Source organism: Phyllobates terribilis, unplaced genomic scaffold (assembly GCF_046119375.1).
Source record: "Phyllobates terribilis strain yellow unplaced genomic scaffold, ASM4611937v1 Scaffold_9__5_contigs__length_417890890, whole genome shotgun sequence".
Classification (NCBI taxonomy): Eukaryota; Metazoa; Chordata; class Amphibia; order Anura; family Dendrobatidae; genus Phyllobates; species Phyllobates terribilis.
This window is the reverse complement of record NW_027362769.1, coordinates 25,487,994-25,632,172: the sequence shown is the minus strand read 5'-3', so window position 1 is coordinate 25,632,172 and position 144,179 is coordinate 25,487,994. Positions and strand designations below refer to the sequence as shown.

Below are 144,179 nucleotides of genomic sequence, written 5' to 3'. Positions count from 1 at the left end.
CGTCCTCAACGACGGCTCCCTCCTGCTTTTTCTTGGTGATATGGTGTTGCTTCAGACCCGTCCGGGTCCTCTGGCTATGGGCGCGGTGGTGTTAGCGCCCGGGTTGCCCGGGCCTTGCGGCCAGGCCTGGGGTATCTGGAAGGTGAAGGGCACCGTAAATACGGCGGCGCCCTGTGCTACCTGGCCTTGCGACCAGGCCGGAGGCTCCGCGGAGGTAGGGGGCGCTGTTGGTGATGCGACGCCCGGGAATTCTAGGCCCTGCGACCAGGCTGGTGGTACTTCCTGCTTGGTCACGCTCGGGGTCGAGGCGTGTGACGTCACAGGGGTCGCGGCGGCGGCTTCCGGTTGGGGCCTAGTCATTAGCGGTGACATGGCGGTTTCGGGCACAGCAGGGGGACTTTCGGGCTCTGCGACAGGGAGCTGGGGCAGGTGGGCGGTTTCTCGGCTTGGGGTATAGGCGTCCCCTTTACCTGCCTCCATACGTTCGGCTCCCTTCTCAGCGCCGTCTCCGACCTTGGGTCCTCCCGCGTCATCCGTAGAGGCAGTTGGTGTCCTCTCCCAGGGGAGCATGCTCCGTGGACGGGTTCCAGCTTGCTGGGCCATCTCCCGGCTCCACTCCGCCAGTATCTCACGCTGTACCCGGGCCATCCTCCTTGCGAGGCCCTCCAAGGCAGTTTGTGAACACTCCCGGTCTCGGGGAGCTGCGCTAAGATCTCCGCTAGACCTAGCGGGGTTGTGGACTCTAGCAGGCTCCTGACCATCGGGTCGGTGCTGCTCTGCTCTTCTTCCGGCAGGCTCCTGGCCAGCGGGCCGGTGCTGCTCTGCCCTCCTTCCTCGGTCTCTAGCAGACTCCTGGCCAGCGGGCCGGTGCTGTTCTGCTTTCTCTCCATCTCCGGGTGAGCTTCTCTGCTACTCCTCTCCAGGCTTCTTGCCTCCGGGTGCGCTCGCTCCAGACTGCTCCAAGCGGCACCCATCTTTTCTCTTCTCCTTCGTCTCCTCCCCCTTCGAGGGCGGTCCCGGGGCAATTCGGTGACTGTCAGCTCCAGGGGTAGTTCTTTCACGCTGACAGACACCTCCAGCATCACAGTCTCTGTTGGTGGGGGCGGTTTCCACTTTTGGCGCCATTTTCTGTCCCGGCCCACGATGGGAGGTGGCCTCTTGCCCTCCTTTGGCACGCCCATAATGGCGTCCGCTGCTCTTCCAAGGCGGGAAATCTGCGGTTTTGGCGGGAAGCGTCGCCCAGTGGCGGGAAACTCTGCAGATGGCGGGAACAAGCTGGAAATGGCGGACAATCGGCGGGAAACGACTGGTGATAGAGTCCGATGGCGTGGACCCTCCGGAACCGGCGGGAGACTTCTTTCTGAGGTAAACTTGCACTTTTCTTCAGGCACGCAGTACCCGGGTGTTGCGGGCACGTAATCCTGCCGACTACGCCAAAGTTGACGCGCCCCCTGGGACATATTCCTTTTTGAGGGGAATACCCGGCACCGGATCAGATGGGGGGGTTGTAGTCTCCGAGCGGCTGTGACCCGGTCCCGTGCCCAGGGCGTCAAGCTCAGTGTGATGTGGCAGTTCTACAGATGTTACTAAAGTTCTTTTGTGTCGACTACGCCACCCGTTGTGATGCGGTCACTGTGGCCGCCGCTGCAGCAGGGTCCGCTGAGGCTGATGGTGGGTGCGCAGCTTGATGAGATAACCCCCAACGGGAGGGGTATAGCCTCAGGGGGGACAGGTGCAGAGGATGGGGGTTGTGGTGGTGCAGTGCAGACGGCAATGAAGACAGAGTCAGGTAGTGCAGTTAAGGGTGTTTACTTACTGCAGATGTTGTACTGGTCACTCCAGCTGCTAGTGACCACCCGAGCCGTGCTGCGTCCACCAGGTCCTGGATCCAGCCAACCCCCAAACAAGTCCGGAGCGTGGCCCTGAGCTCTCCCTCTGTCCTTTCTTCAGCCGTCCCCACCAGTGATCCACCTAAGTCCAGCTCCCTCGGGCCTGCTGTTGGGACACCCTTGGCCTTGGGTTCCCTGACCCTTCATGTGGTGTGCCTTCGGGGTGAATGTGGTGGGTGGCCGTGGCAGATGCTGCCCACGGCCTCCGGTCTCTGGCTGGGGATTGTTTTTACCCCCACCAGTTTGGGTTCCGGTACCCTTTTGCTGACTCCTCACCCGGTGCTCTAATTTGGGTTCTTGGGTCCCTTCAGTCTTCCCCCTCTGGGTCTTTCTCTGCTCCACTCTCTCTCTCTCCAGGGCTGCTGTTTCCTTCTCTCTGCTGATTTGTTCTCTGCATCAGACAGGCTCCTCTCCAACTGACTTGTTCTCTACAACTGACCCTGATTCTAGTTGGTGCCCACCTTATATATCCCTCTATGTGTGAGCTCAGGTGACCAGCACCCAATGAGCTCCTATCACTACCCAGACTGCTCCCCCTATCTGCCCCTACACTACATGGGATGTTCCACCCCCCTCCCACTCCAGCCAGGAACAGACTCGGTCGTACCTGCACATTTCTAAGTGGGAGTACCGTTGGTCTGTTCCTCGGAAATGGGATGTATGTAGTGCATGCAGCCTACCGAGCTCAGTTCCATACTCCATCCTTACCCGGGAGTGGAATATCACACCTCTGGGTTGAGGTGCAATACCCCTGTAGCAGCCGAATCCTCAGGGTGCTACAAAATCAACAGCATTGTAATTGTTGTTGATGAGGTTATGTCTGTTCAGTATGATTCAGAAGAGGTGTAGGAGGAGACAGATAATCACTATTTGGTGGTGGAAAAAGACATTGTTCTCAGTCACTGATGCTTCATCACATGCTTTGGTGCTTAAAGAAAAGTCGAGAGAGTGGTCTTTCAATTAATGAAGGCAGGGTATCTTTCAGTAAAATTAAGCACACAACATCATTTCAAAAAATCACCATTTTTTGTCTTTGTTTTGTAGATAATTTTTGGTTTAAAATTTCTATTTAAACAGAACAAAAGTTTCAAAATCCTAAAAAAGTATTGTTGTGGTATGTACACTTGTAAGGCTATGTGCCCACGTTGCATTTATGAAGCAGAAAATTTCTGCTGCATAAATGCAAGTCCTCTCCCGGAAAAACGCATGCGGAATTCCGCACGCGTTTATCGCGCATTTTTCGCGCGTTTATCACGCGTTTTCCACATGCGGAATTGCCTTGCGTTTTTTATGCATTGGACAAAGGCAATTCCGCTTGCGGAAACGCAAAATTAAATGACATGCTGCGGATTTTTGAACGCGGCATAAACGCTGCGGAAAAATCCGCAGCATGTGCATAGAAGTTGCGGAATCCCATTGGGGACCATGGGGTGCGGATATACATGCGTTTTTCAAGCGTTTACGCTGCGGAAATTCCGCAGCATATACGCTTGAAAAATGCTACGTGGGCACACAGCCTAAGGCTATGTGCCCACGTAGCAAATTTGATGCAGAGCGTTTTTGCCTTTCTCTGGCAGAAAAAAACGCATGCAGATTTACATGCATTTTTTCTGCCAGAGAGAAGCGTTTTTTCAGCGTTTTTACATGCGTTTTCGCATGCGTTTTTTCAAGCAGTTTTCCAAGCGATTTTGAGCATCACTTGGAAAAGGGCTTGACAAGTTGGTCACACAATATAAATCCATGCAACAGGCATGGATTCATAATGTGTGAACAACTGATGCTTTAAATGCAGTATCTATAGTAAAAAAAAAAGAGAGAATTAAAACGTTAAAAATAAAAAAACCTGTATACTCACCTCTCCGGTCTCCTCCAGTCTGCTCCCGGCCGCGTCCTCTCTCCTTGCCGTCCCGCAGTGTACTGTCAGGACCTGTGGTGACGTCATTTAGTCAGCTGATGGTCACGCGACCATCACCTGACCGCCGACGTCAGCGGTCGCGTGACCATCAGGTGACTAAATGACGTCACCGCAGGTCCTGACAGTACACCGCGGGACGGCAAGGAGAGAGGACGTGGCTGGGAGCAGACTGGAGGAGACTGGAGAGCAGACCGGGGGCCGCCGGAGAGGTGAATATACAGGTTTTGTTTGTTTTTAATTTTTTATTTCTTTTTTTCACCGCGTGGTAGCCGAGTTGTAGTCTCCTCTTCATCCGGGGTACCACACGCACCGCGATTACGCTGCAAATTCGCGGCCATTGAATTTAATTGAAATGCAGCAAATCCACATATACCTGCGGGTTTGCTGCGTTTCAATGTTCCTCAATGGCCGCGAATTTGCAGCGTAATTGCGTTAGAAATGGTCATGCTGCATTTTGCAACGCAATGCGAATTCGGCACGCAAATTAGCGCATCATGTGCACAGCACATCCGAATTCACATTGCTTTGCATGGCAGACTGTTTTACAAGCGTCTTCGCGGCGTTTTCACAGCCGTAAAAACGCTGCAAAAACGCTACAAAAATGCTACGTGGGCACATGGCCTTAAACTGAATTAGTAAAACAGTTGTTTGTATAAATATATATATATATATATATATATATATATATATATATATATGACGCGCCCCCTGGGTCGTGCGGGGAACCCGGAACCGGGCCTTTTGTGGGATGCTGGGGGATGTAGTCACCGTGGCGATGACCCAGTCCCGTGGCTCAGGGTGGTCAAACCAGTGGCAGTCTATGGAAGTGGTTTTCATTATTTTCAAATGTCCGACTACGCCACCCGTGGATTGCGGTCAGAGTGAACCGCCGCTGCAGGGCAGATCACTGGGGCTGGTGTTGGTGAGCAGCTCAGGAATGGTATAACTCCCCACGGGAGGAGTGTAGCCCCAGGGCAGTGTAGGTGAACGATGGGGGTGATGGTGCGTGGGAATAATGACTCAGAGTCTCCGTAATGCAGTCCAGGGTCTTTACTCACAGTTCATTACTCCACGTTACTCCGGCCGGCTGTAACTTCCCGCGTCGCACTGTGCTCACCAGGTGAGGGGCTCGGCCAACTCCCAGATATCTCCGGAGTGTTTCACAGGACCCCCTTTGCATATCCTTCCTCTGGCCTGTCATATCCCACCAGTGACCACACTTCTGTCCGTTTGCCTCGGGCCTTCTCTGGGTAAACCTCGGCGCCAGTTTCCCTGACCCTATGTGGTGCCTTCCTAGTGGGTATAGTGAGGGGCTGCACCACATGAAGTGTCACAGCCTCCGGTTTCTAGCTGAGGGTAGTTCCCCGCCTCCACTAGTTTTGGGGACCGGTCTCCCCCTTTGGCCTGACCCTTCTACTCAGGTAGATTCGGGCGTGCGGTGGCGACTCACCGGTCCGCACCCCTGGGGCCCCTTCTTTCCTCTGTGTTCCTGGAGCCTCCTCCACTCCTCTTAATTTCTTCTCCCCCAACTCTCCCTCTCTCTCTTCAGTGCTGACTGGGCCTCACAGGCTAGACCCGCGTCCGGAGCAGAGCTCCACAGAGTCCTGCTCTGTCACATCTTCTCTCTCTGAACTTCCACACTAATCTAAGATGGTGCCCACCTTTTGTACCTCCCTCTAGGTGCACCCAGGAACTGCTTCCTCCCTGCTCCTGCACTACCGGGTTCCCCCTTCCTAGGTGTTCCCTCCCCCCACTCCAGCCAGGGACAGGGACTGTCATGCTCTACTTGGAGCATATCGGTCGCCCTGCCCCCCCCGAAAATGTGGTGTAATGCATGCAGGTGTCAGGGTCCTGATCCACACATCTGGCTGGGATTCAATACCTCTGTAGCAACCGAGCCCTCGGGGTGCTATATATATATATATATATATATATATATATATATATATATATATATATATATATATATATATATATATATATAGTAAATATAGTTTATATACTACCCACCCTTAATAACAAAAATTCTGTAACCTAAAAATCTATGTTGGTTTGTTGGTTGGTAGTACATGCACAGAAAGTAATTTGCTGTGGTTTGCATGATTGTTAAATTCGACTGGTTAAGCTGTTGCATAACCTTAACTTTTTTTGTACTTTTTTTGTATTTCTTATTTATCCATTGACCAAAAATGCAAAGCAACCCTAAACTGTTATGTTGTGGAGTAGCTAAACTTAGTTTAATGCCTGAAAACACATACAGTATCTGTAAACAACATGCAGTATGGTCGTGGGGTGTACGGTTGCTAAATTGGTTTCTTAAAACATGCGTTCAAAAGTTAAAATAGGGTCTTCTTTTAAAAGATTTAAGGGGGTCTTCTAGTCTAGCGGATTGGCAAATGAGGTTTAATGAGGAGAAATGTAAGGTCATACATATGGGAAGGAAAAATGGAAGTCACCAGTACTCACTGAATGGGAAATCATTGGGGAATTCAGAGATGGAGAAGGACTTGGGCATCCTGATTGATAGCAAACTAAATTGGAGTGCCCAAAGTCAGGCCGCTGCTGTAAGGGCAAACAGGGTAATGGGATGTATCAGAAGAGGTATAGCTGCAAAGGATGAGAACATTGTTCTTCCACTGTACAAAGCACTGGTCAGACCACACTTGGAATACTGTGCTCAGTTATGGGCCCCAGTATATAGAAAGGATATAAATGAGCTTGAAAAGGTACAAAGGAGGGCAACAAAATTAATAAAGGGAATGGAGGGACTGCAATACCCAGAGAGGTTGGCAAAACTAGGACTATTCAGCCTGGAAAAGAGAAGGTTGAGGGGGGACATAATAAATGTGTACAAATATGTTAGGGGACAGTATAGAGATCTTGCCCGGGATTTGTTCAAAAGGAGGGATATTACGGTAACAAGAGGGCATTCACTAAGACTGGAAGAGAAAAGGTTTCAGCACCAGCATAGGAAGGGGTTCTTTATGGTAAGAGCAGTGAGAATATGGAATTCACTGAGTGAGGAGATGGTAATGTCGGATTCACTACACCAGTTCAAGCGGGGACTGGATGCATTTCTAGATACCAGGCAGATTTCAGCATATACTTAAAAATAAAATAAAATAGTAGGTTGATACAGGGATTTATTCTGACTGCTGGTTTCAGAGTCGGGAGGGAATTTTTCCTCAGGTGAAGATTGGCTAAATCATTTGGGGTTTTTGCCTTCCTCTGGATCAACTTTAGCAATTACAGAACTAACAGGTCGAACTTGATGGACGCAAGTCTTTATTCGGCTTTACAAACTATGTTACTATGTTACTATTGGAAAAATCAGTTTATTTAATTTTTCATATTGTTCATGTATTTAGTGTGGATAATATATCTGCAAAACAATTTCACTCGATTCGCAATATTAATAAAGTTATAGCACCTTATAGGGAGTGATCTCAGGTGTTCACTCGGACTGTGCAGTGCACAGTGGAGCATTTTGTTGGCTTTGTGTGTGTGTATGCTTTCTTAGCTTTTCAATTAACTTACCCAATAGATGGTTGTTTTTTGGATGGCATTTTAAAAAGAGTCCTTAGTATTATGATTCTCAGTAATCACCTCACACTGATCAGAGATTTAATAGGATGATGATTTTCTGGAACGTTGTGTTGGAATAAAAATGCAAAATAACAATGAATCGCTCAACTCACTCATTTGGACTTTTGCTCTGAAACATCTTCATTCGGGTGGAAAGATTGTGAACATAGCCATGTTTTTGGCAATAATTTTCTTTAACGAGGGATTTATGCAAATTCTTAAAGTAATGGACGTGATATTAATGACGATTGTACAGCAAGCGTAGATGGACGAGTAGACTCAGGACAAGGCTACTTTAAGTCGCTCAGAGAGACGTTCGTCTGACTCTGTTTGAGATGACAGATCTCATTACAGAAAAAAGAGAGCAGCTCTGCAGGAATTTTATGAGCACGAGGAGGATCACTCTAGGGACCTTGTACTGTATAGCTGATTGATAGTAAGTAAACGTGTCTGTAATCAGTATGAAAAACTTTAACGATTTTTCTCAAAACCACTTTTTTCAAATTGGTGGCCAATGTCTCCAAAATCAATTGGTCAATTGAGTCGGGCTTGTGCACACATTTTCACTATATAGGTGACTATCTTCTGACTATCTTATGTACCAGAATCAAGTCAAAATATTTTTTTTTGTAATGTTGACAGGCCTCCAATTGTGCCAAAAAGTGATACTCAATTTTCAGCATGATGCCATTATTTTAATTTCATGTTTATTTTAATTTTCATGTGTTTTTTTTAATTCTGCTACCGAAGATAGCGACAATCATGGTAATTAAGAATCTCTTCTGTTTTTTTGGTTTTTAGACAAGTACAACAGCCGGAATCATGGCCGTATTCACCACCGTATTGTTTTCCTTGCCCACTTCACTGCATTTTTACAGTACTTATTTATACTTTTTTAATTATATAAAAATCTGTAAGCATACTTCAAACATGTGCAAATATATTGCAAAAAACCCTATTCCAAAAATCCTTATCATTTTTCCACAAAAAAAACGCAAAAATAACATAAAAATCAGGCATCTAGAATAGAAGACCCCCTTAAAATAAAAGAAAAAAACTAACACCCCAGGGCCTTTAGAAAAAAGGACTGGACAAGAAAAGCTATTACCTACATTTACCTAATGCTATTATCCTGAAGATATAGGGTTAATCTGCAGGGTAATAGCACTAGGAAGGTCTCCAGCCACAGAATTAAGGTAGAGCTCCCTGGAAAAAATGAACTTTGTTCCTCCCGTGAGCAGCCGGTTTTCATTAATGCAGATATACCAATGCGGCTACAGTCACCACTCACAAGACTGAGAGCGTTTGCTCTAAACACACCCTAACACTTTTACTGACAGCTGACTCTGCACTGATGCACTGCAGAGCCAGATATCACTCAAAGTGCTGGGGCATGCTTACAACAGAATAAACCTTTTATTTTTTTTTATTTTTATTTTCTTCATTGCGCAGATAATAGAAATCAAATTATTTGGCACATAAAAAGTTAATTCTAAGTGGGCATTACCACAGAGATTTAATTGTGAGAGTGTACCTCTTCAGCTTTCTGATGCTGACCAATCATAAACAGTAAGCAACACACTGGGGAAAGAACATGCTCCCACAACAGCTTAGAAGAGGCTCATTGTGAGACATGTATTGACAGCCTGCTCTCCTCATTGCAGAGTGATGAAATGTGCTGCTGCAGAGTAGACCTGAGTGTGATTAGCTGACATTTCACAGCTATTATCTCTGGCAGTCAGTATGAGGGGCACAGGGGAAGTGTTGCAGAGTTGAGTCTCATTGTGCTTTTGTTAGCTCTTTGACTTAAAAAACCTTAACTCTTTAGGTGCCAAATACTTTGATTGCTATTATATTCCCAACCAAGAGGTGAAATAAAAAAAACTAAAAAGTTTTATTCTGCTCTATTACATTACATTGTTTGTCTAGTTTAACGTGAACAGTTTGGTGCAAGTTCCTCTTTAAGCCTTTAAATCAGGGATTTCATGCAGCAAACTGATGATGGAGAATTAATTGGTGATGTCTGAAAGCACAATTTTGGAGTTTATAGCATTATTCATGTCATGCAATTCTTTATCTATAAGAGAGCAGTTGCTTTGAGCTATGTCTTCATTCATACCTAGTTCATGCAGTTTTTTACAAATAACTGCCTCCAATTTAATAGTATGTTATGATGTGGCGCCCCTGATGCGCATGAGTGCCACAGATCCTAGAGTGGTGCATGGACGGATTCCTCCACAAGAGGCCCTCACAGCATACACACACCTCCACCTTCCACCTCAGACCACCAGAGAGAGTCCGGATAGGGATATAAATAGGGAAGGTGGAGCTAGGCAGTCAGTCTAAGTCTGGAGTTCCTGCAGTAGAGAAGCCTAAGAGAGGTCAGTGTGACACCCCAGGGGTCTGGTTACCACAGTAATAGAAATATTATGTCTGAGAGCAAGTGGGAGGTTTCTCTGGTCAGGAGCCCTAAGCATGCAACACGGCCCACCCAGACCTGGGAGGGGAGGAATCTGCCCTTATAAACTGGGTCTGGGGCGGGATTAGTGCAGTCAGAGCCTGGAGTGAAGTTCCAGACACAGGGAGAGTTACAACAGGAGCTCTGTAGGAGCAGGAGCGAGTGCCAGAGGCTGGAAGCTAGAAAGCTCGCCTTGGCTGAAGACACTAAACCAGGACACAGAGTCCGAGGCTGTGGGGACATCCAGGTCCAGCAGCAGAATCCAACCGGCAGGGGATTCCATGTCCTCTGGCCTTAGAAACCCGAAGGCACGGTCACAAGCAAGGGACCAGCAATGCCATCGTGAAGCGGAGGCTAACGGAAGGCCCCAAGTCACCGGCCATACGGGTGAGCACCACACGGTATACTAAGGGACGTGGGCTACTTCTACCCGCATAGAGCAAGGTAGCCAGGAAAGAGTGCAGATAGTCGGGGAGGCCTACAACTCCACCTGGCCAGGGGAGATCCTGCTTGCTCACAGACTGACCAGGCCCCTACTGCTAACCAGTACTCCCGGGAGGGTCTGCTTTAGACCATCAGTAAAGACCCTGAACTGCACCACACGTCTCTGTGTTTCATCGCCGCACCAGCAACATTACTACTGGGACGCTCACACCATCACTCTCATCATCCACACAAGCTGCCCTGAGGCAATACTTCTCCCGTGGGGAGTTATCCCATACTCGGCTGCGCAAACAACATCAGCCTCAGCGGTCTGCAGCGCAGCGGCGGTCCCCACTGACCGCAATCCACGGGTGGCGTAGTCGGACACTTATTATAACACCAATAGACTGCCACTGGTTTGACCGCCCTGGGCATGGACCGGGTCACCGCCACGGAGGACTACAACCCCCAGCGATCCGGCTCCGGGTATCCCCCTGCACAGCACAGGCCCAGGGGGCGCGTCATCAGCCTGCAGTGGAGCTCAGTCCAGAGAGAGCTCAGACTAGTGAGCCTAAGGCGTGCCGACACCATAAGAGCGGTGAAGAGTAGCGAGGCCTACAGCCAGTGCGAAGCCTAGCGAGGGCCTCGAGCGCAGTTGAAGGCAAGTGGAGTAAGCGAGCTACATAGGGGGCAGAGGAGCTTAACCAGCTCACCCCACAAGCATTTACCGGACACCGGGTCCGCGTCTGCAAGGATCTCTAGGACCAGCAGAAACAACCGGAATCCCTGGTGAACTACATGTCCCAGGAACACCAAAAGCTGACTGTAATACCAGGGTCAGGAATCACTGAGGCCCAAAAGACCAGGGAGTGTGATCTCCAACAAAAGGCCCTACCACCAGGTCAGCCGGTGCAAAACAGAGACCAAGTTAGGCCTAGCTCCAGGCAGGTCACAAACTTATCAGGAAAAGGCAAGAAACAGGAGGCCCCACACCCGCTCACTGGGGAGAGTCCTGATATGCACCCGTCACCCTACAGTGCCCTGGACCGTGCCTGAAACACCACCAGTAAAGGTACTGAAGTGAACTGTCGTGTGTGTGCCTATTCTTCCTCCGACCCGGCTGGGTCCCCTCTGTCCTGCATCCCTTTTCCTCTGCTGCCCTGAGGCCCCGCTCCACCTGTGGGGAGCCGCACCATCTAAGCTGCCTGATCACCGGCCTCAGAGTACTGTAGCAGCGCTGGTGAGTCTCACCAGACACCACGGGTGGCGTCACAAACTTTCCCTATCCCATACACCCTTCCCCCATCATTCCTTCTTTCTTTTAAAGAATGACCCCAGGGTACGGCCTCGGGAGCCGGCCACCGCGGCATCCCCCAAAACTAACAGTAAGTGTTTTTTTACATTTTTTGAATGCAACCCCCTTTCCCAAAAATGAAGTGACAATAAATGCTAAGTAAGTACAAGTCCCGAATGCCAGCACCTGCAACATGGAACTGTATTGGTGTGCCTTGTATGGGTGTAAAATTGGACAATTAAAACAAGCGCACAAAATAAAAAAAAATTGTTTTTGTAACATGCACACTGTTGTAAGTTAGACTAGTTGCATTTAAATGGAATCTGTCAGAAGGAGCCACCCTCCTAAGACATCTAGATGGGCATGAAGGTTGTGAGGTAGACAGTTGCATTTACATTTCTGGAATATTGAGATTTTTCTTTTGTCTTTGTAAAAAAAAACTAAAAACCGTTTTAAAAAATCAAACGCAAAAGAAAGGCAAAAATGGATATCGCCAATAGCCTGACTATCTCAAAAGTCAGGAAGTACACTTTCTCTGGCAGACAACCCTTCAATATTTTTCTTCTATAGGAAAATTAGAACTGAGGGGATCTACATGGAAACTGTTAGCAGGTTTTTGCTATGTAATCTGATGGCAGAATGAGAAAGCGGTTGAGACATTGATTTCAACAATATCTCACTTATTAAGCTATGTGCATTTTTTCCATACAGTTAATGTTTTATCACCAGGACATTATCACTGCATAAACTAGTTCCCTTGTACCAAGTTGTTTGATTCTGCCCCCTCCTGTGATTAGTAGCTTACTTTCAATAGAAAATGTACACATAAAGCTGTGCTGTGGGTGGGGTTAGCTTTCTGAGCTTTGCTACATACTACCTCTAACAATGTTGATTGTGTCACAACTGCTGCACAGAGAAAATTAAGTGTTGGAATCAGAGTCTCTTTTTCTACATTATGCTGTACTCAAATGAGGTAACATAAACCAGGTGACAGCTTCCCTTTAAACTGCCCTCCTTCTTTGTAGCTCATCAAGAATAAATAATTGTGTTATTAAGTTGCTGTACTGCAGTATATCACAGATAAATGAATTTGCAGTGTTACAAACTCTACAGGTCCAGCACTTCCCTATTACAGTTGAGACACCCCGTAGTGTTTGAGTTCGGTTCGGTTCGTCGAACACCCGTATGTTCGCCGAACTGTTCGTCGAACACCGTTAAAACCAATGGCAGGCAAACAAAAACACATAGAAACACATAGAAAACACCTTCAAAGGTGTCCAAAAGCTGACAAACTGCTCAGAAGACACAGCTAACACATGGAAAAGTGATAAGTACATATAGTCATGCGAAAAGAAAAGAGGTGGAGGAGTAAAAGGAGGGGGAGACACAGATATAGGCATGTCATGCCCTTCTAAAGCCAAAAAAGTGCGAAGCTGACACGGCCAGTCCGTTCCTGCCTGTGCGACCTCCGTGTCGCCGGGTTTGTGCCAGAGCTGCGGTGGACCCTGACGGCCAGCCCCCCTCTCCCAATACTGGTGCCTGTCCGCTGGTGGGTCGAGCGAGCCCCCCTGCGGTGGAGGCAGTTCTAATCTTTTTAATTTAAATTGTCTCTGTAATTTGAATGAGTACACTTTAAATCCTTTTACAAGGATCTATTGGAGGGCAAGTCTGATGCCAGCAGCCGTGGGAATTCCAGTTCCAGTAGCGTCCACTAAAGCTGCTGCAGTTAAAAAGCTTCTATAAGGGTCGAGCTTGGCGGTCCACCGCAAGGCGTCCTACCGCCAGTTCCAGCCCCTGTGCCTTGGGGTGCCTCCCCGATGCTCTTCACTGAGTGTTCCGGGGGCCCGAACCATTTCCTTTGAAAAAATTAAGTGTCCAAACTACAGGTGGTGTAGCTTGCTTAACAGCTGGGATAATCCGCTGACTAGCAGACACTGCTACTAGGTCCAAAGTATTTCCTGGGCTAGATGCAGTTAAAAATTTATAATTAGATCTACAGGCGGTGGCTACTCTGCTGACTAGCAGACACTGCTACTAGGCCCAAAGTATTGCCTGGGCTAGATGCAGTTAAAAATTTGTAATTAGATACTCTCATTGGATGCTGAGAAAGCATTCCATAGAGTCTCCTGGCACGCCATATATTATTCTCATAAAAGGCTTGGGGTAGGGGTCTAGGGGACCCTTTTATAGCCAAAATCATGGCCCTGTATCGCAATCCGTCAGCTAGGCTGAAGATAAATGGAAAATTTTCATCACCTTTCATAATCACCAATGGGACAAGGCAGGGATGTCCTCTGTCCCCTCTCTTATACATCCTAGTGATGGAGCACCTGCTCTCATCAATTCGCGATAACCCCAATATTAGGAGGATTGAGGTGGGAGACACAGAGTACAAGTGCTCTTCATTTGCTGATGATGTCCTAGTATATATCACTCAATCACATATATCCATCCCTGCTGTTATGGCTGAAATAGATCACTTTGTTACATGGTCAAATTTTAAAATCAATGCAGCGAAGTCTGAAGCCCTCGATGTCTCCCTCCCCAAATCCATACAGGATTCCATCCAGTCCAACTTTCCTTTTGCCTGGCCCTCACAGGGTATCAAATACTTAGGAATTCGTATTCATAGGGACCTCTCCCATCTATTTTATCTTAATTTTGGGCCCTTTATTGAACAACTCCATAAAGATCTTACTTCTTGGACGGTGAAGGACTTTTCCTGGTTCGGCAGAATAAGTATACTAAAAATGAATATCCTACCTAAACTCTTATACCTCTTCCAAACCATTCCCGTGGTAATTCCCTCAAATTTTTGGAAAAGACTACGCAGTAGCTTTCAGTCTCCCCAGGATAACACAGGTGGGGCAGATGGTGGTTGTCCCGGCCCGCTAGGCCGCATTGTAGCACAGTGAGCTTCGCACTGCAACTTATGCTTCATATCCATGTGACTGTTCATGCATGAAGTACTAAAACTATGTATTTTTTGGCCTCTACTTAGCTTTTGGTGACAAATGTTACAGATAACACGAGTTGGGTCATCCTTAGCGATCTGAAAAAATGCACAGGCTATGCAAGGTTTAGAGCCCATGCGACTCTGCTACTAGCAACACTATCAAATGATTGGCTGGGTTAGATGCAGAGCGTCTGGGTTTGGTTGGCAGTCCCTACAGTCTGCCTAGGCTAGATGCAGTTAAAAATTCTCATTAGATACACAGGCGGTGCAGCTTGCTTCGCAGCTGGGCTAATACCCCCAAAGTATTGGTAGATTATATACTAAATAAGGAAGGATTCACTGACTGTGGTGGCCCCTCCATGGGCCGTGGCGATTGGTGGAGATTTAGTGGATGATTATAGGAGAAAGATCCTTAATAGAGAAAGTTGGTGGATTTATACTTTAAATACACGTGTACCAGCGGGTTTAATCATCAGACATGATTTGATGTATTATTATGAGTGATCATTTATAGATTTTTATTATATATGTTCCTTTTTTCTCCTTTTCTTTTTCTTTTTGATTATTTACATTTATATGCATTGTTTCTATGCTATACGATTTTAACATGGTATGTGTGTTTAAATTTCTGATTAACTCAGCCTTGAACAGGTGCATAGCAGAACATGACATATAAATACCACTTCCTTGCTGTTTTTTTGCTATGCAATGATTAAGAACTCGTATATATATTGTGCAGAAAGAAGGGTGAAAGTCCGCCCAGGCGGGAGGAAATTGGAGTTTCATAACACATATTTGAACTGGAGAGGTATTGGAGGCCTGCAATGACCACAGGTACTAATGGAGGTAATCAAGGTAGGGAGAGAGGCAAGAGGTCCGGTCATCTTAGTTATACAGGCCGGGGGAAACGACATAGCTTATCACAAGAGCGCATAACTAATGCAATAATGAAACTAGACACTGAGCGCTTCAGAAAATCTTTCACAAAACTAACTATAGTATGGTCAGAGATTGTGCCGAGAACAGTATGGCAAGGTGCGTGAGACATCACGGCCATCGAACGGACAAGGCAGGTAATAAATATTCAGATGGCAAAATTTATAATAGACAGAGGCTGTGTAGTGATACTACACCGACAACTGGAAGGAGATAAAGCAGGCCTCATACGGCCCGACGGTGTTCACTTAATGGATATTGGACTGGACATATTACTGTCAGGACTCCAGGATGGAGTGGAACAAGCGTTAAGAGTAATGGATGGGGGTCGGAGTCCTTCATACGAGTAAGCAGGATCCTCCATGGCATGGAAATAGAATGGACATGTTGGAGAGTTACACTTGTTGGCCAACTTGCCGTTGTGGAGACTGGAGACACAGGGCATGCTGCAACAAGCAGAATTATTTTAGAAATAAAATGCATTTCTAATGGATTAAGTATAAACAGTTAATAAAGCTGTGACCGATCCTCACCCATCCAGTTGTAAGAGTTACATGATTGTATTGTCAATGAAAGGGGGGCGTTAGGGGGCTGAGCATCTGGGTTTGGTTAGGGGTCCCCACAGTCTGCCTAGGCTAGATGCATTTAAAAATCATTATTAGATACACAGGTGGTGCAGCTTGCTTCGCAGCTGGGTTACTACGCTTACTAGCAGACACTGAAGCTTTGGAGCAGACCTCTGAGTAAACAGCTCTTCAGACTCAACCATCTGTGTTACCCCAAGCCATAGTGTATGTATTTTCTTACGGTTTAAAGGGGGGGGGACCCAACCCACCTCTAATTGATGATGGCAACGTCCCATAAAACAAAGCAAGGGGACTCCAAAAAGAGTCTCCATTTTTTCCAAAAATTTGTGGCACAGACACCACTTAAGTGGCATCAATTGCCCCAGAGTTGCTTAAAACGGTTGGTTAGAATGAGTACCACACATTGCTACTATGCCCAAAATTATTTTCCAGACAAGATGCAGCTAAAAATTATTAGTAATTTGCAAGCTGGTGGAGCTAAGTATAGATGGCATAATAGAATGAGTACTGCACACTGCTATAGGCCCAAAATTATTTTCCAGACAAGATGCAGCTAAAAATTATTAGTAATTTGAAAGCTTAAAACGGTTGGTGAGGTGATTTTACGAAATCCTCAAGCTTTTACTCTCCCCAGGATGACACAGGGGTAGAAAAGTCCTTGCAGATCCATGATTTGTTCATCTTTATGAACGTGAGTCTGTCTACATTCTCAGTGGACAGCCGCGTGATTATCTGTCAGCACACCACCAGCAGCGCTGAACACACGTTCAGAGAGAACTCTGGCTGCGGGGCATGACAAGATCTCCAAGGCGTAAGTGGCGAGCTCCGGCCATTTATCCAGATTGGAAGCCCAAAAAGAGCAAGGGTCCAGTGACACAGTCATGGCTTCGATGTTTACTCAGAGATACTCCAGTACCATCGTCTCTAGGCGTTGACTATGTGTCAGACTTCTTGTCTCCTGTGGCCTTGCAAAGGATGGGCTAAAAAAGCTGTGAAATGATTCCGCAAAATTGCTGTTACCAGCAGATACTGTGTTTCTGTTACGGTTTCAGTGCTGAACACTCGACAGTCCCACGGTTGGCAAGTTAGAACTGTGAGATTCACTACGTGCACCACTGGTGTTTTGTGGAAAAGCACATGTAAGATTCTGCCACAGTCTCTGCTGATACTCCTGCATGTGTGAATCCCTTTCTATGGCAGGAATTATTTCGGCAAATTTACTTTTGTACCGTGGATCTAAGAGTGTGGCAACCCAGTAGTCAGGATTATTTCGAATTCTCACAATTCGAGGGTCATGTTGCAGGTAGTGCAGCAAGAAGGCACTCATGTGTCTTGCGCATTCAGGAGCACCAAGTCCCTGTTGTGTTGGTGACGAGGTAACAATCATGCTTACTTCCTCTGCCCTCTCCCCCCAACCTCGCACAACAGAAATGTGATCAAGGTCTCCCTCATCTGATGAGTCTTCCATTAGTTCGTCCTCCACTTCTTCTTGTGCTCCTGCACCTTCCTCACTAGTTTGGCTGCTACCATGCGCCCTGGTAAATCCAACTCACCCACCCTCACATGCCTGCCGCCTTGGTGCTGCTGACCGTCTGGACCTTGCAGATGTTAGCCCTTCCGCATACAACTCCTCTTCCTCTACTTCCTCCACCTCCTCTTGTCGCACCACCTGACTCCGAATTCTGTTTAACATGTGCTCCAGCATGTAAATCACCGGAATAGTCATGCTGATAATGGCATCATCAGCACTAAACATCTTCATCGCCATTTCAAAACTGTGCAGAAGGGTGCATAGGTCCTTGATCTGAGACCACTCCTCCAGCGTGATTTGCCCCACCTCTGGATCCCGTTGGCCCAGGCTATACGTCAGAACGTATTGCACCAGGGCTTGTCGGTGCTGCCACAGTTGCTGCAACATGTGCAGAGTTGAATTCCACTGGGTAGGCACATCGCATTTTAGCCGGTGAAGTGGCAGGCCCAACGACTTCTGTAGAGATGTAAGTCGCTGAGCTGCGGGATGCGAACGGCAGAAGTGAGCACACAGCGACCGTGCCCTCTGCAGAAGGCCATCTAGTCTGGGATAGTGGGCTAAAAATTGCTGGACAACCAGGTTCAACACGTGAGCCATACAAGGCACGTGTGTGACATTGCCCCGGCGAAGGGCCGCACCCAGGTTTGCAGCATTGTCGCACACGGCCTTCCCTGGTTGCAGGTCCAGTGGAGACAACCATTCATGAAACCGGTTCTCCAGAGCTGACCACAACTCCTCAGCTGTGTGACTCACATTTCCCAGACATTTCAAAGTGAAAACCGCCTGATGACGTTGAGCCCTGCTGCCAGCATAGTAAGGAGGTGTGCAGGAACCCTTCTGCGCCGTTAGAAAGCGTGTGGCATGACCAGACAGGCTTTGGGTGCAGGTGGAGGACCGAGAGGAGGTTGAGGAGGCAGAAGCAGTGGAGGAACTTCGAGATAAAGAGGATTGACGCACAACTCGTCGGGACGGCAAGACTTGAACAGCAGCCCCTTGTCCTGCTGTCACAATAGTTACCCAGTGCCCAGTCAGCGACATGTAACGCCCCTGTCCATGCCTACTCGTCCAAGTGTCTGTGGTGAAATGCACCCTGTCACACACAAAGTTTCTCAAAGAAGTGGTGATGTTGTGTGCGACATGCTGGTGTAGCGCAGGCACACCTTTCTTTGAGAAGTAGTGCCTACTGGGCATCTGGTACTGGGGCACTGCGACGGACATAAGGTTTCGAAAATCCTCTGTGTCCACCAGGTGGAAAGGCAGCATTTCTGTAGCCAAGAGCTTGCAGATGGTGAAATTCAACCTCTTAGCTTTCTCATGGCTAGAAGGAAATGGTCTTTTACTTGTCCACATCTGAGGGACCGAGCGCTGGCTGTTGTGCTTAGACGGGGCTGAGAAGGGTGTCCCCGGCAAACTGCCGGTCAGTGAGGAAGATGCAGGCGGACATGTTAGGTTGCCTTGATCCAAAGGTGGTGCTCTCGATGTCAGAGAGTGCTCAACACCAGCTGGTGTTTCCGCCTCCAAAGAAAATGATGACCTGCCAATCACGCTGGCTGTTGCGGGTAAAGAGGTGGCAGGTCTGCGTCCCAAAACAGGTGTGACTGCTGTGCCCCCCAGTCACAGAGGATGAAGAGGCCGCGGATGCACAAGATGGGCTTGATGGTGGTTGGCCCGGCCCGCTAGGCCGCATTGTAGCACAGTGAGCTTCCCACTGCAACTTATGCTTCATATCCATGTGACGGTTCATGCATGAAGTACTCAAACTATGGATTTTTTGGCCTCTACTTAGCTTTTGGTGACAAATGTTACAGATAACACGAGTTGGGTCATCCTTATCAATCTGAAAAAATGCCCAGGCTATGCAAGGCTTAGCACCCATGCGACCTGAAGAGCCACCACGACTTGTGGTCAGAGGCAGAGTTGTGTTTGAGGATGCAGTTGTTGACGTGCTTCCAGTACTACGCCTCTGTCCAGGAAGGCACAACCTGACCTCGTCGTCACTAGCATCCTCCTCCACCTCCTCTGCTGACCTCATCGACTGGCTGACTGTGGGTTGACAGTAAGTGGGATCTGCAACCTCGTTATCATCACTCTGTGTGTTCTCACACCCGTCGTCCTCAGAGCCAACCTCTTCCTGCCCTGACAAAAAACTCAAGTTGTCGCTCCAATCAGGTATTTGAGTCTCATCATCGTCTTCCTCATTGTCTCCACCAACAGGAGTTACAGTTTGGGAACGAGGGTCTACATTATGGTCAGAACCTTCTGCGTCTGGTCCTGGATCCGACTCATAAAGATTCTGGGCATCAGTGCAGATCATTTCCTTGTCTGGATTCACAGAAGCTCTGGAGCCGACCTCTGATTCCCAAGCTATAGTATGAGTAAACAGCTCTGCAGACTCAACCATCTGTTCTACCCCATACTCAGATGGGCAGCTGGAGACGTGGGAGCTGTGAGGAAGCAAGTGTGATTGGGGTGACACCTCTGAGGACTGGATTATTTGTGATGTTGAAGTTGAGGTGGAGGAGAGCCCACTTAAAGGAGCACTTGATATCCGTTGAAGTACCTGCAGTTTTTGTGCCTCATCTGGAATTTGTAGCGATTGGCGTGGCCGTAAGAAAGGGATCGTATCACATTGTCCGCTAAAAGAAGTAGACATCTTAGTTTGGCTGGAAGATGGTCTTTCTTCTGCAGATGTTACTGTTGTTTTAACACCTACCCCACGGACACAACCTTTTTTTCCCTTCCCAACACGCCTATTCCCCTTTCAACCAGCAGCAGGCCTTTTTCCACTCATTTTGGTGGTTAACTAATTGACAACTCTGGAGTTGTTTGCACAAAAAACGATGGAAGGGAACCAAGCAGAGCTGAGTTGCCAAATTGTGGTATTAGCCCAAAAGGATTGTCTGGGTTAGATGCAGTAAAACAATTTTATTACATACACAGGTGGTGGAGCTTAGTATAGATGGACTAATAGAATGAGTCCCACACACTGCTACAGGCCCAAAATTATTTTCCGAGCTAGATGCAGATAAAAATTATATGTAATTTGCAAGCTGGTGGAGCTTAGTATAGATGGCCTAATAGAATGAGTACCACACACTGCTACTATGCCCAAAATTATTTTCCAGACAAGATGCAGCTAAAAATTATTTGTAATTTGCAAGCTGGTGGAGCTTAGTATAGATGGCCTAATAGAATGAGTACCACACACTGCTACTATGCCCAAAATTATTTTACGAGCTATATGCAGCTAAAAATTATTTGTAATTTTCAAGCTGGTGGAGCTTAGTATAGATGGACTAATAAAATAAGTCCCACACACTGCTACAAGCCCAAAATTATTTTCAGAGCTAGATGCAGCTAAAAATTATTTGTAATTTGCAAGCTGGTGGAGCTTAGTATAGATAGACTAATAGAATAAGTCCCACACACTGCTACAAGCCCAAAATTATTTTCCAAGCTAGATGCAGCTAAAAATTATTTGAAATTTGCAAGCTGGTGGAGCTTAGTATAGATGGACTAATAGAATAAGTCCCACACACTGCTACAAGCCCAAAATTATTTTCCGAGCTAGATGCAGCTAAAAATTATTTGTAATTTGAAAGCTGGTGGAGCTTAGTATAGATGGACTAATAGAATAAGTCCCACACACTGCTACAAGCCCAAAATTATTTTCCGAGCTAGATGCAGATAAAAATTATTTGTAATTTGCAAGCTGGTGGAGCTTAGTATAGATGGCCTAATAGAAAGATGCTATGCCCAAAAGGTTTTACTTGGCTAGGTGCAGTAAAAAAAATTGTATTCTATACACAGGTGGTGTAGCTTGCAGCACAGATACGGTACTCCACTGACTAACACACACTGCAAGAGGCCAAATTATTTGCTTAGCTAGATTTAGCCAAATGCTGTTAAAAACACTTGCACAGCACTGGCACAGACCTGCCTGGCAAAAAGTCCGAGGAAATGCTGTAACCTAGTCCTCAAAAGGACTGCAATCACAACTATTCCCTACTCCCAAGCTATCTGTATATTTCAGAGAAAATTGGCTTGAAATTAACACTGAAAGTATAGCGCACACAGCAACAGCGGTGCCGTCTAACACGCAGCTGCAGCAGTGAGAAAATGGTGGCGACGGGGATAATGGCAGGGTCTTATAGGGCAAGGACATGTGACATACACAGCCAATGACACATGCCCTTGCTTGTGTGAAAAAAAGCACTTCGCTCCGTGTGTGCGCTCCTGATAGGCTGACAGATTGTACCTCCCCACTGTAAATGCAGGAAAGAGAAAAAAAAAAGGAGATCTTCATTATTTATGCAGAGATCCATCCCCTGCCCCTCCCCCCGCCCCGCTGTACATTCAAACTGCGTATTAACATTGATTATCAGCATTACTGTGAAAAAATCCAGTTATGATTTTGGTGTACGAACAGTTATCGAACATAACCTCGAACAGCCGGATATTTTTCAAATCGTTCGTGTTCGCCGAACGGCTCGAACACCGCTCAAAACAGCTTGAATTTGAGATTGGCAAACAGTTCGATTCGAACACCGCTCATCTCTATTCTCTATCACTTGAATCTGTGCATTATTCACATACTGAGACTACCACTCACAATTTCTATGTTTTACAGGGTTTTTTAGTACTGGATCCGTACACCACACTCTGATTTAGGCTTTTCTATCCCTGTTTGTAAGTATTACGAGATATGTGGCACTGCTTTCCCTGTCCACATATTTTATAGTGCCGGTGATAATTCCCCCTAATTGACTGAGCTATAACCATGTTATGTGATGGCAGCAAAGCATTACTGGAAGCTTGTGTGGATTCATCAGATGTCATGTGGGCTTGCTCTTTCGATTATGCAATCTTCAGCAATGCGTGAAATGGTGTGGGCACTACTGGGTATTTTTTTTGTGATCAGCTAGAATCGATTTCCAAATTCATTGAATTCACCAGGACCTGCAAATTTTATGAAATTTGGCTGAGTCAATTTGCAACGGAGCAATTTGATAATCTTTATTACAGTAGTTTTTATGGTTTGTATATTTTAATTGACATTTATAAATTCCCTTATTATATTAATAACACAATAAATGTTATATTTCTTTTAAGCTTTATTTTGTATTTAACATCTTAAATGTACATTTAATGAAATATGTTTAAAATAATTCCTGAACTCTCCTGAAAGAACCAACTCTAGGGGTTACGGCTCCCCACTCGCTGTATCTCTTGTACTCTCCTGGTCTCAGGTAATACTGGCGTCCCCTGTAATTTGGCTGCTCATAGAAGATCCAATGTCCTTCAAGAACATTGCAGGAGTGGATGTCATGATAACTGAATTCTTCATGGACTTGAGGGCAGTCTTCAGTGAACTCCATCATTTGGCCTCTAAATTCCTCCCTTTCATAAATTCTCAATCTAGAGGATCCACGGTGCTGTGAAAAAGAAGTAAATTAGTAAAGAATTCAAATCAGGTCACCTTTGCAGCACTTGTGGGAACTGTGTGCCAAAAATCCCATTTCATTTTCTAATTAATACTGCTGTTTATATAGCACAGTAAAGAATGGGGCGCTGAAAAACTTCACCTGAATGAAGTGGAAATCGAGCGTGCACGCCTCCGCTCATTCATTTTCAATGGAAATAGCCGATAACTTCAAATCTTTAATGCCCAAGAAAATAATTGTTATATTTTACAAGGTTTTAATAGAAGATATATTTTAGAAAAACCTATTAAAATATTCATATCTTCCAGCTCATGTGTATTTTTCAACCCTTCAATCAGTTCCTCTTGCCACTTCTAGGAATAAATAAATGGACAGTTTGCAAAGCACTGAGCGCTTCTTGGCATTGTCACAACTGATGATCTGCCTGTTAAAATCTCTGCTGAAATCTTCAGTAAATATACAAATGCTACACTACAAATTTACATGTGGAATGCACTGCAGATTTGTTCACAATGCAATTTATATTGGTAGACAATTAAAATGGGAGCTGCCAGCAGTGAATCTTGATGATTTGCCCAAGTGCATTCAGTGTGGCAGAACATTCCTCAGACAACCATTAATAACCTCATCATTAGCAGCCAAGGCATGTAAGGGCGAGTATTTCTGCATGTAGTTCTTACAGCTCATACTGAAGAAATCAAAACATTTTAAAAATGTTGTTTTCATTCTTACCAAGGGTTTTGTGTCATTTTTTAGTGTTAAAAAATTGAAATTTTATTGGACACTGCCTTTGCTAAAAGATGCGCAACTTTTTGCCACGTTACACTATTCTTCCTACTACACTAATATGGGTGTAATCTTGGCATTGTTAGCTATATAGTTAAGGTCAGATTTATGAACTGCAACTATTTAAAAAAGTTCCACCAAAAGCCTCACACTCACTCTAGCAGAGGAGTGACAAAAAGTGGAACATCAGTTCTAGACAGCAGTGGTATATCTAAATATGCACCAAATTTATTGATTATTGTGTGATGCTTTGATACATTTTGCACAGATAATAGCACTGCTGCCATGAGCAAATCTGATTTAAAACAATGTCTTCTAAGGTTAAGTGCACACATAGCATTTTTGATGCTTTTTTGCGGGGGTTTTCCGTGCAGAAACGCATCAAATATGCTTGGTAATCTGTCTGCCAGCTAATGCAATGGCAATCCTGATGTGCTGTGCACATGATGCGGAAATTTCCGCTCAGGATTGACATTGCATTTTAAAACGCAGCATGTCCTTTCTATGCTGCGTTTCCCGCTCATTGAATTTAATTGAACCGCAGCAAATCCGCAGGTATAATACTTATACCTGAATCCGCAGGTATAATATTTATACCTGTAGATTTGCTGCGGTTCAATTAAAGTCAATGGGCCATGGAAACGTTGCATAGAGTGATACCCGGGAAGGCTGGGGAGGACTACTACTCTCATCATCGCTTATAACAGTGAAAGCGGCACTGCAGAGGGGAGTAGTAGTCTCCTCAACTGAGCCGGGACTACGCAAGGTGTAAAAAAAAAAAAGTTAATTTTTTTAAAAAAAAATCACTATGCTCAACTGTCCGGTGCCCCCCAGTATCCTCGCGGTGTCCCCCAGCATCCTGATCCCTCGGCAACCAGAGGTACACTGCCGAGAGTGCGCTCACTCCCATCAGTGTACATCGCTGTGCTGCTAGGACCTGAAGATCAGCTGAAAGGTCACGTGACCTCACTTTATGGCAACGGTGTTGCGTGGGAACATTCTCAAGAATGTTCCCATGTACCACTGATCCTGAGGTCCCCGGGGCTGATCAGCTGATCTTCAGCTGATGAAGCCTATGCATTCTATTGAATGCAGGTAAATCCACATGTGTTCACTGAACCATGTGAATTTACCACATTCTATACATTCTAGTGGTCACATTTCTGTTGCAGAGACTAGCGACTCCGCAAGAGAATTTGACATGCTGCGGTCCTGAAAGATGCGTCGCTTGTCAGTGTCCACGGGTGATCTGCAGCCTCAGATGCACGCATAGTGGACATGGGATTTCTAGAAATACTATCCACTATGCTGTAACATCTGGACGCTGCAAGTTTGATGCTGCATAAGCACACAACGTCAAACCAGCAGCGGCTCCTGAGCATGGCCATGTACCCAAACTCACCCGCAGCATGTCAATTTCTGTAGCGGACATGCTAGTCTCCACTGCAGATTTTGACCGATTGAATTGTCATTATATGTGGTGGATTCATATGTACCGAAAACAAAAGTGCGGCATTAGAACATCGCGTTTTGGATGCAGCAAAAATACTCTGCGTCCAAAGCACTGCTTCTTGCTGTTCATGGGGACAAAGGGGCTAACCAAACAGCTGTGAGTTGTTAATGATAGCCAGGGACCATATTTGCCTAATGGCATCTTCCTTGGCTAAAAATAGCAGCTCACAGCTGCCCCAGAAATTACATGAATGGGAATGCTAATGGAGATTGGGTGAATGGGATTAGCTGACACCTAGCTCTTTTGTTTGGTGATGGCAAGGTGTCAGAGACTTTCATCACCAAACCTAATTAAAGTAAAGCAAAGAGTTAAATAAACACACATACACAGAGCAAACATTTTATTTGAAATACAACAGACATATTCTTAAATTAACCAATATACTCACCCCTGTTCTGACGGTAATCCAAGAGTTAAAACAATGTCCTGAGTTCCTTTTCAAATAACTTTATTTAGCTCCAAAAAGCATTCATTTATGTACAAAAACGCATTTAAAAACGCTTCAAAAAAAGCTTCAAAATTGCAGCAAAACGAGCGGTTTTTCCCTGCAGAAATTTCTGATTCAAATCCTGAACGTGCGCACATACACTAATGAGGATTTTACCTATTGCATGGGGACATATTATATTGAAATATGGACTTGAAAGTAACATTACAAAAAGTACAAAACTAATTTCCACTTGTCATGTTTAATTTGTTGCAATTTTTTGTGCAAAATTCTTCAAAATTGTGCACTTGGTTTATGAATTTTGTTCAATGTCAAAAAGGTCTATATTTTTGTGTTTAAAATGTTTTTGTGACTTTTTAGTGCAAAAGCAGCATTTCTTGCAAAATGGAGCAAACAAAAAAATGTGCCAAAATATAGGCCAAACATACATAATACTCAAGGGGGCACCTGAGCACATTTACAACAAATTTTGCTACTTTTGGAAATGAGTCAGGTGAAAACATCTGGAAACCTTAAACTCTGTCAACAGTGGCAAACTAAAAAAAAAACTCAGGCAAACACATATAAAATAGACTTCACAAGAGCCACAAGTGGAAAGATGGTGCAAACAAAAAAAGGTACAAAACACTAAAAACTCACCAAAAAACAGGTGCAAATGCAATAATGAACTAGGTTCTTTTTTTTGTCTAGTGGTATTGATTGACGGTTTTGGTACAAAATTTTTCAAATAAGCAAACAAAATGCAAGGGCTTTGGGAAACATTAAAACTGGCTTGTTATTTTTGTCTTTGATGTGTTTTGGAACTTTTGATCTAAAAAAATTGCAAGTTTTGCAAAATTGAGCAAAAATATCTTGTCTATATAAATTTTTTTTAGAGGGAGTAGAGTACATTTCTGACAAGTTTTTCAACTTTTTAAAGTCTTAATTGATGAATAAACATCTGGAAATCCTAAATCCCACTCATAATGATGAACATAAAAAACAAACAGGTGAACACATATAATATAGGCCTTAAAAAAAGCTCATATTTAAAAAAAAATTATACACAAATGACAAACAGGCGAAAAACACAAAGAACTGGACAAGAAAAGATGCAACTGCAATACTAATTGAGCCCTCATTCTACAGTTGTTACCTTTAGCATCCAATTAGATCATTTTTAGAACCTAAAACCAATTTTTTCATGAGTTCATCTGACTTTAATAAGCTACAATAATGACTCTAATATGTTCTAATAAACATATAGTATTATTACCTGTGGAATAATGCGACATGATCTTATAGAATCATTTAGCCCCATCCACTGTTGAAAGTCAGGATATTCTCCCCTCCTCAGGAAGTACTGGTGTCCGGTAAAGTTGGGACGTTCATACAGCATCCAGTTTCCATTTTCCACACGGATGGAGTTGCAGCGACTGAAGTACGAGTTCAGGTCCGAACAGTCAGAGCTGCACTCATAAGAGCGACCCTGGAAGTTCCTGTCCTCGTAAAAGATGATCTGGAGTAAGAAAAAAAATGTAAAAGTATTAATGAAAACAGGAGATAAATTGCAGAACCAAAAAAAAAAGGAAAATAGAAATACGAGAGCAATAACACACAAAACTCGGCAATGTAATTAAAAAATATTAATTGATCTTAATTTGGATTTAATTGATTTTGTATAAAATCCTAATTTTTTTCTATATATACTTTTGTAACAAATGTTTTCCTAATGTTGATCCTAAACCAACACTAGATTTCAATATAATCAGTGTATATTTGTATATTATATTTATACTGAATGATGCTCAGTTTATCTTAATTGGTAGAATCCTACAAAATGAAGATAGTATCTGTTCTGGTTTCTTAGTAAAGGGTCAAGTACGGCTTTCTGAAAAGCATTGCTTCTTAAATAAAGACTGCATGTGTAAATACTGTGTATAAAAAAAGTAGTAATATAAAATCAATATGTTTATGAGACAAATAGCCAATAAGTTTACCTTGCCCATTTTGCCTGGAGAATCTCTGTTGAGGTCTCAGTGATGTGGAATGACACACAGCTGCCCTTATATACTATGTCCATTGCTGGATCTGCAATACTAACACAATAGACACCTCGCCTAGTACAAACAATGTATAGTATTTCTCTTTTCACTCTATATTAAAGCCGAGAATGTTCAGACTTTGCATACCTCTCTTGTCAGCTTTTCATTATCATGGGTCATGCTTATTTGCTACTGTCAGTAAATAAAGAATCAGCACAGTAAGTGCACATACTATTGCAACTTTCCATAACAGCACAGCATAGATAGGAAAGGTCATTTCAAATTAGTTATTTGTTTCACTAACCTCTTAAATTAAATATATTAATTTGTTAAATGTAAAGATGAGAATTATTTACTTGTTGAAAAGTTGCTTTTCAATGAAGTTTTCAATAAAAAATTGTGCATTAAATGTCTTTTGCGGATAACATGGCTATGATTCTTTAATATGTGTTATATAATAAAAAATAATTTACTTACATAAATTAATTAATCCTAAAATGTATTTTTTTCCATGAAATACTCTTATTAGATATGCACAAAGTATGTGATAAATGTATGATCATTGTTGATTGATAACATCACATAATTTACCATCAGAACACAGAATATATATCCCATTAAATATACCCTGCTTATACTGCATGCTGGGATGAGTTGTGGGAAGAATTCCAACATAGCTGATAAGCTAAAAGACTTTGCTAGAGGGGATCCTCCAGAAACCTCCTGGTTATGGAAGGGAATAATACCCTCAACAGCCAAAAGAACTGATCAACATAAGGGCCACATGTCTGACAATGAGGACGGAAGGGGACAAGAAAAAATGATTTTAAAACAAGTTGCTGATCAACTTTTAAAAGCTATATCCACTTACAAAGCCTCTTTAACAGGGAAAATTGGGGATGTTAATTCGGATGTGGGTCTGCTCTGTCAAGATATGCAGGCCATGAGAAACTGTGCTTCTGAGGCTGAGTCAAGGGTGTCGGACCTGGAAGATAAAATACCACCTATGGTTGCAAAACTGACTAAAGTTGCTGAGTCTATAAACGCTTGGCGCCAAAAAGCTGACGACCTGAAAAACCGGATGCAGAGAAATAACATACGGATCATAGGTCTACCAGAGCATGCGGAGGGACAGCAGCCTGAAATCTTCTTGGAAAACTGGCTACTTTGGGAGATGAATGCTCCCCAGTATTTGCAGTAGAAAGGACTCATAATCCGAGCAAAACCACCTCCTCCTAGCACCCCTCGTAGGCCTTTTCTTGCTAAGCTGTTGAATTGCAAGTACAAATATACTACTTTATGGTTGGCAATACAAAAAGGTCCCAGTAAAGGGGTTGTGCCACCATAAAGAATACTTTTAACCAAGCAGAAAAGGTAGAAATAAATGGTTTGTAATTTACATTTATTAGAAATTATGCTCTGTTCAATAAATACCAATCTTTTATCTTCTGAATTATGCTCTTTGACACAACCCCTTTAAGTACAACAACTCCACAATTTCTATTTTTCCAGATTCTTCATTGGAATTGCAGAAGCACAGAGCTCAATTTATGGACGTAAAGAAGAAACTTAAAGACAGAGGCATCATTTACTCTATGATGCTCATCTCCAAATTATCTTTGAAAATTCTACTATATGATTTGCCACCCCGGATGAGGCACTGGAATGGCTTCAGCTACACCCTAAACCAAGAAAGGGAGGACTAACTTTCTTTGCACCACTCTTCTTATACTGAACATTGGGATTTGAATGACTAAAGATACTCTTGCATAAGCGGGAACTCTGATTTTACACCACCAGAGACTCAATCATACCTTACGGTGACAGTGATCAGTGACGGTATCCCCCAAGATTAACCGATACAAGGAGTGCTTAGTTTCATTCCTTTTTTTAAGTTATGTTGACTGTTTTTGTTTATAAGTTTATTGCTGCCAGGATATTTAATTATTTTTATTATCTATCTTTCCATGCAATCTTATTACTATGGACTCACTGAAATGGTGTATCTACCTAGAAAACCTTGTCATTTTACGGAGTGGGTGGGGCTGGATTCCTCTGATGGGCGGTTGATGACCGTGGATATGAGCTGTAATTGTTTAATATCACTTTGCTTTTCCTTTTCTTTCTACAGGTAAATGACATCATAATTGAAATCAGATCAAAGGTTATCAATCACACATTTTGGCTTTGGTGGAAACATACCTACTAGGGATTCAGCCAGATGGTTAAATAAACCTTGGGTATAGAGATTGTTACATTCCTTCCACACAAGTTACTCGAGAGGGTTCTCACTTCTAATTTATAAGGCCATTGTGACGTTGAGTCACTATTCACGGCCGAGCCGTGAGACTGGATAGTCAAGGAGGCCAAAGTCAAAAGCCAGGAGGGTGCGACATAACAGAGGAAAGAGACAAAGGTGTAGTCAGATAATGTTCTGTAAGTCAGAATATCAGGAGGATAGCGGATCATAGCAGAAGTGGTTAAACAGACGAATGGTCAGAACAAGGTCCAAGGTCAAGAAACAGAAAATCAATACACAGAACACTAGGCACAGAGAAACAAACCTCACACAAGCTGAATGCACATCTGGCAGAGGTCTTGGAGAAACAGGCCAGTTAAGTAGACTGGCGGTAATCTGGAACAATGAACACCTGGAAATAGTCAACGCCTCCCAATCCCAGATTGGACAGCTAAGCTGTCACTCAACACATTGAGAGCTTCAGCACGCCCCTGTACCAGATTGAATGGCCCTTATGCTCATGATTTATGTTCAGTACAAACCAAAAGTTTGGACACACCATCTCATTTAAAGATTTTTCTGTATTTTTATGACTATTAAAATTGTACATTCACACTGAAGGCATCAAAACTATGAATTAACACATGTGCAATTCTATACTTAACAAAAAGTGTGAAACAACTGAAAATATGTCTTATATAAAGATGAGCGGTGTTCGACTCGAACTGTTCGCCAATCTCAAATTCGAGCTGTTTTGGGCGGTGTTCGAGCCGTTCGGCGAACACGAACGATTTGAGAAAAATTCGGCTGTTCGAGGTTATGTTCGATAACTGTTCGTGCACCAAAATCATAACTGGATTTTTCCTCAGTAATGATGAAAATTAATGTTAATACGCAGTTTGAGTGTACAGCGGGGGGGGGGGGGAGGTGCAGGGGATGGATCTCTGCATAAATAATGAAGATCTCCATTTTTTTTTCTCTTTCCCGCATTTACAGTGGGGAGGTGCAATCTGTCAGCCTATCAGCAGCGCACACACGGAGCGAACTGCTTTTTTTCACACAAGCAAGGGCATGTGTCATTGGCAGTGTATGTCACATGTCCTTGCCCTATAAGACCCAGCCATTTTCCACGTAGCCACCATTTTCTCACTGCTGCAGCTGCGTGTTAGACCGCACCGCTGTTGCTGTGTGCGCTATACTTTGAGTGTTAATTTCAAGCCAATTTTCGCACAAATCTACAGAAAGCTTGGGAGTAGGGAATAGTTGTGATTGCAGTCCTCTTGAGGACTAGGTTTCATAATTTCCTACGACTTTTATCAGGCAGGTCTGTGCTCTTAAATAGATAGGTTGGGAGTAGGGACTAATTGTAATTGCAGTCCTTTTGAGGGCTAGGTTACATCAGTTCCTATCACTTTTTGCCAGGCAGGTCTGTGCCAGTGCTGTGCAAGTTTTTCTCACAGCATTTGGCTAAATCTAGCTAAGCAAATCCTTTTTGGCCTCTTGCAGTGTGTGTTAGTCAGTGGAGTAGCCTATCTGTGTTGCAAGCTACACCACCTGTGTATAGAATACAATTTTTTTTACTGCACCTAGCCAAGTAAAACCTTTTGGGCATAGCATCATTCTATTAGTCCATCCATACTAACCTCCACCAGGTTTCAAATTCAAAATAATTTTTATCTGCATCTAGCTCTGAAAAAATATTTGGGCTTGTAGCAGTGTGTGGGACTTGTTCTGTTAGTCCATCTATACTAACCTCCACCAGGTTGCAAAATCAAAATAATTTTTTTCTGTATCTAGCTCTGAAAAAATATTTTGGCTTGTAGCAGTGTGTGGGACTTGTTCTATTCGTCCATCTATACTAACCTCCACCAGGTTGCAAATTCAAAATATTTTTTATCTGCATCTAGCTCTGAAAAAATATTTGGGCTTGTAGCAGTGTGTGGGACTTGTTCTATTAGTCCATCTATACTAACCTCCACCAGGTTGCAAATTCAAAATAATTTTTATCTGCATCTAGCTCTGAAAAAATATTTGGGCTTGTAGCAGTATGTGGGACTTGTTCTATTAGTCCATCTATATTAACCTCCACCAGGTTGCAAATTCAAAATAATTTTTATATACAGTACAGACCAAAAGTTTGGACACACCTTCTCATTTAAAGATTTTTCTGTATTTTCATGACTATGAAAATTGTACATTCACACTGAAGGCATCAAAACTATGAATTAACACATGCGGAATTATATACTTAACAAAAAAGTGTGAAGCAACTGAAAATATGTCTTATATTCTAGGTTCTTCAAAGTAGCCACCTTTAGCTTTAATGACTGCTTTGCACACTCTTGGCATTCTCTTGATGAGCATCAAGAGGTAGTCACCGGATATGGTCTTCCAACAATCTTGAAGGAGTTCCCAGAGATGCTTAGCACTTGTTGGCCCTTTTGCCTTCACTCTGCAGTAGAGATGAGCGTTGTTCGACTCGAACTGTTTGCCAATCTCAAATTCGAGCTGTTTTGGGCGGTGTTCGAGCCGTTCGGCGAACACGAACGATTTGAGAAAAATTCAGCTGTTCGAGGTTATGTTCGATAACTGTTCGTGCACCAAAATCATAACTGGATTTTTCCTCAGTAATGATGAAAATTAATGTTAATACGCAGTTTGAGTGTACAGCGGGGCGGGGGGAGGGGCAGGGGATGGATCTCTGCAGGAATAATGAAGATCTCCATTTTTTTTTCTCTTTCCCGCATTTACAGTGGGGAGGTGCAATCTGTCAGCCTATCAGCAGCGCACACATGGAGAGAAGTGCTTTTTTTCACACAAGCAAGGGCATGTGTCATTGGCAGTGTATGTCACATGTCCTTGCGCTATAAGACCAAGCCATTTTCCCCGTCGCCACCATTTTCTCACTGCTGCAGCTGCGTGTTAGACGGCACCGCTGTTGCTGTGTGCGCTATACCTTGTTAATTTCAAGCCAATTTTCGCACAAATCTACAGATAGCTTGGGAGTAGGGAACAGTTGTGATTGCAGTCCTTTTAAGGACTAGGTTAAAGCATTTCCTACGACTTTTATCAGGCAGGTCTGTGCTCTTAAATAGATAGGTTGTGGGAGTAAAGACTAATTGTAATTGCAGTCCTTTTCAGGACTAGGTTACATCAGTTCCTATCAGTTTTTGCCAGGCAGTTCTGTGCCAGTGCTGTGCAAGTTTTTTTCACAGCATTTGGCTGAATCTAGCAAAGCTAATCCTTTTTGGCCTATTGCAGAGTGTGTTAGTCAGTGGAGTAGCCTATCTGTGTGGCAAGATATACCACCTGTGTATAGAATACCAATTTTTTTACTGCACCTAGTGAAGCAAAATCTTTTGGGCATAGCATCATTCTATTAGTCCATCTATACTGACCTCCATCAGGTTGCAAACTGAATATAATTTATTTCTGCATCTACCTCTGAAAAAATATTTGGGCTTCTAGCTGTGTGTGGGACTTGTTCTATTAGTCCATCTATACTGACCTCCATCAGGTTGCAAACTGAATATAATTTTTTCTGCATCTAGCTCTGAAAAAATATTTGGCCTTCTAGCAGTGTGTGGGACTTGTTCTATTAGTCCACCTATACTGTCCTCCATCAGGTTGCAAATTCAAAATAATTTTTTGTCTGCATCTAGCTCTGAAAAAATATTTGGCCTTCTAGCAGTGTGTGGGACTTTCTCTATTAGTCCATCTATACTGACCTCCATCAGGTTGCAAATTGAATATAATTTTTTTCTGCATCTAGCTCTGAAAAAATATTTGGGCTTCTAGCAGTGTGTGGGACATGTTCTATTAGTCCATCTATACTGACCTCCATCAGGTTGCAAACTGAATATAATTTTTTTCTGCATCTAGCTCTGAAAAAATATTTGGCCTTCTAGCAGTGTGTGGGATTTGTTCTATTAGTCCATCTATACTGACCTCCATCACGTTGCAAATTCAAAATAATTTTTTGTCTGCATCTAGCTCTGAAAAAATATTTGGCCTTCTAGCAGTGTGTGGGACTTTCTCTATTAGTCCATCTATACTGACCTCCATCAGGTTGCAAATTAAAAATAATTTTTATCTGCATTAGTGTTGAGCCACCCCCGTAGTGTTCGGGTTCGGTTCGGTTCGTCGAACACCGGGATGTTCGAGGAACTGTTCGTCGAACTGTTCGTCGAACACCTTAGAACACCGTCGAACACCGTTAAAACCAATGGCAGGCAAACAAAAACACATAGGAACACATAGAAAACACCTTCAAAGGTGTCCAAAAGCTGACAAACTGCTCAGAAGACGCTTTCTTTAAAAAAGCCGGCCGGCAATTCAGCAGCGGCATACACCGCTTCCCGACAATTTAGACATGAAGGAATAGAGCATCACACATAGATTAGATAGATAGAAACATGTCAGTCACATATATATGAAGTACAGTGACAGTGTTGCTTACTGTACTTGTCATTTAGTGTAAAGGATTTATTAAAAAATATAATAGTGTTTTCGTGCACCGTCTCTTTAAAAAAGCCGGCCGGCAATTCAGCAGCGGTACCCGACAATTTATAACAGACAGAATAGAGCTTCACACATAGATTAGATAGATAGAAACATGTCAGTCACATATATATGAAGTACAGTGACAGTGTTGCTTACTGTACTTGTCATTTACTGCAAAGGATTTATTAAAAAAAATAATAGTGTTTTCATGCACCGTCTCTTTAAAAAAGCCGGCCGGCAATTCAGCATCTGTACCCGACAATTTAGAATAGAAGGAATAGAGCTTCACACATAGATTAGATAGATAGAAACATGTCAGTCACATATATATGAAGTACAGTGACAGTGTTGCTTACTGTAATTGTCATTTAGTGTAAAGGATTTATCAAAAAAAATAATAGTGTTTTCATGCACCGTCTCTTTAAGAAAGCCGGCCGGCAATTCAGCATCTGTACCCGACAATTTATAACAGACAGAATAGAGCTTCACACATAGATTAGATAGATAGAAACATGTCAGTCACATATATAATAAGTACAGTGATAGTGTTGGTTACTGTACTTGTCATTTAGTATTAAAATAAAGGATTTATTATTAAAAAAAATTGGCGTGGGATTCCCCGTAATTTTAGTCTCTAGCGGAGGTTAAGCAGACGGCTGGGGCAGATGTTTGAAGCCTGGGAAGGGGGTAATACCCACGGAGCTTCCCAGGCTACTAATATCAGCCCCCAGCTGAATACCTAGCCTTTACTAGCTATTAAAATGGAGGACCCCCCCAAAAAAAATGACGTGGGGTCCCCCCTAATTTAATAGCTAGCAAAGGCTAGGCAGACAGCTGGGGGCTGATATTAATAGCCCAGGAAGGGAGCCATGAATATTGGCCCCCTCCCAGGCTAGAAACACCAGCCGTCAGCCGCCCCAGAAATGGCGCATCCACAGGATGCGCCAATTCTGGCACTTAGCCTCGCTCTTCCACGCTGCCCTGGTGCGGTGGCAGTGGGGTAATAGGGTTGGGGTTGATGTCAGCTTATAATGCCAGCTGACATCAAGCCCAGGTTAGTAATGGAGAGGCGTCTATAAGACACCCCCATTACTAACCCCATAGTCAAAGTTAAAAAAAAAACACAAACACCCAGAATAAAGTCCTTTAATTGAAATAAAGACACAATTCTTTATTGTTCTAAATTAAACCATACTTACCATCACGCCCATTCCAGCTGAAGCCAACGATCTCCTGCAATAAAAGAAAAATAATAAAGCAACCTCATCCTTACCTTTCCATGGTTCCCAGGACAGCTCCAGCTCTGCTACATCGAGATGACAGGCTGGACCGCAGCAGAACGCTGCCATCCAGCCTGTCATCCCGCGGACACTGAGAAGCGCAGGCATGCTTGCGCTCCTCAGTGTCTGACTGTGACGGCATCCAGATGAGCCGACAATGAACTCGGCTCACCTCATGTACGTCACTGACAGCGTGGGAAAATTCTCCTGCACTCAGCGCTTCAGCGTGAGAATTTTCCCACGCTGTCAGTGACGTGCATGAGGTGCGCCGAGTTCATTGGACATGACCTCGGCTCATCTGGATGCCGTCACAGCCAGACACTGAGTAGCGCAAGCAAGCCTGCGCTTCTCAGTGTCTGCGGGATGACAGGCTGGATGGCAGCGTTCTGCTGCGGTCCAGCCTGTCATCTCGATGTAGCAGAGCTGAAGCTGTCGTGGGAGCCATGGAAAGGTAAGGATGATGTTGCTTTATTATTTTTCTTTTATTGCAGGAGATCGTTGGCTTCAGCTGGAATGGGCGTGATGGTAAGTATGGTTTAATTTAGAACAATAAAGAATTGTGTGTTTATTTCAATTAAAGGACTTTTTTCTGGGTGTTGTGTTTTTTTTAAATACTTTACTAGAAATTCATGGTGGTCATGTCTAATATTGGCGTGACCCCATGAATTTCGGGCTTAGGGCCAGCTGATAATGCCAAGCTGGCCTTAACCCCTTTATTACCCAGTGAGCCATCGCACCAGGGCCCTGGATGAGTTGGGTACAGCGCCAGAAGATGGCGCTTCTATGAACGCGCCATTTTCCGGGGCGGCTGCGGACTGCAATTTGCAGCGGGTGGGGCCCAGAAAGCTTGGGCCTCCCTGCGCTGCAGATTCCAGCCCCCAGCTGCCTAGTTGTATCTGGCTGGACACAAAAATAGGGCGAAGCCCCACGCATTTTTTTTTTAGATTCATGAAATTCATGGAATAATTAAGAAAAAAAGGGCTTCCCTATATTGTTGTGTCCGGCTAGGTACAAATAGGCAACTGGTGGTTGGGAGCAGCCCGTTCCTGCCTGCTGTACCTGACTGGACACAAATGTAGGGCGAAGCCCCACATCAATTTTTTTTTCATTATTTCATGAATTTCCTGAAATAATTTAAAAAAAATTGACGTGGAGCTTCGCCCTATATTTGTGTCCAGTCAGGTACAGCAGGCAGGAACGGGCTGCCCCCAACCACCAGCTGCCTATTTGTACCTGGCCAGACACAACAATATAGGGAAGCCCTTTTTTAAAAAAATTATTTCATGAAATAATTAAAAAAAATTGACGTGGGGCTTCGCACTATATTTGTGTCCAGCCAGGTACAGCAGGCAGGGACGGGCTGCCCCCAACCACCAGCTGCCTATTTGTACCTGGTTGGACACAACAATATAGGGAAGCCCTTTTTTTCTTAATTATTCCATGAATTTCATGAAATAATTTAAAAAAAAAATGCGTGTGGCTTCGCCCTATTTTTGTGCCCAGCCAGGTACAACTAGGCAGCTGGGAGCTGGAATCCGCAGCGCAGGGAGGCCCAAGCTTTCTGGGCCCCACCCGCTGCAAATTGCAGTCCGCAGCCGCCCCAGAAAATGGCGCGTTCATAGAAGCGCCATCTTCTGGCGCTGTACCCAACTCATCCAGGGCCCTGGTGCGGTGGCTCACTGGGTAATAAAGGGGTTAAGGCCAGCTTGGCATTATCAGCTGGCCCTAAGCCCGAAATTGATGGGGTCATGCCAATATTAGACATGACCACCATGAATTTCTAGTAAAGTATTTAAAAAAACACAAACACCCAGAATAAAGTCCTTTAATTGAAATAAACACACAATTCTTTATTGTTCTAAATTAAACCATACTTACCATCACGCCCATTCCAGCTGAAGCCAATGTCTTCTGCAATAAAAGTAAAATAATAAACCAACATCATCCTTACCTTTCCATGGTTCCCAGGACAGCTTCAGCTCTGCTACATCGAGATGACAGGCTGGACCGCAGCAGAAAGCTGCCATCCAGCCTGTCATCCCGCGGACACTGAGAAGCGCAGGCTTGCTTGCGCTCTGCAGTGTCTGGCTGTGACGGCATAAAGATGAGACAAGTTCATGTCCAATGAACTCGGCTCACCTCATGCACGTCACTGACAGCGTGGGAGAATTCTCCTGCACTCAGCGCTACAGCGTGAGAATTCTCCCACGCTGTCAGTGACGTGCATGAGGTGAGCTCATTCATGTCCAATGAACTCAGCTGACCTCATGTACGTCACTGACAGCGTGGGAGAATTCTCACGCTGAAGTGCTGAGTGCAGGAGAATTCTCCCACGCTGTCAGTGACGTGCATGAGGTGCGCCGAGTTCATTGGACATGACCTCGGCTCATCTGGATGCCGTCACAGCCAGACACTGCAGAGCGCAAGAATGCCTGCGCTTCTCAGTGTCTGCGGGATGACAGGCTGGATGGTAGCGTTCTGCTGCGGTCCAGCCTGTCATCTCGATGTAGCAGAGCTGAAGCTGTCGTGGGAACCATGGAAAGGTAAGGATGATGTTGCTTTATTATTTTTCTTTTATTGCAGGGGATCGTTGGCTTCAGCTGGAATGGGCGTGACGGTAAGTATGGTTTAATTTAGAACAATAAAGGAATGTGTCTTTATTTCAATTAAAGGACTTTATTCTGGGTGTTTGTGTTTTCTTTTAACTTTGACTATGGGGTTAGTAATGGGGGTGTCTTATAGACGCCTCTCCATTACTAACCTGGGCTTGATGTCAGCTGGCATTATAAGCTGACATCAACCCCACCCCTATTACCCCACTGCCACCGCTACAGGGCAGTGGGAAGAGCGAGGCTAAGTGCCAGAATTGGCGCATTCTAAGGATGCGCCATTTCTGGGGCGGCTGACGGCTGGTGTTTCTAGCCTGGGAGGGGGCCAATATTCATGGCACCCTTCCTGGGCTATTAATATCAGCCCCCAGCTGTCTGCCTAGCCTTTGCTAGCTATTAAAATAGGGGGGACCCCACGTCATTTTTTTGGGGGGTCCCCCATTTTAATAGCTAGTAAAGGCTAGGTATTCCGCTGGGGGCTGATATTAGTAGCCTGGGAAGCTCCGTGGGTATTACCCCCTTCCCAGGCTTCAAACATCTGCCCCAGCAGTCTGCTTAACCTCCGCTAGAGACTAAAATTAAGGGGAACCCCACGCCAATTTTTTTTTAAATAAATCCTTTATTTTAACACTAAATGACAAGTACAGTAATCAACACTGTCACTGTACTTCATATATATGTGACTGACATGTTTCTATCTATCTAATCTATGTGTGATTCTCTATTCCTTCTATTCTAAATTGTCGGGTACAGATGCTGAATTGCCGGCCGGCTTTTTTAAAGAGACGGTGCATGAAAACACTATTATTTTTTTTAATAAATCCTTTACACTAAATGACAAGTACAGTAAGCAACACTGTCACTGTACTTCATATATATGTGACTGACCTGTTTCTATCTATCTAATCTATGTGTGATTCTCTATTCCTTCTATTCTAAATTGTCGGGTACAGATGCTGAATTGCCGGCCAGCTTTTTTAAAGAGACGGTGCATGAAAACACTATTATTTTTTTTTAATAAATCCTTTACACTAAATGACAAGTACAGTAAGCAACACTGTCACTGTACTTCATATATATGTGACTGACATGTTTCTATCTATCTAATCTATGTGTGATTCTCTATTTCTTCTATTCTAAATTGTTGGGTACAGATGCTGAATTGCCGGCCGGCTTTTTTAAAGAGACGGTGCATGAAAACACTATTATTTTTTTTAATAAATCCTTTACACTAAATGACAAGTACAGTAATCAAAACTGTCACTGTACTTCATATATATGTGACTGACATGTTTCTATCTATCTAATCTATGTGTAAAGCTCTATTCTGTCTGTTATAAATTGTCGGGTACCGCTGCTGAATTGCCGGCCGGCTTTTTTAAAGAGACGGTGCATGAAAACACTATTATTTTTTTTGATAAATCCTTTACACTAAATGACAAGTACAGTAAGCAACACTGTCACTGTACTTCATATATATGTGACTGACATGTTTCTATCTATCTAATCTATGTGTGAAGCTCTATTCTTTCTGTTCTAAATTGTCGGGTACCGGTGTATGCCGCTGATGAATTGCCGGCTTTTCATGTTTCACTGTGAGCACTGTTCCCATCGATTTGGGCAATCACTGTAATGCCACAACCACCATGGCTGTGGCATTACAGTGAGTGGCAGACAATCCCTGCATGATTGGTGCTCTAAATAGCGCCAGACATGCAGGACACGCTTTTGGTGCACGAACAGTTATCGAACATAACCTCGAACAGCCGAATTTTTTGCAAATCGTTCGGGTTCGTCGAACAACTCGAACACCGCCCAAAACAGCTCGAATTTGAGATTGGCGAACAGTTCTAGTCGAACACCGCTCATCTCTAATCTGCATCTAGCTCTGAAAAAATAATTGGCCTTCTAGCAGTGTGTGGGACTTTCTCTATTAGTCCATCTATACTGACCTCCATCAGGTTGCAAATTAAAAATAATTTTTATCTGCATCTAGCTCTGAAAAAATATTTGGCCTTCTAGCAGTGTGTGGGACATTCTCTATTAGTCCATCTATACTGACCTCCATCAGGTTGCAAATTAAAAATAATTTTTATCTGCATCTAGCTCTGAAAAAATATTTGGCCTTCTAGCAGTGTGTGGGACTTTCTCTATTAGTCCATCTATACTGACCTCCATCAGGTTGCAAACTGAATATATTTTTTTTCTGCATCTACCTCTGAAAAAATATTTGGGCTTCTAGCTGTGTGTGGGACTTGTTCTATTAGTCCATCTATACTGACCTCCATCAGGTTGCAAACTGAATATAATTTTTTCTGCATCTAACTCAGCCAATAGTTTTGGCCTAATACCACAGTTTGGCCACTCAGCTCTGCTCGGTTCCCATCCATTGTTTTTTTGTGCAAACAACTCCAGAGTTGTGAATTAGTTAACCACTAGTGTTGAGCATTCCGATACTGAAATATCGGGTATCGGCCGATATTCGCGGTATCGGAATTCCGATACTTAATTCCGATACTATTGCAATATCGTATACCGGAATCGGAAGTTCCCATAATGCAATGAGACATTTTCATTTTATTCAGCCAATGAGGATCCTAAGAAGTGTGGGCACATCCTGTTAGGCATGTAGGCATCTTAACTAATGGCATGGCTGTGATTGGCTGCTGAAATGATGTCATGATGCACTATAAAAGCCACCGCCGCCATTTTGAGCTCACTCTGCTGTGAATTCAGTTAGGGATAGGACGCTGTTGTTCTGAGGGACAGTTTTAGCTACCTATTTGCTCTATACTGCTTTACCCAAGCTACTTTCTAAATCACTGTGCCTTGCAGTGCTAGTGCACAGTTCCCTGTGCTGTTCACCGCTATCTGCAAGGTCTGTGTGTGTGAGTGCAGCTCACCCTGTAGTGTGTGCTTCAGCCAAGTCTGGTTGTAGTGCACTCAGTGTGTGTCACTGCCTCATACATTGTCCTTTTTTGCCAATTCATAATTTTTCCTGATATCTCCTATTAGTGTGGTGGTTCCATCTGTATTCAGCTAAATTGGTTCCAAACACACTATATAGGAGTAGATAGAGAAATTTTTTTCCGTCTTGCAGCACTAGTGCACAGTGCTCTGCATCTGTACTGTTCACCGCTGTCTGCAAGGTCTGGTGTGTGAGTGCAGCTCACCCTGTAGTGTGTGCTTCAACCCCGTCTGGTTGTAGTGCACTCAGTGTGTGTCACTGCCTCATACATTGTCCTTTATTGCCAATTCATAATTTTTCCTGATATCTCCTATTAGTGTGGTGGTTCCATCTGTATTCAGCTAAATTGGTTCCAAACACACTATATAGGAGTAGATAGAGAAATTTTTTTCCGTCTTGCAGCACTAGTGCACAGTGCTCTGCATCTGTACTGTTCACCGCTGTCTGCAAGGTCTGGTGTGTGAGTGCAGCTCACCCTGTAGTGTGTGCTTCAACCCCGTCTGGTTGTAGTGCACTCAGTGTGTGTCACTGCCTCATACATTGTCCTTTATTGCCAATTCATAATTTTTCCTGATATCTCCTATTAGTGTGGTGGTTCCATCTGTATTCAGCTAAATTGGTTCCAAACACACTATATAGGAGTAGATAAGAGAATTTTTTTTCCGTCTTGCAGCACTAGTGCACAGTGCTCTGCATCTGTACTGTTCACCGCTGTCTGCAAGGTCTGGTGTGTGAGTGCAGCTCACCCTGTAGTGTGTGCTTCAACCCCGTCTGGTTGTAGTGCACTCAGTGTGTGTCACTGCCTCATACATTGTCCTTTATTGCCAATTCATAATTTTTCCTGATATCTCCTATTAGTGTGGTGGTTCCATCCATATTCAGCTAAATTGATTCCAAACACACTATATAGGAGTAGATAGAGGAGCCTTTCTGCAGCATTGGGCCCTGCAGCCCCAGCCAGATTAGTATTAGCCTATTTTTTGCAGCATCATCTATTGCATTGTAGGTTACCTTCCTACATTGTAATAGCTACAAAAAGTTTGTGATACTATCGTTATTACATCTTTAGGCACATCCAGTGTCTTTTTGTGACAAAAAAAACCTAAATAAAGTTCACCAAACACTCCACTTTACAGTTGTGTAGGCCACATTAGCTCATATTAAAGTCTAGTCCACACTTTATAAAATTAGTGTTTCTTATACCTGTTAGCAGCTGTTCAGGAATAAGCACACTAAGCCCTTAGTACTTTTCTGCCTATCTTTATCAGTCTACCAAGATGAAGAAGGCAGGGAGTAAGGCATGTGGTCGTGGTCGTGGGCGTGGGCGTGGAGTTTCTGCAGGGAGAGGACGTGAGGATTCTGTGCCTGCAGGGAGAGGACGTGGGGATTCTGTGCCTGCTGCGGGCACCAGTGACTCAGCATCCCCCAGTTTTACCAGGGAACAGTCCTTTATGCGCAGCTTTGTAGGAGCTAGCCGTACCCCACTGCTGCGCGAGGACCAAATTGAAGCCGTTGTCGGATGGATGGCAGCTAACGCATCGACTTCAATTAGTTCCAGATCCTCTCAGGTCCTGAGCACTGAAGAGCACCCATCTGTCTCTTCACCACCTGCCAAATTGCCCAGGCAGTCAGAGAGCCCTGGACAGGAGCCATCTCTACTTCTGTTCTCTGAATCTCTTGGCTTGGAAAGAGGGGGCCAGCCAAGCAGAATTCGAGAATTTGAAGAAGAGGTAGTATGCAGTGATGCGCAACCGTTTTGTCTCTCTGAATCTGAAGAGGCGGGTGGGCCAGTGCCTATGGTCAGCAGCACACCTCAGTACGCATCTGATGATGAGACTCAGGTGCCACTTTCTGGTGCGTACTGTGCTGTCGAGACTACCCAGGAGAAGCAGTTGTTTGAAGAGGGTGGTGTAGATGATGAGGTCCTTGACCCATCATGGCGTGAGGGACAGGAAGGTGGTGGGAGCAGCTCTGAGGAAGAGATTCCCCGAACGGCCCAAAAAGGAGGGAGAGGGAGGGGGCAGACTTGGTTGCCTGTAGCCTCCACTTCGGCACCCATTAGGAGCATGGCTCTTCCAAAATCCAAAGCGGGCGCTCCCAAGACTTGCAGTGCCTGGTCCTTTTTTGACACAGTTGCAGATGACATTTGCTTTGTCAAATGCAAGCTGTGTAATCAGAAGGTGAAAAGAGGGAAAAGTGTCAGCAACCTCAATACCACAAATATGTGGAAACATGTGCGGGCCAAGCACGTGGTGGAGTTACACAAACACACTGAAGACCTAGGCCAACCTACAGCGCCACCTACCACCTCTTCAGCTCGTGTTGTAGCCTCTTCCTCCAGCTCACACACAGCTGGTTCGGCTTCCTCACAGGATCGCCATGGAAGAATCTCTGGCACTGTTGTACAGAGACACAGTGTAATTCCACCCACAGCACCACTTTCCCAGTCATCCTCACACTCCCAGGCCAGTCTACAGCCATCGTTAGCACAGGCATGGGAGAAAAGGCGCCCATACTCGGCAAACCACCCCCGAGCACAGGCTCTGAATGCTGGCATTGCTAAACTACTGGCCCTTGAAATGCTATCATTCAGGCTGGTGGAGACTGACACATTCCGTAACTTTATGGCATTGGCAGTCCCACAATACAACGTGCCCAGCCGCTTTTATTTCAGCAGGCAAGCCGTCCCTGCCCTGCAACATCATGTGGAGGGAAAAATTAAACATGCGCTACAAAACGCCGTCAGTAGCAAGGTCCACCTGACCACTGATGCGTGGACCAGTAAGCATGGACAGGGACGATACCTTTCCCTCACTGCCCATTGGGTAAATGTTGTGGAGCCGGGTACAGATCTTGAGAGTGGCGCTGTACGTGTTCTGCCAACTCCAAGGATTGCAGGAATCCAGTCTGTACACATTGACTCCTCCTCATACTCCAGTTCCTCTGAATCAGCGCTGCAGGAGCCGTCACGGTCTACCTCCACATCGACCCGTGAACGGTTACCTGTTATGATGACCGATATGAGCACAGCCGTGGCCAAACGTCAACAGGCCGTATTAAAATTAATTTCTTTGGGGAATCGAAGCCACACAGCGCAGGAGCTCTGGAATGCCATCAAGCAGCAGAGTGACGTGTGGTTTGTGCCAGCGAATCTCCAGCCAGGCATGGTAGTGTGTGACAATGGCCGAAATCTGGTGGCAGCTCTGGGCCTAGGCAACCTCACTCACATCCCATGTCTGGCACATGTGCTCAACTTGGTCGTGCAGAGTTTTTTGAGGGACTATCCGGATCTTGATGCACTGCTTCACAAGGTCCGCATAGAGTGCGCTCACTTGCGGCGTTCCAGCAATGCAAGATCACGCATTGCAGCTCTGCAGCGCCGATTATGTCTTCCGGAACATCGCATCATATGTGACCTACCCACCAGGTGGAATTCAACGTTACATATGTTGGAGAGGTTGTGTGAGCAGCAGGCAGCAGTAATGGAGTACCAGCTGCAGCAGGCGCAAACAAGTCGCAGTGCGCGCCGTTCACACTTCACCACCACTGAGTGGGCCTCTATGAAGGACATTTGCCACGTTTTGCGTGCCTTCGATTATTCCACGCGGATGGCGAGTGCAGATGATGCACTAGTCAGCATGACTATCCCCCTTATCTGCCTGCTTGAAAAAACACTGCAAGCACTAAGGGACGAGGTTTTGGAAGAGGTGGAGGATGAGGAGTCACAAATGCCATCTGCTTCTCTACAGTCTGCGCAACGTGGTTCCTCACAAAGGCCTAGGCAGGGGACACTTTGTGAGGAGGATGAGGAGGAGTCAATGGATGAGGAAGACATCTGTCCAGAGGAGGGAGGTACACAATGCTCTAGTAGTCAGTATCTAGAGCGAGGGTGGGGTGATGCAGAGCAGGCAGAGATCACGCCTCAAGCAGGGGACAGCGTTTCTTGGCCAGTTGGCAGTCTGCAGCACATGGTTGATTTCATGCTGCAGTGCCTCAGAAACGACCGCCGCATCGCCCACATTCTCAACACGGCTGATTATTGGGTGTCCACCCTCCTAGATCCTCGCTACCGGGACAACTTACAAAGCCTCATAACACCATTGAACCGGGAGCGTAAAATGCGGGAGTACCAAGACGCACTGGTGCATTCCATCATGTTCTCCATTCCAACCGAGAGCAGTGCTGCTAGTGCTTTACAAAGCAGCTCAGTGCGTCGAGGCAGTGGAGGAAGCTCTGCACAAAGAGGGAGCAGAAGCAGCGCCTCAGCACAAGGCAAGACCAGTATGGCCGAAATGTGGCAAAGTTTTGTGTCCCCGCCGCCACAAATGTCTACACCATCACAGACAGCTCCAGTCAGCAGGAGGCAACGTTTCCGTCAGATGGTGACAGACTACATGTCTTGCCCTCTTAGTGTACTCCCAGACGGCTCTTCTCCCTTCAAGTTTTGGGTCTGTAAGCTGGATACATGGCCAGAGCTTAGTCAGTATGCACTGGAGGTGCTAGCTTGCCCTGCTGCTAGTGTATTATCGGAACGCGTCTTTAGTGCCGCAGGTGGTGTACTAACAGACCGTCGCATGCGACTATCCTCCGATAACGTTGACCGGCTTACTTTTCTCAAAATGAACAAGGCCTGGATCTCTCATGAATTTGCCAGTCCTCTTCCAGAATAAATAATTGGTTGGCAACAGTATCCAGGTCTCCTGTTCTGTTCATGTTTCTACCACCTGAACTGTAATCCCTGAGCTCCAACACCGCCAGTTGGCGCTCGGAAGTGCCGTCTGCACAGTCAACACTTGCTGCCGTGTTATTGGGGTTCAGTAACGTCAGCTGTTCTCCTGCTGTGCGGACGGCAATTTCTCCTGATTTGTCCACATCCACTGTACTACACATTTTAAAGTTGCTCCAATTACTCCTCTGGCTCCTCTGTTTTCATTCTTATCCCTGGGCTCCAGCACCGCCAGTTGGCGCTCGGAAGTGCTGTCTGCACAGTCAACACTTGCTACCATGTTATTGGGGTTCAGTAACGTCAGCTGTTCCCCTGCTGTGCGGACGGCAATTTCTCCTGCTCTGTCCACATTCTCACTACTACAGATTTTAAAGTTGCTCCAATTACACCTCTGGCTCCTCTGTTTTCAGTATTATCCCTGAGCTCCAACACCGCCAGTTGGCGCACGGAAGTGCCGTCTGCACAGTCAACACTTGCTGCCGTGTTATTGGGGTTCAGTAACGTCAGCTGTTCTCCTGCTGTGCGGACGGCAATTTCTCCTGCTTTGTCCAAATCCACTGTACTACACATTTTAAAGTTGCTCGAATTACACCTCTGGCTCCTCTGTTTTCATTTTTATCCCTGGGCTCCAGCACCGCCAGTTGGCGCTCGGAAGTGCCGTCTGCACAGTCAACACTTGCTGCCGTGTTATTGGGGTTCAGTAACGTCAGCTGTTCTCCTGCTGTGCGGACGGCAATTTCTCCTGCTTTGTCCACATCCACTGTACTACACATTTTAAAGTTGCTCGAATTACACCTCTGGCTCCTCTGTTTTCATTCTTATCCCTGGGCTCCAGCACCGCCAGTTGGCGCTCGGAAGTGCCGTCTGCACAGTCAACACTTGCTACCATGTTATTGGGGTTCAGTAACGTCAGCTGTTCCCCTGCTGTGTTCACGGCAATTTCTCCTGCTCTGTCCATATTCACTGTGCTACTTATTTAAAACTTGCTCCAATTACACCTCTGGCTCCTCCGTTTTTAGTATTTACCCTGGGCTCCAACACCGCCAGTTGGCGCTCGGAAGTGCTGTCTGCACAGTCAACACTTGCTGCGGTGTTATTGGGGTTCGGTAACGTCAGCTGTTCCCCTGCTGTGTTCACGGCAATTTCTCCTGCTCTGTCCATATTCACTGTGCTACTTATTTAAAACTTGCTCCAATTACACCTCTGGCTCCTCCGTTTTTAGTATTTACCCTGGGCTCCAACACCGCCAGTTGGCGCTCGGAAGTGCTGTCTGCACAGTCAACACTTGCTGCCGTGTTATTGGGGTTCAGTAACGTCAGCTGTTCTCCTGCTGTGCGGACGGCAATTTCTCCTGCTTTGTCCACATCCACTGTACTACACATTTTAAAGTTGCTCGAATTACACCTCTGGCTCCTCTGTTTTCATTCTTATCCCTGGGCTCCAGCACCGCCAGTTGGCGCTCGGAAGTGCCGTCTGCACAGTCAACACTTGCTGCGGTGTTATTGGGGTTCGGTAACGTCAGCTGTTCCCCTGCTGTGTTCACGGCAATTTCTCCTGCTCTGTCCATATTCACTGTGCTACTTATTTAAAACTTGCTCCAATTACACCTCTGGCTCCTCCGTTTTTAGTATTTACCCTGGGCTCCAACACCGCCAGTTGGCGCTCGGAAGTGCTGTCTGCACAGTCAACACTTGCTGCCGTGTTATTGGGGTTCAGTAACGTCAGCTGTTCTCCTGCTGTGCGGACGGCAATTTCTCCTGCTTTGTCCACATCCACTGTACTACACATTTTAAAGTTGCTCGAATTACACCTCTGGCTCCTCTGTTTTCATTCTTATCCCTGGGCTCCAGCACCGCCAGTTGGCGCTCGGAAGTGCCGTCTGCACAGTCAACACTTGCTGCGGTGTTATTGGGGTTCGGTAACGTCAGCTGTTCCCCTGCTGTGTTCACGGCAATTTCTCCTGCTCTGTCCATATTCACTGTGCTACTTATTTAAAACTTGCTCCAATTACACCTCTGGCTCCTCCGTTTTTAGTATTTACCCTGGGCTCCAATACCGCTAGTTGCTGCTCAGAAGTGCCGTCTGCACAGTCAACGCTTGCTCCAGTGTTATTGGGATTCAGTAACGTCAGCTGATCCCCAGCTGTGTGTCCGGCAAATTCTCCTGCTTTGTCCACATCCACTGTAGTACGGATTTAAAACCTCCTCCAAATACACCTCTGGCTCTTCTGTTTTTAGTATTTACCCTGGGCTCCAGCACCGCCAGCTGGTTCTCGGCAGTTCCATTGGCTCTTGTACCTTCTGCTACCCATCCGGGTTCCAGTACCGTCAGCTGGTTCTCGGCAGTGTCTTTGGCACGGGTACTCCCTCCTGCCCAGCCTGGTTCCAGCACGCCAGCTGTTTCCGGGTAGTGTCAACGTCACTTTGCCTCCAATGCGTTGTCCTGTCGTGTTGCGGTCGGGTTAGCCGACTCTATGGTGCCTGCAGTTTAGGTGACTCCTATGTGGGCTGCGGGATCTGGCAATGAAGGCTGGTTCCATAGTGCCAATAGGACAAGCACCCTCTGTAGGACTGTGGGTTTTGGTAACTGCGGCCGGCTCGCGGCCTTGAACTTTTTTTTTACATGGGTACCTTCTGCTACCCATCCGGGTTCCAGTACCGTCAGCTGGTTCTCGGCAGTGCCTTTGGATTAGGTGCCTCCTTCTCGGTATCCAAGTTCCACCAACGTCTGCTGGTCCTTGGTAGTGCTTTCTGGCACAGGTACCTCCTGCTTAGTAACCGAGTTCCAGTAACATCAGCTGGTCCTCGGTAGTTCCATTGGCTCTTGTACCTTCTGCTACCCATCCGGGTTCCAGTACCGTCAGCTGGTCCTCGGTAGTTCCATTTGCTCTTGTATCTTCTGCTACCCATCCGGGTTCCAGTACCGTCAGCTGGTTCTCGGCAGTGCCTTTGGATTAGGTGCCTCCTTCTCGGTATCCAAGTTCCACCAACGTCTGCTGGTCCTTGGTAGTGCTTTCTGGCACAGGTACCTCCTGCTTAGTAACCGAGTTCCAGTAACATCAGCTGGTCCTCGGTAGTTCCATTGGCTCTTGTACCTTCTGCTACCCATCCGGGTTCCAGTACCGTCAGCTGGTCCTCGGTAGTTCCATTTGCTCTTGTATCTTCTGCTACCCATCCGGGTTCCAGTACCGTCAGCTGGTTCTCGGCAGTGTCTTTGGCACGGGTACTCCCTCCTGCCCAGCCTGGTTCCAGCACGCCAGCTGTTTCCGGGTAGTGTCAACGTCACTTTGCCTCCAATGCGTTGTCCTGTCGTGTTGCGGTCGGGTTAGCCGACTCTATGGTGCCTGCAGTTTAGGTGACTCCTATGTGGGCTGCGGGATCTGGCAATGAAGGCTGGTTCCATAGTGCCAATAGGACAAGCACCCTCTGTAGGACTGTGGGTTTTGGTAACTGCGGCCGGCTCGCGGCCTTGAACTTTTTTTTTACATGGGTACCTTCTGCTACCCATCCGGGTTCCAGTACCGTCAGCTGGTTCTCGGCAGTGCCTTTGGATTAGGTGCCTCCTTCTCGGTATCCAAGTTCCACCAACGTCTGCTGGTCCTTGGTAGTGCTTTCTGGCACAGGTACCTCCTGCTTAGTAACCGAGTTCCAGTAACATCAGCTGGTCCTCGGTAGTTCCATTGGCTCTTGTACCTTCTGCTACCCATCCGGGTTCCAGTACCGTCAGCTGGTCCTCGGTAGTTCCATTTGCTCTTGTATCTTCTGCTACCCATCCGGGTTCCAGTACCGTCAGCTGGTCCTCGGTAGTTCCATTTGCTCTTGTATCTTCTGCTACCCATCCGGGTTCCAGTACCGTCAGCTGGTTCTCGGCAGTGCCTTTGGATTAGGTGCCTCCTTCTCGGTATCCAAGTTCCACCAACGTCTGCTGGTCCTTGGTAGTGCTTTCTGGCACAGGTACCTCCTGCTTAGTAACCGAGTTCCAGTAACATCAGCTGGTCCTCGGTAGTTCCATTGGCTCTTGTACCTTCTGCTACCCATCCGGGTTCCAGTACCGTCAGCTGGTCCTCGGTAGTTCCATTTGCTCTTGTATCTTCTGCTACCCATCCGGGTTCCAGTACCGTCAGCTGGTTCTCGGCAGTGCCTTTGGATTAGGTGCCTCCTTCTCGGTATCCAAGTTCCACCAACGTCTGCTGGTCCTTGGTAGTGCTTTCTGGCACAGGTACCTCCTGCTTAGTAACCGAGTTCCAGTAACATCAGCTGGTCCTCGGTAGTTCCATTGGCTCTTGTACCTTCTGCTACCCATCCGGGTTCCAGTACCGTCAGCTGGTCCTCGGTAGTTCCATTTGCTCTTGTATCTTCTGCTACCCATCCGGGTTCCAGTACCGTCAGCTGGTTCTCGGCAGTGTCTTTGGCACGGGTACTCCCTCCTGCCCAGCCTGGTTCCAGCACGCCAGCTGTTTCCGGGTAGTGTCAACGTCACTTTGCCTCCAATGCGTTGTCCTGTCGTGTTGCGGTCGGGTTAGCCGACTCTATGGTGCCTGCAGTTTAGGTGACTCCTATGTGGGCTGCGGGATCTGGCAATGAAGGCTGGTTCCATAGTGCCAATAGGACAAGCACCCTCTGTAGGACTGTGGGTTTTGGTAACTGCGGCCGGCTCGCGGCCTTGAACTTTTTTTTTACATGGGTACCTTCTGCTACCCATCCGGGTTCCAGTACCGTCAGCTGGTTCTCGGCAGTGCCTTTGGATTAGGTGCCTCCTTCTCGGTATCCAAGTTCCACCAACGTCTGCTGGTCCTTGGTAGTGCTTTCTGGCACAGGTACCTCCTGCTTAGTAACCGAGTTCCAGTAACATCAGCTGGTCCTCGGTAGTTCCATTGGCTCTTGTACCTTCTGCTACCCATCCGGGTTCCAGTACCGTCAGCTGGTCCTCGGTAGTTCCATTTGCTCTTGTATCTTCTGCTACCCATCCGGGTTCCAGTACCGTCAGCTGGTTCTCGGCAGTGTCTTTGGCACGGGTACTCCCTCCTGCCCAGCCTGGTTCCAGCACGCCAGCTGTTTCCGGGTAGTGTCAACGTCACTTTGCCTCCAATGCGTTGTCCTGTCGTGTTGCGGTCGGGTTAGCCGACTCTATGGTGCCTGCAGTTTAGGTGACTCCTATGTGGGCTGCGGGATCTGGCAATGAAGGCTGGTTCCATAGTGCCAATAGGACAAGCACCCTCTGTAGGACTGTGGGTTTTGGTAACTGTGGCCGGCTCGCGGCCTTGAACTTTTTTTTTACATGGGTACCTTCTGCTACCCATCCGGGTTCCAGTACCGTCAGCTGGTTCTCGGCAGTGCCTTTGGATTAGGTGCCTCCTTCTCGGTATCCAAGTTCCACCAACGTCTGCTGGTCCTTGGTAGTGCTTTCTGGCACAGGTACCTCCTGCTTAGTAACCGAGTTCCAGTAACATCAGCTGGTCCTCGGTAGTTCCATTGGCTCTTGTACCTTCTGCTACCCATCCGGGTTCCAGTACCGTCAGCTGGTCCTCGGTAGTTCCATTTGCTCTTGTATCTTCTGCTACCCATCCGGGTTCCAGTACCGTCAGCTGGTTCTCGGCAGTGTCTTTGGCACGGGTACTCCCTCCTGCCCAGCCTGGTTCCAGCACGCCAGCTGTTTCCGGGTAGTGTCAACGTCACTTTGCCTCCAATGCGTTGTCCTGTCGTGTTGCGGTCGGGTTAGCCGACTCTATGGTGCCTGCAGTTTAGGTGACTCCTATGTGGGCTGCGGGATCTGGCAATGAAGGCTGGTTCCATAGTGCCAATAGGACAAGCACCCTCTGTAGGACTGTGGGTTTTGGTAACTGCGGCCGGCTCGCGGCCTTGAACTTTTTTTTTACATGGGTACCTTCTGCTACCCATCCGGGTTCCAGTACCGTCAGCTGGTTCTCGGCAGTGCCTTTGGATTAGGTGCCTCCTTCTCGGTATCCAAGTTCCACCAACGTCTGCTGGTCCTTGGTAGTGCTTTCTGGCACAGGTACCTCCTGCTTAGTAACCGAGTTCCAGTAACATCAGCTGGTCCTCGGTAGTTCCATTGGCTCTTGTACCTTCTGCTACCCATCCGGGTTCCAGTACCGTCAGCTGGTCCTCGGTAGTTCCATTTGCTCTTGTATCTTCTGCTACCCATCCGGGTTCCAGTACCGTCAGCTGGTTCTCGGCAGTGTCTTTGGCACGGGTACTCCCTCCTGCCCAGCCTGGTTCCAGCACGCCAGCTGTTTCCGGGTAGTGTCAACGTCACTTTGCCTCCAATGCGTTGTCCTGTCGTGTTGCGGTCGGGTTAGCCGACTCTATGGTGCCTGCAGTTTAGGTGACTCCTATGTGGGCTGCGGGATCTGGCAATGAAGGCTGGTTCCATAGTGCCAATAGGACAAGCACCCTCTGTAGGACTGTGGGTTTTGGTAACTGCGGCCGGCTCGCGGCCTTGAACTTTTTTTTTACATGGGTACCTTCTGCTACCCATCCGGGTTCCAGTACCGTCAGCTGGTTCTCGGCAGTGCCTTTGGATTAGGTGCCTCCTTCTCGGTATCCAAGTTCCACCAACGTCTGCTGGTCCTTGGTAGTGCTTTCTGGCACAGGTACCTCCTGCTTAGTAACCGAGTTCCAGTAACATCAGCTGGTCCTCGGTAGTTCCATTGGCTCTTGTACCTTCTGCTACCCATCCGGGTTCCAGTACCGTCAGCTGGTCCTCGGTAGTTCCATTTGCTCTTGTATCTTCTGCTACCCATCCGGGTTCCAGTACCGTCAGCTGGTTCTCGGCAGTGTCTTTGGCACGGGTACTCCCTCCTGCCCAGCCTGGTTCCAGCACGCCAGCTGTTTCCGGGTAGTGTCAACGTCACTTTGCCTCCAATGCGTTGTCCTGTCGTGTTGCGGTCGGGTTAGCCGACTCTATGGTGCCTGCAGTTTAGGTGACTCCTATGTGGGCTGCGGGATCTGGCAATGAAGGCTGGTTCCATAGTGCCAATAGGACAAGCACCCTCTGTAGGACTGTGGGTTTTGGTAACTGCGGCCGGCTCGCGGCCTTGAACTTTTTTTTTACATGGGTACCTTCTGCTACCCATCCGGGTTCCAGTACCGTCAGCTGGTTCTCGGCAGTGCCTTTGGATTAGGTGCCTCCTTCTCGGTATCCAAGTTCCACCAACGTCTGCTGGTCCTTGGTAGTGCTTTCTGGCACAGGTACCTCCTGCTTAGTAACCGAGTTCCAGTAACATCAGCTGGTCCTCGGTAGTTCCATTGGCTCTTGTACCTTCTGCTACCCATCCGGGTTCCAGTACCGTCAGCTGGTCCTCGGTAGTTCCATTTGCTCTTGTATCTTCTGCTACCCATCCGGGTTCCAGTACCGTCAGCTGGTTCTCGGCAGTGTCTTTGGCACGGGTACTCCCTCCTGCCCAGCCTGGTTCCAGCACGCCAGCTGTTTCCGGGTAGTGTCAACGTCACTTTGCCTCCAATGCGTTGTCCTGTCGTGTTGCGGTCGGGTTAGCCGACTCTATGGTGCCTGCAGTTTAGGTGACTCCTATGTGGGCTGCGGGATCTGGCAATGAAGGCTGGTTCCATAGTGCCAATAGGACAAGCACCCTCTGTAAGACTGTGGGTTTTGGTAACTGCGGCCGGCTCGCGGCCTTGAACTTTTTTTTTACATGGGTACCTTCTGCTACCCATCCGGGTTCCAGTACCGTCAGCTGGTTCTCGGCAGTGCCTTTGGATTAGGTGCCTCCTTCTCGGTATCCAAGTTCCACCAACGTCTGCTGGTCCTTGGTAGTGCTTTCTGGCACAGGTACCTCCTGCTTAGTAACCGAGTTCCAGTAACATCAGCTGGTCCTCGGTAGTTCCATTGGCTCTTGTACCTTCTGCTACCCATCCGGGTTCCAGTACCGTCAGCTGGTCCTCGGTAGTTCCATTTGCTCTTGTATCTTCTGCTACCCATCCGGGTTCCAGTACCGTCAGCTGGTTCTCGGCAGTGCCTTTGGATTAGGTGCCTCCTTCTCGGTATCCAAGTTCCACCAACGTCTGCTGGTCCTTGGTAGTGCTTTCTGGCACAGGTACCTCCTGCTTAGTAACCGAGTTCCAGTAACATCAGCTGGTCCTCGGTAGTTCCATTGGCTCTTGTACCTTCTGCTATCCATCCGGGTTCCAGTACCGTCAGCTGGTCCTCGGTAGTTCCTCAGCTTTCTTGTACCTTCTGCTACATTTCCAAGTTCAAGCTTTTTGAAATGGTTCTTGGTAATCACTCTGGATCTCCCTGACGAGGACCCTGAAGACGAGGACCCTGAAGACCAACCCTAAGAAGACGAGGACCCCGAAGACAATGACCCTGAAGACGAGGACCCTGAAGACCACCCCGAAGAAGACGAGGACCCTGAAGACCACCCCGAAGAAGACGAGGACCCTGAAGACCACCCCGAAGAAGACGAGGACCCCGAAGACGAGGACCCAGAAGACCAACCCGAAGAAGACGAGGACCCCGAAGACGAGGACCCCCGAAGACGACGACCCTGAAGACCACCCCGAAGAAGACCAAGAAGATGACCCTGAAGAAGTTGACCAAGAAGACAAAGAAGAGAAGACAAGCACCAAGATACAGAAAAACAAGAGACAGAAAACCAAGAAGCAGAAATACAAGAAGCTGCAGAACAAAAAGCGGAAGAACATTAAGCATAAGACTAAAAATCAGAGCAAAAGATAATATCTAAATTATAAGCAGAAGATGACTAAGCAGTGTATGGGGGTGAGTCCGTTCCTCCTCGTGGTGCCCCTGGAAAAGACCTGCTGCTGCAGGCCAAACTGAACGCGGACAAATCCTGTTGTAAATCTTTTGTGACGGGCAGAACGAAAGGTGTAATGTCCAACCTTTTATAGATAACAACTACAGGAATGCCTGTCACAAATAAGAATATGATGAAGAAGAAGAATATGAAGAAGATGAAGAAGTAGAATATGAAGAATGTAAAAAAAAGAATAATACGAAGAAGGTGAAGAAGAAGAAGGTGAAGAAGAAGTGGATGAAAAAGATGCTGAGGATGATGAAGGAGAAAGTGTGGGAGAAGTAAAAAAGAAGGTGAAGAGCATGGAAGTAGTGAAACATAAATATCTGACAAAATATAAAAATACTTAACATAGTTAATATTTCCGTAACTCAGAACATAATAAAAAAATATTAATTCCTGCTATTCCATTTGACTGGGCTAAACCTCTATGCCTTTATTGTCTCCCCCACCTCCCCCAATACATTCTACATTATTCTTAGTTGTTTTCCTTCATGTAGAAATAACCTACAAGGAAAGAAAGGGTTTATTTTAATTCCGATATTTATGTCCCATTGACTTGCATTGGTTTCCGGTATCGGAATCGGCGATATCCGATACTTTTTCGGTATCGGTCCGATCCAATCCGATCCGATATTTCCCGATATCGGAAGGTATCGCTCAACACTATTAACCACCAAAATGAGTGGAAAAAGGCCTGCTGCTGGTGGAAAGGGGAATAGGCGTGTTGAGAAGGGGAAAAAAGGTTGTGTCCGTGGGGTAGGTGTTAAAGCAACAGTAACATCTGCAGAAGAAAGACCATCTTCCAGCGAATCTAAAATGTCTACTTCTTTTAGCGGACAATGTGATAAGATCCCTTTCTTGCGGCCACGCCAATCGCTACAAATTCCAGATGAGGCACAAAAACAGCAGGTGCTTCAACGGATATCAAGTGTTCCTTTAAGTGGGCTCTCCTCCACATCAACTTCAACATCACAAATACTCCAGTCCTCAAAGGTGTCACCCCAATCGCACTTGCTTCCTCACAGCTCCGAAATCTCCCGCTGCCCGTCTGAGTATGAGGTAGAACAGATGGTTGAGTCTGCAGAGCTGTTTACTCATACTATAGCCTGGGAATCAGAGGTCGACTCCAGTGCTTCTGTGAATCCAGACGAGGAAATGATCTGCACTGATGCTCAGAATCTTTATGAGTCGGATCCAGGACCAGACGCAGAAGGTTCTGACCATAATTTAGACCCTTATTCCCAAACTGTAACTCCTGTTGGTGGAGACAATGAGGAAGATGATGATGAGACTCAAATACCTGATTGGAGCGACAACTTTAGTTTTTTGTCAGGGCAGGAACAGGTTGGCTCTGAGGACGACGGGTGTGATAACGCACAAGGTGATGAAGATGAGGTTGCAGATCTCACTTACTGTCAACCCACAGTCAGCCAAGAGATGAGGTCAGCAGAGGAGGTGCAGGAGGATGCTAGTGACGACGAGGTCAGGTTGCGCCTTCCTGGACAGAGACGTAGTACTGGAAGCACATCAACAACTGCATCCTCAAACACAACTCTGCCTCTCACCACAAGTCGTGGTGGCTCTTCAGGTCGCATGGGTGCTAAGCCTTGCATAGCCTGGGCATTTTTTCAGATCGATAAAGATGACCCAACTCGTGTTATCTGTAACATTTGTCAGCAAAAGCTAAGTAGAGGCCAAAAAATACATAGTTTGAGTACTTCATGCATGAACCGGCACATGGACATGAAGCATAAGTTGCAGTGGGAAGCTCACTGTGCTACAATGCGGCCTAGCCGGCCGGGCCAACCGCCGTCTGCCATATCTTGTGCATCCGCGGCCTCTTCATCCTCTGTGACTGGGGGGACAGCAGTCACACCTGTTTTGGGGCGCAGACCTGCCACCTCTTTACCCGCAACAGCCAGCGTGATTGGCAGGTCATCATTTTCTTTGGAGGTGGTAACACCAGCTGGTCTTGAGCGCTGTCCGACATCGATAGCACCACCTTTGGATCAAGGCAACCTAACATGTCCGCCTGCATCTTCCTCACAGACCGGCAGTTTGCCGGGGACACCCTTATCAACCCCGTCTAAGCACAATAGCCAGCCCTCGGTCCCTCAGATGTGGACAAGTAAAAGACCATTTCCTCCTAGCCATGAGAAACCTAAGAGGTTGAATTTCACCATCTGCAAGCTCTTGGCTACAGAAATGCTGCCTTTCCTCCTGGTGGACACAGAGGATTTTCGAGACCTTATGTCCGTCGCAGTGCCCCAGTACCAGATGCCCAGTCGGCACTACTTCTCAAAGAAAGGTGTGCCTGCGCTCCACCAGCATGTCGCACACAACATCACCGCTTCTTTGAGAAACCCTGTGTGTGACAGGGTGCATTTCACCACAGACACTTGGACGAGTAGGCATGGACAGGGGCGTTACATGTCGCTGACTGGGCACTGGGTAACTATGGTGACAGCAGGACAAGGGGCTGCTGTCCAAGTCTTGCCGTACCCACGAGTTGTGCGTCAATCCTCTTTATGTCAAAGTTCCTCCACTGCTTCTGCCTCCTCAACCTCCTTGCGGTCTTCCACCTGCACCCAAAGCCTGCCTGGTCATGCCACAAGCTTTCTAACTGCGCAGAAGGGATCCTGCACACCTCCTTACTATGCTGGCAGCAGGGCTCAACGTCATGAGGCGGTTTTTACTTTGAAATGTCTGGGAAATGTGAGTCACACAGCTGAGGAGTTGTTGTCAGCTCTGGAGAACAAATTTCATGAATGGTTGTCTCCACTGGACCAGAAACCAGGGAAGGCTTTGTGCGACAATGCTGCAAACCTGGGTGCGGCCCTTCGCCGGGGCAATGTCACACACGTGCCTTGTATGGCTCACGTGTTGAACCTGGTTGTCCAGCAATTTTTAGCCCACTATCCCGGACTAGATAGCCTTCTGCAGAGGGCACGGTCGCTGTGTGCTCACTTCCGCCGTTCGCATCCCGCAGCTCAGCGACTTACATCTCTACAGAAGTCGTTGGGCCTGCCACTTCACCGGCTAAAATGCGATGTGCCTACCCGGTGGAATTCAACTCTGCACATGTTGCAGCGACTGTGGCAGCACCGACAAGCCCTGGTGCAATACGTTCTGACGTATTGCCTGGGCCAACGAGATCCAGAGGTGGGGCAAATCACGCTGGAGGAGTGGTCTCAGATCAGGGACCTATGCACCCTTCTGCACAGTTTTGAAATGGCGACGAAGATGTTTAGTGCTGACGATGCCATTATCAGCATGACTATTCCGGTGATTTACATGCTGGAGCACATGTTAAACAGAATTCGGAGTCAGGTGGTGGCAGTAGAGGAGGAGGAGTTGTATGCGGAAGGGCTAACATCTGCAAGGTCCAGACGGTCGGCAGCACCAAGGCGGCAGGCATGTGAGGGTGGGGGAGATGGTTTTACCAGGGCGCATGGTAGCAGCCAAACTAGTGAGGAAGGTGCAGGAGCCCAGGAAGAAGTGGAGGACGAACTGATGGAAGACTCATCAGATGAGTGAGACCTTGATCACATTTCTGTTGTGCGAGGTTGGGGGGAGAGGACAGAGGAAGGAAGCATGATTGTTACCTTGCCACCAACACAACAGGGTCTTGGTGCTCCTGGATGCGCAACATACATGAGTGCCTTCTTGCTGCACTACCTGCAACATGACCCTCGAATTGTGAGAATTAGAAATAATCCTGACTACTGGGTTGCCACACTGTTAGATCCCCAGTTCAAAAGTAAATTTGCAGAAATTATTCCTGCCATAGAAAGGGATGCACGCATGCAGAAGTATCAGCAGAGACTGTTGCAGAATCTTACATGTGCTTTTCCACAAAACACCAGTGGTGCACGTAGTGAATCTCACAGTTCCAACTTGCCAACCGTGGGACCGTCGAGTGTTCAGCACTCAAACCGTAACAGAACCACAGTATCTGCTGGTAACATCAATTTTGCGGAATCATTTCACCACTTTTTTAGCCCATCCTTTGCAGGGCCACAGGAGACAAGAAGTCTGACACATAGTCAACGCCTAGAAACGATGGTACAGGAGTATCTCCAAGTAAACATTGAAGCCATGACTGTGTCACTGGACCCTTGCTCTTTTTGGGCTTCCAATCTGGATAAATGGCCGGAGCTAGCCACTTACGCCTTGGAGATCTTGTCATGCCCCGAAGCCAGCGTTCTGTCTGAACCAGTGCTGCTGGTGGTGTGCTGACAGATAAGCGCACGCGGCTCTCCACTGATAATGTAGACAGACTCACGTTCATAAAGATGAACAAATCATGGATCTGAAACGACTTTTCTACCCCTGTGTCATCTTGGGGAGAGTAAAAGCTTGATGATTGGTTAAAATCACCTCACCAACCATTTTAAGCTTTCAAATTACTAATCATGTTTATCTGTATCTTGGCTGGAAAATAATTTGGGCTTTGTAGCAGTGTGCAGCACTGATTCTATTAGGCCATCTATACTAAGCTCCACCAGATTTAAAATTAATAATAATTTTTAGCTGCATCTAGCCCGGAAAATAATTTTGGGGCTCCGAGATGCGCAAGACACAAGTGCCTTCTTGCTGCACTACCTGCAACATGACCCTCATATTGTCAGAATTCGAAGTAATCCTGACTACAGGGTTGCCACACTCTTAGATCCCCCAAACTTTTCGATCAACCTTTTCATTTTAATAAAGACCAAAAAAATGAAATTATAAGCATTAGCAGGTTATTAGAAACTGAAATCAAACAGTTTTCAACTCAAAACTTTATTCTAGGTGATGTTACATTGTCAAATAGGACCCCTTGTTCGAAAGGAGCTTCTGAACTCTCTCGTCCATTGAATTTGTCAGGTTTTGGATGGTTTCTGCTTCAATTGTTTTGCATGAGGACAGAATACCCTCCCAGAGCTGTTGCTTAGATGTGAACTGCCTCCCACCATCATAGACACTCCTTTTGATGATGCTCCAGAGGTTCTGAATGGGGTAGAGGTCAGGGGAGCATGGGGGTCACACCATAAGTTTGTCCCCTTTTATGCCCATATCAGCCAGAGATGCAGATGTTTTATGTGCAGCATGAGATGGTGCATTATCATGCATAAAAATGATCTTGCTGTGGAATACACGGTTCTTCTTCTTGAACCATGGCAGGAAGTGCTGTTTGAGAAAATCCACATACATTATGGAGTTCATCTTTACCCCTTCAGGGATCCTAAAGGGGCTGACAATTTCTCTCCCCATGATTCCAGCCCAAAACATTACTCCACCTCCTCCTTGTTGGCGCTGTAGCCGAGTTTGCGTGGGGTGTCCATCAACCAGCCATCCTCCACTCCATCCATCTGGACCATCGAGCGTTGCACGGCACTCATCCATGAACAAAACAGTTTTAAAAACAGTCTTCATGCAATGTTTGGCCCACTGGAGCCGTTTCTGCTTGTGTGAAGTGGATAGAGGAGGTCGACAGGATGGCGTATGCACAGCTGCAAACCTCTGAAGGACCCTGCATCTTGTTGTTCGGGGGACGTTGGAGGCACCAGCAGCTTCAAAAACTTGTCTGCTGCTATGACAAGGCTTTTTTGCCGCTGATCTTTTAACCTGACGTAATTGCCTGTAGGAAAGAGTCCTCAATTTGCCCTTATCAGCACGCACATGTGTGTACTGTGAATCGGCTGCATACTTCTTGATTGCCAAGACACTTCATCCTGATCATCGCACAATGTTGATTGTAGTCATGCCTTGACCTAAACACTCCACAATTTGTTGCTCCTCAGCAGCCGACACATCCTTTTTCTTTCCCATTTTGGCAGAAAATGTAGGCTGCTTAATAATGTGGGACAGCCTTCTTAAGTAGTCTTGCCTTTCATTGGACACACCTGCCAAGCTAATTAGCACAGGTGTCTGCAATTGCTTACAGTGATATAAAGAGCCCTGACACACATCACCATCAATGAGTTTAACTGACAAACAAACAAATTGTTCCCTTATCACTCCTAAACACTTTTTACATAATAATTTGGAACACAGTGTACATGTGCTTTTCCACAAAACACCAGTGGTTCAAGTAGTGAATCTCACAGTTCTAACTTGCCAACCGTGGTCTGTATGGAGTTGTTCAATAAAGGGCCCAAAATTAAGATAACATAGATGGGAGAGGTCTCTATGAATAGGAATCCCTAAGTATTTGATACCCTGTGAGGGCCAGGCAAAGGGAAAGTTGGACTGGATGGAATCCGGTATGGATTTGGGGAGGAGGCATCGAGGGCCTCAGACTTCGCTGCATTGATTTTAAAATTTGACCATGTAACAAAGTGATCTATTTCAGCCATAACAGCATGGATGGATATATGTGATTGAGTGATATATACTAGGACATCATCAGCAAATAGAGAGCACTTGTACTCGGTGCCTCCCACCTCAATCCACCTAATATTGGGGTTATGGCGAATTGATGAGAGCAGGTGCTCCGTCACTAGGATGTATAAGAGAGGGGACAGAGGACATCCCTGCCTTGTCCCATTGGTGATTGTGAAAGGTGATGAAAATGTTCTGATGCACCCCCTGGGCCTTGGGACACCCGGAGCCGGACCCTTTTTGGTGGATGCTGGTGGTTGTAGTCTCCATGGCGGCGACCCGGTTCCGTAGCTCAGGGCGGTCAAACCAGTGGCGGAACTATTTATGTGGTTTTGATGTTTAAATGTCCGACTACACCACCCGTGGATTGCGGTCAGAGTGAACCGCCGCTGCAGGGCAGACCGCTGAGGCTGGTGTTGTGGGTGCAGCAGAGCATAGCATAACTCCCCACGGGAGGAGTATAGCCTCAGGGCAGTGTATGCGGAGGATGGGGGTGATGGTGCAGGGCAGCAGCAGTAATGACACGGAGTCAGTGATGCAGTCCAGGGCCTTTACTCACAGTTCTTATTATCCAGACCACGTCTGCAGGTAACGGCTGCCCACGTCGTACTGTGCTCACCAGGTGAGGGGCTCAGACAACTCCCAGATAACTTTGGAGCGCTTCACAGGACCCACTTTGTGTGTCCTTTGTCTGGCCTTTCTTACCAACCCTTCTGTCCGGCTGCCTCGGGCCTCCTCTTGGTAAACTTGGCGCCAGTTTCCCTGACCCTATGTGGTGCCTTCATAGCGGGTGTAGCGAGGGGCTGCACCACATAAAATGTCACAGCCTCTGGTTTCTAGCTGAGGGTCGTTTCCTGCCTCCACTAGTTTCGGGGACCGGTCTCCCCCTTTGGCCTGACCCCCCCACACAGGTGGATTCGGGCGTGCGGTGGCGACTCGCCCGTCCGCACCCCTGGGATCCCTTCATTCCTCGTTCCTGGAGCCTTCTCCGCTCCTCTTCCTTCCTTCTACCTCTTCCAGTCCTGGGCCTCTGTTACTAGGCCCGCCTCCGGAGCAGAGCTCATGCAGAGCCCCTGCTCCCTGTCACTTCTGCTCAGACTTCTCTGCACTGAACTAAGATGGTGCACACCTTTTATACTCCCTTCTCAATGCACCCAGGAACTGCTTCCTCCCTGCTCGTGCACTACAGGGTTCCCCTTCCTCAGTGTTCCCTCCCCCCACTCCAGCCAGGGACAGGGAGTATCGTGCCCATCTCAGGGGCATATTGGTCGCCCTGCCCCACGGCAATGTGGTGTAATGCGTGCAGGTGTCGGGTCCTGATCCACACTACATCCTTACCTGAGAGTGAGATATCACACCTCTGGGTGAGGTGCAATACCTCTGTAGCAACTGAGCCCTCAGGGTGCTACAGTTCCATTTATCTTCAGCCTAGGTGACGTATTGCGATACAGGGCCATGATTTTGGCTATAAAAGGGTCCCCTAGACCACTACCCCAAGCTTTTTAAGAGAATCATATATGGCGTGCCAGGAGACTCTATGGAATGCTTTCTCAGCATCCAACGAGAGTATCTAATTACAAATTTTTAACTGCATCTAGCCCAGGAAATACTTTGTGCCTAGTAGCAGTGTCTGCTAGTCAGTGGATTATCCCGGCTGTTAAGCAAGCTACACCACCTGTTGTTTGGACACTTAATTTTTTCAAAGGAAATGCTTCGGGACCACGGGATACTCAGTCAAGAGCATCAGGAGGCACCCCAAGGCATAGGGGCTGGGATTGGCAGTAGGATGCCTTGCGGTGGACAGCCGAGCTCGATCCTTATAAAAGCTTTTTAACTGCAGCAGCTTTAGTGGACGCTACTAGAGCTGGAATTACGCGGCTGCTGGCATGAGACTTGCCCTCCAATAGATCCTTGTAAATGGATTTAAAGTGTATTCATTGAAATTAGAGAGACAATTTAAATTAAAAAGCTTAGAACTGCCTCCACCACAGGGGGGCTCACTCGACCCACCAGCGGACAGGCACCAGTATTGGGAGAGGGGGGCTGGCCAACAGGGTTCACCGCGGCTCTGGCACAAACCCGGCGACACGGAGGTGTCACGGGCTGGAGCGGACTGGCCGTGACATGCCTATATCTGTGTCTCCCCCTCCTTTTACTCCTCCACCTCTTTTCTTTTCGCATGACTATATGTACTTGTCACTTTTCCATGTGTTAGTTATGTCTTCTGAGCAGTTTGTCAGCTTTTGGACACCTTTGAAGGTGTTTTCTATGTGTTTCTATGTGTTTTTGTTTGCCTGCCATTGGTTTTAACGGTGTTCGAAGGTGTTCGATGAACAGTTCGACGAACAGTTCGGCGAACACATGGGTGTTCGACGAACCGAACCGAACTCGAACACTACGGGGGTGGCTCAACACTACTCTGCAGTCCAGCTCACCCCAAACCATCAGGTCTGGTGACTGTGGAGGCCAGGTCATCTGGCGTAGCACCCCATCACTCATCTTCTTGGTCAAATAGCCCTTACACAGCCTGGAGGTGTGTTTGGGGTCATTGTTCTGTTGAAAAATAAATGATGGTCCAACTAAACGCAAACCGGATGGAAAAGCATGCCGCTACAAGATGCTGTGGTAGCAATGCTGGTTCAGTATGCCTTCAATTTTGAATAAAGCCCCAACAGTGTCACCAGCAAAGCACCCCCACACCATCACACCTCCTCCTCCATGCTTCACGGTGGGAACCAGGCATGTAGAGTCCATCCGTTCACCTTTTCTGCATCGCACAAAGACACGGTGGTTGGAACCAAAGATCTCAAATTTGGACTAATCAGACCAAAGTACAGATTTCCACTGGTCTAATGTCCATTCCTTGTGTTCTTTAGCCCAAACAAGTTTTTTCTGCTTGTTGCCTGTCCTTAGTAGTGGTTTCCTAGCAGCTATTTTACCATGAAGGCCTGCTGCACAAAGTCTCCTCTTAACAGTTGTTGAAGAGATGTGTCTGCTGCTAGAACTCTGTGTGGCATTGACCTGGTCTCTATTCTGAGCTGCTGTTAACCTGCGATTTCTGAGGTTGGTGACTCGAATAAACTTATCCTCAGAAGCAGAGGTGACTCTTGGTCTTCCTTTCCTGGAGCGGTCCTCATGTCAGCCAGTTTCTTTGTAACGCTTGATGGTTTTTGCAACTGCACTTGGGGACACTTTCAAAGTTTTCCCAATTTTTTGGACTGACTGACCTTCATTTCTTAAAGTAATGATGGCCACTCATTTTTCTTTACTTAGCTACTTTTTTCTTGCCATAATACAAATTCTAACAGTCTATTCTGTAGGACTATCAGCTGTGTATCCACCAGACTTCTGCACAACACAACTGATGGTCCCAACCCCATTTATAAGGCAAGAAATCCCTCTTATTAAACCTGACAGGGCACACCTGTGAAGTGAAAACCATTTCCGGTGACTACCACTTGAAGGTCATCAAGAGAATGCCAAGAGTGTGCAAAGCAGTCATCAAAGCAAAAGGTGGCTACTTTGAAGAACCTAGAATATAAGACATATTTTCAGTTGTTTGACACTTTTTTGCTAAGTATTTAATTCCATATGTGTTAATTCATAGTTTTGATGTCTTCAGTGTGAATGTACAATTTTCAAAGTCATGAAAATACAGAAAAATCTTTAAATGAGAAGGTGTGTCCAAACTTTTGGTCTGTACTGTACATCTAGCTCTGAAAAAAATATTTGGGCTTGTAGCAGTGTGTGGGACTTGTTCTATTAGTCCATCTATACTAACCTCCACCAGGTTGCAAATTCAAAATAATTTTTATCTGCATCTAGCGCGGAAAAAATATTTGGGCTTGTAGCAGTGTGTGGGACTTGTTCTATTAGTCCATCTATACTAACCTCCACCAGGTTGCAAAATCAAAATAATTTTTATCTGCATCTAGCTCTGAAAAAATATTTGGGCTTGTTGCAGTGTGTGGGACTTGTTCTATTAGTCCATCTATACTAACCTCCACCAGGTTGCAAATTCAAAATAATTTTTATCTGCATCTAGCTCTGAAAAAATATTTGGGCTTGTAGCAGTGTGTGGAACTTGTTCTATTAGTCCATCTATACAAACCTCCACCACCTGTGTATGTAATAAAATTGTTTTACTGCATCTAACCCAGCAAATACTTTTGGGCTAATACCACAGTTTGGCCACTCAGCTCTGCTCGGTTCCCATCCATTGTTTTTTGTGCAAACAACTCCAGAGTTGTCAATTAGTTAACCACCAAAATGAGTGGAAAAAGGCCTGCTTCTGGTGGAAAGGGGAATAGGCGTGTTGGGAAGGGAAAAAAAGGTTGTGTCCGTGGGGTAGGTGTTAAAGCAACAGTAACATCTGCAGAAGAAAGACCATCTTCCAGCCAAACTAAGATGTCTACTTCTTTTAGCGGACAATGTGATAAGATCCCTTTCTTACGGCCACGCCAATCGCTACAAATTCCAGATGAGGCACAAAAACTGCAGGTACTTCAATGGATATCAAGTGCTCCTTTAAGTGGGCTCTCCTCCACCTCATCTTCAACATCACAAATACTCCAGTCCTCAGAGGTGTCACCCCAATTGCACTTGCTTCCTCACAGCTCCCAAGTCTCCAGCTGCCCGTCTGAGTATGGGGTAGAACAGATAGTTGAGTCTGCAGAGCTGTTTACTCATACTATAGCCTGGGAACCAGAGGTCGACTCCAGAGCTTCTGTGAATCCAGATGCGGAAATGATCTGCACTGATGCCCAGAATTTTTATGAGTCGGATCCAGGAACAGACGCAGAAGGTTCTGACCATAATGTAGACCCTCGCTCCCAAACTGTAACTCCTGTTGATGGAGACAATGAGGAAGACAATGATGAGACTCAAATACCTGATTGGAGCGACAACTTGAGTTTTTTGTCAGGGCAGGAAGAGGTTGGCTCTGAAGACGACGGGTGTGATAACACACAGGGTGATGATGATAAGGTTGGAGATCCCAGTAGTGTTGAGCCACCCCCGTAGTGTTCGAGTTCGGTTCGGTTCGTCGAACACCCGTGTGTTCGCCGAACTGTTCGTCGAACTGTTCGTCGAACACCTTCGAACACCGTTAAAACCAATGGCAGGCAAACAAAAACACATAGAAACACATAGAAAACACCTTCAAAGGTGTCCAAAAGCTGACAAACTGCTCAGAAGACACAACTAACACATGGAAAAGTGACAAGTACATATAGTCATGCGAAAAGAAAAGAGGTGGAGGAGTAAAAGGAGGGGGAGACACAGATATAGGCATGTCATGCCCTTCTAAAATCCAAAAAGTGAGAAGCCGACACGTTCAGTCCGCTCCTGCCCGTGCCACCTCCGTGTCGCCGGGTTTGTGCCAGAGCCGCGGTGAACCCTGACGGCCAGCCCCCCTCTCCCAATACTGGTGCCTGTCCGCTGGTGGGTCGAGCGAGCCCCCCTGTGGTGGAGGCAGCTCTAAGCTTTTTAATTTAAATTGTCTCTCTAATTTGAATAAATACACTTTAAATCCATTTACAAGGATCTATTGGAGGGCAAGTCTCATGCCAGCAGCCGCGTAATTCCAGCTCCAGTAGCGTCCACTAAAGCTGCTGCAGTTAAAAAGCTTTTATAAGGATCGAGCTCGGCTGTCCACCACAAGGCATCCTACTGCCAGTCCGAGCCCCTATGCCTTGGGGTGCCACCTGATGCTCTTCACTGAGTATCCCGTGGTCCCGAAGCATTTCCTTTGAAAAAATGAAGTGTCCAAACTACAGGTGGTGTAGCTTGCTTAACAGCCGGGATAATCCGCTGACTAGCAGACACTGCTACTAGGCACAAAGTATTTCCTGGGCTAGATGCAGTTAAAAATTTGTAATTAGATACTCTCGTTGAATGCTGAGAAAGCATTCCATAGAGTCTCCTGGCACGCCATATATGATTCTCCTAAAAAGCTTGGGGTAGGGGTCTAGGGGACCCTTTTATAGCCAAAATCACGGCCCTGTATCGCAATACGTCACCTAGGCTGAAGATAAATGGAACTGTACCACCCTGAGGGCTCGGTTGCTACAGAGGTATTGCACCTCACCCAGAGGTGTGATATCTCACTCTCAGGTAAGGATGTAGTGTGGATCAGGACCCGACACCTGCATGCATTACACCACATTGCCGTGGGGCAGGGCGACCAATATGCCCCTGAGATGGGCACGACAGTCCCTCTCCCTGGCTGGAGTGGCGGGAGGGAACACTGAGGAAGGGGAACCCTGTAGTGCAGGAGCAGGGAGGAAGCAGTTCCTGGGTGCATTGAGAAGGGAGTATAAAAGGTGGGCACCATCTTAGTTCAGTGCAGAGAAGTCTGAGCAGAAGTGGCAGGGAGCAGGGGCTCTGCATGAGCTCTGCTCCGGAGGCGGGCCTAGTAACAGAGGCCCAGGCCTGGAAGAGGGAGAAGGAAGGAAGAGGAGCGGAGAAGGCTCCAGGAACGAGGAACGAAGGGATCTCAGGGGTGCGGACGGGCGAGTCGCCACCGCACGCCCGAATCCATCTGCGTGGAGGGGTCAGGCCAAAGGGGGAGACCGGTCCCCGAAACTAGTGGAGGCAGGAAACGACCCTCAGCTAGAAACAGGAGGCTGTGACATTTTATGTGGCGCAGCCCCTCGCTACACCCACTAGGAAGGCACCACATAGGGTCAGGGAAACTGGCGCCAAGTTTACCAAGAGGAGGCCCGAGGCAGCCGGACAGAAGGGTTGGTAAGAAAGGCCAGACAAAGGACACACAAAGGGGGTCCTGTGAAGCACTCCAAAGTTATCTGGGAGTTGTCTGAGCCCCTCACCTGGTGAGCACAGTACGACGTGGGCAGCCGTTACCTGCAGACGTGGTCTGGATAATAAGAACTGTGAGTAAAGGCCCTGGACTGCATCACTGACTCCGTGTCATTACTGCTGCTGCCCTGCACCATCACCCCCATCCTCCGCATACACTGCCCTGAGGCTATACTCCTCCTGTGGGGAGTTATGCTACACTCTGCTGCACCCACAACACCAGCCTCAGCGGTCTGCCCTGGAGCGGCGGTTCACTCTGACCGCAATCCACGGGTGGCGTAGTCGGACATTTAAACATCAAAACCACATAAATAGTTCCGCCACTGGTTTGACCGCCCTGAGCCACGGAACCGGGTTGCCACCACGGAGACTACAACCACCAGCATCCACCAAAAAGGGTCCGGCTCCGAGTGTCCCAAGGCCCAGGGGGCGCGTCAGAACATTTTCATCACCTTTCACAATCACCAATGGGACAAGGCAGGGATGTTCTCTGTCCCCTCTCTTATACATCCTAGTGACGGAGCACCTGCTCTCATCAATTTGCCATAACCCCAATATTAGGTGGATTGAGGTGGGAGGCACCGAGTACAAGTGCTCTCTATTTGCTGATGATGTCCTAGTATATATCACTCAATCACATATATCCATCCATGCTGTTATGGCTGAAATAGATCACTTTGTTACATGGTCAAATTTTAAAATCAATGCAGCGAAGTCTGAGGCCCTCGATGTCTCCCTCCCTAAATCCATATAGGATTCCATCCAGTCCAACTTTCCCTTTGCCTGGCCCTCACAGGGTATCAAATACTTAGGAATTCCTATTCATAGAGACCTCTCCCATCTATGTTATCTTAATTTTGGGCCCTTTATTGAACAACTCCATACAGACCACAGTTGGCAAGTTAGAACTGTAAGATTCACTACGTGAACCACTGGTGTTTTGTGGAAAAGCACATGTACACTGTGTTCCAAATTATTATGCAAAAAGTGTTTAGGAGTGATAAGGGAAGAATTTGTTTGTTTGTCAGTTAAACTCATTGATGGTGATGTGTGTCAGGGCTCTTTATATCACTGTAAGCAATTGCAGACACCTGTGCTACTTAGTTTGGCAGGTGTGTCCAATGAAAGGCAAGACTACTTAAGAAGGCTGTCTCACATTATTAAGCAGCCTACATTTTCTGCCAAAATGGGAAAGAAAAAGGATGTGTCGGCTGCTGAGAAGCAACAAATTGTGGAGTGTTTAGGTCAAGGCATGACTACAATCAACATTGTGCGATGATCAGGATGAAGTGTCTTGGCAATCAAGAAGTATGTAGCTGATTCACAGTACACACGTGTGCGTGCTGATAAGGGCAAATTGAGGACTCTTTCCTACAGGCAATTACGTCAGGTTGAAAGAGCAGCGGCAAAAAAGCCTTGTCAAAGCAGCAGACAAGTTTTTGAAGCTGCTTGTGCCTCCAACGTCCCCCGAACAACAAGATGCAGGGTCCTTCAGAGGTTTGCAGCTGTGCATACGCCATCCTGTCGACCTCCTCTATCCACTTCACACAAGCAGAAACGGCTCCAGTGGGCCAAACATTACATGAAGACTGATTTCAAAACTGTTTTGTTCACGGATGAGTGCCGTGCAGCACTCGATGGTCCAGATGGATGGAGTGGAGGATGGCTGGTTGATGGACACCCCACGCAAACACGGCTACAGCGCCAACAAGGAGGAGGTGGAGTAATGTTTTGGGCTGGAATCATGGGGAGAGAGATTGTCGGCCCCTTTAGGATCCCTGAAGGCGCTAAAGATGAACTCCATAATGTATGTGGATTTTCTCAAACAGCACTTCCTGCCATGGTTCAAGAAGAAGAACCGTGTATTTCACAGCAAGATCATTTTTCTGCATGATAATGCACCATCTCATGCTGCACATAAAACATCTGCATCTCTGGCTGATATGGGCATAAAAGGGGACAAACTTATGGTGTGACCCCCATGCTCCCCTGACCTCTACCCCATTCAGAACCTTTGGAGCATCATTAAAAGGAGTGTCTATGATGGCGGGAGGCAGTTCACATCTAAGCAACAGCTCTGGGAGGGTATTCTGTCCTCATGCAAAACAATTGAAGCAGAAACCATCCAAAACCTGACAAATTCAATGGACGAGAGAGTTCAGAAGCTCCTTTCGAACAAGGGGTCCTATGTGAAAATGTAACATCATCTAGAATAAAGTTTTGAGTTGAAAACTGTTTGATTTCAGTTTCTAACAACCTGGTAATGCTTATAATTTCAAAAATGACCATTTTTTTGGTCTTTATTAAAATGAAAAGGTTGATCGAAAAGTTTGGGGGATCTAAGAGTGTGGCAACCCAGTAGTCATGATTACTTCGAATTCTGACAATATGAGGGTCATGCTGCAGGTAGTGCAGCAAGAAGGCACTTATGTGTTTTGTGCATCTCGGAGCCCCAAAATTATTTTCCGGGCTAGATGCAGCTAAAAATTATTATTAATTTTAAATCTGGTGAAGCTTTAGTATAGATGGCCTAATAGGATCAGTGCTGCACACTGCTACAAAGCCCAAATTATTTTCCAGTCAAGATACAGATAAACATGATTAGTAATTTTAAATCTGGTGGAGCTTATTATAGATGGCCTAATAGAATCAGTGCTGCATACTGCTACAAAGCCCAAATTATTTTCCAGCCAAGATACAGATAAACATGATTAGTAATTTGAAAGCTTAAAACGGTTGGTAGGGTGATTTTAACCAATCATCAAGCTTTTACTCTCCCCAGGATGACACAGGGGTAGAAAAGTCGTTTCGGATCCACGATTTGTTCATCTTTATGAACGTGAGTCTGTCTACATTATCAGTGGAGAGCCGCGTGCGCTTATCTGTCAGCACACCACCAGCAGCGCTGAACACACGTTCAGACAGAACGCTGGCTGCGGGGCATGACAAGATCTCCAAGGCGTAAGTGGCTAGCTCCAGCCATTTATCCAGATTGGAAGCCCAAAAAGAGCAAGGGTCCAGTGACACAGTCGTGGCTTCAATGTTTACTTGGAGATACTCCTGTACCATCGTCTCTAGGCGTTGACTATGTGTCAGACTTCTTGTCTCCTGTGGCCTTGCAAAGGATGGGCTAAAAAAGTGGTGAAATGATTCCGCAAAATTGATGTTACCAGCAGATACTGTGGTTCTGTTACGGTTTGAGTGCTGAACACTTGACGGTCCCACGGTTGGCAAGTTGGGACTGTGAAATTCACTACGTGCACCACTGGTATTTTGTGGAAAAGCACATGTAAGATTCTGCAACAGTCTCTGCTGATACTCCTGCACGCGTGCATCCCTTTCTATGGCAGGAATAATTTCTGCAAATTTACTTTTGTACCGGGGATCTAACAGTGTGGCAACCCAGTAGTCAGGATTATTTCTAATTCTCACAATTCGAGGGTCATGTTGCAGGTAGTGCAGCAAGAAGGCACTCATGTGTGTTGCGCATCCAGGAGCACCAAGTCCCTGTTGTGTTGGTGGCGAGGTAACAATCATGCTTCCTTCCTCTGTCCTCTCCCCCCAACCTCGCACAACAGAAATGTGATCAAGGTCTCCCTCATCTGATGAGTCTTCCATCAGTTCGTCCTCCACTTCTTCCTGGGCTCCTGCACCTTCCTCACTAGTTTGGCTGCTACCATGCGCCCTGGTAAAACCATCTCCCCCACCCTCACATGCCTGCCGCCTTGGTGCTGCCGACCGTCTGGACCTTGCAGATGTTAGCCCTTCCGCATACAACTCCTCCTCCTCTACTTCCTCCACCTCCTCTTGTGCCACCACCTGACTCCGAATTCTGTTTAACATGTGCTCCAGCATGTAAATCACCGGAATAGTCATGCTGATAATGGCATCGTCAGCACTAAACATCTTCGTCGCCATTTCAAAACTGTGCAGAAGGGTTCATAGGTCCCTGATCTGAGACCACTCCTCCAGCGTGATTTGCCCCACCTCTGGATCTTGTTGGCCCAGGCTATACGTCACAACGTATTGCACCAGGGCTTGTCGGTGCTGCCACAGTCGCTGCAACATGTGCAGAGTTGAATTCCACCGGGTAGGCACATCGCATTTTAGCCGGTGAAGTGGCAGGCCCAACGACTTCTGTAGAGATGTAAGTCGCTGAGCTGCGGGATGCGAATGGCGAAAGTGAGCACACAGCGACCGTGCCCTCTGCAGAAGGCCATCTAGTCTGGGATAGTGGGCTAAAAATTGCTGGACAACCAGGTTCAACACGTGAGCCATACAAGGCACGTGTGTGACATTGCCCCGGCGAAGGGCCGCAGCCAGGTTTGCAGCATTGTCGCACACGGCCTTCCCTGGTTTCAGGTCCAGTGGAGACAACCATTCATGAAATTGGTTCTCCAGAGCTGACCACAACTCCTCAGCTGTGTGACTCACATTTCCCAGACATTTCAATGTAAAAACCGCCTGATGACGTTGAGCCCTACTGCCAGCATAGTAAGGAGGTGTGCAGGATCCCTTCTGTGCAGTTAGAAAGCTTGTGGCATGACCAGACAGGCTTTGGGTGCAGGTGGAAGACCGAGAGGAGGTTGAGGAGGCAGAAGCAGTGGAGGAACTTTGACATAAAGAGGATTGACGCACAACTCGTGGGGACGGCAAGACTTGGACAGCAGCCCCTTGTCCTGCTGTCACCATAGTTACCCAGTGCCCAGTCAGCGACATGTAACGCCCCTGTCCATGCCTACTCGTCCAAGTGTCTGTGGTGAAATGCACCCTGTCACACACAGAGTTTCTCAAAGAAGATGTTGTGTGCGACATGCTGGTGGAGCGCAGGCACACCTTTCTTTGAGAAGTAGTGCCGACTGGGCATCTGGTACTGGGGCACTGCGACGGACATAAGGTCTCGAAAATCCTCTGTGTCCACCAGGCGGAAAGGCAGCATTTCTGTAGCCAAGAACTTGCAGATGGTGAAATTCAACCTCTTAGCTTTCTCATGGCTAGGAGGAAATGGTCTTTTACTTGTCCACATCTGAGGGACCGAGGGCTGGCTATTGTGCTTAGACGGGGTTGATAAGGGTGTCCCCGGAAAACTGCCGGTCTGTGAGGAAGATGCAGGCGGACATGTTAGGTTGCCTTGATCCAAAGGTGGTGCTATCGATGTCGGACAGCGCTCAACACCAGCTGGTGTTACCACCTCCAAAGAAAATGATGACCTGCCAATCACGCTGGCTAATGCGGGTAAAGAGGTGGCAGGTCTGCGCCCCAAAACAGGTGTGACTGCTGTCCCCCCAGTCACAGAGGATGAAGAGGCCGCGGATGCACAAGATATGGCAGACGGTGGTTGGCCCGGCCGGCTAGGCCGCATTGTAGCACACTGAGCTTCTCACTGCAACTTATGCTTCATGTCCATGTGCCGGTTCATGCATGAAGTACTCAAACTATGTATTTTTTGGCCTCTACATAGCTTTTGCTGACAAATGTTACAGATAACACGAGTTGGGTCATCTTTATCGATCTGAAAAAATGCCCAGGCTATGCAAGGCTTAGCACCCATGCGACCTGAAGAGCTACCACGACTTGTGGTGAGAGGCAGAGTTGTGTTTGAGGATGCAGTTGTTGACGTGCTTCCAGTACTACGTCTCTGTCCAGGAAGGCGCAACCTGACCTCGTCGTCACTAGCATCTTCCTCCACCTCCTCTGCTGACCTCATCTCTTGGCTGACTGTGGGTTGACAGTAAGTGGGATCTCCAACCTCATCATCATCACCCTGTGCGTTATCACACCCGTCGTCCTCAGAGCCAACCTGTTCCTGCCCTGACAAAAAACTAAAGTTGTCGCTCCAATCAGGTATTTGAGTCTTATCATCGTCTTCCTCATTGTCTCCACCAACAGGAGTTACAGTTTGGGAATGAGGGTCTACATTATGGTCAGAACCTTCTGCGTCTGGTCCTGGATCCGACTCATAAAGATTCTGGGCATCAGTGCAGATCATTTCCTCGTCTGGATTCACAGAAGCGCTGGAGTCGACCTCTGATTCCCAGGCTATAGTATGAGTAAACAGCTCTGCAGACTCAACCATCTGTTCTACCTCATACTCAGACGGGCAGCTGGAGATTTGGGAGCTGTGAGGAAGCAAGTGCGATTGGGGTGACACCTTTGAGGACTGGAATATTTGTGATGTTGAAGTTGATGTGGAGGAGAGCCCACTTAAAGGAGCACTATCCATTGAAGCACCTGCTGTTTTTGTGCCTCATCTGGAATTTGTAGCGATTGGCGTGGCCGTAAGAAAGGGATCTTATCACATTGTCCGTTAAAAGAAGTAGACATATTAGTTTGGCTGGAAGATGGTCTTTCTTCTGCAGATGTTACTGTTGCTTTAACACCTACCCCACGGACACAACCTTTTTTCCCCTTCCCAACACACCTATTCCCCTTTCCACCAGCAGCAGGCCTTTTTCCACTCATTTTGGTGGTTAACTAATTAACAACTCTGGAGTTGTTTGCACAAAAAAACAATGGATGGGAACCGAGCAGAGCTGAGTGGCCAAACTGTGGTATTAGGCCAAAACTATTGGCTGGGTTAGATGCAGAAAAAAATTATATTCAATTTGCAACCTGATGGAGGTCAGTATAGATGGACTAATAGAGAAAGTCCCACACACTGCTAGAAGGCCAAATATTTTTTCAGAGCTAGATGCAGAAAAAAATATATTCAGTTTGCAACCTGATGGAGGTCTGTATAGATGGATTAATAGAACAAGTCCCACACACAGCTAGAAGCCCAATATTTTTTCAGAGGTAGATGCAGAAAAAAATATATTCAGTTTGCAACCTGATGGAGTTCAGTATAGATGGACTAATACAACAAGTCCCACACACAGCTAGAAGCCCAATATTTTTTCAGAGGTAGATGCAGAAAAAAATATATTCAGTTTGCAACCTGATGGAGGTCTGTATAGATGGATTAATAGAACAAGTCCCACACACAGCTAGAAGCCCAATATTTTTTCAGAGGTAGATGCAGAAAAAAATATATTCAGTTTGCAACCTGATGGAGGTCAGTATAGATGGACTAATACAACAAGTCCCACACACAGCTAGAAGCCCAATATTTTTTCAGAGGTAGATGCAGAAAAAAATATATTCAGTTTGCAACCTGATGGAGGTCTGTATAGATGGATTAATAGAACAAGTCCCACACACAGCTAGAAGCCCAATATTTTTTCAGAGGTCGATGCAGAAAAAAATATATTTAGTTTGCAACCTGATGGAGGTCAGTATAGATGGACTAATACAACAAGTCCCACACACAGCTAGAAGCCCAATATTTTTTCAGAGGTAGATGCAGAAAAAAATATATTCAGTTTGCAACCTGATGGAGGTCTGTATAGATGGATTAATAGAACAAGTCCCACACACAGCTAGAAGCCCAATATTTTTTCAGAGGTAGATGCAGAAAAAAATATATTCAGTTTGCAACCTGATGGAGGTCTGTATAGATGGATTAATAGAACAAGTCCCACACACAGCTAGAAGCCCAATATTTTTTCAGAGGTAGATGAAGAAAAAAATATTTGCAGTTTGCAACCTGATGGAGGTCAGTATAGATGGACTAATACAACAAGTCCCACACACAGCTAGAAGCCCAATATTTTTTCAGAGCTAGATGCAGAAAAAAATTATATTCAATTTGCAACCTGATGGAGGTCAGTATAGATGGACTAATAGAATGATGCTATGCCCAAAAGATTTTACTTCATTAGGTGCAGTAAAAAAATTGGTATTCTATACACAGGTGGTATATCTTGCAACACAGATAGGCTACTCCACTAACTAACACACTCTGCAATAGGCCAAAAAGGATTAGCTTTGCTAGATTCAGCCAAATGCTGTGAAAAAAACTTGCACAGCACTGGCACAGACCTGCCTGGCAAAAACTGATAGGAACTGATGTAACCTAGTCCTGAAAAGGACTCCAATTACAATTAGTCTTTACTCCCACAACCTATCTATTTTAGAGCACAGACCTGCCTGATAAAAGTCGTAGGAAATGCTGTAACCTAGTCCTTAAAAGGACTGCAATCACAACTATTCCCTACTCCCAAGCTATCTGTAGATTTGTGCGAAAATTGGCTTGAAATTAACAAGGTATAGCGCACACAGCAACAGCGGTGCCGTCTAACACGCAGCTGCAGCAGTGAGAAAATGGTGGCGACGGGGAAAATGGCTTGGTCTTATAGGGCAAGGACATGTGACATACACTGCCAATGACACATGCCCTTGCTTGTGTGAAAAAAAGCACTTCGCTCCGTGTGTGCGCTGCTGATAGGCTGACAGATTGCACCTCCCCACTGTAAATGCGGGAAAGAGAAAAAAAAAATGGAGATCTTCATTGTTCCTGCAGAGATCCATCCCCTGCCCCTCCCCCCACCCCGCTGTACACTCAAACTGCGTATTAACATTAATTTTCATCATTACTGAGAAAAAATCCAGTTATGATTTTGGTGCACGAACAGTTATCGAACATAACCTCGAACAGCCGAATTTTTCTCAAATTGTTCGTGTTCGCCGAACGGCTCGAACACCGCCTAAAACAGCTCGAATTTGAGATTGGCGAACAGTTCGAGTAGAACAACGCTCATCTCTAGATCCCAGTTACTGTCAACCCACAGTCAGCCAGTCGATGAGGTCAGCAGAGGAGGTGGAGGAGGATGCTAGTGACGAAGAGGTCAGGTTGCACCTTCCTGGACAGAGACGTAGTACTGGAAGCACGTCAACAACTGCATCCTCAAACACAACTCTGCCTCTGACCACAAGTCGTGGTGGCTCTTCAGGTCGCATGGGTGCTAAGCCTTGCATAGCCTGGGCATTTTTTCAGATCGATAAGGATGACCCAACTCGTGTTATCTGTAACATTTGTCAGCAAAAGCTAAGTAGAGGCCAAAAATACATAGTTTGAGTACTTCATGCATGAACCGTTACATGGATATGAAGCATAAGTGGCAGTGGGAAGCTCACTGTAATACAATGCGGCCTAGCCGGCCAGGCCAACCACCATCTGCCACATCTTGTGCATCCACAGCCTCTTCATCCTCTGTGACTGGGGGGACAGCAGTCACACCTGTTTTGGGACGCAGACTTGCCACCTCTTTACCCGCAACAGCCAGCGTGATTGGCAGGTCATCATTTTCTTTGAAGGTGGAAACACCAGCTGGTGTTCAGCGCTGTCCGACATCGATAGCACCACCTTTGGATCAAGGCAACCTAACATGTCCACCTGCATCTTCCTCACAGACCGGCAGTTTGCCAGGGAAACCCTTCTGAACCCCGTCTAAGCACAACAGCCAGCCCTCGGTCCCTCAATTGTGGACAAGTAAAAGACCATTTCTTCCTAGCCATGAGAAAGCTATGAGGTTGAATTTCACCATCTGCAAGCTCTTGGCTTCAGAAATGCTGCCTTTCCACCTGGTGGACACAGAGGATTTTCGAGACCTTATGTCCGTCGCAGTGCCCCAGTACTAGATGCTCAGTCGGCACTACTTCTCAAAGAAAGGTGTGCCTGCGCTCCACCAGCCTGTCGCACACAACATCACCGCTTCTTTGAGAAACTCTGTGTGTGACAGGGTGCATTTCACCACAGACACTTGGACGAGTAGGCATGGACAGGGGCGTTACATGTCGCTGACTGGGCACTGGGTAACTATGGTGACAGCGGGACAAGGGGCTGCTGTCCAAGTCTTGCCATCCCCACGAGTTGTGCGTCAGTCCTCTTTATCTTGAAGTTCCTCCACTGCTTCTGCCTCCTCAACCTCCTCTCGGTCCTCCACCTGCACCCAAAGCCTGTCTGTTCATGCCACAAGCTTTCTAACTGCGCATAAGGGATCCTGCACACCTCCTTACTATGCTGGCAGCAGGGCTCAACGTCATCAGGCGGTTTTTACTTTGAAATGTCTGGGAAATGTGAGTCACACAGCTGAGGAGTTGTGGTCAGCTCTGGAGAACCAGTTTCATGAATGGTTGTCTCCACTGGACCTGAAACCAGGGAAGGCCGTGTGCGACAATGCTGCAAACCTGGCTGCGGCCCTTCGCCGGGGCAATGTCACACACATGCCTTGTATCGCTCACGTGTTGAACCTGGTTGACCAGCAATTTTTAGCCCACTATCCCGGACTAGATGGCCTTCTGCAGAGGGCACGGTCGCTGTGTGCTCACTTCCGCCATTCGCATCCCGCAGCTCAGCGACTTACATCTCTACAGAAGTCGTTGGGCCTGCCACTTCACCGGCTAAAATGCAATGTGCCTACCCGGTGGAATTCAACTCTGCACATGTTGCAGCGACTGTGGCAGCACCGACAAGCCCTGGTGCAATACGTTCTGACGTATAGCCTGGGCCAACGAGATCCAGAGGTGGGGCAAATCACGCTGCAGGAGTGGTCTCAGATCAGGGACCTATGCACCCTTCTGCACAGTTTTGAAATGGCGACGAAGATGTTTAGTGCTGACGATGCCATTATCAGCATGATTATTCCGGTGATTTACATGCTGGAGCACATGTTAAACAGAATTCGGAGTCAGGTGGTGGCACAAGAGGAGGTGGAGGAAGTAGAGGAAGAGGATTGTATGCAGAAGGGCTAACATCTGCAAGGTCCAGACGGTCGGCAGCACCAAGGCGGCAGGCATGTGAGGGTGGGGGAGATGTTTTTACCAGGGCGCATTGTACCAGCCAATCTAGTGAGTGTTATGCACACGCCCGGGCTGAGCGGCGTGTGCGTGTGATTGTAGTGATTCCACTGGACCGTGCCGGAGAGTGAATGCCTGGAGGGGCTTAACTAGGTATTCACCCGATCCGACCAGGGTCGCACGACGGCATACGACGCCAGTGCACCAAGGAGGAACCGAGCAAAGGGACCAGGTGCTACTCCAGGACAGACCCCGGACACGGCTGTTGACCCACACAGGGGAATACAGGAACAGACTGGTAGGCTGGCACACAGACTGGTGGGTATAGGCAGGCACGACTGGTATGCAGGCAGGCGGGTAAGCAGGCAGGGGGGTACAGGCAAGCACAGCTAGAGTGCAGACAGGGAGGCACTAGCAGGTAGGAACACAGGCGGGATAGGACCCAGTACACACTGGGACTCAGGAACAATACAGGCAGAGGGGTACAGGCAAGCACAGCTAGAGTGCAGACAGGGAGGCACTAGCAGGTAGGGACACTGGCGGGATAGGACCCAGTACACACTGGGACACAGGAACAGAGCCACAGATGTGGCGGACAAACACAGCAGAGTGAGGCCGCCCAGAGAGGTGAGCGAGAACAGGGCAGGACAAGGCCGCCTGGAGCGGTGAGCAAGAGTAGAGCAGGACAAGGCCGCCAGGAGCGGTGAACAAAGGATCAAAGCTGAGCGAGACTGCTGGAGCAGTGAGCAAGAGTAAAGCAGGACGAGGCCGCCTGGAGCGGTGAGCAAGAGTGGAGCGAGACTGCCGGAGCAGCGAGCAAAAGGGTCAGAGGGGAGCAAGGCTGCCGGAGCAGCGAGCAAAGGAGTCAGAGCAGGCTAGAACCGCCGGAGCGGTAAGCAAAGGAGTCAGAGCAGACTAGAACCGCCGGAGCGGTGAGCAAAGGAGTCAGAGCAGGCTAGAACCGCCGGAGCGGTGAGCAAAGGAGTCAGAGCAGGCTAGAACCGCCGGAGCGGTGAGCAAAGGAGTCAGAGCAGGCTAGAACCGCCGGAGCAGTGAGCAAAGGAGTCAGAGCAGGCTAGAACCGCCGGAGCAGTGAGCAAAGGAGTCAGAGCAGGCAAGGCTGAGTAGGGGGGACAGGGCTCTGTTCACACGGAACAGACAGGAAGGGAAAGGCAGAGCCAGACACCCACAGGGTACTTGCAGTGAAGTAGCGAGTGGACCACAAACTCACAAACGGGAGTACAGAGACAACAGGCAGGAGTTAGGTACGAGTTCAGACTCTGCAGAAAAAGGAAAGGAACGGACATAGAGAAAAGACAGATGAAAGATAGGAGAGAGTACAGACTGGAACTGAGTGTACGGACGAGACCGACACAGGAGCGGGACACAGGAGCGGGTCTGGGAATACGGCCCTCAGAGAGGCGGGACGAACAGGCAAGGAGCGTGTTCAGACAGGACAGACAAGATACAGGAACGGATCTAGGTAATCAGCCCCTAGAAGGCGGGAGGAACAGGCTAGGAGCGTGTTCAGACAGGACAGACAAGATACAGGAACGGATCTAGGTAATCGGCCCCTAGAAGGCGGGAGGAACAGGCTAGGAGCAAGTTCAGACAGGCCTGGAAATACAGCCTCCAGGAAAGGCAGCAGGCAAGAGTACACAGACAGGACTCAGTTCAGACACGGGAACTGATACCGCAAGGCAGGAGACATAGACAGGACTCAGTTCAGACACGGGAACTGATACCGAAAGACAGGAGACAAAGAACGGGACCTGGCATCTTCAGAGTGAAGGCACACACTGAAAGAAACACTATGCTCAGGCAGGGATAGATGGGAGCAGCTGAGCTATATACCAGGTGACAGACAGCAATAGGCTGAGGACGCACAAGGGGTGTGAACCACAGCAGGTACAAAAAGCAGGAAGTGATCGGGCGCCGCCCTTAAGCAGCAGACACAGACACAAACAGACAGCATGGAGGGAAGCCAGAGAGACATTCTGGACTGGAGATCAAGTGCACGCTCTTGCACAGTGGGAGATGGACCACCATGCAAGGACGCCGCCAGGTATGTTACAGTGAGGAAGGTGCAGGAGCCCAGAAGGAAGTGGAGGATGAACTGATGGAAGATTCATCAGATGAGGGAGACCTTGATCACATTTCTGTTGTGCGAGGTTGGGGGGAGAGGGCAGAGGAAGGAAGCATGATTGTTACCTCGCCACCAACACAACAGGGACTTGGTGCTCCTGGATGCGCAACACACATGAGTGCCTTCTTGCTGCACTACCTGCAACATGACCCTCAGACTGTCAGAATTCGAAATAATCCTGACTACTGGGTTGCCACACTCTTCATTTTTTTGTTCTTTATTAAAATGAAAAGGTTGATCGGTCATTTTTGAAATTATAAGCGTTAGCAGGTTATTAGAAACTGAAATCAAACAGTTTTCAACTCAAAACTTTATTCTAGGTGATGTTACATTTGCACATAGGACCCCTTGTTCGAAAGGAGCTTCTGAACTCTCTCGTCCATTGAATTTGTCAGGTTTTGGATGGTTTCTGCTTCAATTGTTTTGCATGAGGACAAAATACCCTGCCAGAGCTGTTGCTTAGATGTGAACTGCCTCCCGCCATAATAGACACTCCTTTTGATGATGCTCCAGAGGTTCTCAATGGGGTTGAGGTCAGGGGAGCATGGGGGTCACACCATAAGTTTGTCCCCTTTTATGCCCATATCAGCCAGAGATGCAGATGTGTTATGTGCAGCATGAGACGGTGCATTATCATGCATGAAAATGATCTTGCTGCGGAATACACGGTTCTTCTTCTTGAACCATGGCAGGAAGTGCTGTTTGAGAAACTCCATATACATTAGGTTACTTTGTACCTAGTAGCAGTGTCTGCTAGTCAGCGGATTATCTCAGCTGTTAAGCAAGCTACACCACCTGTAGTTTGGACACTTAATTTTTTCAAAGGAAATGGTTTGGGCCCCCGGAACACTCAGTGAAGAGCATCGGGGAGGCACCCCAAGGCACAGGGGCTGGGACTGGCGGTAGGACTTGCCCTTCAATAGATCCTTGTAAAAGGATTTAAAGTGCAGTCATTCAAATTAGAGAGACAATTTAAATTAAAAAGATTAGACCTGCCTCCACCGCAGGGGGGCTCGCTCGACCCACCAGCAGACAGGCACCAGTATTGGGAGAGGGGGGATGGCCATCAGGGTTCACAGCGGCTCTGACAGAAACTCGGCGACACGGAAGTCGCATGGGCAGGAACGGACTGACCGTGTCGGCTTCACACTTTTTTGGTTTTAGAAGGGCATGACATGCCTATATCTTTGTCTCCCCCTCCTTTTACTCCTTTACCTCTTTTCTTTTCGCATGACTATATGTACTTGTCACTTTTCCATGTGTTAGTTGTGTCTTCTGAGCAGTTTGTCAGCTTTTGGACTACTTTGAAGTGTTTTCTATGTGTTTTCTATGTGTTTCTATGTGTTTTTGTTTGCCTGCCATTGGTTTTAACGGTGTTCGACGGTGTTCGACGAACAGTTCGACGAACAGTTCGGCGAACACACGGGTGTTCGACGAACCGAACCGAACTCGAACACTACGGGGGTGGCTCAACACTAGCCTTATATTCTAGTTTCTTCAAAGTAGCCACCTTTTGCATTGATGACTGCTTTGTACACTCTTGGCATTCTCTTGACGAGCTTCAAGAGGTTGTCACCGGAAATAGTTTTCACTTCACAGGTGTGCCCTGTCAGGTTTAGTAAATGGGATTTCATGCCTTATAAATGTGGTTGGGACCATCAGTTGTGTTGTGCAGAAGTCAGGTGGATACACAGCTGATTGTCCTACTAAATAGACTATTAGAATTTGTATGGCAAGCAAAAAAGCAGCTAAGTAAAGAAAAACGAGTGGCCATCGCAGGTTAACAGCAGCTCAGATTAAAGACCAGGTCAATGCCACACTGAGTTCTAGCAGCAGACACATCTCTACAACAACTGATAAGAGTAGACTTTGTACAGCAGGCCTTTATTGTAAAATAGCTGCTAAGAAACCTCTGCTAAGGACAGGCAACAAGCAGAAGAGACTTGTTTGGGCTAAAGAACACAAGGAATGTGTAGCGCCGGCGTCCCTGCCCTCTGCTAGGCAGGGACGCTGTTCCCCTCACCTCTCTGCTCCGTGCCCGGCGTCCTCCTCCCGCTATGCTGGCAGCGCGCGCTCCTTCCCGGCCACTGTGCTTAGGGCGCGCGCGCGCTCTCCCTCCCTCTTAAAGGGGCCGCGCGCGCCGTCCTAAGGAGTCCCCGGCCAATGGCCGGAGGACTTCACCATATATAAGGCACCTCCTCCAAAATGGAGGTGCCCGAGCAATGTTGTTGCACTGTTCACTACTCTGCTTCAGCCCTCAGGTCCCGTTGCCAGTTACCTGCCAGATTCCTGCCAGCTTGCTGTCTTATTCCTGCCTGATATTCTGCTACCTGCCTGCTAGCCTGAGGTCCGACGGTCTGCCTTCCAACTCCTGTCAGTCTGTCTAAGGACCAGCTTGCCCGCTCACCTGGGAGCACACATCAGCTACCTGCCTGCTTGCCTGAGGTCCGACGGTCTGCCTTCCAACTCCTGTCAGTCTGTCTATGGACCAGCTTGCCCGCTCACCTGGGAGCGCACATCTGCTACCTGCCTGCTAGCCTACCTGGAGGCTCCGCCGTCACGTGCTGTGACCACCTGCCTGTCCAGTGACTCCTGCCCGCTCACCTGGGAGCGCTCATCTGCTGCCTGTCTGCTAGCCTACCTGGAGGCTCTGCCGTCACGTGCTGTGACCACCCGCCTGTCCAGAGACTTCTGCCCGCTCACCTGGGAGCGCTCATCTGCCGCCTGTCTGTTGGTCTTCCTGGAGGCTCCGCCGTCACATGCTGTGACCACCCGTTTATCCAGAGACTCTCGCCTGCTCACCTGGGAGCTCACGTCTACCATCAGCCGCCACAGGTCGTACCAACCCTTTACCCAGAGACTGCCCCGGTCACTTGCCGTGACCATCTGCCCATTCATCCAGAGACTGCCCCGGTCACTTGCCGTGACCATCTGCCCGTTCATCCAGAGACTGCCCCAGTCACTTGCCGTGATCTCCTGCCTGTTCTTCCAGAGACTGTCCCGGTCACCTGCTGTGACTGCCTGCCTGGTCGCCACCCGCTCCCTTACAAGGACCGCCCCCTTGTATAGTAGCTCAGAGGTTCCGCCTCCCAGACCCGTTACAGTTTGCTCGGGCCATGGAACCCGGTGGCACCCAAGCTCCCTCGCTCTCGGACCTGTGTCATGAACTGTCCCGTCAGAGGTCCCAACAGGAGTCCATCCTGGGTCACCTGCGGAATGTCAATTCTCGCCTGGACACTCTGACTGCTCCGCCAGCAACCTCCGCCAGTGCCATGACTCGCAATCCGGCAGCTCCGCTGCCCACTAATACCATGGTATCCTACCCCGGACCCCGGCTTTCTGCACCTCCTCGCTTCGGAGGCGACTCCGCCCAGGCTCGGGGCTTCATAAATCAGTGCACCCTGCACTTTGAACTATTGTCCCACCAGTTTAACTCCGACCGGGCCAAAATTGCCTTCATCATGTCCCATCTCACCGGGGAGGCCCTGGCCTGGCTAAATCCTCTATGGGAGAGAGGAGACCCCCTGGTGTCCGACTTGCCTGCCTTTCTCACGGCTTTCCGGAAAGTCTTCGACAAACCCGGACGGAATACCTCATCCGCATCATCTCTGCTACGCCTCCGTCAGGGAAGTCTCACCGTGGGCCAATATGCCATACGGTTCCGTACCCTTGCCTCGGAGCGGGCCTGGGATAACGACGCTCTGGTATCCGTCTTCTGGGAGGGTCTGTCCGGCTGTATTAAAGATGAACTTGCCGGTCGGGACATTCCTACCACTCTCGATGACCTAATAACTCTTGCCACCCGGATTGACCTACGGTTCCAGGAGCGTGCCAAAGAGGTCACCCATGAGAGGAGGTTTCCACGTCTAGCTCCTACTTTTCAGAAACCCGTCACTCCCTCCGTCTCTCCCCAGGTACACTCTCCTGTGCCTATGCAGGTCGACCAGACCAAGATGGTCAAAACCCGTCAGGACTTACGCCGTGCCGAGGGGAGCTGCTTCTACTGTGGCAGTAAGGAGCACCGGATCTGTGCCTGCCCAGAGAGGTCAGGAAACGCCTGTGTCTAGGTTCGCTCAGAGAGGTCGACCTAGACAAGAATAAATCCTCTCCATCTCTGCTGCTGTCAGTCTCAATCGTCTGCGGGGAGAACCGTTATTTCGAACTAGCCCAACTTGACTCTGGAGCAGCCGGGAATCTTATTTCACAGTCCCTGGTAGAGAAATACCGCATCCCCACCAAACCTCTGGCTGTACCCTTGTCTGTTGCTGCCGTGGATGGGGGTCTCTTACCACGCCCCATCCAACTCATCACCGAATCCATTACTCTGCAGGTGGGAATGCTGCATTCTGAGAGTATCTCCTTTCATGTTCTGCCTGGACTCTCTCACGCCCTCTTGCTAGGTCTACCTTGGCTCCAGAGACATGCACCCGTGCTTGACTGGAAGACCGGAGAGGTCCTTCGCTGGGGACAGGACTGCCATAAGACCTGTCTGGTTCCCGTCCATCCCATCCGTCCTTCTCCTACCCCAGCTAATCTACCTGGACTTCCGATTCCTTATTGGTCTTATGCTGATGTCTTTAATAAAAAGGAGGCAGAGACACTACCCCCTCATAGACCATACGACTGCCCTATCGACCTGTTACCCGGTACTACTCCTCCCCATGGGCGTATTTATCTATTATCCGCTGCTGAGACCCGGTCGATGTCCGAATATATTGAGGAGAATCTGGCCAGGGGATTCATCCGGAAATCTACCTCCCCGGCGGGAGCAGGCTTCTTTTTCGTCAAAAAGAAGGACGGCTCTCTCCGTCCCTGTATAGACTATAGAGGCCTTAACCAGATCACGGTGAAGAATAAGTACCCCCTTCCGCTCATTCCGGAGTTATTTGATCGTCTGAGGGGGGCTAGAATCTTCACCAAACTGGACCTCCGTGAGGCGTACAACCTGGTTCGTATCCGTCAGGGGGATGAATGGAAGACGGCATTCAACACCCGGGACGGCCACTATGAATATCTGGTAATGCCCTTTGGTCTCTGTAACGCTCCTGCCGTCTTTCAAGAGTTGGTCAATGACATCTTCCGGGACCTTCTCTACTCCTGCGTAGTGGTGTACCTGGACGACATCTTGGTCTTCTCTCCGGATCTCCAGACTCACCGGAGGGACGTTCGTCAGGTCCTGCTCAGGCTCAGGCAGAATCACCTCTTCGCTAAATACGAGAAGTGCCTCTTTGAGCAGACCTCGCTTCCGTTTTTGGGCTACATTATTTCTCAGACCGGCCTACGAATGGATCCAGAGAAACTGTCTGCCATCGAGAAATGGCCTCGACCGGAGGGGTTGAAGGCCATTCAGCGGTTCCTGGGCTTCGCCAACTACTACCGCCTCTTCATACCACACTTCTCTTCCCGGACTGCCCCAATTTCCGCGCTCACCCGTAAGGGTACTAATCCCAAAGAGTGGCCGCCCGAAGCAGAGGAGGCCTTTCTTTCCTTAAAACAGGCCTTCTCTTCCGCCCCGGTGCTGCATCGCCCGGAAGGCAACAAGCAGTTCTTCCTGGAAGTTGATGCCTCCTCCTCTGGAGCCGGAGCGGTACTTACTCAAAAATCATCTTCCGGGAGGATGGTAACTTGCGGCTTCTTCTCTAAACTCTTCTCCTCCTCAGAGCGCAATTATTCCATAGGAGACCGAGAGTTATTGGCCATCAAACTGGCATTGGAGGAGTGGCGTTACCTGCTCGAGGGGGCTCTTCACCCGGTAATAATTTACACTGACCACAAGAACTTGGCTTACCTCCAGCATGCCCAGAGACTTAACCCGCGCCAAGCCCGGTGGTCCTTGTTTTTTGCTCGCTTTGATTTTGTTCTTCATTTTCGCCCGGCTGACAAAAACGTCAAGGCGGACGCCTTGTCTCGATCCTTTCTGGTGTCTGATCTCGAGGAAGATCCGAAACACATCATCGATCCAGCCAGAGTAATGCAGGTGGCTCCCGTGAGTCTAAATCGTCTCCCTCCCGGAAAGACGTTCGTATCAGTACCTGATCGGGAGAAGATCCTTCACTGGGGTCACTCGTCTAAACTGTCTGGCCATGCCGGTCAGAAAAAGACCCTCCAGCTTATTACCCGGCACTACTGGTGGCCTACCCTGCACAAGGACGTAATAGACTTTGTTTCTGCCTGTGTGTCCTGCGCCCGCAACAAGGTTCCGAGACATCTGCCAGCCGGTCGCCTCCTTCCGCTTTCTGTACCTGCTGCCCCCTGGCAGCATATAGCAATGGACTTTATAACTGACCTCCCAGTCTCTGCCGGTTGTACGGTCATTTGGGTGGTCGCTGACCGCTTCTCCAAGATGGCTCATTTCGTTCCCCTGCCAGGCCTCCCGTCTGCACCCGAGCTAGCTAAAGACTTTATTCGTCACATCTTTCATCTTCATGGCCTGCCCCTCCACATCGTGTCGGATCGTGGGGTACAGTTCACCTCACGCTTCTGGAGAGCCACTTGTAAACTGCTAGACGTCACACTGGACTTCTCTTCTGCTTACCACCCACAGTCCAATGGTCAAGTGGAGCGGATCAATCAGAACCTGACCAGTTACCTCCGGCACCTCATTAATGCCCATCATTCTGACTGGGTGGATCTCCTACCTTGGGCCGAGTTCTCTTATAACAATCACGAGAGCGAATCCTCCTCCAAATCCCCGTTTTTTGTAGTCTTCGGTCAGCATCCTCGGATTCCTTTTCCTGTCTCCACCTCTGTGGACAACCCGGCTGCGGAATCTCTCGTTAGCAAATTTTCCTCCATTTGGGAGAGTACCCGATCCGCACTCCTTCAGTCGTCCGAACGGATGAAAAGACACGCTGACAAAAAACGCCTGGATCCTCCACAAATTCGTCCTGGAGATAAAGTCTGTCTCTCATCTAAATATGTCCGACTCAAGATACCTTCTTACAAGTTAGGGCCTCGGTTCATCGGTCCTCTGGAGGTCATCAGTCAGATCAACCCGGTGGCCTATAAATTGAAACTCCCGGCCAACTTACGGATCCCTAACTCCTTCCATGTATCTCTCCTCAAACCTGTGGTACTTAACTCTTTTTCCAAGTCTACAGGTACGCCTCCTGCTCCGGTTTCTGCTGAGGACGAGTTTGAGGTAGAGAACATTCTTGCCACCAAAAGGGTAAGAGGAAAGACCTTTTTTCTAGTAGATTGGAAGGGGTTTGGTCCTGAGGAGAGAACGTGGGAGCCCCGGGAGAACATCCATGCCCCTCTTATCCTTGCTAAATTTCTGTCTGGCCTAAAAAAGGGGGGGCCTAAAGGGGGGGGCACTGTAGCGCCGGTGTCCCTGCCCTCTGCTAGGCAGGGACGCTGTTCCCCTCACCTCTCTGCTCCGTGCCCGGCGTCCTCCTCCCGCTCTGCTGGCAGCGCGCGCTCCTTCCCGGCCACTGTGCTTAGGGCGCGCGCGCTCTCCCTCCCTCTTAAAGGGGCCGCGCGCGCCGTCCTAAGGAGTCCCCGGCCAATGGCCGGAGGACTTCACCATATATAAGGCACCTCCTCCAAAATGGAGGTGCCCGAGCAATGTTGTTGCACTGTTCACTACTCTGCTTCAGCCCTCTGGTCCCGTTGCCAGTTACCTGCCAGATACCTGCCAGATTCCTGCCAGCTTGCTGTCTTATTCCTGCCTGATATTCTGCTACCTGCCTGCTAGCCTGAGGTCCGACGGTCTGCCTTACAACTCCTGTCAGTCTGTCTAAGGACCAGCTTGCCCGCTCACCTGGGAGCGCACATCAGCTACCTGCCTGCTTGCCTGAGGTCCGACGGTCTGCCTTCCAACTCCTGTCAGTCTGTCTATGGACCAGCTTGCCCGCTCACCTGGGAGCGCACATCTGCTACCTGCCTGCTAGCCTACCTGGAGGCTCCGCCGTCACGTGCTGTGACCACCTGCCTGTCCAGTGACTCCTGCCCGCTCACCTGGGAGCGCTCATCTGCTGCCTGTCTGCTAGCCTACCTGGAGGCTCTGCCGTCACGTGCTGTGACCACCCGCCTGTCCAGAGACTTCTGCCCGCTCACCTGGGAGCGCTCATCTGCCGCCTGTCTGTTGGTCTTTCTGGAGGCTCCGCCGTCACATGCTGTGACCACCCGTTTATCCAGAGACTCTCGCCTGCTCACCTGGGAGCTCACGTCTACCATCAGCCGCCACAGGTCGTACCAACCCTTTACCCAGAGACTGCCCCGGTCACTTGCCGTGACCATCTGCCCGTTCATCCAGAGACTGCCCCGGTCACTTGCCGTGACCATCTGCCCGTTCATCCAGAGACTGCCCAAGTTACTTGCCGTGATCTCCTGCCCGTTCTTCCAGAGACTGTCCCGGTCACCTGCTGTGACTGCCTGCCTGGTCGCCACCCGCTCCCTTACAAGGACCGCCCCCTTGTATAGTAGCTCAGAGGTTCCGCCTCCCAGACCCGTTACAGAATGTACATTAGACCAGTGGAAATCTGTGCTTTGGTCTGATGAGTCCAAATTTGAGATCTTTGGTTCCAACCACCGTGTCTTTGTGCGACGCAGAAAAGGTGAACGGATGGACTCTACATACCTGGTTCCCACCGTGAAGCATGGAGGAGGTGTGATGGTGTGGGGGTGCTTTGCTGGTGATACTGTTGGGGATTTATTCAAAATTGAAGGCATACTGAACCAGCATGGCTACCACAGCATCTTGCAGCGGCATGCTATTCCATCCGGTTTGCGTTTAGTTGGACCATCATTTATTTTTCAACAGGACAATGACCCCAAACATATCTCCAGGCTGTGTAAGGGCTATTTAGCCAAGAAGGAAAGTGATGGGATGCTACGCCAGATGACCTGGCCTCCACAGTCACCAGACTTGAACCCAATCGAGATGGTTTGGGGTGAGCGGGACCGCAGAGTGAAGGCAAAAGGGCCAACAAGTGCTAAGCATCTCTCGAACTCCTTCAAGATTGTTGGAAGACCATTTCCGGTGACTACCTCTTGAAGCTCATCAAGAGAATGCCAAGAGTGTGCAAAGCAGTCATCAAAGCAAAAGGTGGCTACTTTGAAGAACCTAGAATATAAGATATATTTTCAGTAGTTTCACACTTTTTTGTTAAGTATATAATTCCACATGTGTTAATTCATAGTTTTGATGCCTTCAGTGTGAATGTACAATTTTCATAGTCATGAAAATACAGAAAAATCTTAAAATGAGAAGGTGTGTGCTCTGTACTGTATGAGTGACTTTAATTTAATTATGGATGGTAGCCTAGATAGAATATGGCTAGATGATAAGTGATAACATCATCATCTTCCAGTGTCCTGCCAACATATATGGAGGGTAATGGCTGGATAGATCTGTGGAAATTACATCACCTAGTAGTCAAAAAATATACATGTCACTCATTAACAAGATATACAATGTCAAGACTAGACTACATTTTTGGCTCTAGTAGTGTGACGATTTGGGTGGACAGTGTAGATCATGGGGTTAGAGGAATTTCAGATCATAGTTCGGTGATAATAACTCTCAGATTGGACCAGAAATTGAGTATGCCTTCATAGAAGCTTAGCCTATTTGGCTAAAACTAATAGGTCTGAATGACGTAATTCCAGATCAATTGGAGAGTTTTGTGGAAGCATATTCAGCACCAAGAAATTTTACCTTATTTTGGGACACATTGAAGTAATTTCTCTTAGACTGTCTCTCCTCTACTATTTCATATATTAAAAGAGCTACTTACCAAGAAGATGCTGATATTAAATATAGGTTAGTCTTATGTTTCAAATGAGAATAGTGTAAATTGGTTGCATTCCCATAGATTATATACTCAACACGCAGATTTCACGTCTAAACACAGTTCTTTACTCGACAATCATACTTTGAGTTGGGAAATCAGTCAAGTAAGCTTCTAGCCTTCATGGTTCGTAGGCATAATGATACCAATGCTATTCTGTGGAAGACATCCTTGGTGCTTTCTATAGTTAATATAAGTCACTATATAGTACCAAAAGTACTCACAATGAACCAGATTGCCTTTCATATCTATTGAATCTTGAATTCCCCAAGTTGAGAACCTCCCAACAATCTTTTTAGATGTAGATATCACCCTAGAGGAAATAAATGGTGATTATGGCCTCGGGAAAGGCTCCTGGACTCCTGGTCCAGATAGTCTACCATTAGAAATATATCATAGATATCAAGATGCCCTGGTACCTTATCTCCTAGGGTTTTTTTTCTGAAGGTTTGCAGGGAGGTTCTCTACCTGAATCCGTTTTTGATGCTAATATTATTGTTCTGAAAAAAGATGGAAAGGACCCTTTGGAGAAAGGATCTTATCGCCCTATCTCATTATTAAATGTAGATTACAAAATATTTACTAAAATCCTAGCCATAAGGCTTAATAAAGAACCGTATTTTTTTGGACAATGAGATGCACCTGACCATAAGAAGCACCTAGGTTTTAGAGGAGGAAAACAAAAAAAAATGTAAGTAAAAAATGTAGTCATGACGCACTGTTAAGGGAGAGAGGATCTGCTGCTGACTCGGCTAATATACCCCATCCTGGTATATATGGCCCCCCTTCCTATTATACGTGGCCACCATCCCCATCCTAGTATGCATGGCACTAGTGATGGGCGAGCACTAAAATGATCGTGTGCTCGTTGCTCGGGTCGAGCACATTGGAATACTCGGGTGCTTGACCTGAGCAACGAGCCCAATATAAGTCTACGGGAAACTCAAGCATTTTTCAGGCGGCTGCCCACGGCGGTTTGCAAAGGGCCTAAAAATTGCCAAAATCGATTGGAACAGTACTCAGATGACATGGGAACAGCATGGGGATGACCCCTGGAAGTATTTCTAACTCCCAGGTCACTGCTGTGAACAATGTTGTCAGAGGTATTACGCCACTTTTACGGTCTTACAATAAAACATACAAAAACAAAACCAAAATGGATTTCCCTGGGAAATATGTTAAGGAACATCCTTTCCAGGGTAATGACTTGTATATAAGGTAAAATAAATAACCAAAAACAAAAATACTCCTCCACACCTTTGGCTATGTTCACTCGTACTGTTTTTGATGCATTTTTGCACTTTTGCATTGCTTTCAACCGCGACAAATGCATTCAACGGGAAATGTCATTTTAACATTTTCCAACCTTATCTGGGCATGTGGTGTGTGACACATCATCAGACACACCCTGTTTCATTTATGAAGGAGGGACTCTGAAAGTCACAAAGCCTATTTTTAAAGGGCCATCAGTTGGCCTTTACTATTCTTAAAGGGCTAGCAGTAAGCCCTCATTATTCTTAGAGAGCCATCAGCCGGCTATGCTTTGTTGTTCCCATTACTAAAGAGTGGATCTCCTATACTGTTATTGCGTATGCAGTGAGTGGCAGGGCTGCCCAAAATTTGGACACACCCCAATACCACTTTGAAAATTTGGACGCACCCCAATACCCCTTTGAAGAGACTTAGAGGAGGACCTCCTGAAAACAATGGTCCCATAATTAGGAAGTGGGTCTCCCATACTGTTTGGCTATGCAGTGAATGCAAGGGCTGCCAAAAATTGAGAGGCACTCCAATGCCGCTTGGAAGAGATGTAGAGGGCCTCATGAAAAAATGTTCCCATTATTAGGAAGTGGGTCTCCCATAGTGTTGGCCTATGCAGTGAATGCAAGGGCTGACAAAAATATGGAGTCACTCTAATGCCCCTTGGAAGAGACATGGAGGTCAGAGGACCTCCTGAAAACAATGTTCCCATTATTAGGAAGTGGGTCTCCCATTGTGTTTGCCTCTGCAGTGAATGCAAGGGCTGTCAAAAATTTGGAGGCACTTCAATGCCCCTTGGAAGAAACATGGAGGTCAGAGGACTTCCTGAAAACAATGTTCCAATTACTAGGAAGTGGGCCTCCAATAGTGTTGGTCTATGCACTGAATGCAAGGGCTGCAAAAAATTGGGAGGCACTCCAATGCCCCTTGGAAGAGACGTGGAGGTCAGAGGGCTTCCTGAAAACAATGTTCCCATTATTAGGAAGTGGGTCTCCCATAGTGTTTGCCTATGCACTGAAGCAACGGCTGCCAAAAATTTGGAGGCACTCCAATGCCCCACGTAAGAGACGTAGGGGTCAGAAAGCCTCCTAAAACCAATGTTCCCATTATTAGGAAGTGGGTCTCCAATAGTGTTTGCCTATGCAGTGAAGCATTGGCTGCCAAAAATTTGGAGGAACTCCAATGCCCTTGCAAGAGAAGTAGAGGTCAGAGAGCCGCCTAAAAACAATGTTCCCATTATTAGGAAGTGGATCTCCCATAGTGTTTGCCTATTCAGTGAAGCAACGGCAGCCAGAAATTTGAAGGCACTCCAATGCCCCACGTAAGAGACGTAGAGGTCAGAGAGCATCCTAAAAAAAATGTTACCATTATTAGGAAGTGGGTCTCCCATAATGTTTGCCTATGCAGTGAAGCAACAGCTGGGAAAAATGTAAAAGGACTCCAATGCCCCTCGCAAGAGACATACAGATGAAAGAGCTTACTAAAAACAATGTTCCCATTATTAGGAAGTGGGTCTCCCATAATGTTTGCATATGCAGTGAAGCTACAGCTGCCAAAAAATTGGAGGCTCTCCAATGCCCCATGCAAGAGGTCAGAGAGCCTCCTAAAACCAATGTTCCCATTATTAGGAAGTGGGTCTCCTATAGAGTTTGCCTATGCAGTGAAGCATTGGCTGCCAAAAATTTGGAGGAACTCCAATGCCCCTTGAAAGAGAAGTAGAGGTCAGAGAGCCTCCTAAAAATAATGTTCCTATTATTACGAAGTGGGCTCCCATAGTGTTTGCCTATGCACTGAAGCAACGGCTTTTAAAATTTGGAGGCACTCCAATACCCCTTGCAAGAGATGTAGAGGTGAGAGGGCCTCCTAAAAACAATGTTCCCATTATTAGGAAGTGGGTCTCCCATAGTGTTTGCCTATGCAGTGAAGCAATGGCTGCCCAAAATTTGGAGGAACTCCAATACCCCTTGCAAGAGACATAGAGGATAGAGAGCCTCCTAAAAACAATGTTTCCATTATTAGGAAGTGAGTCTCCCATAGTGCTTGCCTATGCAGTGAAGCAACTGGTGCCAAAAATTTGGAAGCAAGCTAAAACTCCTTGCAAGAAACGTAGGGGTCAGAGAACCTTGTAAAAACAATGTTCCCATTATTATGAAGTGCGTCTCCCATAGTGTTTGCCTATGCTGTGAAGCAACTGCCGCCAAAAATTTGGAGGCACACTAATACCCCTTGCAAGAAAAGTAGGGGTCAGAGAACCTCGTAAAAACAATGTTCCCATTATTAGGAATTGGGTCTCCCATAGTGTTTGCCTATGCAGTGACTGCAAGGGCTGCCAAAAATTTAGAGGTACTCCAATGCCCCTTGCAGGAGACCTTGAGGAAAAAGGGGGAAGAGCCTAGGCTTTTAATAGAAGATCCATCACAAATATAAGGGCAAATGATATAAATTTTATTGAAAAATTACAATTAGGGGTGAAAAAACATACATGGAAGACACACAGTGTGTTAAAATAGCGCACACAGTGGAATGAAACACTCCATAAAAGCATAGTTAACATAATATATATAATCACATCATATATCATTAGTATGCATAGTGCTTGATTATGTATGTCGCTTATGGAGGCTTAATGGAGTATGTAAATCAACCATGGTAAACATGTCTGAAAGAGGCCTGTTGCCTCTGGTTAAAGATTACCTTGAATGTCTGCCCACGTGCGCGGCAACCCCAACGCGCGTTTCGGCGATCAGCCTTTGTCAAGGGGTATGTGGAAGAGTGAAGAGGTGTGGTATAAAAAGGTAACGTCAGCCAATGGGAGGATTAGCAACTGTGCCACGCCTCCCCGCTCATCACATGTATGTATATGGCGCATTGAGTATATGGTAGCGCTATTGAATACCCAGAGATGCAAAGCGCCAACAGGAAGTGATGTAAGAAATCACCATGGAGACAAGGCGTAAACCATAGTGACGCCACCCATAAACCCAGAGATGCAAAGCACAAACTGGAAGTGACGCAGCCATACCCACGGTAACCAGGACGCACACCAGCAACGGCATCAGGGGAGATGCCGCAAGCTGGGGGGCATACAGGCACTGCGGGACACGCGCGTGCAGGAAAGCGATGCATCCTGGTGGGGTGGGAGGGAGGAAAGTCAACCTTTGTAATGCATGACAAGAAACATCTTAAAGGCAACAGAAGTATGTAGGAATAGATCAATGTATATAGGTATGTAAACAGGAACCATAATGTTTGTGTGACTAGTGGGGGGCAACGATAACCAAAAAGATTATTGTAAATTATTATAAGAGATGGTATTATATTATAATATTATAATAGAATATTAGATATCTGTTATATATTTACCCACATATAGACACACAAAATATACACGGCTCCCAAAGGAAGACAGCAGCGCACATTAAATTGTCACAAACGGGATAATTAGGATAGAGTATCAAGTTGCATACTACAAAAAATGAAAAATAAAATATACACATACTGTCCATACTGCAACTTACTCATTGGATGTGTACCAAGAGGCTAATCGTCAAACTAACTAACTATATTCAAGAGGGAGCCGAAGCACAAAACAACGATATATAGCCTATTATATTGAAAATATGAAACAATCTTAATTAAACATATAGCCACAGAAGTCTGGAGAGACTATTGAATGCAAAAAATACATACATAAATATAAAAACATGATTAAAAACAAGCAAGTATCATGCAAAGTACAGTGGGAAGGGCAGAGCCCGCACAACCTGCACGATGCGTGTATCCTTCCCACTGAGGTAAATATGATTGATTACAATTGGATATGATGTGAGGGTAGGCGATAAGTTCACTTGAATAGGGGCATCTTAGATACATATAGATTGCTCTTTCTATATATCCACATATATCCTCTTTGCTATACAATGTTTTTTGTGCAATAGGGATTTGATAAAAGAGAAATCTGTACCTTGCGTGATACTTGCTTGTTTTTAATCATGTTTTTATATTTATGTATGTATTTTTTGCATTCAATAGTCTCTCCAGACTCTCTGTGGCTATATGTTTAATTAAGATTGTTTCATATTTTCAATATAATAGGCTATATATCGTTGTTTTGTGCTTCGGCTCCCTCTTGAATTAAATTGTCACAGCATGCATATATACAATGTCAATAGTTGCACAATTATAAAAAGTAATTACATTTATATAGTAAAAAATAGAAAGTATAGCTGATTGAAGATGTAGAAAATATTGCTTGCATGCATAAATAAATTCATTCTTGAAGATAAAGGCGTCATACAGGCACATAGGTGAAAAGACCAAGGGAAATAATGGAAGACGTACCTAATGTATAAAAAATAGAATTAAAATCAAATAAAAACAGAGTGGGTCAACAGTATGCATGAGGATGGGGAAAAAAGGGAGGAAGGAAAAAGGGGGGGGAGAGGGAGGGAAGGAAACGTGGCGATCACAGAAATGGTACGAAACTTAAATTTTCGTTGAGTCCATTTGGATGGATGGTATTGAGAGTCCAAATCCACCTGGCCTCCAAATGGGCCAGGCGTCTGGAGATTTGACCCCCGCTTATCCCTATGTCAATGCAATCAATCCCTTTGACTCTTAGTAGGTTGCCATTACACTGGTAATGTTGTTTAAAGTGGCGAGGGATAGTTTTTAAACTGGACAAATCTGTCTGCTCCAATGCTGAGAAAATACCAAGTATGTGTTCCCTGATTCTTATTTTGAATTGGCGTGTGGTCAAACCGACATATATAAGACCACAGGGACATATGGCGTAATATATTACATTCTTAGTAAGGCAGTTGATGCGTTTCTTAATTTTGTATATTTTCTGACCACTAGCATCACAGAAATCGTCAGCTTGCTCAACATTGGTGCAGGCTATACAGTGTCCGCATGGTGTACAGCCATATTTAATTGTTGCGGCATCCAAAAAGGTGAAATTGGGTTCACCCACATAATGGCTTCTGGTGAGGTGATCCCAGAGGTTCTTAGACCTACGAAAAGTTATTGCAGGTATCGGTGGAATGAATTTAGATAATATGGGATCACATCTCGAAACAGGCCATGCCTTTATTAATGCCTTTTTCATTGCGGGAATCTGTGTATGACATTTGGTTATGAACCTAACCACGTCATTATGTGTGGTATCACAAACCTTATATAATAGGTCATGACGTGATGAAAACTTGGCCCTATGATAGGCTCTTTTAATGGCCCTTCTACTATATCCTTGTTCTTGGAATCTAAATGTTAATTCTTTAGCTTGTATTTCGAAATCTTGGTTCGTCGAACAAATCCTGCGGAGACGCAGGAACTGTCCGACTGGGATCGACTGCACCATATGTTGGGGATGGGAGGAAGAAGCATGTAAAAGCATGTTAGAAGCGGTACGCTTCCTATAGATGTCAGTCTGTATTTCACCATCCACATCCTTCTTAAGTAAGACATCCAAGAATCCAGCTTTGTCTACACTATACTGGTAAGTGATATGTATATTTAGGTCATTGATGTTCAATTCTTCCATAAACGATACCAACTCAGAATCTGTGGCCTGCCAGACAATCAAGATGTCATCGATGTACCGCGTCCAGAGGAGGACGCGGCACATCGACAGCAGGCGATCTGACAGGCAGAGGTCCCTTTCCCACAGACCCAGGAACAGGTTGGCGTATGAGGGAGCGAAGGCTGCCCCCATCGCTGTTTCCTGGAGCTGTAGAAAGAAGGACCCCTTGAAGATGAAAAAGTTGTGGGTCAGAGTGAACTCTAAAAATTCCAATACCAATTCTTGTATTGGCACAGGGATGTCAGAACTGTCCAAGAAATATTTGGTTGCCCACAATCCATCGCGATGTCTGATGTTTGTATATAAAGATTCAATGTTGGCTGTAACCAGAATGGTATCAGAGTCCAAATGTAACCCATCAAATTTACATAATAAATCCATGGTGTCTTTTAGAAACGAGGGTAAAATCTCGACCAAAGGCTGGAGTATAGAGTCTATCCATCTATTTACCGACTCCAAGTAGTTCCCTCCCCCCGATATTATGGGTCGTTCAGGGGGGGTGGATGAGTTTTTATGAAGTTTGGGTAACAGATAAAGAGTGGGTATAGTAGGTTCAGTGACTATTAATGCTGTGAAGAGGTCATGAGTAATTACTTTATTACTCAGTGCTTTATTGAGAATGCTCTGAAGTTGTCGACTGAAGGCGGACAAGGTGTTATATGTAAGTTTTCTATAACATGTGGTGTTGTTCAATTGGTGAAATGCCTCACGCTCATACATCTTCTTTGGCCAAATACAAATGTTACCCCCCTATGGGAGACCCTGAGGTTAGAGAGCCTCCTAAAAGCAATGTTACCATTATTAGAAAGTGGGTCTCCCATAATGTTTGCATATGCAGTGAAGCTACGGCTGCCAAAAATTTGGAGGCACTCTAATGCCCCATGCAAGAGACGTAGAGGTCAGAAAGCCTCCTAAAAACCATGTTCCCATTATTAGTAAGTGGGTCTCCCATAGTGTTTGCCTATACAGTGACTGCAAGGGCTGCCAAAAAATTGGAGGCACTCTAATGGCTCTTGCAGGGGACCTAGAGGCCAGAGAGCCTCCTAAAAACAAGGCAACCATTATTAGGAAGTGGGTCTCCCTTAGTGTTTGCCTATGCAGTGAAGCAACTGCCGCCAAAAATTTGGAGGCACACTAATACCCCTTGCAGGAGACGTAGAGGTCAGAGAGCCTAGTAAAAACAATGTTACAATTATTAGGAAGTGGGTCTCCCATAATGTTTGCATATGCAGTGAAGCTACGGCTGCCAAAAATTTGGAGGCACTCTTATGCCCCTTGCAAGAGACTTGGAGGTCAGAATGCCTCCTAAAACAATGGTCCCATTATTAGGAAGTGGGTCTCCCATAGTGTTTGCCTATGCAGTAAAGCAACGGCAGCCAAAAATTTGGAGGCACTCCAATGCCCCACGTAAGAGACTTAGAGGTCAGAGAGCCTCCTAAAAACAATGTTCCTATTATTACGAAGTGGGCTCCCATAGTGTTTGCCTATGCACTGAAGCAACTGCCGCCAAAAAGTTGGAGGCACACTAATACCCCTTGCAGGAAACGTAGGGGTCAGAAAACCTCGTAAAAACAATGTTCCCATTATTAGGAAGTGGGTCTCCCATAGAGTTTGCCTATGCAGTGACTGCAAGGGCTGGCAAAAATTTGGAGGCACTCCAATGCCCCTTGCAGGAGACCTAGAGGTCACAGAGCCTCCTAAAAACAATGTTACCATTATTAGAAAGTGAGTCTCCCATAATGTTTGCATATGCAGTGAATCAACGGCTGCCAAAAATTTGGAGGCACTCTAATGCTCCATTCAAGAGAAGTAGAGGTCAGAAAGCCTCCTAAAAACAATGTTCCCATTATTAGGAAGTGGGTCTCCATTAGTCTTTGCCTATTCAGTGAAGCAATGGCTGCCAAAAATTTGGTGGAACTCCAATACCCCTTGCAAGAGACATTGAGGACAGAGAGCCTCCTAAAAACAATGTTCCCATTATTATGAAGTGGGTCTCCCATAGTGTTAGCCTATGCAGAGAAGCAACTGCCGCCAAAAATTTGGAGGCACACTAATACCCCTTACAAGAAATGTAGGGGTCAGAGAACCTCGTAACAACAATGTTCCCATTATTATGAAGTGGGTCTCCCATAGTGTTTGCCTATGCAGTGAAGCAATGGCTGCCAAAAAATTTGGAGGAACTCCAATGCCCCTTGCAAGAGACGTAGAGGTCAGAGAGCCTCCTTAAAGCAATGTTTCCATTATTAGGAAGTGGGTCTCCCATAGTGTTTGTCTATGTAGTGAAGCAACGGCTGCCAAAAATTTGGAGGCACTCCAACGCCCCACATAAGAGAAGTAAAGGTCAGAGAGCTTCCTAAAAACAAAGTTCCCATTATTAGGAAGTGGGCTCACATAATGTTTGCATATGCAGTGAAGCAACGGCTGCCAAAAATTTGGAGGCACTCCAACGCCCCACATAAGAGAAGTAAAGGTCAGAGAGCTTCCTAAAAACAATGTTCCCATTATTAGGAAGTGGGTGTCCCATAGTGTTTGCCTATGCAGTGAAGCAATGGCTGCCAAAAATTTGGAGGGACTCCAATACCCCTTGCAAGAGACATAAAGGACAGAGAGCCTCCTAAAAACAATGTTTCCGTTATTAGGAAGTGAGTCTCCCATAGTGTTTGCCTATGCAGTGAAGCAACTGCTGCCAAAAATTTGGAGGCAAACTAAAACCCCTTGCAAGAAACATAGGGGTCAGAGAACATCATAAAAACAATGTTCCAACTATTAGGAAGTGGGTCTTCCATAGTGTTTGCCTATACAGTGACTGCAAGGGCTGCCAAAAATTTGGAGGCACTCCAATGGCTCTTGCAGGGGACCTAGAGGTCAGAGAGCCTCCTAAAAACAAGGTAACCATTATTAGGAAGTGGGTCTCCCATAGTGTTTGCCTATGCAGTGAAGCAACTACCGCCAAAAATTTGGAGGCACACTAATACCCCTTGCAAGAAACGTAGGGGTCAGAGAACCTCATAAAAACAATGTTCCCATTATTAGGAAGTGCGTCTCCCATAGTGTTTGCCTATGCAGTGACTGCAAGGGATGCCAAAAATTTGGAGGCACTAAAATGCCCCTTGCAGGAAACGTAGAGGTCAGAGAGCCTCCTAAAAACAATGTTACCATTATTAGGAAGAGGGTCTCCCATAATGTTTGCATATGCAGTGAAGCAACGGCTGCCAAAAATTTGGAGGCACTCTTATGCCCCTTGCAAGAGACTTGGAGGTCAGAATGCCTCCTAAAACAATGGTCCCATTATTAGGAAGTGGGTCTCCCATAGTGTTTGCCTATGCAGTAAAGCAACGGCTGCCAAAAATTTGGAGGCACTCCAATGCCCCACGTAAGAGACGTACAGGTCAGAGAGCCTCCTAAAAACAATGTTCCTATTATTACGAAGTGGGCTCCCGTAGTGTTTGCCTATGCACTGAAGCAACGGCTGTTAAAATTTGGAGCCACTCCAAGGCCCCTTGCAAGAGACATAGAGGTGAGAGAACCTCCTAAAAACAATGTTCCCATTATTAGGAAGTTGGTATCCCATAGTGTTTGCCTATGACGTGAAGCAATGGCTGCCAAAAATTTGGAGGAAATCCAATACCCCTTGAAAGAGACATAGAGAACAGAGAGCCTCCTCAAAACAATGTTTCCATTATTAGGAAGTGAGTCTCCCATAGTGTTTGCCTATGCAGTGAAGCAACTGCTGCCAAAAATTTGGAGGCATGCTAAAACCCCTTGCAAGAAATGTTGGAGTCAGAGAACCTCGTAAAAACAATATTCCCATTATTATGAAGTGGGTCTCCCATATTGTTTGCCTATGCAGTGAAGCAACTGCCGCCAAAAAGTTGGAGGCACACTAATACCCCTTGCAAGAAACGTAGGGGTCAGAAAACCTCGTAAAAACAATGTTCCCATTATTTGGAAGTGGGTCTCCTATAGAGTTTGCCTATGCAGTGACTGCAAGGGCTGCCAAATATTTGGAAGCACTCCAATGACCCCTTGCAGGAGACCTAGAGGTCACAGAGCCTCCTAAAAACAATGTTACCATTATTAGGAAGTGAGTCTCCCATAATGTTTGCATATGCAGTGAATCTACGGCTGCCAAAAATTTGGAGGCACTCTAATGCCCCATGCAAGAGAAGTAGAGGTCAGAAAGCCTCCTAAAAACAATGTTCCCATTATTAGGAAGTGGGACTCTATTAGTCTTTGCCTATTCAGAGAAGCAATGGCTGCCAAAAATTTGGAGGAACTCCAATACCCCTTGCAAGAGACATAGAGGACAGAGAGCCTCCTAAAAACAATGTTTCCATTATTAGGAAGTGAGTCTCCCATAGTGTTGGTCTATGCAGTGAAGCAACTGCTGCCAAAAATTTGGAGGCAAGCTAAAACCCCTTGCAAGAAACATAGGGGTCGGAGAACCTCGTAACAACAATGTTCCCATTATTATGAAGTGGGTCTCCCATAGTGTTGGCCTATGCAGTGAAGCAACAGCCGCCAAAAATTTGGAGGCACACTAATACCCCTTGCAAGAAATGTAGGGGTCAGAGAACATCGTAACAACAATGTTCCCATTATTATGAAGTGGGTCTCCCATAGTGTTTGCCTATGCAGTGAAGCAATGGCTGCCAAAAAATTTGGAGGAACTCCAATGCCCCTTGCAAGAAACGTAGGGGTCAGAGAACCTCATAAAAACAATGTTCCCATTATTAGGAAGTGCGTCTCCCATAGTGTTTGCCTATGCAGTGACAGCAAGGGCTGCCAAAAATTTGGAGGCACTAAAATGCCCCTTGCCGGAGACATAGAGGTCAGAGAGCCTACTAAAAACAATGTTACCATTATTAGGCAGTGGGTCTCCCATAATATTTGCATATGTAGTGAAGCTACGGCTGCCAAAAATTTTGAGGCACTCTTATGCCCCTTGCAAGAGACTTGGAGGTCAGAATGCCTCCTAAAACAATGGTCCCATTACTAGGAAGTGGGTCTCCCATAGTGTTTGCCTATGCAGTGAAGCAACGGCTGCCAAAAATTTGGAGGCATTCCAATGCCCCACGTAAGAGACGTAAAGGTCAGAGAGCTTCCTAAAAACAAAGTTCCCATTATTAGGAAGTGGGCTCCCATAATGTTTGCCTAGTCTGTAGTAGGATGAAGTAGGTGCTGGTAAAAAATCCGCGCTCCTCCGTAGTGAAGAATTATGACGAGATTGTATAATTAAACAATCTTGTGGTTTATTGTTAAAAGCTACGATTACTACGCGTTTCGTGGACGTCCCGTCCACTTCCTCAGGTACATAGCTGATGTAGACCGATTTATCAAACGGTCTTATATACATAAAACTACACGTGGTGAAAAAAAAAGGAGAAAAGCCCGCTGTTATTCTTGGCGCCAAGACCAACCAACGGTTTACAGAGAGACAGTGAAATTATTTATAAATAGATTAAATAAAATTATTGGTCGACTAATTACACTCTTATGCAGATAAAATGAAAACCATAGAACAAATAATTAAAATGACCTCTGAAATGTAATGATCCAAATGTTTTAAAACATTTATATTAAAGCACATGGGATAAAACATTTGTAGTTGATCGAGGACAGCAGTGTATGCGATCCCAAAGTCCTAGCTATATTGTATCATGTGTGAAAGATCAGAGAGTCCAGACCGCTCTGCCAGACCTCACACCTCGTCGGCTGACAGGCAGAAAACCAAGAGCTGAAGGAATGGCAGAAGGTGCAAGCCTGCTACTAGTGTATTAGGTATGAGGTGTTTGTCAGTGAGGAAAGGGGGGGAAGGAGGGAGGACAGGCATGTAGAGATGACTGAGGACCGCAAGTGTGTAAACTCCTGAACGATTGGTATATTACAATGTATTGAAGATAAGATCTTCCAGATCACTGTGCTGGATCTCACACCTCGTCGGCTGACTGACAGAGGACAGGGAACTAAAGGAAGAGAAGAAAATGCAAACTAGTCTCCATGGGACGTACTAGTCTGCTAAAGGTATATTATGTATGTTATCAGTAGCAGTGTAAATAGAAGGGGGCAGGTTGTAGGAAAGAGTGGGGGAATGAGGAGATGGCTGTGTGACTGTAGAATGCTGAGATACTTAATTCTTATTATGTGCTGTGGCATATGTATATAGATGTTAGTGTAGAAGACCTCAGGAAATGCATGGAAGGAATTGGTATGCGAATTACAAGGCTAGAAATCTTGCTGTTCTGTTATCATCAATATATATAATATGTATGGCAGGAATAAGGACGATAACGAATTTTGTGTTGTAGGAATTGTGGGGTTTGAGCCATGTGTCAGAATACATTGGGAATAAAAAAGGGGGGTGGGGTGGACATATGATATATAATTGAATTAGAAATGTATATAATGGGTATATGTGATAACTGACCTCAAGACTCATATAAAAACCTCTGTGATTTCATTTAGCCCTTGTGGCTTCAAAGTGTTGAGTTTATACATCCAATAAATTTCTTTACCATTCAGACATTGCACCCTATTAGGGGTGTCAGGCAAAACATGTTCAATAGGTAAGATCTTAAGATCCCTGTTATCCTGCTTGTGTTGCAGGACCATATGTCGGGACAGCCCATGTTTCATGAATCCTGTGGTTATATTATGTCTATGAGAATTGAGTCTATTATGTAGTGCCTGAGTCGTCCTGCCCACATATTGTTTAGGGCAACTACATTCAATAACGTATATCACATAATCTGTTTCACATGACATGGGATATGACATTTTGAAATTTTCACCAGTGGCCACCGAAGTGAAATTATCAGTGGAATGTATAATGGATTTACAACACATGCAGCTCTTCTTACCACATTTAGTAACTAAGTGTTTTTTTCCTCTACCACAATATTTGGTTCCTGCCTACGTAATTTAATCGGAGCCAATATATTTCTTAATGTAGGTGCTCTCCTGAATATTATGGAGGGATTTCTTGGTAAGACCTGATTTAATAAACGGTCATTTTGAAGAATATGCCAATTTTTTTTAAGAATTTCTCTGATTTCCCTATGTTGTTGATTATATGTGGTGATGAATTTTAGTTCATGCTCAAAATTATCATTCTTTTTTCGTGCTGGTTCCCTCAGTAATGAACTTTGATTATTTTTTTCCCTCACCTGTTTGAATGAATTGAATACCAAATCTTTGGGATATTTCTGCTGTATAAATCTCTGTTTCAGAACCTCTGATTGTTTGTCATAATCTATTTCAGTGGTACAGTTTCTACGGATTCTTTGGAATTGATTGTGCGGAATATTAGTAAGCCATTTTTTATAATGTCCACTGGAAAAATGGATGTAGCTATTGGTATCCACTGATTTAAAATAAGTTTTAGTGAAAATTCTGTCATCTTTTACATATAAAACAAGATCCAGAAAATTAATAGATTCTTCACCACTATCCTTATTAAAAGAAATACCCCAATTGTTATTGTTGAGAAAGCAGAAAAACGTAGTGGGGTCTATAATTTTCCTGTCAATGATGAAGATTAGGTCATCTATATACGTTATTGAATGTAGTTGCCCTAAACAATATGTGGGCAGGACGACTCAGGCACTACATAATAGACTCAATTCTCATAGACATAATATAACCACAGGATTCATGAAACATGGGCTGTCCCGACATATGGTCCTGCAACACAAGCAGGATTACAGGGATCTTAAGATCTTACCTATTGAACATGTTTTGCCTGACACCCCTAATAGGGTGCAATGTCTGAATCGTAAAGAAATTTATTGGATGTATAAACTCAACACTTTGAAGCCACAAGGGCTAAATGAAATCACAGAGGTTTTTATATGAGTCTTGAGGTCAGTTATCACATATACCCATTATATACATTTCTAATTCAATTATATATCATATGTCCACCCCACCCCCCTTTTTTATTCCCAATGTATTCTGACACATGGCTCAAACCCCACAATTCCTACAACACAAAATTCGTTATCGTCCTTATTCCTGCCATACATATTATATATATTGATGATAACAGAACAGCAAGATTTCTAGCCTTGTAATTCGCATACCAATTCCTTCCATGCATTTCCTGAGGTCTTCTACACTAACATCTATATACATATGCCACAGCACATAATAAGAATTAAGTATCTCAGCATTCTACAGTCACACAGCCATCTCCTCATTCCCCCACTCTTTCCTACAACCTGCCCCCTTCTATTTACACTGCTACTGATAACACACATAATATACCTTTAGCAGACTAGTACGTCCCACGGAGACTAGTTTGCATTTTCTTCTCTTCCTCTAGTTCCCTGTCCTCTGTCAGTCAGCCGACGAGGTGTGAGATCCAGCACAGTGATCTGGAAGATCTTATCTTCAATACATTGTAATATACCAATCGTTCAGGAGTTTACACACTTGCGGTCCTCAGTCATCTCTACATGCCCGTCCTCCCTCCTTCCCCCCCTTTCCTCACTGACAAACACCTCATACCTAATACACCAGTAGCAGGCTTGCACCTTCTGCCATTCCTTCAGCTCTTGGTTTTCTGCCTGTCAGCCGACGAGGTGTGAGGTCTGGCAGAGCGGTCTGGACTCTCTGATCTTTCACACATGATACAATATAGCTAGGACTTTGGGATCGCATACACTGCGGTCCTCGATCAACTACAAATGTTTTATCCCATGTGCTTTAATATAAATGTTTTAAAACATTTGGATCATTACATTTCAGAGGTCATTTTAATTATTTGTTCTATGGTTTTCATTTTATCTGCATAAGAGTGTAATTAGTCGACCAATAATTTTATTTAATCTATTTATAAATAATTTCACTGTCTCTCTGTAAACCGTTGGTTGGTCTTGGCGCCAAGAATAACAGCGGGCTTTTCTCCTTTTTTTTTCACCACGTGTAGTTTTATGTATATAAGACCGTTTGATAAATCGGTCTACATCAGCTATGTACCTGAGGAAGTGGACGGGACGTCCACGAAACGCGTAGTAATCGTAGCTTTTAACAATAAACCACAAGATTGTTTAATTATACAATCTCTCGTCATAATTCTTCACTACGGAGGAGCGCGGATTTTTTACCAGCACCTACTTCATCCTACTACAGACTACCTACAAGATCCCTAGGGATTCTGTGCTGGCTGCAGCCCTTCGTCACTAATTCTTACATGAGTTGTGCATTTCACAACTCATTAAGGTGAGCACATTTTCTTTTTACCCACGTGGTTGTTGTTGGATAACAGCGCTATTGCGCCCCTATCTTTTTACTTATAATGTTTGCCTATGCAGTGAAGCAATGGCTGTCAAAAATTTGGTGGAACTCCAATACCCCTTGCAAGAGACGTAGAGGTTAGAGAGTCTCCTAAAAACAATGTTCCCATAATTAGGAAGTGGGTCTGCCATAGTGTTTGCCTATGTAGTGATGCAACGGCCGCCAAAAATTTGGAGGCACTCCAATGCCACACGTAAGAGACTTAGAGGTCAGAGAGCCTCCTAAAAACAATGTTCCTATTATTACGAAGTGGGCACCCATAGTGTTTGCCTATGCACTGAAGCAACGGCTGTTAACATTTGGAGGCACTCCAATGCCCCTTGCAAGAGAGGTAGAGGTGAGAGAGCCTCCAAAAAACAATGTTCCCATTATTAGGAAGTTGGTATCCCATAGTGTTTGCCTATGCAGTGAAGCAACTGCTGCCAAAAATTTGGAGACATGCTAAAACCCCTTGCAAGAAATGTAGAAGTCAGAGAACCTCGTAAAAACAATATTCCCATTATAATGAAGTGGTCTCCCATAGTGTTTGCCTATGCAGTGAAGCAACTGCCGCCAAAAAGTTGGAGGCACACTAATACCACTTGCAAGAAACGTAGGGGTCAGAAAACCTCGTAAAAATAATGTTCCCATTATTAGGAAGTGGGTCTCCCATAGAGTTTGCCTATGCAGTGACTGCAAGGGCTGCCAAATATTTGGAAGCACTCCAATGCCCCTTGCAGGAGACCTAGAGGTCACAGAGCCTCCTAAAAACAATGTTACCATTATTAGGAAGTGAGTCTCCCATAAATATTGCATATGCAGTGAAGCTACGGCTGCCAAAAATTTGGAGGCACTCTAATGCCCCATGCAAGAGAAGTAGAGGTCAGAAAGCCTCCTAAAAACAATGTTCCCATTATTAGGAAGTGGGTCTCCATTAGTCTTTGCCTATTCAGTGAAGCAATGGCTGCCAAAAATTTGAAGGAACTCCAATACCCCTTGCAAGAGACATTGAGGACAGAGAGCCCCCTAAAAACTATTTTTCCATTATTAGGAAGTGAGTCTCCCATAGTGTTTGCCTATGCAGTGAAGCAACTGCTGCCAAAAATTTGGAGGCAAGCTAAAACCCCATGCAAGAAACATAGGGGTCAGAGAACCTCGTAACAACAATGTTCCCATTATTATGAAGTGGGTCTCCCATAGTGTTGGCCTATGCAGTGAAGCAACAGCCGCCAAAAATTTGGAGGCACACTAATACCCCTTGCAAGAAATGTAGGGGTCAGAGAACCTCGTAACAACAATGTTCCCATTATTATGAAGTGGGTCTCCCATAGTGTTTGCCTATGCAGTGAAGCAATGGCTGCCAAAAAATTTGGAGGAACTCCAATGCCCCTTGCAAGAAATATAGGGGTCAGAGAACCTCATAAAAACAATGTTCCCATTATTAGGAAGTGCGTCTCCCATAGTGTTTGCCTATGCTGTGACTGCAAGGGCTGCCAAAAATTTGGAGGCACTAAAATGCCCCTTGCAGGAGATGTAGAGGTCAGAGAGCCTACTAAAAACAATGTTACCATTATTAGGCAGTGGGTCTCCCATAATGTTTGCATATATAGTGAAGCTACGGCTGCCAAAAATGTGGAAGCACTCTTATGCACCTTGCAAGAGACTTGGAGGTCAGAATGCCTCCTAAAACAATGGTCCCATTATTAGGAAGTGGGTCTACCATAGTGTTTGCCTATGCAGTAAAGCAACGGCTGCCAAAAATTTGGAGGCACTCCAATGCCCCACGTAAGAGACGTAGAGGTCAGAGAGCCTCCTGAAAACAATGTTCCTATTATTACGAAGTGGGCTCCCATAGTGTTTGCCTACGCACTGAAGCAACGGCTGTTAAAATTTGGAGGCACTCCAATGCCACTTGCAAGAGTCGTAGAGGTTAGAGCATCCTAAAAACAATGTTCCCATTATTAGGAAGTTGGTATCCCATAGTGTTTGCCTATGCAGTGAAGCAATGGCCGCCAAAAACTTGGAGGCATGCTAAAACCCCTTGCAAGAAATGTAGGAGTCAGAGAACCTCGTAAAAATAATATTCCCATTATTATGAAGTGGGTCTCCCATAGTGTTTGCCTATGCAGTGAAGCAACTGCCGCCAAAAAGTTGGAGGCACAGTAATAGCCCTTGCAAGAAACGTAGGGGTCAGAAAACCTCGTAAAAACAATGTTCCCATTATTAGGAAGTGGGTCTCCCATAGAGTTTGCCTATGCCGTGACTTCAAGGGCTGCCAAAAATTTGGAAGCACTCCAATGCCCCTTGCTGGAGACCTAGAGGTCACAGAGCCTCCTAAAAACAATGTTACCATTATTAGGAAGTGAGTCTCCTGTAATGTTTGCATATGCAGTGAAGCTACGGCTGCCAAAAATTTGGAGGCACTCTAATGACCCATGCAAGAGAAGTAGGGGTCAGAAAGTCTCCTAAAAACAATGTTCCAATTATTAGGAATTGGGTCTCCCATAGTCTTTGCCTATTCAGTGAAGCAATGGCTGCCAAAAATTTGGAGGAACTCCTATACCCCTTGCAAGAGACATAGAGGACAGAGAGCCTCCTAAAAACAATGTTTCCATTATTAGGAAGTGAGTCTCCCATAGTGTTCGACTATGCAGTGAAGCAACTGCTGCCAAAAATTTGGAGGAACTCCAATACCCCTTGCAAGAGAAATAGAGGACAGAGAGCCTCCTATAAACAATGTTTCCATTATTAGGAAGTGAGTCTCCCATAGTGTTTGCCTATGCAGTGAAGCAACTGCTACCAAAATTTGGAGGCAAGCTAAAACCCCTTGCAAGAAACATACGGGTCAGAGAACCTTGTAACAACTATGTTCCCATTATTATGAAGTGGGTCTCCCATAGTGTTTGCCTATGCAGTGAAGCAATGGCTGCCCAAAAATTTGGAGGAACTCCAATGCCCCTTGCAAGAGACGTAGAGGTCAGAGAGCCTCCTTAAAACAATGTTTCCATAATTAGGAAGTGGGTCTCCCATAGTGTTTGCCTATGCAGTGAAGCAACGGCTGCCAAAAATTTGGAGGCATTCCAATGCCCCACGTAAGAGACGTAAAGGTCAGAGAGCTTCCTAAAAACAAAGTTCCCATTATTAGGAAGTGGGCTCCCATAATGTTTGCCTATGCAGTGAAGCAATGGCTGTCAAAAATTTTGTGGAACTCCAATACCTCTTGCAAGAGACGTAGAGGTCAGAGAGTCTCCTAAAAACAATGTTCACATAATTAGGAAGTGGGTCTGCCATAGTGTTTGCCTATGTAGTGATGCAATGGCCGCCAAAAATTTGGAGGCACTCCAATGCCCCACGTAAGAGACTTAGAGGTCAGAGAGCCTCCTAAAAACAATGTTCCTATTATTACGAAGTGGGCTCCCATAGTGTTTGCCTATGCACTGAAGCAATGGCTGTTAAAATTTGGAGGCACTCCAATGCCCATTGCAAGAGACGTAGAGGTGAGAGAGCCTCCTAAAAACAATGTTCCCATTATTAGGAAGTTGGTATCCCATAGTGTTTGCCTATGCCGTGAAGCAATGGCTGCCAAAAATTTGGAGGAAATCCAATACCCCTTGAAAGAGACATAGAGGACAGAGTGCCTCCTAAAAACAATGTTTTCATTATTAGGAAGTGAGTCTCCCATATTGTTTGCCTATGCAGTGAAGCAACTGCTGCCAAAAATTTGGAGGCATGCTAAAACCGCTTGCAAGAAATGTAGAAGTCAGAGAACCTCGTAAAAACAATATTCCCATTATTATGAAGTGGTCTCCCATAGTGTTTGGCTATGCAGTGAAGCAATTGCCGCCCAAAATTTGGAGGCACACTAATACCCCTTGCAAGAAACGTAGGGGTCAGAAAACCTCGTAAAAACAATGTTCCCATTATTAGGAAGTGGGTCTCCCATAGAGTTTGCCTATGCAGTGACTGCAAGGGCTGCCAAATATTTGGATGCACTCCAATGCCCTTTGCAGGAGACCTAGAGGTCACAGAGCCTCCTAAAAACAATGTTACCATTATTAGGAAGTGAGTCTCCCATAATGTTTGCATATGCAGTGAAGCTACGGCTGCCAAAAATTTGGAGGCACTCTAATGCCCCATGCAAGAGAAGTAGAGGTCAGAAAGCCTCCTAAAAACAATGTTCCCATTATTAGGAAGTGGGTCTACATTAGTCTTTGCCTATTCAGTGAAGCAATGGCTGCCAAAAATTTGGAGGAACTCCAATACCCCTTGCAAGAGACATAGAGGACAGAGAGCCTTCTAAAAACAATGTTCCCATTATTAGGAAGTGAGTCTCCCATAGTGTTTGCCTATGCAGTGAAGCAACGGCTGCCAAAAATTTGGAGGCACTCCAATGCCCCACGTAAGAGACGTAGAGGTCAGAGAGCCTCCTAAAAACAATGTTCCTATTATTAGGAAGTGGGCTCCCATAGTGTTTGCCTATGCACTGAAGCAACGGCTGTTAAAATTTGGAGGCACTCCAATGCCCCTTGCAAGAGACATAAAGGTGAGTGAGCCTCCTAAATACAATGTTCCCATTATTAGGAAGTGGGTCTCCCATAGTGTTTGCCTATGCAGTGAAGCAATAGCTGCCAAAAATTTGGAGGCACTCCAATACCCCTTGTAAGAGACATAGAGGTCAAAGAACCTCCTAAAAACAATGTTTCCATTATTAGGAAGTGAGTGTCCCATAGTATTTGCCTATGCATTGAAGCAACTGCTGCCAACAATTTGGAGGCAAGCTAAAACCCCTTGCAAGAAACGTAGGGGCCAGAGAACCTCATAAAAAAAACAATGTTCCCATTATTATGAAGTGGGTCTCCCATAGTGTTTGCCTATGCAGTGAAGTAACTGCCGCCAAAAATTTGGAGGCACACTAATACCCCTTGCAAGAAACGAAGGGGTCAGAGTACCTCGTAAAAACATTGTTCCCATTATTAGGAAGTGGGTCTCCCATAGTGTATGCCTATGCAGTGAAGCAATGGCTGCAAAAAAATTGGAGGAACTCCAATGCTCCTTGAAAGAGATGTAGAGGTCAGACAGCCTCCTAAAAACAATGTTCCCATTATTAGGAAGTGGGTCTTCCATAGTGTTTGCCTATGCAGTGAAGAAACGGCTGCCAAAAAATTGGAGGCACTCCAATGCCCCATGCAAGAGACGTAGAGGTCAAAAAGCCTCATAAAAACAGTGTTCCTAATAGAGATGAGCGGTGTTCGACTCAAACTGTTCGCCAATCTCAAATTCGAGCTGTTTTTGGCGGTGTTCGAGCCGTTCGGCGAACACGAACGATTTGAAAAAAATTCGGCTGTTCGATTTTATGTTCGATAACTGTTCGTGCACCAAAATCATAATTGGATTTTTCTCAGTAATGCTGAAAATTAATGTTAATATGCAGTTTGAGTGTACAGCGGGGCGGGGGGAGGGGCAGGGGATGGATCTCTGAAGAAATAATGAAGATCTCCATTTTTTTTTCTCTTTCCCGCATTTACAGTGGGGAGGTGCAATCTGTCAGCCTATCAGCAGCGCACACACGGAGCGAACTGCTTTTTTTCAGACAAGCAAGGGCATGTGTCATTGGCAGTGTATGTCACATGTCCTTGCCCTATAAGACCCAGCCATTTTCCCCGTCGCCACTATTTTCTCACTGCTGCAGCTGCGTGTTAGATGACACCGATGTTGCTGTGTGCCCTATACTTTGTTAATTTCAAGCCAATTTTCGCACAAATCTGCAGATAGCTTGGGAGTAGGGAATAGTTGTGATTGCAGTACTTTTAAGGACTAGGTTACATCATTTTCTACGACTTTTATCAGGCAGGTCTGTGCTCTTAAATAGATAGGTTGGGAGTAAAGACTAATTGTAATTGCAGTCCTTTTTAGGACTAAGTTACATCAATTCCTATCACTTTTGGCCATGCAGGTCTGTGCCAGTGCTGTGCAAGTTTTTTTTCACAGCATTTGGCTAAATCTAGCAAAGCAAATCCTTTTTGGCCTATTGCAGTGTGTGTTAGTCATTGGAGTAGCCTATCTGTGTTGCAAGCTATACCACCTGTGTATAGAATACCAATTTTTTTACTGCACCTAGTGAAGTAAAACCTTTTGGGCATAGCATCATTCTATTAGTCCATCTATACTAACCTCCACCAGGATGCAAATTCAATCTAATTTTTTTCTTCATCTAGCTCTGAAAAAATATTTCGGCTTGTAGCAGTGTGTGGGACTTGTTCTATTAGTCCATCTATACTAACCTCCTCCAGGCTGCAAATTCAATATAATTTTTATCTGAATCTAGCTCTGAAAAGATATTTCGGCTTGTAGCAGTGTGTGGGACTTGTTCTATTAGTCCATCTATACTAACCTCCACCAGGTTGCAAATTCAATATAATTTTTATCTGCATCTAGCTCTGAAAAAATATTTGGGCTTCGGCTTGTAGCAGTGTGTGGGACTTGCTCTATTAGTCCATCTATACTAACCTCCACCAGGTTGAAAATTCAATATAATGTTTATCTGCATCTAGCTCTGAAAAAATATTTGGGCTTCGGCTTGTAGCAGTGTGTGGGACTTGCTCTATTAGTCCATCTATACTAACCTCCACCAGGTTGAAAATTCAATATAATGTTTATCTGCATCTCGCTCTGAAAAAATATTTGGGCTTCGGCTTGTAGCAGTGTGTGGGTCCTTGTTCTATTAGTCCATCTATACTAACCTCCACCAGGTTGCAAATTCAATATAATTTTTATCTGCATCTAGCTCTGAAAAAATATTTGGGCTTCGGCTTGTAGCAGTGTGTGGGACTTGTTCTATTAGTCCATCTATACTAACCTCCACCAGGTTGAAAATTCAATATAATTTTTATCTGCATCTAGCTCTGAAAAAATATTTGGGCTTCGGCTTGTAGCAGTGTGTGGGACTTGTTCTATTAGTCCATCTATACTAACCTCCACAAGGTTGCAAATTCAATAAAATTTTTATCTGCATCTAGCTCTGAAAAAATATTTGGGCTTCGGCTTGTAGCAGTGTGTGGGACTTGTTCTATTAGTCCATCTATAGTAACCTCCACCAGGTTGAAAATTCAATATAATTTTTATCTGCATCTAGCTCTGAAAAAATATTTGAGCTTCGGCTTGTATCAGTGTGTGGGACTTGTTCTATTAGTCCATCTATACTAACCTCCACCAGGTTGCTAATTCAATATAATTTTTATCTGCATCTAGCTCTAAAAAAATATTTGGGCTTCGGCTTGTAGCAGTGTGTGGGATTTGTTCTATTAGTTCATCTATACTAACCTCCACCAGGTTGCAAATTCAATATAATTTTTAACTGCATGTTGCTCTGAAAAAATATTTGGGCTTCGGCTTGTAGCAGTGTGTGGGACTTGTTCTATTAGTCCATCCATACTAACCTCCACCAGGTTGAAAATTCAATACAATTTTTATCTGCATCTAGCTCTGAAAAAATATTTGGGCTTCGGCTTGTAGCAGTGTGTGGGACTTGTTCTATTAGTCCATCTATACTAACCTCCACCAGGTTGAAAATTCAATATAATTTTTATCTGCATCTAGCTCTGAAAAAATATTTGGGCTTCGGCTTGTATCAGTGTGTGGGACTTGTTCTATTAGTCCATCTATACTAACCTCCACCAGGTTGCAAATTCAATATAATTTTTATCTGCATCTAGCTCTGAAAAAATATTTGGGCTTCGGCTTGTAGCAGTGTGTGGGACTTGTTCTATTAGTCCATCTATACTAACCTCCACCAGGTTGCAAATTCAATAAAATTTTTATCTGCATCTAGCTCTGAAAAAATATTTGGGCTTCGGCTTGTAGCAGTGTGTGGGACTTGTTCTATTAGTCCATCTATAGTAACCTCCACCAGGTTGAAAATTCAATATAATTTTTATCTGCATCTAGCTCTGAAAAAATATTTGAGCTTCGGCTTGTATCAGTGTGTGGGACTTGTTCTATTAGTCCATCTATACTAACCTCCACCAGGTTGCTAATTCAATATAATTTTTATCTGCATCTAGCTCTAAAAAAATATTTGGGCTTCGGCTTGTAGCAGTGTGTGGGACTTGTTCTATTAGTCCATCTATACTAACCTCCACCAGGTTGCAAATTCAATATAATTTTTAACTGCATGTTGCTCTGAAAAAATATTTGGGCTTCGGCTTGTAGCAGTGTGTGGGACTTGTTCTATTCGTCCATCCATACTAACCTCCACCAGGTTGAAAATTCAATATAATTTTTATCTGCATCTAGCTCTGAAAAAATATTTGGGCTTCGGCTTGTAGCAGTGTGTGGGACATGTTCTATTAGTCCATCTATACTAACCTCCACCAGGTTGAAAATTCAATATAATTTTTATCTGCATCTAGCTCTGAAAAAATATTTGGGCTTCGGCTTGTATCAGTGTGTGGGACTTGTTCTATTAGTCCATCTATACTAACCTCCACCAGGTTGCAAATTCAATATAATTTTTATCTGCATCTAGCTCTGAAAAAATATTTGGGCTTCGGCTTGTAGCAGTGTGTGGGACTTGTTCTGTTAGTCCATCTATACTAACCTCCACCAGGTTGCAAATTCAATATAATTTTTATCTGCATCTAGCTCTGAAAAAATATTTGGGCTTCGGCTTGTAGCAGTGTGTGGTTCCTTGTTCTATTAGTCCATCTATACTAACCTCCATGAGGTTGCTAATTCAATATAATTTTTATCTGCATCTAGCTCTGAAAAAATATTTGGGCTTCGGCTTGTAGCAGTGTGTGGAACTTGTTCTATTAGTCCATCTATACTAACCTCCACCAGGTTGCAAATTCAATATAATTTTTATCTGCATCTAGCTCTGAAAAAATATTTGGGCTTCGGCTTGTAGCAGTGTGTGGGACTTGTTCTATTAGTCCATCTATACTAACCTCCACCAGGTTGAAAATTCAATATAATTTTTATCTGCATCTAGCTCTGAAAAAATATTTGGGCTTCGGCTTGTAGCAGTGTGTGGGACTTGTTCTATTAGTCCATCTATACTAACCTCCACCAGGTTGAAAATTCAATATAATTTTTATCTGCATCTAGCTCTGAAAAAATATTTGGGCTTCAGCTTGTAGCAGTGTGTGGGACTTGTTCTATTAGTACATCTATACCAACCTCCACCAGGTTGCAAATTCAATATAATTTTTATCTACATCTAGCTCTGAAAAAATATTTGGGCTTCGGCTTGTAGCAGTGTGTGGGACTTGTTCTATTAGTCCATCTATACTAACCTCCACCAGGTTGAAAATTCAATATAATTTTTATCTGCATCTAGCTCTGAAAAAATATTTGGGCTTCGGCTTGTAGCGGTGTGTGGGACTTGTTCTATTAGTCCATGTATACCAACCTAGACCAGGTTGCAAATTCAATATAATTTTTATCTGCATCTAGCTCTGAAAAAATATTTGGGCTTCGGCTTGTAGCAGTGTGTGGGACTTGTTCTATTAGTCCATCTATACTAACCTCCACCAGGTTGGAAATTCAATATAATTTTTATCTGCATCTAGCTCTGAAAAAATATTTGGGCTTCGGCTTGTCGCAGTGTGTGGGACTTGTTCTATTAGTCCTTCTATACTAACCTCCACCAGGTTGCAAATTCAATATAATTTTTATCTGCATCTAGCTCTGTAAAAATATTTGGGCTTCGGCTTGTAGCAGTGTGTGGGACTTGTTCTATTAGTCCATCTATACTAACCTCCACCAGGTTGCAAATTCAATATAATTTTTATCTGCATCTAGCTCTGAAAAAATATTTGGGCTTCGGCTTGTAGCAGTGTGTGGGACTTGTTCTATTAGTCCATCTATACTAACCTCCACCAGGTTGCAAATTCAATATAATTTTTATATGCATCTAGCTCTGAAAAAATATTTGGGCTACGGCTTGTAGCAGTGTGTGGGACTTGTTCTATTAGTCCATCTATACTAACCTCCACCAGGTTGCAAATTCAATATAATTTTTATCTGCATCTAGCTCTGAAAAAATATTTGGGTTTCGGCTTGTCGCAGTGTGTGGGACTTGTTCTATTAGTCCTTCTATGCTAACCTCCACCAGGTTGCGAATTCATTAAAATTTTTATCTGCATCTAGCTCTGAAAAAATATTTGGGCTTCGGCTTGTAGCAGTGTGTGGGACTTGTTCTATTAGTCCATCTATACTAACCTCCACCAGGTTGCAAATTCAATATAATTTTTAACTGCATGTTGCTCTGAAAAAATATTTGGGCTTCGGCTTATAGCAGTGTGTGGGACTTGTTCTATTAGTCCATCCATACTAACCTCCACCAGGTTGAAAATTCAATATAATTTTTATCTGCATCTAGCTCTGAAAAAATATTTGGGCTTCGGCTTGTAGCAGTGTGTGGGACTTGTTCTATTAGTCCATCTATACTAACCTCCACCAGGTTGAAAATTCAATATAATTTTTATCTGCATCTAGCTCTGAAAAAATATTTGGGCTTCGGCTTGTATCAGTGTGTGGGACTTGTTCTATTAGTCCATCTATACTAACCTCCACCAGGTTGCAAATTCAATATAATTTTTATCTGCATCTAGCTCTGAAAAAATATTTGGGCTTCGGCTTGTAGCAGTGTGTGGGACTTGTTCTATTAGTCCATCTATACTAACCTCCACCAGGTTGCAAATTCAATAAAATTTTTATCTGCATCTAGCTCTGAAAAAATATTTGGGCTTCGGCTTGTAGCAGTGTGTGGGACTTGTTCTATTAGTCCATCTATACTAACCTCCACCAGGTTGCTAATTCAATATAATTTTTATCTGCATCTAGCTCTAAAAAAATATTTGGGCTTCGGCTTGTAGCAGTGTGTGGGACTTGTTCTATTAGTCCATCTATACTAACCTCCACCAGGTTGCAAATTCAATATAATTTTTAACTGCATGTTGCTCTGAAAAAATATTTGGGCTTCGGCTTGTAGCAGTGTGTGGGACTTGTTCTATTAGTCCATCCATACAAACCTCCACCAGGTTGAAAATTCAATATAATTTTTATCTGCATCTAGCTCTGAAAAAATATTTGGGCTTCGGCTTGTAGCAGTGTGTGGGACATGTTCTATTAGTCCATCTATACTAACCTCCACCAGGTTGAAAATTCAATATAATTTTTATCTGCATCTAGCTCTGAAAAAATATTTGGGCTTCGGCTTGTATCAGTGTGTGGGACTTGTTCTATTAGTCCATCTATACTAACCTCCACCAGGTTGCAAATTCAATATAATTTTTATCTGCATCTAGCTCTGAAAAAATATTTGGGCTTCGGCTTGTAGCAGTGTGTGGGACTTGTTCTATTAGTCCATCTATACTAACCTCCACCAGGTTGCAAATTCAATATAATTTTTATCTGCATCTAGCTCTGAAAAAATATTTGGGCTTCGGCTTGTAGCAGTGTGTGGTTCCTTGTTCTATTAGTCCATCTATACTAACCTCCATGAGGTTGCTAATTCAATATAATTTTTATCTGCATCTAGCTCTGAAAAAATATTTGGGCTTCGGCTTGTAGCAGTGTGTGGAACTTGTTCTATTAGTCCATCTATACTAACCTCCACCAGGTTGCAAATTCAATATAATTTTTATCTGCATCTAGCTCTGAAAAAATATTTGGGCTTCGGCTTGTAGCAGTGTGTGGGATTTGTTCTATTAGTCCATCTATACTAACCTCCACCAGGTTGCAAATTCAATATCATTTTTAACTGCATGTTGCTCTGAAAAAATATATGGGCTTCGGCTTGTAGCAGTGTGTGGGACTTGTTCTATTAGTCCATCCATACTAACCTCCAACAGGTTGAAAATTCAATACAATTTTTATCTGCATCTAGCTCTGAAAAAATATTTGGGCTTCGGCTTGTAGCAGTGTGTGGGACTTGTTCTATTAGTCCATCTATACTAACCTCCACCAGGTTGAAAATTCAATATAATTTTTATCTGCATCTAGCTCTGAAAAAATATTTGGGCTTCGGCTTGTATCAGTGTGTGGGACTTGTTCTATTAGTCCATCTATACTAACCTCCACCAGGTTGCAAATTCAATATAATTTTTATCTGCATCTAGCTCTGAAAAAATATTTGGGCTTCGGCTTGTAGCAGTGTGTGGGACTTGTTCTATTAGTCCATCTATACTAACCTCCACCAGGTTGCAAATTCAATAAAATTTTTATCTGCATCTAGCTCTGAAAAAATATTTGGGCTTCGGCTTGTAGCAGTGTGTGGGACTTGTTCTATTAGTCCATCTATAGCAACCTCCACCAGGTTGAAAATTCAATATAATTTTTATCTGCATCTAGCTCTGAAAAAATATTTGAGCTTCGGCTTGTATCAGTGTGTGGGACTTGTTCTATTAGTCCATCTATACTAACCTCCACCAGGTTGCTAATTCAATATAATTTTTATCTGCATCTAGCTCTAAAAAAATATTTGGGCTTCGGCTTGTAGCAGTGTGTGGGACTTGTTCTATTAGTCCATCTATACTAACCTCCACCAGGTTGCAAATTCAATATAATTTTTAACTGCATGTTGCTCTGAAAAAATATTTGGGCTTCGGCTTGTAGCAGTGTGTGGGACTTGTTCTATTAGTCCATCCATACTAACCTCCACCAGGTTGAAAATTCAATATAATTTTTATCTGCATCTAGCTCTGAAAAAATATTTGGGCTTCGGCTTGTAGCAGTGTGTGGGACATGTTCTATTAGTCCATCTATACTAACCTCCACCAGGTTGAAAATTCAATATAATTTTTATCTGCATCTAGCTCTGAAAAAATATTTGGGCTTCGGCTTGTATCAGTGTGTGGGACTTGTTCTATTAGTCCATCTATACTAACCTCCACCAGGTTGCAAATTCAATATAATTTTTATCTGCATCTAGCTCTGAAAAAATATTTGGGCTTCGGCTTGTAGCAGTGTGTGGGACTTGTTCTGTTAGTCCATCTATACTAACCTCCACCAGGTTGCAAATTCAATATAATTTTTATCTGCATCTAGCTCTGAAAAGATATTTGGGCTTCGGCTTGTAGCAGTGTGTGGTTCCTTGTTCTATTAGTCCATCTATACTAACCTCCATGAGGTTGCTAATTCAATATAATTTTTATCTGCATCTAGCTCTGAAAAAATATTTGGGCTTCGGCTTGTAGCAGTGTGTGGAACTTGTTCTATTAGTCCATCTATACTAACCTCCACCAGGTTGCAAATTCAATATAATTTTTATCTGCATCTACCTCTGAAAAAATATTTGGGCTTCGGCTTGTAGCAGTGTGTGGGACTTGTTCTATTAGTCCATCTATACTAACCTCCACCAGGTTGAAAATTCAATATAATTTTTATCTGCATCTAGCTCTGAAAAAATATTTGGGCTTCGGCTTGTAGCGGTGTGTGGGACTTGTTCTATTAGTCCATGTATACAAACCTAGACCAGGTTGCAAATTCAATATAATTTTAATCTGCATCTAGCTCTGAAAAAATATTTGGGCTTCGGCTTGTAGCAGTGTGTGGGACTTGTTCTATTAGTCCATCCATACTAACCTCCACCAGGTTGAAAATTCAATATAATTTTTATCTGCATCTAGCTCTGAAAAAATATTTGGGCTTCGGCTTGTAGCAGTGTGTGGGACTTGTTCTATTAGTCCATCTATACTAACCTCCACCAGGTTGAAAATTCAATATAATTTTTATCTGCATCTAGCTCTGAAAAAATATTTGGGCTTCGGCTTGTATCAGTGTGTGGGACTTGTTCTATTAGTCCATCTATACTAACCTCCACCAGGTTGCAAATTCAATATAATTTTTATCTGCATCTAGCTCTGAAAAAATATTTGGGCTTCGGCTTGTAGCAGTGTGTGGGACTTCTTCTATTAGTCCATCTATACTAACCTCCACCAGGTTGCAAATTCAATATAATTTTTATCTGCATCTAGCTCTGAAAAAATATTTGGGCTTCGGCTTGTAGCAGTGTGTGTTTCCTTGTTCTATTAGTCCATCTATACTAACCTCCATGAGGTTGCTAATACAATATAATTTTTATCTGCATCTAGCTCTGAAAAAATATTTGGGCTTCGGCTTGTAGCAGTGTGTGGAACTTGTTCTATTAGTCCATCTATACTAACCTCCACCAGGTTGCAAATTCAATATAATTTTTATCTGCATCTAGCTCTGAAAAAATATTTGGGCTTCGGCTTGTAGCAGTGTGTGGGACTTGTTCTATTAGTCCATCTATACTAACCTCCACCAGGTTGAAAATTCAATATAATTTTTATCTGCATCTAGCTCTGAAAAAATATTTGGGCTTCAGCTTGTAGCAGTGTGTGGGACTTGTTCTATTAGTACATCTATACTAACCTCCACCAGGTTGCAAATTCAATATAATTTTTATCTACATCTAGCTCTGAAAAAATATTTGGGCTTCGGCTTGTAGCAGTGTGTGGGACTTGTTCTATTAGTCCATCTATACTAACCTCCACCAGGTTGAAAATTCAATATAATTTTTATCTGCATCTAGCTCTGAAAAAATATTTGGGCTTCGGCTTGTAGCGGTGTGTGGGACTTGTTCTATTAGTCCATGTATACAAACCTAGACCAGGTTGCAAATTCAATATAATTTTTATCTGCATCTAGCTCTGAAAAAATATTTGGGCTTCGGCTTGTAGCAGTGTGTGGGACTTCTTCTATTAGTCCATCTATACTAACCTCCACCAGGTTGCAAATTCAATATAATTTTTATCTGCATCTAGCTCTGAAAAAATATTTGGGCTTCGGCTTGTAGCAGTGTGTGTTTCCTTGTTCTATTAGTCCATCTATACTAACCTCCATGAGGTTGCTAATTCAATATAATTTTTATCTGCATCTAGCTCTGAAAAAATATTTGGGCTTCGGCTTGTAGCATTGTGTGGAACTTGTTCTATTAGTCCATCTATACTAACCTCCACCAGGTTGCAAATTCAATATAATTTTTATCTGCATCTAGCTCTGAAAAAATATTTGGGCTTCGGCTTGTAGCAGTGTGTGGGACTTGTTCTATTAGTCCATCTATACTAACCTCCACCAGGTTGAAAATTCAATATAATTTTTATCTGCATCTAGCTCTGAAAAAATATTTGGGCTTCAGCTTCTAGCAGTGTGTGGGACTTGTTCTATTAGTACATCTATACCAACCTCCACCAGGTTGCAAATTCAATATAATTTTTATCTACATCTAGCTCTGAAAAAATATTTGGGCTTCGGCTTGTAGCAGTGTGTGGGACTTGTTCTATTAGTCCATCTATACTAACCTCCACCAGGTTGAAAATTCAATATAATTTTTATCTGCATCTAGCTCTGAAAAAATATTTGGGCTTCGGCTTGTAGCGGTGTGTGGGACTTGTTCTATTAGTCCATGTATACAAACCTAGACCAGGTTGCAAATTCAATATAATTTTTATCTGCATCTAGCTCTGAAAAAATATTTGGGCTTCGGCTTGTAGCAGTGTGTGGGACTTGTTCTATTAGTCCATCTATACTAACCTCCACCAGGTTGGAAATTCAATATAATTTTTATCTGCATCTAGCTCTGAAAAAATATTTGGGCTTCGGCTTGTCGCAGTGTGTGGGACTTGTTCTATTAGTCCTTCTATACTAACCTCCACCAGGTTGCAAATTCAATATAATTTTTATCTGCATCTAGCTCTGAAAAAATATTTGGGCTTCGGCTTGTAGCAGTGTGTGGGACTTGTTCTATTAGTCCATCTATACTAACCTCCACCAGGTTGCAAATTCAATATAATTTTTATCTGCATCTAGCTCTGAAAAAATATTTGGGCTTCGGCTTGTAGCAGTGTGTGGGACTTGTTCTATTAGTCCATCTATACTAACCTCCACCAGGTTGCAAATTCAATATAATTTTTATATGCATCTAGCTCTGAAAAAATATTTGGGCTACGGCTTGTAGCAGTGTGTGGGACTTGTTCTATTAGTCCATCTATACTAACCTCCACCAGGTTGCAAATTCAATATAATTTTTATCTGCATCTAGCTCTGAAAAAATATTTGGGTTTCGGCTTGTCGCAGTGTGTGGGACTTGTTCTATTAGTCCTTCTATACTAACCTCCACCAGGTTGCGAATTCAATAAAATTTTTATCTGCATCTAGCTCTGAAAAAATATTTGGGCTTCGGCTTGTAGCAGTGTGTGGGACTTGTTCTATTAGTCCATCTATACTAACCTCCACCAGGTTGCAAATTCAATATAATTTTTAACTGCATGTTGCTCTGAAAAAATATTTGGGCTTCGGCTTGTAGCAGTGTGTGGGACTTGTTCTATTAGTCCATCCATACTAACCTCCACCAGGTTGAAAATTCAATATAATTTTTATCTGCATCTAGCTCTGAAAAAATATTTGGGCTTCGGCTTGTAGCAGTGTGTGGGACTTGTTCTATTAGTCCATCTATACTAACCTCCACCAGGTTGAAAATTCAATATAATTTTAATCTGCATCTAGCTCTGAAAAAATATTTGGGCTTCGGCTTGTATCAGTGTGTGGGACTTGTTCTATTAGTCCATCTATACTAACCTCCACCAGGTTGCAAATTCAATATAATTTTTATCTGCATCTAGCTCTGAAAAAATATTTGGGCTTCGGCTTGTAGCAGTGTGTGGGACTTGTTCTATTAGTCCATCTATACTAACCTCCACCAGGTTGCAAATTCAATAAAATTTTTATCTGCATCTAGCTCTGAAAAAATATTTGGGCTTCGGCTTGTAGCAGTGTGTGGGACTTGTTCTATTAGTCCATCTATAGTAACCTCCACCAGGTTGAATATTCAATATAATTTTTATCTGCATCTAGCTCTGAAAAAATATTTGAGCTTCGGCTTGTATCAGTGTGTGGGACTTGTTCTATTAGTCCATCTATACTAACCTCCACCAGGTTGCTAATTCAATATAATTTTTATCTGCATCTAGCTCTAAAAAAATATTTGGGCTTCGGCTTGTAGCAGTGTGTGGGACTTGTTCTATTAGTCCATCTATACTAACCTCCACCAGGTTGCAAATTCAATATAATTTTTAACTGCATGTTGCTCTGAAAAAATATTTGGGCTTCGGCTTGTAGCAGTGTGTGGGACTTGTTCTATTAGTCCATCCATACAAACCTCCACCAGGTTGAAAATTCAATATAATTTTTATCTGCATCTAGCTCTGAAAAAATATTTGGGCTTCGGCTTGTAGCAGTGTGTGGGACATGTTCTATTAGTCCATCTATACTAACCTCCACCAGGTTGAAAATTCAATATAATTTTTATCTGCATCTAGCTCTGAAAAAATATTTGGGCTTCGGCTTGTATCAGTGTGTGGGACTTGTTCTATTAGTCCATCTATACTAACCTCCACCAGGTTGCAAATTCAATATAATTTTTATCTGCATCTAGCTCTGAAAAAATATTTGGGCTTCGGCTTGTAGCAGTGTGTGGGACTTGTTCTATTAGTCCATCTATACTAACCTCCACCAGGTTGCAAATTCAATATAATTTTTATCTGCATCTAGCTCTGAAAAAATATTTGGGCTTCGGCTTGTAGCAGTGTGTGGTTCCTTGTTCTATTAGTCCATCTATACTAACCTCCATGAGGTTGCTAATTCAATATAATTTTTATCTGCATCTAGCTCTGAAAAAATATTTGGGCTTCGGCTTGTAGCAGTGTGTGGAACTTGTTCTATTAGTCCATCTATACTAACCTCCACCAGGTTGCAAATTCAATATAATTTTTATCTGCATCTAGCTCTGAAAAAATATTTGGGCTTCGGCTTGTAGCAGTGTGTGGGACTTGTTCTATTAGTCCATCTATACTAACCTCCACCAGGTTGAAAATTCAATATAATTTTTATCTGCATCTAGCTCTGAAAAAATATTTGGGCTTCGGCTTGTAGCGGTGTGTGGGACTTGTTCTATTAGTCCATGTATAGAAACCTAGACCAGGTTGCAAATTCAATATAATTTTAATCTGCATCTAGCTCTGAAAAAATATTTGGGCTTCGGCTTGTAGCAGTGTGTGGGACTTGTTCTATTAGTCCATCCATACTAACCTCCACCAGGTTGAAAATTCAATATAATTTTTATCTGCATCTAGCTCTGAAAAAATATTTGGGCTTCGGCTTGTAGCAGTGTGTGGGACTTGTTCTATTAGTCCATCTATACTAACCTCTACCAGGTTGAAAATTCAATATAATTTTTATCTGCATCTAGCTCTGAAAAAATATTTGGGCTTCGGCTTGTATCAGTGTGTGGGACTTGTTCTATTAGTCCATCTATACTAACCTCCACCAGGTTGCAAATTCAATATAATTTTTATCTGCATCTAGCTCTGAAAAAATATTTGGGCTTCGGCTTGTAGCCGTGTGTGGGACTTGTTCTATTAGTCCATCTATACTAACCTCCACCAGGTTGCAAATTCAATATAATTTTTATCTGCATCTAGCTCTGAAAAAATATTTGGGCTTCGGCTTGTAGCAGTGTGTGTTTCCTTGTTCTATTAGTCCATCTATACTAACCTCCATGAGGTTGCTAATTCAATATAATTTTTATCTGCATCTAGCTCTGAAAAAATATTTGGGCTTCGGCTTGTAGCAGTGTGTGGAACTTGTTCTATTAGTCCATCTATACTAACCTCCACCAGGTTGCAAATTCAATATAATTTTTATCTGCATCTAGCTCTGAAAAAATATTTGGGCTTCAGCTTGTAGCAGTGTGTGGGACTTGTTCTATTAGTACATCTATACCAACCTCCACCAGGTTGCAAATTCAATATAATTTTTATCTACATCTAGCTCTGAAAAAATATTTGGGCTTCGGCTTGTAGCAGTGTGTGGGACTTGTTCTATTAGTCCATCTATACTAACCTCCACCAGGTTGAAAATTCAATATAATTTTTATCTGCATCTAGCTCTGAAAAAATATTTGGGCTTCGGCTTGTAGCGGTGTGTGGGACTTGTTCTATTAGTCCATGTATACAAACCTAGACCAGGTTGCAAATTCAATATAATTTTTATCTGCATCTAGCTCTGAAAAAATATTTGGGCTTCGGCTTGTAGCAGTGTGTGGGACTTGTTCTATTAGTCCATCTATACTAACCTCCACCAGGTTGGAAATTCAATATAATTTTTATCTGCATCTAGCTCTGAAAAAATATTTAGGCTTCACCTTGTAGCAGTGTGTGGGACTTGTTCTATTAGTCCATCTATACTAACCTCCACCAGGTTGCAAATTCAATATAATTTTTATCTGCATCTAGCTCTGAAAAAATATTTGGGCTTCGGCTTGTAGCAGTGTGTGGGACTTGTTCTATTAGTCCATCTATACTAACCTCCACCAGGTTGCAAATTCAATATAATTTTTATCTGCATCTAGCTCTGAAAAAATATTTGGGCTTCGGCTTGTAGCAGTGTGTGTTTCCTTGTTCTATTAGTCCATCTATACTAACCTCCATGAGGTTGCTAATTCAATATAATTTTTATCTGCATCTAGCTCTGAAAAAATATTTGGGCTTCGGCTTGTAGCAGTGTGTGGAACTTGTTCTATTAGTCCATCTATACTAACCTCCACCAGGTTGCAAATTCAATATAATTTTTATCTGCATCTAGCTCTGAAAAAATATTTGGGCTTCAGCTTGTAGCAGTGTGTGGGACTTGTTCTATTAGTACATCTATACCAACCTCCACCAGGTTGCAAATTCAATATAATTTTTATCTACATCTAGCTCTGAAAAAATATTTGGGCTTCGGCTTGTAGCAGTGTGTGGGACTTGTTCTATTAGTCCATCTATACTAACCTCCACCAGGTTGAAAATTCAATATAATTTTTATCTGCATCTAGCTCTGAAAAAATATTTGGGCTTCGGCTTGTAGCGGTGTGTGGGACTTGTTCTCTTAGTCCATGTATACAAACCTAGACCAGGTTGCAAATTCAATATAATTTTTATCTGCATCTAGCTCTGAAAAAATATTTGGGCTTCGGCTTGTAGCAGTGTGTGGGACTTGTTCTATTAGTCCATCTATACTAACCTCCACCAGGTTGGAAATTCAATATAATTTTTATCTGCATCTAGCTCTGAAAAAATATTTAGGCTTCAGCTTGTAGCAGTGTGTGGGACTTGTTCTATTAGTCCATCTATACTAACCTCCACCAGGTTGCAAATTCAATATAATTTTTATCTGCATCTAGCTCTGAAAAAATATTTGGGCTTCGGCTTGTCGCAGTGTGTGGGACTTGTTCTATTAGTCCTTCTATACTAACCTCCACCAGGTTGCAAATTCAATGTAATTTTTAACTGCATCTAGCTCTGAAAAAATATTTGGGCTTCGGCTTGTAGCAGTGTGTGGGACTTGTTCTATTAGTCCATCTATACTAACCTCCACCAGGTTGCAAATTCAATATAATTTTTATCTGCATCTAGCTCTGAAAAAATATTTGGGCTTCGGCTTGTAGCAGTGTGTGGGACTTGTTCTATTAGTCCATCCATACTAACCTCCACCAGGTTGAAAATTCAATATAATTTTTATCTGCATCTAGCTCTGAAAAAATATTTGGGCTTCGGCTTGTAGCAGTGTGTGGGACTTGTTCTATTAGTCCATCTATACTAACCTCTACCAGGTTGAAAATTCAATATAATTTTTATCTGCATCTAGCTCTGAAAAAATATTTGGGCTTCGGCTTGTATCAGTGTGTGGGACTTGTTCTATTAGTCCATCTATACTAACCTCCACCAGGTTGCAAATTCAATATAATTTTTATCTGCATCTAGCTCTGAAAAAATATTTGGGCTTCGGCTTGTAGCTGTGTGTGGGACTTGTTCTATTAGTCCATCTATACTAACCTCCACCAGGTTGCAAATTCAATATAATTTTTATCTGCATCTAGCTCTGAAAAAATATTTGGGCTTCGGCTTGTAGCAGTGTGTGTTTCCTTGTTCTATTAGTCCATCTATACTAACCTCCATGAGGTTGCTAATTCAATATAATTTTTATCTGCATCTAGCTCTGAAAAAATATTTGGGCTTCGGCTTGTAGCAGTGTGTGGAACTTGTTCTATTAGTCCATCTATACTAACCTCCACCAGGTTGCAAATTCAATATAATTTTTATCTGCATCTAGCTCTGAAAAAATATTTGGGCTTCAGCTTGTAGCAGTGTGTGGGACTTGTTCTATTAGTACATCTATACCAACCTCCACCAGGTTGCAAATTCAATATAATTTTTATCTACATCTAGCTCTGAAAAAATATTTGGGCTTCGGCTTGTAGCAGTGTGTGGGACTTGTTCTATTAGTCCATCTATACTAACCTCCACCAGGTTGAAAATTCAATATAATTTTTATCTGCATCTAGCTCTGAAAAAATATTTGGGCTTCGGCTTGTAGCGGTGTGTGGGACTTGTTCTATTAGTCCATGTATACAAACCTAGACCAGGTTGCAAATTCAATATAATTTTTATCTGCATCTAGCTCTGAAAAAATATTTGGGCTTCGGCTTGTAGCAGTGTGTGGGACTTGTTCTATTAGTCCATCTATACTAACCTCCACCAGGTTGGAAATTCAATATAATTTTTATCTGCATCTAGCTCTGAAAAAATATTTAGGCTTCACCTTGTAGCAGTGTGTGGGACTTGTTCTATTAGTCCATCTATACTAACCTCCACCAGGTTGCAAATTCAATATAATTTTTATCTGCATCTAGCTCTGAAAAAATATTTGGGCTTCGGCTTGTAGCAGTGTGTGGGACTTGTTCTATTAGTCCATCTATACTAACCTCCACCAGGTTGCAAATTCAATATAATTTTTATCTGCATCTAGCTCTGAAAAAATATTTGGGCTTCGGCTTGTAGCAGTGTGTGTTTCCTTGTTCTATTAGTCCATCTATACTAACCTCCATGAGGTTGCTAATTCAATATAATTTTTATCTGCATCTAGCTCTGAAAAAATATTTGGGCTTCGGCTTGTAGCAGTGTGTGGAACTTGTTCTATTAGTCCATCTATACTAACCTCCACCAGGTTGCAAATTCAATATAATTTTTATCTGCATCTAGCTCTGAAAAAATATTTGGGCTTCAGCTTGTAGCAGTGTGTGGGACTTGTTCTATTAGTACATCTATACCAACCTCCACCAGGTTGCAAATTCAATATAATTTTTATCTACATCTAGCTCTGAAAAAATATTTGGGCTTCGGCTTGTAGCAGTGTGTGGGACTTGTTCTATTAGTCCATCTATACTAACCTCCACCAGGTTGAAAATTCAATATAATTTTTATCTGCATCTAGCTCTGAAAAAATATTTGGGCTTCGGCTTGTAGCGGTGTGTGGGACTTGTTCTATTAGTCCATGTATACAAACCTAGACCAGGTTGCAAATTCAATATAATTTTTATCTGCATCTAGCTCTGAAAAAATATTTGGGCTTCGGCTTGTAGCAGTGTGTGGGACTTGTTCTATTAGTCCATCTATACTAACCTCCACCAGGTTGGAAATTCAATATAATTTTTATCTGCATCTAGCTCTGAAAAAATATTTAGGCTTCAGCTTGTAGCAGTGTGTGGGACTTGTTCTATTAGTCCATCTATACTAACCTCCACCAGGTTGCAAATTCAATATAATTTTTATCTGCATCTAGCTCTGAAAAAATATTTGGGCTTCGGCTTGTCGCAGTGTGTGGGACTTGTTCTATTAGTCCTTCTATACTAACCTCCACCAGGTTGCAAATTCAATGTAATTTTTAACTGCATCTAGCTCTGAAAAAATATTTGGGCTTCGGCTTGTAGCAGTGTGTGGGACTTGTTCTATTAGTCCATCTATACTAACCTCCACCAGGTTGCAAATTCAATATAATTTTTATCTGCATCTAGCTCTGAAAAAATATTTGGGCTTCGGCTTGTAGCAGTGTGTGGGACTTGTTCTATTAGTCCATCTATACTAACCTCCACCAGGTTGCAAATTCAATATAATTTTTATATGCATCTAGCTCTGAAAAAATATTTGGGCTTCGGCTTGTAGCAGTGTGTGGGACTTGTTCTATTAGTCCATCTATACTAACCTCCACCAGGTTGCAAATTCAATATAATTTTTATCTGCATCTAGCTCTGAAAAAATATTTGGGTTTCGGCTTGTCGCAGTGTGTGGGACTTGTTCTATTAGTCCTTCTATACTAACCTCCACCAGGTTGCAAATTCAATAAAATTTTTATCTGCATCTAGCTCTGAAAAAATATTTGGTCTTCGGCTTGTAGCAGTGTGTGGGACTTGTTCTATTAGTCCATCTATACTAACCTCCACCAGGTTGCAAATTCAATATAATTTTTATCTGCATCTAGCTCTGAAAAAATATTTGGGCTTCGGCTTGTAGCAGTGTGTGGGACTTGTTCTATTAGTCCATCTATACTAACCTCCACCAGGTTGCAAATTCAATATAATTTTTATCTGCATCTAGCTCTGAAAAAATATTTGGGCTTCGGCTTGTAGCAGTGTATGGGACATGTTCTATTAGCCCTTCTATACTAACCTCCACCAGGTTGCAAATTCAATATAATTTTTATCTGCATCTAGCTTTGAAAAAATAATTGTGCTTCGGCTTGTAGCAGTGTGTGGGACTTGTTCTATTAGTCCATCTATACTAACCTCCACCAGGTTGAAAATTCAACATAATTTTCATCTGCATCTAGCTCTGAAAAAATATTTGGGCTTCGGCTTGTAGCAGTGTGTGGGACATGTTCTATTAGTCCATCTATACTAACCTCCACCAGGTTGCAAATTCAATATAATTTTTATCTGCATCTAGCTCTGAAAAAATATTTGGGCTTCGGCTTGTAGCAGTGTGTGGAACTTGTTCTATTTGTCCATCTATACTAATCTCCACTGGGTTGCAAATTCAATATAATATTTATCTGCATCTAGCTCTGAAAAAATATTTGGGCTTCGGCTTGTAGCAGTGTGTGGGACTTGTTCTATTAGTCCATCCATACTAACCTCCACCAGGTTGCAAATTCAATATAATTTTTATCTGCATCTAGCTCTGAAAAAATATTTGGGCTTCGGCTTGTAGCAGTGTGTGGGACTTGTTCTATTAGTCCATCTATACTAACCTCCACCAGGTTGGAAATTCAATATAATTTTTATCTGCATCTAGCTCTGAAAAAATATTTAGGCTTCAGCTTGTAGCAGTGTGTGGGACTTGTTCTATTAGTCCATCTATACTAACCTCCACCAGGTTGCAAATTCAATATAATTTTTATCTGCATCTAGCTCTGAAAAAATATTTGGGCTTCGGCTTGTCGCAGTGTGTGGGACTTGTTCTATTAGTTCTTCTATACTAACCTCCACCAGGTTGAAAATTCAATATAATTTTTATCTGCATCTAGCTCTGAAAAAATATTTGGGCTTCGGCTTGTAGCAGTGTGTGGGACTTGTTCTATTAGTCCATCTATACTAACCTCCATGAGGTTGCTAATTCAATATAATTTTTATCTGCATCTAGCTCTGAAAAAATATTTGGGCTTCGGCTTGTAGCAGTGTGTGGAACTTGTTCTATTAGTCCATCTATACTAACCTCCACCAGGTTGCAAATTCAATATAATTTTTATCTGCATCTAGCTCTGAAAAAATATTTGGGCTTCAGCTTGTAGCAGTGTGTGGGACTTGTTCTATTAGTACATCTATACCAACCTCCACCAGGTTGCAAATTCAATATAATTTTTATCTACATCTAGCTCTGAAAAAATATTTGGGCTTCGGCTTGTAGCAGTGTGTGGGACTTGTTCTATTAGTCCATCTATACTAACCTCCACCAGGTTGAAAATTCAATATAATTTTTATCTGCATCTAGCTCTGAAAAAATATTTGGGCTTCGGCTTGTAGCGGTGTGTGGGACTTGTTCTATTAGTCCATGTATACAAACCTAGACCAGGTTGCAAATTCAATATAATTTTTATCTGCATCTAGCTCTGAAAAAATATTTGGGCTTCGGCTTGTAGCAGTGTGTGGGACTTGTTCTATTAGTCCATCTATACTAACCTCCACCAGGTTGGAAATTCAATATAATTTTTATCTGCATCTAGCTCTGAAAAAATATTTAGGCTTCAGCTTGTAGCAGTGTGTGGGACTTGTTCTATTAGTCCATCTATACTAACCTCCACCAGGTTGCAAATTCAATATAATTTTTATCTGCATCTAGCTCTGAAAAAATATTTGGGCTTCGGCTTGTAGCAGTGTGTGGGACTTGTTCTATTAGTCCATCTATACTAACCTCCACCAGGTTGCAAATTCAATATAATTTTTATCTGCATCTAGCTCTGAAAAAATATTTGGGCTTCGGCTTGTAGCAGTGTGTGTTTCCTTGTTCTATTAGTCCATCTATACTAACCTCCATGAGGTTGCTAATTCAATATAATTTTTATCTGCATCTAGCTCTGAAAAAATATTTGGGCTTCGGCTTGTAGCAGTGTGTGGAACTTGTTCTATTAGTCCATCTATACTAACCTCCACCAGGTTGCAAATTCAATATAATTTTTATCTGCATCTAGCTCTGAAAAAATATTTGGGCTTCAGCTTGTAGCAGTGTGTGGGACTTGTTCTATTAGTACATCTATACCAACCTCCACCAGGTTGCAAATTCAATATAATTTTTATCTACATCTAGCTCTGAAAAAATATTTGGGCTTCGGCTTGTAGCAGTGTGTGGGACTTGTTCTATTAGTCCATCTATACTAACCTCCACCAGGTTGAAAATTCAATATAATTTTTATCTGCATCTAGCTCTGAAAAAATATTTGGGCTTCGGCTTGTAGCGGTGTGTGGGACTTGTTCTATCAGTCCATGTATACAAACCTAGACCAGGTTGCAAATTCAATATAATTTTTATCTGCATCTAGCTCTGAAAAAATATTTGGGCTTCGGCTTGTAGCAGTGTGTGGGACTTGTTCTATTAGTCCATCTATACTAACCTCCACCAGGTTGGAAATTCAATATAATTTTTATCTGCATCTAGCTCTGAAAAAATATTTAGGCTTCAGCTTGTAGCAGTGTGTGGGACTTGTTCTATTAGTCCATCTATACTAACCTCCACCAGGTTGCAAATTCAATATAATTTTTATCTGCATCTAGCTCTGAAAAAATATTTGGGCTTCGGCTTGTCGCAGTGTGTGGGACTTGTTCTATTAGTCCTTCTATACTAACCTCCACCAGGTTGCAAATTCAATATAATTTTTAACTGCATCTAGCTCTGAAAAAATATTTGGGCTTCGGCTTGTAGCAGTGTGTGGGACTTGTTCTATTAGTCCATCTATACTAACCTCCACCAGGTTGCAAATTCAATATAATTTTTATCTGCATCTAGCTCTGAAAAAATATTTGGGCTTCGGCTTGTAGCAGTGTGTGGGACTTGTTCTATTAGTCCATCTATACTAACCTCCACCAGGTTGCAAATTCAATATAATTTTTATATGCATCTAGCTCTGAAAAAATATTTGGGCTTCGGCTTGTAGCAGTGTGTGGGACTTGTTCTATTAGTCCATCTATACTAACCTCCACCAGGTTGCAAATTCAATATAATTTTTATCTGCATCTAGCTCTGAAAAAATATTTGGGTTTCGGCTTGTCGCAGTGTGTGGGACTTGTTCTATTAGTCCTTCTATACTAACCTCCACCAGGTTGCAAATTCAATAAAATTTTTATCTGCATCTAGCTCTGAAAAAATATTTGGTCTTCGGCTTGTAGCAGTGTGTGGGACTTGTTCTATTAGTCCATCTATACTAACCTCCACCAGGTTGCAAATTCAATATAATTTTTATCTGCATCTAGCTCTGAAAAAATATTTGGGCTTCGGCTTGTAGCAGTGTGTGGGACTTGTTCTATTAGTCCATCTATACTAACCTCCACCAGGTTGCAAATTCAATATAATTTTTATCTGCATCTAGCTCTGAAAAAATATTTGGGCTTCGGCTTGTAGCAGTGTATGGGACATGTTCTATTAGCCCTTCTATACTAACCTCCACCAGGTTGCAAATTCAATATAATTTTTATCTGCATCTAGCTTTGAAAAAATAATTGTGCTTCGGCTTGTAGCAGTGTGTGGGACTTGTTCTATTAGTCCATCTATACTAACCTCCACCAGGTTGAAAATTCAACATAATTTTCATCTGCATCTAGCTCTGAAAAAATATTTGGGCTTCGGCTTGTAGCAGTGTGTGGGACATGTTCTATTAGTCCATCTATACTAACCTCCACCAGGTTGCAAATTCAATATAATTTTTATCTGCATCTAGCTCTGAAAAAATATTTGGGCTTCGGCTTGTAGCAGTGTGTGGGTCCTTGTTCTATTAGTCCATCTATACTAACCTCCACCAGGTTGCAAATTCAATATAATTTTTATCTGCATCTAGCTCTGAAAAAATATTTGGGCATCGTCTTGTAGCAGTGTGTGGAACTTGTTCTATTTGTCCATCTATACTAATCTCCACTGGGTTGCAAATTCAATATAATATTTATCTGCATCTAGCTCTGAAAAAATATTTGGGCTTCGGCTTGTAGCAGTGTGTGGGACTTGTTCTATTAGTTCATCTATACTAACCTCCACCAGGTTGCAAATTCAATATAATTTCTATCTGCATCTAGCTCTGAAAAGATATTTGGGCTTCGGCTTGTAGCAGTGTGTGGGACTTGTTCTATTAGTCCATTTATACTAACCTCCACCAGTTTGAAAATTCAATATAATTTTTATCTGCATCTAGCTCTGAAAAAATATTTGGGCTTCGGCTTGTAGCAGTGTGTGGGACTTGTTCTATTAGTCCATCCATACTAACCTCCACCAGGTTGCAAATTCAATATAATTTTTATCTGCATCTAGCTCTGAAAAAATATTTGGGCTTCGGCTTGTAGCAGTGTGTGGGACTTGTTCTATTAGTCCATCTATACTAACCTCCACCAGGTTGGAAATTCAATATAATTTTTATCTGCATCTAGCTCTGAAAAAATATTTAGGCTTCAGCTTGTAGCAGTGTGTGGGACTTGTTCTATTAGTCCATCTATACTAACCTCCACCAGGTTGCAAATTCAATATAATTTTTATCTGCATCTAGCTCTGAAAAAATATTTGGGCTTCGGCTTGTCGCAGTGTGTGGGACTTGTTCTATTAGTCCTTCTATACTAACCTCCACCAGGTTGAAAATTCAATATAATTTTTATCTGCATCTAGCTCTGAAAAAATATTTGGGCTTCGGCTTGTAGCAGTGTGTGGGACTTGTTCTATTAGTCTTTGCCTATTCAGAGAAGCAATGGCTGCCAAAAATTTGGAGGAACTCCAATACCCCTTGCAAGAGACATAGAGGACAGAGAGCCTCCTAAAAACAATGTTTCCATTATTAGGAAGTGAGTCTCCCATAGTGTTGGCCTATGCAGTGAAGCAACTGCTGCCAAAAATTTGGAGGCAAGCTAAAACCCCTTGCAAGAAACATAGGGGTCGGAGAACCTCGTAACAACAATGTTCCCATTATTATGAAGTGGGTCTCCCATAGTGTTGGCCTATGCAGTGAAGCAACAGCCGCCAAAAATTTGGAGGCACACTAATACCCCTTGCAAGAAATGTAGGGGTCAGAGAACCTCGTAACAACAATGTTCCCATTATTATGAAGTGGGTCTCCCATAGTGTTTGCCTATGCAGTGAAGCAATGGCTGCCAAAAAATTTGGAGGAACTCCAATGCCCCTTGCAAGAAACGTAGGGGTCAGAGAACCTCATAAAAACAATGTTCCCATTATTAGGAAGTGCGTCTCCCATAGTTTTTGCCTATGCAGTGACAGCAAGGGCTGCCAAAAATTTGGAGGCACTAAAATGCCCCTTGCCAGAGACGTAGAGGTCAGAGAGCCTACTAAAAACAATGTTACCATTATTAGGCAGTGGGTCTCCCATAATGTTTGCATATGTAGTGAAGCTACGGCTGCCAAAAATTTTGAGGCACTCTTATGCCCCTTGCAAGAGACTTGGAGGTCAGAATGCCTCCTAAAACAATGGTCCCATTACTAGGAAGTGGGTCTCCCATAGTGTTTGCCTATGCAGTGAAGCAACGGCTGCCAAAAATTTGGAGGCATTCCAATGCCCCACGTAAGAGACGTAAAGGTCAGAGAGCTTCCTAAAAACAAAGTTCCCATTATTAGGAAGTGGGCTCCCATAATGTTTGCCTATGCAGTGAAGCAATGGCTGTCAAAAATTTGGTGGAACTCCAATACCCCTTGCAAGGGACGTAGAGGTTAGAGAGTCTCCTAAAAACAATGTTCCCATAATTAGGAAGTGGGTCTGCCATAGTGTTTGCCTATGTAGTGATGCAACGGCCGCCAAAAATTTGGAGGCACTCCAATGCCACACGTAAGAGACTTAGAGGTCAGAGAGCCTCCTAAAAACAATGTTCCTATTATTACGAAGTGGGCACCCATAGTGTTTGCCTATGCACTGAAGCAACGGCTGTTAACATTTGGAGGCACTCCAATGCCCCTTGCAAGAGAGGTAGAGGTGAGAGAGACTCCAAAAAACAATGTTCCCATTATTAGGAAGTTGGTATCCCATAGTGTTTGCCTATGCAGTGAAGCAATGGCTGTCAAAAATTTGGAGGAAATCCAATACCCCTTGAAAGAGACATAGAGGACAGAGAGCCTCCTGAAAACAATGTTTCCATTATTAGGAAGTGAGTCTCCCATAGTGTTTGCCTATGCAGTGAAGCAACTGCTGCCAAAAATTTGGAGACATGCTAAAACCCCTTGCAAGAAATGTAGAAGTCAGAGAACCTCGTAAAAACAATATTCCCATTATTATGAAGTGGTCTCCCATAGTGTTTGCCTATGCAGTGAAGCAACTGCCGCCAAAAAGTTGGAGGCACACTAATACCACTTGCAAGAAACGTAGGGGTCCGAAAACCTCGTAAAAATAATGTTCCCATTATTAGGAAGTGGGTCTCCCATAGAGTTTGCCTATGCAGTGACTGCAAGGGCTGCCAAATATTTGGAAGCACTCCAATGCCCCTTGCAGGAGACCTAGAGGTCACAGAGCCTCCTAAAAACAATGTTACCATTATTAGGAAGTGAGTCTCCCATAAATATTGCATATGCAGTGAAGCTACGGCTGCCAAAAATTTGGAGGCACTCTAATGCCCCATGCAAGAGAAGTAGAGGTCAGAAAGCCTCCTAAAAACAATGTTCCCATTATTAGGAAGTGGGTCTCCATTAGTCTTTGCCTATTCAGTGAAGCAATGGCTGCCAAAAATTTGAAGGAACTCCAATACCCCTTGCAAGAGACATTGAGGACAGAGAGCCCCCTAAAAACTATTTTTCCATTATTAGGAAGTGAGTCTCCCATAGTGTTTGCCTATGCAGTGAAGCAACTGCTGCCAAAAATTTGGAGGCAAGCTAAAACCCCATGCAAGAAACATAGGGGTCAGAGAACCTCGTAACAACAATGTTCCCATTATTATGAAGTGGGTCTCCCATAGTGTTGGCCTATGCAGTGAAGCAACAGCCGCCAAAAATTTGGAGGCACACTAATACCCCTTGCAAGAAATGTAGGGGTCAGAGAACCTCGTAACAACAATGTTCCCATTATTATGAAGTGGGTCTCCCATAGTGTTTGCCTATGCAGTGAAGCAATGGCTGCCAAAAAATTTGGAGGAACTCCAATGCCCCTTGCAAGAAATGTAGGGGTCAGAGAACCTCATAAAAACAATGTTCCCATTATTAGGAAGTGCGTCTCCCATAGTGTTTGCCTATGCTGTGACTGCAAGGGCTGCCAAAAATTTGGAGGCACTAAAATGCCCCTTGCAGGAGATGTAGAGGTCAGAGAGCCTACTAAAAACAATGTTACCATTATTAGGCAGTGGGTCTCCCATAATGTTTGCATATATAGTCAAGCTACGGCTGCCAAAAATGTGGAAGCACTCTTATGCACCTTGCAAGAGACTTGGAGGTCAGAATGCCTCCTAAAACAATGGTCCCATTATTAGGAAGTGGGTCTACCATAGTGTTTGCCTAAGCAGTAAAGCAACGGCTGCCAAAAGTTTGGAGGCACTCCAATGCCCCACGTAAGAGACGTAGAGGTCAGAGAGCCTCCTGAAAACAATGTTCCTATTATTACGAAGTGGGCTCCCATAGTGTTTGCCTACGCACTGAAGCAACGGCTGTTAAAATTTGGAGGCACTCCAATGCCACTTGCAAGAGTCGTAGAGGTTAGAGCATCCTAAAAACAATGTTCCCATTATTAGGAAGTTGGTATCCCATAGTGTTTGCCTATGCAGTGAAGCAATGGCCGCCAAAAACTTGGAGGCATGCTAAAACCCCTTGCAAGAAATGTAGGAGTCAGAGAACCTCGTAAAAATAATATTCCCATTATTATGAAGTGGGTCTCCCATAGTGTTTGCCTATGCAGTGAAGCAACTGCCGCCAAAAAGTTGGAGGCACAGTAATAGCCCTTGCAAGAAACGTAGGGGTCAGAAAACCTCGTAAAAACAATGTTCCCATTATTAGGAAGTGGGTCTCCCATAGAGTTTGCCTATGCCGTGACTTCAAGGGCTGCCAAAAATTTGGAAGCACTCCAATGCCCCTTGCTGGAGACCTAGAGGTCACAGAGCCTCCTAAAAACAATGTTACCATTATTAGGAAGTGAGTCTCCTGTAATGTTTGCATATGCAGTGAAGCTACGGCTGCCAAAAATTTGGAGGCACTCTAATGCCCCATGCAAGAGAAGTAGAGGTCAGAAAGTCTCCTAAAAACAATGTTCCAATTATTAGGAATTGCGTCTCCCATAGTCTTTGCCTATTCAGTGAAGCAATGGCTGCCAAAAATTTGGAGGAACTCCTATACCCCTTGCAAGAGACATAGAGGACAGAGAGCCTCCTAAAAACAATGTTTCCATTATTAGGAAGTGAGTCTCCCATAGTGTTCGACTATGCAGTGAAGCAACTGCTGCCAAAAATTTGGAGGAACTCCAATACCCCTTGCAAGAGAAATAGAGGACAGAGAGCCTCCTATAAACAATGTTTCCATTATTAGGAAGTGAGTCTCCCATAGTGTTTGCCTATGCAGTGAAGCAACTGCTACCAAAATTTGGAGGCAAGCTAAAACCCCTTGCAAGAAACATACGGGTCAGAGAACCTTGTAACAACTATGTTCCCATTATTATGAAGTGGGTCTCCCATAGTGTTTGCCTATGCAGTGAAGCAATGGCTGCCCAAAAATTTGGAGGAACTCCAATGCCCCTTGCAAGAGACGTAGAGGTCAGAGAGCCTCCTTAAAACAATGTTTCTATAATTAGGAAGTGGGTCTCCCATAGTGTTTGCCTATGCAGTGAAGCAACGGCTGCCAAAAATTTGGAGGCATTCCAATGCCCCACGTAAGAGACGTAAAGGTCAGAGAGCTTCCTAAAAACAAAGTTCCCATTATTAGGAAGTGGGCTCCCATAATGTTTGCCTATGCAGTGAAGCAATGGCTGTCAAAAATTTTGTGGAACTCCAATACCTCTTGCAAGAGACGTAGAGGTCAGAGAGTCTCCTAAAAACAATGTTCACATAATTAGGAAGTGGGTCTGCCATAGTGTTTGCCTATGTAGTGATGCAATGGCCGCCAAAAATTTGGAGGCACTCCAATGCCCCACGTAAGAGACTTAGAGGTCAGAGAGCCTCCTAAAAACAATGTTCCTATTATTACGAAGTGGGCTCCCATAGTGTTTGCCTATGCACTGAAGCAATGGCTGTTAAAATTTGGAGGCACTCCAATGCCCCTTGCAAGAGACGTAGAGGTGAGAGAGCCTCCTAAAAACAATGTTCCCATTATTAGGAAGTTGGTATCCCATAGTGTTTGCCTATGCCGTGAAGCAATGGCTGCCAAAAATTTGGAGGAAATCCAATACCCCTTGAAAGAGACATAGAGGACAGAGTGCCTCCTAAAAACAATGTTTTCATTATTAGGAAGTGAGTCTCCCATATTGTTTGCCTATGCAGTGAAGCAACTGCTGCCAAAAATTTGGAGGCATGCTAAAACCGCTTGCAAGAAATGTAGAAGTCAGAGAACCTCGTAAAAACAATATTCCCATTATTATGAAGTGGTCTCCCATAGTGTTTGGCTATGCAGTGAAGCAATTGCCGCCCAAAATTTGGAGGCACACTAATACCCCTTGCAAGAAACGTAGGGGTCAGAAAACCTCGTAAAAACAATGTTCCCATTATTAGGAAGTGGGTCTCCCATAGAGTTTGCCTATGCAGTGACTGCAAGGGCTGCCAAATATTTGGAAGCACTCCAATGCCCTTTGCAGGAGACCTAGAGGTCACAGAGCCTCCTAAAAACAATGTTACCATTATTAGGAAGTGAGTCTCCCATAATATTTGCATATGCAGTGAAGCTACGGCTGCCAAAAATTTGGAGGCACTCTAATGCCCCATGCAAGAGAAGTAGAGGTCAGAAAGCCTCCTAAAAACAATGTTCCCATTATTAGGAAGTGGGTCTACATTAGTCTTTGCCTATTCAGTGAAGCAATGGCTGCCAAAAATTTGGAGGAACTCCAATACCCCTTGCAAGAGACATAGAGGACAGAGAGCCTCCTAAAAACAATGTTCCCATTATTAGGAAGTGAGTCTCCCATAGTGTTTGCCTATGCAGTGAAGCAACGGCTGCCAAAAATTTGGAGGCACTCCAATGCCCCACGTAAGAGACGTAGAGGTCAGAGAGCCTCCTAATAACAATGTTCCTATTATTAGGAAGTGGGCTCCCATAGTGTTTGCCTATGCACTGAAGCAACGGCTGTTAAAATTTGGAGGCACTCCAATGCCCCTTGCAAGAGACATAAAGGTGAGTGAGCCTCCTAAATACAATGTTCCCATTATTAGGAAGTGGGTCTCCCATAGTGTTTGCCTATGCAGTGAAGCAATAGCTGCCAAAAATTTGGAGGCACTCCAATACCCCTTGTAAGAGACATAGAGGTCAAAGAACCTCCTAAAAACAATGTTTCCATTATTAGGAAGTGAGTGTCCCATAGTATTTGCCTATGCATTGAAGCAACTGCTGCCAACAATTTGGAGGCAAGCTAAAACCCCTTGCAAGAAACGTAGGGGCCAGAGAACCTCATAAAAAAAACAATGTTCCCATTATTATGAAGTGGGTCTCCCATAGTGTTTGCCTATGCAGTGAAGTAACTGCCGCCAAAAATTTGGAGGCACACTAATACCCCTTGCAAGAAACGAAGGGGTCAGAGTACCTCGTAAAAACATTGTTCCCATTATTAGGAAATGGGTCTCCCATAGTGTATGCCTATGCAGTGAAGCAATGGCTGCAAAAAAATTGGAGGAACTCCAATGCTCCTTGAAAGAGATGTAGAGGTCAGACAGCCTCCTAAAAACAATGTTCCCATTATTAGGAAGTGGGTCTTCCATAGTGTTTGCCTATGCAGTGAAGAAACGGCTGCCAAAAAATTGGAGGCACTCCAATGCCCCATGCAAGAGACGTAGAGGTCAAAAAGCCTCATAAAAACAGTGTTCCTAATAGAGATGAGCGGTGTTCGACTCAAACTGTTCGCCAATCTCAAATTCGAGCTGTTTTTGGCGGTGTTCGAGCCGTTCGGCGAACACGAACGATTTGAAAAAAATTCGGCTGTTCGATTTTATGTTCGATAACTGTTCGTGCACCAAAATCATAATTGGATTTTTCTCAGTAATGCTGAAAATTAATGTTAATATGCAGTTTGAGTGTACAGCGGGGCGGGGGGAGGGGCAGGGGATGGATCTCTGAAGAAATAATGAAGATCTCCATTTTTTTTTCTCTTTCCCGCATTTACAGTGGGGAGGTGCAATCTGTCAGCCTATCAGCAGCGCACACACGGAGCGAACTGCTTTTTTTCAGACAAGCAAGGGCATGTGTCATTGGCAGTGTATGTCACATGTCCTTGCCCTATAAGACCCAGCCATTTTCCCCGTCGCCACCATTTTCTCACTGCTGCAGCTGCGTGTTAGACGACACCGATGTTGCTGTGTGCCCTATACTTTGTTAATTTCAAGCCAATTTTCGCACAAATCTGCAGATAGCTTGGGAGTAGGGAATAGTTGTGATTGCAGTACTTTTAAGGACTAGGTTACATCATTTTCTAAGACTTTTATCAGGCAGGTCTGTGCTCTTAAATAGATAGGTTGGGAGTAAAGACTAATTGTAATTGCAGTCCTTTTTAGGACTAAGTTACATCAATTCCTATCACTTTTGGCCATGCAGGTCTGTGCCAGTGCTGTGCAAGTTTTTTTTCACAGCATTTGGCTAAATCTAGCAAAGCAAATCCTTTTTGGCCTATTGCAGTGTGTGTTAGTCATTGGAGAAGCCTATCTGTGTTGCAAGCTATACCACCTGTGTATAGAATACCAATTTTTTTACTGCACCTAGTGAAGTAAAACCTTTTGGGCATAGCATCATTCTATTAGTCCATCTATACTAACCTCCACCAGGATGCAAATTCAATCTAATTTTTTTCTTCATCTAGCTCTGAAAAAATATTTCGGCTTGTAGCAGTGTGTGGGACTTGTTCTATTAGTCCATCTATACTAACCTCCTCCAGGCTGCAAATTCAATATAATTTTTATCTGAATCTAGCTCTGAAAAGATATTTCGGCTTGTAGCAGTGTGTGGGACTTGTTCTATTAGTCCATCTATACTAACCTCCACCAGGTTGCAAATTCAATATAATTTTTATCTGCATCTAGCTCTGAAAAAATATTTGGGCTTCGGCTTGTAGCAGTGTGTGGGACTTGCTCAATTAGTCCATCTATACTAACCTCCACCAGGTTGAAAATTCAATATAATGTTTATCTGCATCTAGCTCTGAAAAAATATTTGGGCTTCGGCTTGTAGCAGTGTGTGGGTCCTTGTTCTATTAGTCCATCTATACTAACCTCCACCAGGTTGCAAATTCAATATCATTTTTATCTGCATCTAGCTCTGAAAAAATATTTGGGCTTCGGCTTGTAGCAGTGTGTGGGACTTGTTCTATTAGTCCATCTATACTAACCTCCACCAGGTTGAAAATTCAATATAATTTTTATCTGCATCTAGCTCTGAAAAAATATTTGGGCTTCGGCTTGTAGCAGTGTGTGGGACTTGTTCTATTAGTCCATCTATACTAACCTCCACCAGGTTGCAAATTCAATAAAATTTTTATCTGCATCTAGCTCTGAAAAAATATTTGGGCTTCGGCTTGTAGCAGTGTGTGGGACTTGTTCTATTAGTCCATCTAAAGTAACCTCCACCAGGTTGAAAATTCAATATAATTTTTATCTGCATCTAGCTCTGAAAAAATATTTGAGCTTCGGCTAGTATCAGTGTGTGGGACTTGTTCTATTAGTCCATCTATACTAACCTCCACCAGGTTGCTAATTCAATATAATTTTTATCTGCATCTAGCTCTAAAAAAATATTTGGGCTTCGGCTTGTAGCAGTGTGTGGGACTTGTTCTATTAGTCCATCTATACTAACCTCCACCAGGTTGCAAATTCAATATAATTTTTAACTGCATGTTGCTCTGAAAAAATATTTGGGCTTCGGCTTGTAGCAGTGTGTGGGACTTGTTCTATTAGTCCATCCATACTAACCTCCACCAGGTTGAAAATTCAATATAATTTTTATCTGCATCTAGCTCTGAAAAAATATTTGGGCTTCGGCTTGTAGCAGTGTGTGGGACTTGTTCTATTAGTCCATCTATACTAACCTCCACCAGGTTGAAAATTCAATATAATTTTTATCTGCATCTAGCTCTGAAAAAATATTTGGGCTTCGGCTTGTATCAGTGTGTGGGACTTGCTCTATTAGTCCATCTATACTAACCTCCACCAGGTTGCAAATTCAATATAATTTTTATCTGCATCTAGCTCTGAAAAAATATTTGGGCTTCGGCTTGTAGCAGTGTGTGGGACTTGTTCTATTAGTCCATCTATACTAACCTCCACCAGGTTGCAAATTCAATAAAATTTTTATCTGCATCTAGCTCTGAAAAAATATTTGGGCTTCGGCTTGTAGCAGTGTGTGGGACTTGTTCTATTAGTCCATCTATAGTAACCTCCACCAGGTTGAAAATTCAATATAATTTTTATCTGCATCTAGCTCTGAAAAAATATTTGAGCTTCGGCTTGTATCAGTGTGTGGGACTTGTTCTATTAGTCCATCTATACTAACCTCCACCAGGTTGCTAATTCAATATAATTTTTATCTGCATCTAGCTCTAAAAAAATATTTGGGCTTCGGCTTGTAGCAGTGTGTGGGACTTGTTCTATTAGTCCATCT

The 144,179-nt window shown here is 44.8% G+C and overlaps 1 protein-coding gene across 1 annotated transcript; it reads right to left on the bottom strand.

The window, feature by feature from the left end:
* Positions 1 to 22,733: 22,733 nt before the first annotated feature.
* LOC141160805 (gamma-crystallin 1) lies at positions 22,734 to 106,799 on the bottom strand. Its single transcript, XM_073645594.1, has 4 exons — positions 105,823 to 106,799; positions 27,745 to 27,843; positions 27,021 to 27,263; positions 22,734 to 23,009 (listed from the first exon to the last, which is right to left on the bottom strand). The coding sequence occupies exons 2-4, from the start codon at positions 27,751 to 27,753 to the stop codon at positions 22,734 to 22,736; spliced, it is 528 nt and encodes a 175-aa protein (XP_073501695.1). The 5' UTR covers positions 27,754 to 27,843; positions 105,823 to 106,799.
* Between the last annotated feature and the right edge of the window lie 37,380 nt (positions 106,800 to 144,179).

Coding starts and splice junctions, on each gene's coding strand:
- LOC141160805 (XM_073645594.1), bottom strand. Junction 23,010..27,020: donor CATGTCGCATTATTCCACAG/GTAATAATACTA, acceptor TCTTTTTCACAG/CACCGTGGATCCTCTAGATT.